This window comes from Sparus aurata, chromosome 7, assembly GCF_900880675.1.
Source record: "Sparus aurata chromosome 7, fSpaAur1.1, whole genome shotgun sequence".
Classification (NCBI taxonomy): domain Eukaryota; kingdom Metazoa; phylum Chordata; class Actinopteri; order Spariformes; family Sparidae; genus Sparus; species Sparus aurata.
Genome location: NC_044193.1, coordinates 29,869,636 through 30,004,707, shown reverse-complemented (window position 1 = coordinate 30,004,707; position 135,072 = coordinate 29,869,636). Strand labels below are relative to the sequence as shown.

General features: G+C 40.8%; 9 protein-coding genes across 16 annotated transcripts in view; 1 reads left to right on the top strand and 8 right to left on the bottom strand.

Moving 5' to 3' along the window:
* The window catches only part of arfgef2 (ADP-ribosylation factor guanine nucleotide-exchange factor 2 (brefeldin A-inhibited)), a 28,229-nt gene extending 22,928 nt beyond the window's left edge, over positions 1 to 5,301 (bottom strand). The window contains exons 1-5 of the mRNA XM_030423397.1: positions 5,130 to 5,301; positions 3,017 to 3,047; positions 2,389 to 2,512; positions 1,364 to 1,510; positions 179 to 358 (exon numbers count right to left, since the gene is read on the bottom strand). Coding sequence (XP_030279257.1) covers positions 179 to 358; positions 1,364 to 1,510; positions 2,389 to 2,512; positions 3,017 to 3,047; positions 5,130 to 5,301 — 654 coding nt within the window. The remainder of the gene's footprint in view (positions 1 to 178; positions 359 to 1,363; positions 1,511 to 2,388; positions 2,513 to 3,016; positions 3,048 to 5,129) is intronic.
* Positions 5,302 to 5,845: 544 nt separating this feature from the next.
* Positions 5,846 to 28,898, bottom strand: pard6b (par-6 partitioning defective 6 homolog beta (C. elegans)). The gene is made up of 4 exons (XM_030423759.1): positions 28,499 to 28,898; positions 26,830 to 27,052; positions 9,524 to 10,009; positions 5,846 to 9,481 (listed from the first exon to the last, which is right to left on the bottom strand). The coding sequence occupies exons 1-4, from the start codon at positions 28,559 to 28,561 to the stop codon at positions 9,030 to 9,032; spliced, it is 1,224 nt and encodes a 407-aa protein (XP_030279619.1). The 5' UTR covers positions 28,562 to 28,898; the 3' UTR covers positions 5,846 to 9,029.
* A 13,039-nt stretch (positions 28,899 to 41,937) lies between these two features.
* Positions 41,938 to 57,924, bottom strand: adnpb (activity-dependent neuroprotector homeobox b). Of its 2 annotated transcripts, none has more exons than XM_030423457.1 (4): positions 57,812 to 57,924; positions 49,896 to 50,012; positions 47,181 to 47,273; positions 41,938 to 46,985 (listed from the first exon to the last, which is right to left on the bottom strand). In XM_030423457.1, exons 2-4 carry the CDS (start codon positions 50,001 to 50,003, stop codon positions 43,992 to 43,994), a joined length of 3,195 nt encoding a protein of 1,064 aa, XP_030279317.1. In that variant the 5' UTR covers positions 50,004 to 50,012; positions 57,812 to 57,924; the 3' UTR covers positions 41,938 to 43,991. The 2 variants fall into 2 exon arrangements, with proteins under 2 accessions (XP_030279317.1, XP_030279316.1); XM_030423456.1 differs by lacking the exon at positions 57,812 to 57,924 and adding an exon at positions 57,202 to 57,668.
* Positions 57,925 to 59,305: 1,381 nt separating this feature from the next.
* Positions 59,306 to 63,362, bottom strand: dpm1 (dolichyl-phosphate mannosyltransferase subunit 1, catalytic). Its single transcript, XM_030424418.1, has 9 exons — positions 63,176 to 63,362; positions 62,741 to 62,840; positions 62,552 to 62,585; positions 62,373 to 62,449; positions 61,990 to 62,015; positions 61,237 to 61,332; positions 61,047 to 61,115; positions 60,828 to 60,942; positions 59,306 to 59,844 (listed from the first exon to the last, which is right to left on the bottom strand). The coding sequence occupies exons 1-9, from the start codon at positions 63,304 to 63,306 to the stop codon at positions 59,740 to 59,742; spliced, it is 753 nt and encodes a 250-aa protein (XP_030280278.1). The 5' UTR covers positions 63,307 to 63,362; the 3' UTR covers positions 59,306 to 59,739.
* An 828-nt stretch (positions 63,363 to 64,190) lies between these two features.
* LOC115584580 (collagen alpha-1(XX) chain-like) lies at positions 64,191 to 107,289 on the bottom strand. 3 transcript variants are annotated; one of them, XM_030422108.1, is made up of 42 exons: positions 106,908 to 107,289; positions 103,442 to 103,547; positions 101,528 to 101,632; positions 95,795 to 95,938; positions 90,909 to 91,097; positions 89,844 to 90,041; positions 89,115 to 89,282; positions 87,392 to 87,511; positions 87,079 to 87,243; positions 86,650 to 86,808; positions 86,347 to 86,519; positions 85,559 to 85,688; positions 84,985 to 85,130; positions 84,603 to 84,732; positions 84,217 to 84,356; positions 82,875 to 83,001; positions 82,595 to 82,734; positions 82,382 to 82,514; positions 81,278 to 81,423; positions 80,996 to 81,125; positions 80,365 to 80,481; positions 80,077 to 80,223; positions 79,747 to 79,803; positions 79,073 to 79,111; positions 78,816 to 78,954; positions 77,132 to 77,274; positions 76,260 to 76,369; positions 75,048 to 75,206; positions 74,573 to 74,650; positions 73,549 to 73,635; positions 73,397 to 73,450; positions 72,251 to 72,346; positions 72,101 to 72,154; positions 71,909 to 71,962; positions 71,727 to 71,780; positions 70,446 to 70,517; positions 67,259 to 67,294; positions 67,050 to 67,116; positions 66,735 to 66,923; positions 66,530 to 66,607; positions 66,050 to 66,211; positions 64,191 to 64,931 (listed from the first exon to the last, which is right to left on the bottom strand). In XM_030422108.1, the coding sequence occupies exons 2-42, from the start codon at positions 103,536 to 103,538 to the stop codon at positions 64,906 to 64,908; spliced, it is 4,758 nt and encodes a 1,585-aa protein (XP_030277968.1). In that variant the 5' UTR covers positions 103,539 to 103,547; positions 106,908 to 107,289; the 3' UTR covers positions 64,191 to 64,905. The 3 variants fall into 3 exon arrangements, with proteins under 3 accessions (XP_030277968.1, XP_030277967.1, XP_030277969.1); XM_030422107.1 differs by having other exon boundaries at positions 64,191 to 64,934; positions 106,908 to 107,288; XM_030422109.1 differs by having other exon boundaries at positions 64,191 to 64,934; positions 90,918 to 91,097; positions 106,908 to 107,288.
* A 3,694-nt stretch (positions 107,290 to 110,983) lies between these two features.
* On the bottom strand, positions 110,984 to 118,391 carry slc35h1 (solute carrier family 35 member H1). 3 transcript variants are annotated; one of them, XM_030422110.1, is made up of 10 exons: positions 118,262 to 118,391; positions 116,970 to 117,187; positions 115,812 to 115,962; positions 115,321 to 115,384; positions 115,102 to 115,174; positions 114,609 to 114,777; positions 114,141 to 114,224; positions 113,502 to 113,677; positions 113,054 to 113,183; positions 110,984 to 112,596 (listed from the first exon to the last, which is right to left on the bottom strand). In XM_030422110.1, the coding sequence occupies exons 2-10, from the start codon at positions 117,078 to 117,080 to the stop codon at positions 112,451 to 112,453; spliced, it is 1,104 nt and encodes a 367-aa protein (XP_030277970.1). In that variant the 5' UTR covers positions 117,081 to 117,187; positions 118,262 to 118,391; the 3' UTR covers positions 110,984 to 112,450. The 3 variants fall into 3 exon arrangements, with proteins under 3 accessions (XP_030277970.1, XP_030277972.1, XP_030277971.1); XM_030422112.1 differs by lacking the exon at positions 118,262 to 118,391 and adding an exon at positions 117,588 to 117,738; XM_030422111.1 differs by lacking the exon at positions 118,262 to 118,391 and having other exon boundaries at positions 116,970 to 117,190.
* taf13 (TATA-box binding protein associated factor 13) lies at positions 117,189 to 119,349 on the top strand. 2 transcript variants are annotated; one of them, XM_030422117.1, is made up of 3 exons: positions 117,189 to 117,207; positions 118,410 to 118,488; positions 118,627 to 119,349. In XM_030422117.1, exon 3 carries the CDS (start codon positions 118,631 to 118,633, stop codon positions 119,003 to 119,005), a length of 375 nt encoding a protein of 124 aa, XP_030277977.1. In that variant the 5' UTR covers positions 117,189 to 117,207; positions 118,410 to 118,488; positions 118,627 to 118,630; the 3' UTR covers positions 119,006 to 119,349. The 2 variants fall into 2 exon arrangements, with proteins under 2 accessions (XP_030277977.1, XP_030277978.1); XM_030422118.1 differs by having other exon boundaries at positions 117,190 to 117,207; positions 118,630 to 119,349.
* A 1,225-nt stretch (positions 119,350 to 120,574) lies between these two features.
* LOC115584584 (troponin C, skeletal muscle) lies at positions 120,575 to 123,805 on the bottom strand. The gene is made up of 6 exons (XM_030422115.1): positions 123,650 to 123,805; positions 122,731 to 122,782; positions 122,228 to 122,371; positions 121,639 to 121,753; positions 121,367 to 121,503; positions 120,575 to 121,067 (listed from the first exon to the last, which is right to left on the bottom strand). Exons 1-6 carry the CDS (start codon positions 123,650 to 123,652, stop codon positions 121,036 to 121,038), a joined length of 483 nt encoding a protein of 160 aa, XP_030277975.1. The 5' UTR covers positions 123,653 to 123,805; the 3' UTR covers positions 120,575 to 121,035.
* A 1,333-nt stretch (positions 123,806 to 125,138) lies between these two features.
* LOC115584583 (troponin C, skeletal muscle-like) lies at positions 125,139 to 133,034 on the bottom strand. Of its 2 annotated transcripts, none has more exons than XM_030422113.1 (6): positions 132,867 to 133,034; positions 130,263 to 130,317; positions 129,930 to 130,073; positions 129,705 to 129,819; positions 127,801 to 127,937; positions 125,139 to 125,584 (listed from the first exon to the last, which is right to left on the bottom strand). In XM_030422113.1, exons 1-6 carry the CDS (start codon positions 133,017 to 133,019, stop codon positions 125,553 to 125,555), a joined length of 636 nt encoding a protein of 211 aa, XP_030277973.1. In that variant the 5' UTR covers positions 133,020 to 133,034; the 3' UTR covers positions 125,139 to 125,552. The 2 variants fall into 2 exon arrangements, with proteins under 2 accessions (XP_030277973.1, XP_030277974.1); XM_030422114.1 differs by having other exon boundaries at positions 132,893 to 133,014.
* Between the last annotated feature and the right edge of the window lie 2,038 nt (positions 133,035 to 135,072).

Genomic DNA, 135,072 nt, shown 5'->3' with positions numbered 1-135,072 from the left:
ATTCTTGAAAAATACTACTTAGTTAGCATGGTTTGATCACTTAAAATACTACTCTAAATGAACTGATCTCCCTTTTGGGTCATTCAATTTAAAGAGAGCAGAGGAGAGGGCAGCAAATGATCAATGTTTTGCCAAAAATTGATGTCAAATAGATGTGACAATGTCAAAGTGAACTAACTGCCTGGTTCTCCATGCGTGTGAAGATAACGTTGAGCATCTGTGTGAGCGTGGCCTTAGCAGTGGTCTGGTTGATGAGGTTGCGGCTGGCCAGGTAGATGTTATAGCAGGTCCTGACTGTAAGGAGCACTGTGCCCTCATGGATCTCTATGTGGGGGGAGGTGACAGTTGTCAGCAGGGCCTGGACAGAGAAAGAGAGGAGGAAGTCGAGCGTTATCATACAACACATGTTCAGAAGATGCTTCTGCTACACCTGCTGAATCACCACTCCACTTCCCTTCTTATGTTGCACATTAAAGCCACGAATGTTTGGTTCTCATGTTTCTCTACAGTGAACAATTCAGCTGTTTGGGGTCTATTTTAACGTTACAAAAAATGTTGAGCTTTAATTTAAAGAAAATCCTTCTACAAATGTCCACATGACCGATTCATTTACATATTATTTTGTATTCTGATGGGCCACTGACATTCAGGTCTCCTTCAGTGTTGAATGCAATGCAAACAGTAAAGTCATTAATCTATCCGATAAATATTTTGTCAACAGTGATAAAGTGTCCTCTTACAGCAGCGACTCTGGCCTACCTAACAACCAGGATGTGTATTTCATTCACTGAAACGGAACCTCAGTTAGCTGCAGTCATGAGTCATACCTACTGTACAAACACAAGGCAGCTTAACAAGCCAAGAGAAGTGACCAGGAAATGTGAGAGAATGTCATACAAAGCTTACATAAAGTTCACTTCCGAAGACAAGTGTAATGGATTTCAGTCTCTACAAGAAATTAATCGGTTGGACCAATCAACCCCAATTAAAGAACTGGTTAGTGGACAAAAGTGACTTTTGTAACAAAATGTTATTTTAAGCTGAAGTTGTTTGCATAATCCGAGAGATCAAACATTAAATGATGAGCATAAATGGCTGACAGCGTGATGAAGACATACAGAAAGGCATATCAGGCATGTGACTGTATTTAGATGTTCCATATTATATAACCTTTCAAACCTCTTCGCTCAAGAACAGATTTATCATGCAGAAACTGATCTTCCCCACTACTGTTAACTGTGACTGAAAGTCAAACAGTGTGTCAGTCCTCAGTGTTTGGCCTGATTGGATCTTAGATAAACAACAACATTGACAGCAGGACGATCTGAAGGTTGCCAGACGTATGGAGAGGTTCTGGGTATACCTTAATGATCTGTAGCTGCACTCCCTCGTCAGTCTGTGGGCCCTGGAAGCAGTTGCAGATGGTTTCCACCAGCCGGTCGATCAGCCTCTTGCCGGGGGTTCTACTGTCCGGGGCGTTGCCTGTGATGTGGCCATACGCGATCAGTTTCTGTCAGGGAGAAACAGTAAACAGGTTATAGCAGCACAGGTTAGAGCAGTACAGACAGAGTAGTTTAGGGTCTTTATGTTATTCACGGGTCATGTTGTGTATTGAAATGCACAAAATTCACTGCAAATGTTCAGCATTTGTATGTGTGTGTTAGTTAAGGGTTTATTTCAATGGCATTTGTTTGTTTGTTTTGCTAAATTATGAGTGTGTGAATGTGACAGAGAAATTCAAGATGAATGTTTGTGTGCGCACAAGTGTTATTAGGGTTTATGTGATCAAAATTGAGCATTTTGCAAAAGAGCAAAGAGGCACTTTAGCAATTTAGTAGTGCACTTCTGTACTGTTGGGGACTTACAAGACATTTATTAATAAAAGAATTGGCAAAAAGTGAAGGTGCACTCTGAGATATACTGACTTTTAAACTGGGTCCTGCAGCTCAATAGCAACCTTGTTTAAATCGAGGGCCTGTACTACGCCAAGGATATGTTTCCGCTATCTGATTTTGTGTTTATAATATCACTTCCTCAGCAATGTTCAGTGGACTACAAAACTTTACCTGACCTTCCAACACTATAGGGGTGAGTAGACAATGACAATTTCTTTTTTTGACAATGTGAAATTTTCCTTTAATGTATAATAACCAATGTGACTACAAATGGGTGGGTTTAAAGAATGGAGTGTGTGCCTGTGTATACATGGTGAGGTATGTAGGGCCATTGTTCTAGGTGCACATGAGACTTTTGAAACAAGTGGAGCAAGATTTCCACCCCTCCACCACCACCAGTGGCTAATTCAGAAACATTAATACCTGCTGTAAAAAGTCCAAAGTCGTAGAGAAGAAAGCCAATGTGTGTGTGTGTGTGTCAGTGAGTATTAACCTGCAGACAGTCCAAAGAGGTGCTAACTATCCGGGGGGACTTTGACTGACAGGCCAACTCGAAGGGCAGCACATATTTGTCTGCCTCGATGTAGTTGGCTCTGGGTGGGACCACTGTACCATCCCTGGAGGGTGAGAGCAGAGCAAACAGCTGTGTGAACTGGAAACGCCTCAATGACATCAGCCAACACAACACACACTGTTGGCTCATATATGAAAAAAAAAAACACTAAAGGTCCCATTGGAGCTTAATGGTACCTCCTGCAGATGATGTGAATAGATGAAAGTGCAGTGTAAAACATTTAAGTGTACATTTATATCTCATAGTGCAGGATTTTGCCAAATATTTACGCTTTACGTTTAAACCTTACAGCATAATGGCACATGTCAGGATAACATATGCCTATAGCCGCAGCCATATTACCTGAAGCCTCTCTGAAGGGCTGCTGATATACTCTAAAGCAACAGTTATAAAAATGGCAGATCGCCCTAGTCACACATCACAGTGAGCAGCAGGCGTGTACTGCAGACTGCTTCAGGGCACATTCTACCTCAGCTTCTTGCTTAGCATCAAAGAGAAAAGGAAATCCACCACTGTGGAGAGAAGATATGTGCATAAAAATACTTACTTTTGTTTTTCAAGCTCTGCCTTGATTTCATCTGTGAAAGGAGACACAGATTAAATGAGATTAAATGTTACTGAGGTCTGAACTTTGATTGTGTCAGCTAACAGCAGTGTGTCATTTGACTCTAGATCTGAAGGTTACTGGGCCAATCACAAAAATTTGCAGCACAACCTGTTGTTTGTTACTTTGCATCCTTGAACAGGATTTCATCTGTCACTACTCCTTTTACTGGTAATCACATTCAACTGAACAGCTTCTTCCACATTGTTAGTCTTTGTTTTAATCCCCATATAAACATTCCCCTCTGCTCCGCTCCCTACGTTCTCCCCTAAAATTAATTTCCATTTCTTATCTATTTATTTTTTCAAATCACACATTGATCTGTCCAAAGCTGTACACATACTACACACAGCACAGCTAACCAGCTTTGCGGCCTTGGCTACACCGAGAGTAATGGTGTGCATTCCGCCAGATGTGACCCAACAAATTGATTAGATTCACACACAGTGTGGGAGTGAATACTACTAAACTCTGTGCTCACAAACTCTCCACATGACAGGGCGACACAGAGGAAATAAGTTTGTGCAATATTCACCCGAAATGTCACAATCAGTCTTACACTGAATAGATTTTCCATAACGAGGCCTGTGTGACATGTCATTTCATATTATAAACATGTGAGCTTTCTCCATTGTGTATAAATTGGTGCTGGACCAAAATGTATACACGTATTAATAATACTAGTTTATTTTTCTATTCGCCAAGCTGATGTTCAAAACATTAACATTAACAACTCATCCTTCTTTACACTGCAAGTCTAATTAATCGTGGATGCAACAGATGATTCTTAAAATCATGGCATGATAATGGGAAACACTAACTGCACTCATGAATAATGACAGAGTGTCACTGGCTGTCGGGGACAGAGGAGCAGACAAAGTGGCTCAAACGCACTGACCTGTTTGTCAACCTCTCACTGACATTTAGTTCTTGGTATGTAACCCTGTGCCCTCAAAACTACCCTATAGATGCCACAACTTCTTGTCTGCCCATTTCCCAAATCACCTGTATTGAATGGTGCACCTAAGTCGTTTTGGGGAAGAAATTTTATCAAAAAAGCAAAAGATCTTCAGTGACAACAAACTAAATAAAACAACTGTCTGTCTTTCATTATGACTGAATAAACAAACAGACCTTAAAAGGACCACGCAATTTCACGCCGTTTTACTTTGTTTACATGTGGCAGACCCTGCCACTTTTCTATCTTCAAACAGTGTTCTTGCGACCTTATTTTCCTTCAGAGAAGGATAAATACTTGAGTTTGTATTGTAATTTCATGTGTATTGTCTCTGAGGTTGAATGTATCCTCCAAAACGGCATACTGCCCCTTTAAGACTGAGAGGCACCATGCAAATCAAACAGCCTCAACCATTTATGTATGGTTAACACCAGTACACTGTCAGAAAAATCACAATCCTTAAAAGCCTTTGTGCCAGCAACGTATTGTGCTCCTATATTTCAGTTGTCACAACAATGTGAAAGTAGGTGCACACATTGACAGGGCCGTTAGAGCTAAAATAAAAACAGCAATACCACAATCAACAGCCAAGTGTGTGTGTGTGTGTGTGTGTGTGTGTGTGTGTGTGTGTGTAACACTATCCGTGATTGTGTTGAATGGAAAAGCACGGGCGTCAGAGTATCCTGGAGTTAGATAGCCTGTGTGTCTGGGTGCAAAGCAGGACTGGGCTGTCTTGCTGAGTGACAGTGCTACGTACAACACAGGGATTGGTCTGTTTAGCTAGCTAACCTAGCCATAACTAGCTACATATTAGCTTGTTTGACTGCCGGTGTTGACAGTGATGGTGAGGTGGAGGTAGGACGTTAGCATTGTAGAGTATGAAGAAGGTGTCAAAGTGACGCCCACACACATTAGCTAGCGCAACCTGTTAACGTCAACGGACAGCTGAACAGACGAAGGCCATTGAGAAGCTAACGCTAACGTTAGCTAACTGGGTAGCTCCCTCTGTCTGACCAGCCAGGCACGACCGATATGTTTCACTAAGCACGACATGAAGACAAGGCTCGGCAAACCAGTGTCGAAAACAAACCGACTCACCAAGCGCCACCTGACAGGCTTTGCGCAGCTGGCTGTGCTGGCTCCTCTTCACCTCCTTATCCGACAGGATTTTCTCCAGCGCCCGAGACAGAAACATGCTCTTCGTTTTACTGTTTTCTGCCTTTGAAAGCGACTGCTGCTGCTGTGGAGGCCGCTGTTGTTGTTGCTGCATTTCTCGGTCTTGTTGTCGCTGCTCTCTCAGGCCGTCATCGTCGGCCTGGTCCTGCGAATAAGCAGGTGACGAGGGAAGCTAACGAAAGCCAGGCTATCGGTGTCAGTCCAGTTGAGTTGCTACCTCAGCTCAGCGCCGCCATGCTGCTTACACGTCACGTCACGTGATTCTCAGCTGTCTGGGTTTTGACTACGGCACCCTGAGGGGCAGGTAACCTCCCACACGAAGTTAAAGAGTGGCAGCAGTCCATCCATCGTCTGAGGCAGACATTATTGAACACGTCCGAATTAGTAAGTTGTAAAGGTGGCCTAAGGTCCGTTTCAACCGTGCTTATAATACGCGACTGGAGCAACAGTTCTGCGTTTTCACTGCTGTGACAAATCAAGCGCTCCCAAGGAAAAAAGAAATTCCCAGACCGTCCTGCAGATGGCGCTAAAACACCACAATCATATACACCTGTTCAGTTTATATGTTTATGTATGAACCACACTTTATAACGTTTACAGTCACGGCTGTTTCTACACATTGACAGACACCCAGAAAGTGAAAGTTGCTACATATTAGTTTATTTTATCCAGCTCCTCCAATCAGCAATTACAGGGGTACATTAATGTATTCATACATCTCCAGTTGAATCTTAAAACATTTTTCATTAAATGTGATAAAAATGTACATCATATATAGCATCAATATGAAAATACTGACAATCTTCATTACAAATCTATACCTTAGAATTTATCTGGCAAGCAAAAATCATTGCTTGATCACTTAAAAAAAAAAAAAAACAGACACAAAGCAAAACATGTAGCCTGTTTTGGGGTTGTGCTAATACAACTGTTTCTCTCCTGCAAAATATTGATAATTCACAGTATGGAAAAATAATAATAATAATAATAATAGTGTCATGTCCTGCACATGCATTCTCCTGTTGCAGTTTAATCATCATCTAAAATCATCTCCTAGTGGGCAATAACATCTAACATGAGATTTATAGACAAAACAACAATCAGGAATAAACAAAAACATATCAGTTATAAAAAATAAAGTCATAAAATGTGTACAAAGAAAGAAAATATGCATTCGCATGATTAGAGAATAAAATAACAACGTTGCTGTGGTTACAATCCCAGTGTCCTGTGGTAAAGGTAGAAACAAAGAAAATAAATTAACATTGATTTTTCAGTCTTCCATTCAGAGTACCATTCATTACTGTTTGATGTCGGGAATGAGAGAAGACAGAATCCCACCAGCAGTGTACCATAAAAGGCCAAAAAGACAGTACCTTAAACAAACAGCTTGACATATAACAATAGACGCCAATATACAACCTGTGTGCTGGTTTCCAGTCACAGTTATTCACTGTCTGACAGGCTCTTCACAATGAGCAAATGATGGACATTAGAGTGATGGTGATCTGAATAATGCACTGTGGTTCATTACAATAAACATTGGGTGAGTGCGTGTCAGTCATGTTTTTGATTAAAAAAAAAATCCATGCAAAAGTCAACTGATCACTTATCAAAGACCAAATAAGAAAAATAATAAAGAGTTAAATGTGATCTGGACAACTTATTTCTGAGTGATTTCACCAGCAGATATATAGGTGTTCAAGGAACAGTTCACCTAAATAATGCAAATTCAGTAATTATCTAGTCACCAGTCAATTGAAAGTTGAGGGACATTTCATAGCAAAGTAGAGGGGGACTTGTTTTTAAAAGTACAAAACAACCGAAATTCAGCTCCTCCCTAACCCCTCAGCCACCCACTCCAGACAGAGTGAATGAGACTTTTAGCTTAGCAGCTATACTGAAGATTCCAGCTATAAAAAAGGGTGTGAATAACATCTCCTCAAATCAGTTGTTTTTTTTTTACATTTTAAAACAAGTCCCCATCGACTTCAATAGATATGGGGATATACTATATGTATTACTGTGACGGTCCATAAATGTTGTGGACAACGAAAACTTCATCCCACTTTTGGCAGATTTGGCCTACAAATGAGACACTGACAGACTGAATTTTCATTTTTGGGTAAATATTTCCTTGAAGTCTGAAAATCCCACAGTACAATTTATAACTCCACTACCAAAAATCCCTCTAATTAATTAAGGTCAAGTGTATTTATCCAGCCTTAAATACATAATGTTTCCTAGATATTTGCCCCAGAGGGCTCTGGACTTGAAAATGTATTTAAAAAATGTTTCTGATGACAGCTGTGAAGAAAGATTTTGAAGATTTTTTTAACTTGGCCCTAATCTGTCAATCAAGCCTCTGTTTGAGAGCAAATTCATTACAGCCTTGTTAAGAACTGTTAAAAGGAAAGCAATCGCTTCAATGGAAATACCAGATACAGAGCAGAGTCAGGACCTCGCCTTTATCAAATACAGAAAGTATTGTGCCAGGTGTACCTGCATGTGTGTTTGTTTAAATATGACTCAATCCAACCACGGCTTATTTTGAGATAAAGGCAGTTTCTCTCATTTCACTGCATGTATCACTCATTTCAACTCATGTGTGGTTGCTGATAATGTTACAGTCCAGCTATTGATCGGTCATTTAGGTGGTGGTACAGAAAGAATGGAGAGGGAGAAAACAAACAAACACAAATAATTAAATGACATTCACATTTTGACATTTGTACCCACGCAGCAGGGGAAATAGCCCTTGTCATGAAAGGAGAGAGTGCAACATGAAGGAAAGGCGAGAAGGAAATTCATTCCGAGATGTCTCATTCCCAGGTAGGAGAGTGTTTCTGGAGTGACTCACCACTTTCCAATAAGTCTTATTGGAAAGTGGTCATACAGTCACTTGTGAGATACAAAAAAAGAAACAGAAAAAAACATATTAAACAAGCCTTATAGTCAAGTTGCTCCCGATAAAGAAAATCAACTTTTCATTATCAGTCAGTCATTAACACAGCAGGTGAAAAGAGGAAAAACAGCTAACGACAGTGGTTAAAAGCTTCTGAGCCAACACAAAGGACCCAGAATCATTTTTTAGGTGGTTTCTCCTACATAAAAACTTCAGTATTATTGCAGATCTCAGCACTTGGTCGATTGTTGTGGAAAGTACCGCAACTATGTACCAATTGCGTGCTGTGGTCACCTGGGGGAAGGGAGGAGGTCATCGTTTGGTGCAGAGGGTGGGGGTGTCAAATGACAAGGCAGAAAACAACCACAGATTGTCAACAAATGTTCAAACGAAAATCCTGCTTCACTGCTTTTTTGTAATGGAATGAACTGGTTCACAGGATCTTTGTCTATTCAAGAGACTGATGAGAAGATATGATGAGGATGGGGCATCTAATCTGTGCCCTCTAGTGGAAACTCACTGTAACAACAGTTTCTGGGGTAAAAACAAGTGCTTCTAGTGATTTAGAAATATACTGGAGCATAGGGGGTCAACAAATATTCTACACTTCTTTCTCTGACATGTTTGTACTAGCAATGCCAGGGAGGGTGTCACCACTATGGCACACATGCATGGTCATTGGCATTATAAAGGAGCAAGTATGGGGTGCACTGTCTGATGTGTAGATGTTAGGATGTACAAACATTTATGCCTCTGTCATGTTGAGATTTAATATGTACACATTTCATTGTGCTTCTCAGGTACAGTCACTGAATGATGCAACAGGATGTTTGATTTTTGACCCATGACTCCCACAGGTGTGTTTAGCAGTATTTGAGTGTCTCTGGTTTCCAGTGTTTAGAGTGTGAATGCACAGTCTACAGAGTTATAACAGTGCCATCCTCCTCCAGGCTCCTCCTCTCCGTTGCTCTGTCTGGCGACGGCGTGGTTGAAGCAGCATTGGCGTTGCCTAGTGATCCGCTGCTGCCGCTGGCTGGCAGGGTCCCATTGGCGTTGATGGAAAGTGCGGATGTGGAGGTGGTGGCAGAGCGGAGGTTGAGATGCGGTTCATAGCGAGGCAGTGTGGGCATGCTATAGTTGGAGGGGGCACGCCTGATGGGTTCGGCCTCGCCTCCTGCCTCAATCACCAGGTCCTCATCTTCCTCGTCGCTCTCCAGCTCTCCCACGGGGAAGTTCTGGATGATGTGCGATGGCATGGACACTGCGGCGGCAACCCCACCCTGCGATGAGTAGCCATAGTAGCTGGCTCCGCTGTCTGATGAGCGTCCTGAGCTGCCAGAGGCCCCACCACCACCACCACCTCCTCCACCTCCTCCTCCACCTCCTCCGCCGCCTCCTCCTCCTCCACTGCGTACAACATTGTTCCGCTGGTTGGCAGGCTTGACGGTGATGATGAGGTTGTGGCTGTTAGCGATCATCATGTCTGTCACCTGGTCCAGAGACTTTCCTGCCACCTCGATACCATTCACCTCCAGCACCTCATCGTTGACAGCCAGCAGGCCAGTGCTCTCCGCCAGCCCACCGGGCACCATGCGAGAGATGAATATCCCCGGGACTTTCTCCAGGCCCTGCGGAGTGACCCGTACACTGGAGCCATCACGGATGTAAAAGCCCAGAGGCTTTTCCTGGCCGTGCTTGTACAGGCGAACACGTCGGTGCGTCTCAGGGAGGATATCCACGTCTATGATAGAAGAGACGGGGCGGAAGTCCCTCGGGAGGCTGATGATCACAGGTGTTTTTTTCCTGTTGGTGTCAGGCCGCAGGAGAACTGCCGAAAGCACTGTGTTTTTCTTCCTGGTCAGCGAGTCAGTACCAAATGTCGTGTAATCGGCTTCTTCTGCAAAATAGAAGATAGGGGAAGTAGAGAAGTACAGAAGAGGAAGAGCGATGGGAGGGGGAAAGGTTGGCAGAGAGAAAGGGAAGAGAGAAACAAAGAGCACACACGTCAACAAAAGCTGCTTAATTTTCCTTTAAAATCTTTTACATCAAGTCATTATTCAGGCTGACTTTCAGTTGCATCATGTAGTTTCAGCAGAATGAATAATGCTTTGCAGTGGAGCAGCTCTTAGCCCGAGGCATCCCTGCAGGGCGTCGGTGCTGAACACACACAGCTCCTCTCAGGCTGTACTGATGCAAAATTACACACCAGCCAACCAGGAGCTCAGTCCAACTCACAGAGCAGCTTTCATCAACACTCTTTGACACACTGCCACCCGCCTTTGTGTGTGGCAGCAGGTACATATGGTGAGCAGAGATGCTGTATTACAGATTTAATGAGTCTATAAGGTGGTGTCACCGATTGTCCATGTCAATCCTGGCATACAAAGTCAGGAAATACATTAAGGCCCAATGCAATCATTACTACTTTACAAAGGGGGGGAAGTAGGGATGCTGGATATGGATTTATTTCAGCTGAAACCGATAATTGCTTCTCATGGCCAATAGCGATAAGTTAACCTATAATTTCACATTTTTGTATTTCAAAAGTTCCTAACCTGTAATCTATTCACATCTGAGGGTAAGAAAGGCTATGATGTAGTTAGTAAATAGGATTATTTTATATTTCATAGCTATAAAAATATTTGATGTGTTACAATTCTTCTTCCCTAATCTCTGAACCCTTATGGAATTACCTACTGCAAATTGCAATTGCTACAGTGTGTGGTTGTTTGTAAGGGCTACACTTGCAAAGTCAATGAAAACAATTTATCGGTTAGAATTTCAGAGATAACGAAATAGGCAATAATATACATTAACCAATGGTGGGCCAATAATTTATTGGTCTAATACATCTTGTACAGTTAGCTGCCTAAATGTAAAACAATCTACCTTCAAACAAAGTAAAGCTCACTAATTAATTTACACATTATATCTATTTTTGTGTAGTGTAAGTGTAAAAAGTGAAAAGTGGTTTTACACCTTTGTGTCTAGGCGCAGTGACATCCTGCAGTCTTGTTTTCACCTCTAGGAACTTTGTCTTATTTACACTTGGGCACATAATGCAAATCTGAGCTAATTGACTACTACAAAGAATTTTTTTTGTGTTGATTCTAGCAGCCTCCTGTGGACAAAAGAGGACAATGGTGAAAGAAAATAACTTGTTTTGTGCCGTGCCACCACATTACAGCAGCTTCTTTCCTCAGGCTGTGAGACTCCTAAAGTCATCCTCAGCACTCTGCTATGAAACATTGTTTCTGTACCGTGAATCAGAATTCGACACAGAGACTGGCAAGGCAAGAATAACTACTTTACTTAAACAGAAACAGCCAATAGTCTCGTTGATGGCCATGTTTGCTAATTTGGGTCATATCAAGGGATTACAACTGAACTAAGACTGTTTCATAACCAGTTAAACGTTAATTGCTGTATGTTTAATGGACATTTCCCCCAAATGTCAAACTACTCCCATAAAGTGTTTTTGGCATCACTGTTTCAGATGAGAGACTAAGGAAGGTTGACATGCAACAAAGGTCACATCTTAACCGAGAATATTAAGGCCACATTTTAACTACATGAGTCACGGAATGCCATGAAACTCCACCCTTTGTTTTGTACATTTTGAGGAGGAAGTGTGTACAGTGTCACGCTACTGTAGACTTTAACCCGACAATGCTAACACTAACACTAGACCAAAGGGCTAGCCAGGTAAGGGAGGGGAAAACTGGACCTTGGCTCTCTAATAGTTAACCAGCACCATCCAAGAAGCTAAAGATTAACATCTTAGTGACTTACATCATCTTTTTTTGAGTGATAATATCAAGTTTTTGTCTATTTCTGGTGTTATTTTTAACATCTTTCTCGTTCAACTTTTTCACCTTTTTACAGCACTTTGTTGTGAACTGTTTTTAGATGAAAGTGCTCTATAAATAAAGCTCTGGCAATATTACACGGGATACTTCTCTCCTCGCTGGTTGTATTTCCCTCTGTGTGTGTGTGTGTGTGTGTGTGTGTGTGTGTGTGTGTGTGTGTGTGTGTGTGTGTGTGTGTGCGTGTGTGTGTGTGCATGTGTGTGTGTGTGTGTGTGTGTGTGTGTGACAAATCTGGGAAAATATCCATTTAGCTAGCTGATAAAGATTCGGGCTCTCAGGTTCAGGTAGGCACCCCACCACTCCCCTCTCCATCACTAAAACCAAAACAAAGGATCAACTGTCTCGAGAAAGAGCGGCAGTCTCCCATTTCAGTTCCCATGAGGCACGAGTCCAGTACATACACACTTGCTATATCTTTGCCAGTCCCTGACCTTATGGGCCAACTCCACATGTCAAAAACTATAGCTATGATATAACTTCATAAGAGTCTGTGACACACTAGTTTCCTCATCCAAGCTTTTTTCCTGTTCAAACTGTTCCTACATGCTGTCGCCTCAGTTGCCTTGCATGTCAACAGTGCCATAAAGAGAAGCGTTATGCAAAAAGGGCGTACAGGTGGATGTTAAAAGCACTTCCCCCCCACACACCCACACACACACACACACACACACACACATCTCTCCCTCCACCGCTGACACAAGGGTTGTATTTGAAGCGCAGTCATGCAGAGGAGGTGGTGAATCTCCACATCTCATTTCACTCTTTCTAGACTTCTTTTCATACAAACCATCCCTCTATCTCCAGCATATGAAAGGCCAGACCTGACAATAGAGTTATAGTTGAGGGGAATGGGACGGTCCCTCAGGGCCACTCACAGACACACACACAGACAGAGTTCTGGTTGCAAATGTTATTTGCATGCAACTTCCTGACAACAGCATGTGTTAATGCGCACACATTAAGTTAACATATGCAAGCAGACAGGCGTAGATTCAAACACACATACAGTACACATGTGTCTGTAAGGTCTATCTGCTTCATGGTGATGCCTGGGCTCTAATGAACAGAAGCACTGAGAAACCAAACACCCTGAACAACCATAGCTACATTAAAGCTCATTAGAGCACAGAAGTAAAGCTCTCAGTCTAATTGGCTATGAAGGCCTTGAGGCACAGCACAATGTAAACACACAATGTTCCTCGTTTGTTGAAGTACAAATGATCTTCTTTTGTTTCGATGATGGAACAAAATGTTTAAAGTCCCCCTCATTCTAAAAAGCGTTTCTCTTGTTTCCTCAGTTGAATGTGAGAGCTTCACTGTGTAGCATGATGTTTGTTTGAGTGTGACAATAGAAGACTGTTTTCACATGAACCTTTTCAAGGTGTAAATTTTCTCTGTGCTCATTGGAAATCTAATTTTAAGAGGCAGGCTTACACACATGACCATACATAATTTGGAAAGTGGTCTACATTGCACATATTGAGAATGGGCTTACAGTGAAGTTGGATACATCTTCTGTCCAGCAGTTAAACATTCGGCATATTCACATAATCTAGAACTTTTAATGAGGCTGAAGAAATATATGTAATTTTTAAGGATTTTATTGTGCTAATTATACTTTACTTTTTTTGCATGACATGTACATAAATGGTTTATTCTACAGCATATGAGGGTGGCTGATGTAAATGAATGGCATCAAGGAAGCATAAACAGATCTATGTATAGTAATTCCATATTTGGAAGAGTCTAACTTTACATCAGGATGTCAACCTAATTATTCAGGGCGGTCTTCAGTTTCTTCGCACCAAAAATAATATGGATATTACAGATGTAGGAAACTCAGAGAATACAGTAGACTTGGAACACCTTCGTATTACAAAATGAAAATGAAACGCTTTGCAATGTGACACGTGATACTCATGCTATTCATTGTGAACTGGTACATTTCCATACAAGTCTTCCAAATATCATGCATTATATACAACACAATAAATCATCATATAGCGTAAATAGGTATTCTATATGTTTGCTGAAATGCATTTACAAATATGTAAATCATACAAAAATCTACTACAGTCCTACTATCCATTACATTTTGCAAGCTGGGGGAAGTTATATCTATCATTGTGCTATTGATGCATTTATACCAAGTGTTTGGCATTATGAGAATATCAGAGCACCATCAGTGGTCTATCAATTAATGCAATAATGCAATAATCACAACTCACAAGCACAGTCAGGGTGCTGTGGTCAATAACAGCGAAAGGGCAACAATCCACAATAAGACTTTGGAACAATGTTATAACTTCATTGTTTCCCTTTATGGTCTGTAAATACATAACGGTATGCTTCAGCCACAGAGAGTGTACAGGTATGCAGCTGGCCTGGCTAATGTTTAACTGAAAAAGATCTGAGGTCAAGTATGAGGGCAAGAGATAAGAAAGTTCTATGGTGTAAAAGTTTGGGAGGATATCTAACACAGCGCTGTGGTTTAAACTTTTTTTTGTAACAAATGAATGCAGGCATGAAGAGCTCATTTCAGCACAGTTTCTCTACTCGTTCAAATCTTTCTGAAGTTCCCTCCAAGCGATTTTATTGCTCACACGCCGAGTAAAGGGATATTCCACTGATTTTATCTGCTTAGCTCCACCCCCTTAGTTACTGTTGCTATACCTGTCATCTGTTACACTTGCTGTCCTTTCTTGCACGTCATATGCAGTTTACATAAAACAGTGGCAGATTCAATTGTTTAGTAATTTTTTTATGCTATTTGTTTACTTCAAGGAGGTTCTAAGTGTTAACTTACTGCATTTGTTTACATTTGTCTGCAATCAAGACAGAAGTAAACATAACAGGCATCTAATTTCTCTAATTACAACAAGACATTTTACCAGTAGAGGCTAGCTAGCTACTATGCTAACATCAGCTCCATGAGTTGGTTTGGAACAAATCCCCAGCTGACTATTTAATGTTCCCAGTGGACTTGTTTTAAAACAGACACACTGTAAAGCAAGTCTTGTACATGCACTTGATGGCTACAAGCACATTGTGATGAAAGACGTAAGGTAGACAAACATGTGCCTGGCAAAGGCCAGGCCCCATTCCTTACCAACTGATGATGCAAGAAGAGACATGAAGAGGCACTGTTTTTGTTTTCCTTGGAGTGTAAACTTCCCCAAATCTAATAACAGTATAGGACTGCTAACATCATCTTACACTCTGATACAGCAGTATCTTGGAATCAACACAGGGTTGAAATATTTCAGATGTGCTATTCTGAAGGGATTTTTCTTTAGCGCCTGTAATGTAGTATGAAATGCTACTGTAAACGCTGAAACGCTAGGTTCCTACTGTACAGTGAGTAGTAAGCTAGTTAGCCGGATATACTAATGTTTTTAGCTAATCAAGGCAGACAAACACACTGTTTAATCCACACCTTCGTGGTTTTGGAAAGGACAAAGAATACGACAGCACTATGCTACTGCTGTATATACAGGCCAACAGCCCCATGCACACACCTAATGTGGAGAAATCAAAGCCTCCTTAGTCCTGCTCATGAGTGGTCATTTGAACAATGACTGTTTGGGATAATTGGGGTTTAGCCAACGGTCAATTTCCTTGCCATGGATAGTACTACACAGCCTGTGAAAACAACGGTGTAATGTCTTCTGTGGCTCTAGAGGAGCTCTGTCAGGTCTGACAAAATAACTCTGAGCACGTCACTGTGACATAATCAGTCGCACTGGGCTTGGAGACTAGACTAGAAATTTGAAAGGTGCTGGTGTTTACCAAAAAGGGTTGAATGAAAAGATACTGTTTGTTGCATTAGGGGAAAGGCAAGTTCATGTGCTTTACTTATAGTATAGAATCAGATATCTGAGCCTCTGCTGCTTTGATTTTGGCATTCAGTCTTTCTCTGTCTTCTGTAATTTACAAAACTTGAATTAAAATCAACCTTTTACCAACTGCAGATTACCTCTGTCACCAACTTTTGTGCCTGGAAGTAGCTCTGCCGGTTACCCTCTCATCTCCTCACACAAAGACTACCACAGAAGAAACACCTGCAGTGTATCAGTATCATAGTAAAGACATCATTTGCAAACCCTGAGCCCTGCACTGGCCATGGCTCTGTGCAGGTTAAGGATTCCAACTATGCAGTGGCTGCTTTGATTTCCCACACTTTGAATGGAGTCACTGAGGAGCAAAGGAAGCGAAGCAATGGAGGAGAAAATGACAACCAAACACACATCACAAGCGAGAACACACGCAGTGATGCTTAGTCATCCCTCACTGTAGTATGTAACTAACACAGGCACACGTACACGCACACAAGGACACAAGGAGTGACCAACTAATGCATATCTATTCTGACACTGAAGGGAGTAAGACGACTCTGCCTAAGGAGAGGAAACCACTTGTGCAAACTGGCGTGCAATGGTTGAACATGTCATCAACCTCAATGCTTTATTCTTCACATACTCTGGATGCATCACGCTCCGACTCTGGACTCAGGCTTTAAACGAGCCAATGTAAATGGCTCAGAATAAGTGGGATGCGCGGGCGTTAAGAACACTCCACAGCTGTTGACACCAAGTTTGCTGTCTGACACAACGTAATCTCCACCGAGGAACTTATTCATATCATTATTTTCTTATGGGCTAAAATCGCACTTTAAAAAAAAAAGGGAAAATCGTCGTTTCAAATTAATTTGGGATCTTGTGACTTTGGGGGACTTGAATTAGGTAGGAAGAACTGTATGGAGCCATTCTTAGGGTTTTCTTTAGGTTTTTTTAATCCAGAAATTACTGTCTTTAATACACTTGCTTCGCTAGTATCACTCATGCTTTTATCAGTATTAGCTACTTCCCCATTTACACACCATTACACTGATGATGATGCAAGGTGACAAGGCCCTGGCTTTCCACATAACATTATGATCCCTGACTACAAAAATGACAGCAACAATCCATTACTTCCTGGTACTTGTCATACTTGGCTCTGCGTCAGGGAAACCTGATACTGTGTTCAGGTGGCAACACACAACCAGGAAGGAGTTACATGACAGTCACAGGCACCGCCACTGTCAATACTACTACTGACTCTACATTCACAGGATCATTTTAGATATGCATATAGCAGCTGTCAAAGTAATACAATTAATGTAAAAGTAGAACAACCTTGGCATAGTAACTCACCACTAACTACAGTCACTGCAGTGAGGAATGGAGCATTATTAACAAGGTCACAGCACACAGGTATATTGTACTGTACAGAGACAGGCATAAGTAGTGCTCTAGCTAAAAGCAAAGGGCCCTTCTGTATTGCTTCATCATGAATGATAACTGACACCAGTCTTCAGTATCCAACATTAAAAGGGAACAGTTCCCCCGAAAATAAAAAATTCAGTCATCATCTACCCACCCTCATTCCGAGGGAAAGTCACTGTTCATAGTCCACACAACATTTCTGGAGCTTCACAGCAAACCAGAGTTGTGGCATTTTCCTAAGCAACTGACGTAGATGGGGAATTGTACAAAACAACCCCCTAAAAAAAGAAAATGGCTCCATACAGCTCGCCCAGTGTCTCTTGAAGTCCCAATATCCAAAATTGATTTGAAAAGACATTATTCACACTCCTTTTAAGAGAAAATAATCACAACAGCCGTTAGCTAAAAGGGTTAGTGTCCACCCTGTCTGAGGCGTTTTGAGGGTGTAAATATGTTTTTTTTGGTGCTTTATTTATTCTGTGCAAGCTGTATGGAGCCATTTTATGTTTTCTTTTCTTTTGTTTTTGTTCTTTTGTTGTTCTTTCATGTCTTAAAACAAGTCCCTTTCTACTTCAGTTGTTAGGGAGAATGCCACAACTCTGGTTTGCCGTGAAGCTCTAGAAATGTTTGCGAACTACGAAACTTCATGAGTGAGTAGTTATTGACTGAATTTAAATTTGTGTGTGAAACGTTCCTTTCACATGTCTCAAGGATCTAAGTGAGAAAAACACCAAGAGTAAGACGAGCAGCTGAAAGTTGCGATGTTCTGGAAACAGTCAGTTTTGTTGATGACAAGCCTGGATGTTCACCACACTGCCGGTGCCACGGTGTTCCTGACACAGAGCGATACAAGAGGGGGAGGAGGGGGAGAAACGCATGTGTCAATGTGAACTTGTGTCGATGAGAAAAACCAGGGGTGGGTGTCAAAGAAAAAGACGTGAAACAGGCTGGAGAGACAGAAATACGGTAAATAGACACAGCAGAAAGAGAGAGAGAAAAAGGAAGAGAGAGGAGGAGGTGATAAAACATTTTCAAAGGAGTAAATTCCCAGAGGGTTACTATTCCTGGTGTGGTGAGCATACCTCCCTGGCACAGCCAAGATAAAAGTGCCTTAATGCTGCTGATAAGACAGGGAGAAAGAAATGGAAGGAGGGAGGTCAAAGGGAGAGTGCTGAGAGGGAAAGACGCAATAAGGACAGCAAGAAAACAGAGAAGCAGACAGCACAGTGTGCTGATATGAGTTGGGCGTTCAGGAAAGGAAGATGTTTTCGAGACCTGCAGAGGTGTGAGTCAAGCTAGAGCCAAGACAAAGCCTTGATGTGTAATGGAGCTGACAATCTGACAAATGACTTATTAAATCCATATTCAAAAGACTCCAGTCATGAGCATTAGTCTGCTTCTAAGTCTCCTCATACAACCTAACTCGTTTCTCCATTAAACTCATCAGTCAGGCTTTATTACTCTGTCTTGGCAAGAGCTATTTATCAAAAGTACTGGAACTAAAATCTACACTGTGATGGATCAGCTGTGATGTAGCAGTATGCAGTGTACAATTATCACAGCTTGAGGCTTGATGCAGAATTAACACATTTTATTTGCCACTGTGCCATTGCTGCAATACCAGGAAATACCATCAATTTGTTTTGTGCTGACATAAATGCATCTCTCCTTCCTGCAATACCTCCACTCCTCCTCACCCTCCCATTTTTCTCCCCTACGCCCTTTACTCAATCTGTCCCTCAGTCACTCTGATCTATCTCTCAGCAGGATCCACTTTTGAGTCTCCACTTCTGTCTGTCCCTCTTGGTCTGGCAGATTCTCCTCTCTTTGCCTCCAATACGCTCGTCTTTCCCTGTAGCACTCTTGCTGAACTGCTTCCTAGCTGCTTTTGCTAATGCAGGAAAACCAACCACAGGACTCAATGGCTTGGAAACTACAAGTGTGGATCTGGTGAGGGCATGCAGACTGGACTGGTGGTGGAGGGACTACAGTTGTTGCTTGGATTTGGCCTGGTGCTCACTGTTGTTAGGAGCAGGGATGTGCCTGAGGCTGAGGCTGGATTTGAGCTTAAGACAGGGTGGGGTAGGAGACAGAGGCAGGTCACTTGGGGATGTAGGCTTCAGTAGTGGGTAACAAGAATGAGTCTGGGCTCTACTACTGTATATATAGCCTCCAGGAGGAGAGGGGAGAGGACTGACTAGACGTTTGCAAAGATGGTGGAGAAGAATGGAGGGAGGAGCAGCCTTATGGACTGGAGGAACCCAAGTCTAGCCTCAAAATCCTATTGCTGATTCGTCTGAATAGGGACTTTACTGGGGGGGGGTGAGCAGGGGGACTCTTCACTGGTGTCTCTGTCCTGCATTCAGCATTTGGCTCTGGAAGACAACACAGCCAATCAGCAGTTAGATCTAATCACTATGGCAAATTTCTCATCGCCAGCATGAACTTAAAGCAGGCAGCACAATAGCTCAAGCAATTAAAACAATACTTATTTGCCTATACTGTATGTGTATTAAACAAATTACTGGTCCTCGCAATTGCTTCTCCTGTTCATACAGGCCACAAGAGATCTCTTTCAAACACAGTTCCAATGGACCAGTATTGTTTATTCTAGTGGTATACCAATTATTAGTCTGGCCGATTATCAGGGCTGATATTCAGTATTTTCACAATTACTGGTATTGATGTTTTTTGTGTCTTATTGCCAATAAAATTAAAATAAAGCACTTTGGCTCTGACAGAGCAAATAAATTATAGTTATCAGTTATCAAATGAATAAAGTGGAATACAAGAATTAAGTAGCAGAACATGGAAATACTAAAGCAAAGTGGCTCCAAATTTTACACAAGTACAGAACTTGAGTAAGTTATACATTTGCAGGAAAAATAAAAAACTAGTCTATTTATATATATATTTTAGGTATTTTACTGGAGTATTTCCATTTCTGCTATACTTTCACTCCCCTATATCTATTTGATAACTTTAGTTACTATCTACTTTGCAGATTCAGATTATTCAGTGGTGATGGTAAGGTAATTACCAATCACATGGTGTTGTGGGCATTAAGTCAGACCAGAGTGGTGACCACAAACAGAAAAAAGAATCTGCATCAGAGCCAAAGCATTACATTTTTATTAATCATAATCAAACAAAACCCCAAAAACCAAAAGGATTATCAGAAAAACGATGAATATCCGCAACGATAGTCAGCCAGTCCAATAATAAGTCTATCCTTACTTTGTAGTGAGGGAATTTCACATTACAGCAACCAATTTAGTTTTCAATGTGCAATACACATTATTCTAAGATAGACTTAAAAGTACAATGTGAACCTATCCTTTACTTTTAACAGTTTAATATAGCTTCTTTAAAGTGTAAAGATTGTTAAATAAATAAAGGATAAGGAGCAAATAAAGTACAAACAGTGACAGTAGTTAGGCAACAGTAGAGCTGCATGTCAGAGCCTGCTTGCTATGGTGTGTAGCTAGCCAGGGTAAATATGCTGGAATGGCATGCTGGAAGAAATTCACAGATAAGAGTATCAGCTATCATGCTTCACATCAATATCACTGCAACACCAATCCCTGGGGACGAAAAGGAATGCTTTTTAATAAAAAATAGGAAAGAATTACATCTCTCTGCCCTAAAGTCAAAATAAAAAGATTCCACATATCTTTGGATATATTTACTTATTTTATCACCTATTAGTTTACATCCATGAGGCCACAGAGATTTCTCTGACAACAGCACTATATCAGCTGGCATTTATGACATGTTTTGAGGTCCCAAGCTGACAAAGCTCAAAAATCCGTATCAAAGCACATCAAACATTTACCTGACATAATTACTATGTTTACACTCCTTCCTGGTTCTAACCGTAGCTGCATTTGTGCAAAGTACAGCTCACTCACCATCTTTCCCTCCTGCCATGTTTCTTGTTTATAAGTTTCCCCCTCATGGTTTGCATTGGTCAACAGTCCACTTTCTTTCTCTCTTTCACTTTGCCAGTTTGCCCACTCACCCTCCCCTTCACCTCTCCTTTTCTTTTTCACATTGGTCGAAAGTTTCTCCCTTCATATTTACCATCCAGTCTATATTTCTTTTCAGAGCTCCCCCTGTTTCCTTTCCTCCCTTGAACCATTCATCTTCTCAAACCAACTCTGAGCTGAGAAATTCTTCCAGTCTCTATACAGAGAGACCCCCTCTGTACTCTTCCTCCATCTAACCCACCCTCCCTTCATGTTCTTGCAGTCTGCAGAAAGTGTCATCCAGCCAGGTTTCAAAGGGTAGACACTAGACAGCATGGTTGAAGGCTGCCAGGCTGTGTGCTCTCCCTTGTTTTAAATGTTCCCTGGCTATCTGCTTTCTTAAATGTTTTGTCCCTGGCTTTCTTTGCTCTTTTCTGTCCATCTATATACCCTTTGTTGATGGAGCGTCGCTCTAGAGCTGAGGGTCAGCACTGCCCTGCTGTCCTGTCTAATCTAGCCAGCAGACGTGATCAGAGGCTGGCCACATTCCACCCAAAATGCCCTCTCCCTCCCTCCCTCCCTCCTTCATCTATCCCTCTCTTTATTTCTTTCTTTCTCTCTCTCCCACCCTCCCCAGCTTGGGCCTCACTCTGCATTCCTCCTGCACTAATACTATTCCCCTATTCTCTCTCTCTCTCTCTCTCTCTCTCTCTCTCTCTCTCTCTCCCTCTCTCCCTCTCTCTCTCTCTCCTCTCTCTCTCTCTCTCTCTCCTCTCTCCCTCCTCTCTCTCTCCTCCCTCCCTCTCCCTCCCTCTCTCTCCCTCCTCTCTCCCTCTCCTCTCCTCTCCTCCTCTCCCCCTCTCTCCCTCCCCCTCTCCTCTCCCTCTCCCTCTCTCCCTCTCTCTCTCTCTCTCTCTCTCTCTCTCCTCCCTCTCCCTCCCTCCCTCCCTCTCCCTCCCTCTCCCTCTCTCCCTCTCTCCCTCCCCTCTCTCTCCCTCTCCCTCCCCCCCCCCTCCCTCTCATTACATTCCTATCACACTTGCACTGCTCCCTCTCCCTTCCCACATCTCTAATTACTCGCCTTGCCTAAACAATGCCTTATACATTACTCCCTCTTTAATAGTGTTTACTCTCTCTCCCTTTCATCTTTCCATCTTCTTATTAAGCCTAAAATATGTTCCTCCTCCACACATTCCTCTTCCAGTGCTATGAATCCAGCATTCCCTCACTCATTACACACAGCATCCCAGGGAATAATTCATGCTCTGTGGAAAACTTGAGATCCAAAGCAGGGGTGGAAATGTTATTTTCACAAATCGTGCTCCAAAACTTCTCTCCTGTATGCTCCTTAGGGAATATTACATCCATTACACCTGCCAGCACTTTGTTTCTCTTGCTTTAATCCAATCCATTGCAAGCTCACAGTAAAATCTCTCCTTCTTTGTTTTGTTCTTGCTCATTCTGACTTTTTATGCTTCGTCTCATCCATCCTAGTCTTTTTCTCCACCACGTCGTCCTGGTTTCATCCGGCTCTCTGCAACTGTCATATTCTCACCCCCTCTCTGTCAATCTGAACCTACAGCATCTCTCCCTTTCATTACTTTACACACTCAGCACAACGCTTATCACACTAAGAGCTGCTGCCATTATCCCACTCTAATGCTTGCTTTGTAGGTTGGGTAGACTTTGTCTGTGTTGTACTTTCACACTGTACGTTTCCTTTTCTTGGACTAGATGACTCATGCACTGGTTACTAATAACTAAGGCAGTCCTGCTGAGATACACAAATACAAGCATTCCTGTTGCTCTCCATACCTTTCCCCTCTACCTTACTGCTGATGAGTAACAAGCCATTTAGGAATGAAAATGTGCAAGATATGAGAAATGTCATTAAACAAACCCATGCCCTGAAAAAGATTGTTTGAAAAGCTGCTACGTCTACATGGATGACAACCTAGAAACTCTGCATGCGGAGCTTGTACATGCAACCTGGATGGCTGATAAAGGCAAACATGATGTCATTCAAACTCAGGGACATCTCTTTTACACATTCAAACAAAAAACTGGACACAACCCACAGTTTCCCCAATGCTTGCATCAGAAACTAAACCTGTAATACAACATTCAACACTTCTTTTGAATCATATCCCACAGGCTAAAGACTTAAAAGTATTTGCCATCCAATAGAATTATTAATTTATTTATGTACAAAATGACAGTGATTTGCACATGAATGACATAATAATGATAATGATGAAAGCAAAATATATTCACATTTAAGAAACTGGAATTAGAGCCTCCAAAATCCAGCATCATTTGGGCTATAATGTGAGCAAACTGACTTTAATGAATAACTAGATATTTTTTTTGACATTCTTATACTACTGATTTTCTCCAATCCAAGCTAAGTAGCAGAAAAGGCGCTATGACAAGCGAAAACTGACACACTCACTGGGGGCCAGATGTGAAACAACCATGTCTGGTAAAAGCTGCTCTTTGTCAGCATCTAAAACAGCAGTCTGTGGTATGACAACATGACAGAAGCTAGCATCAACATTATTCAAGTGTTTTGTCTTCTACAGACTTATGTCCACAGCACTCTCCGTTTACACAGAGCTTAGCAGGAACAGTGTGGACCAGGAAATAGCTCTTAATAACTGTTCTCTATCAATTAATTATGATGTGCTGCATGGATTGTTCATCAATGTGGTGTCTAGCTTCAACTACAAAAGAATAACACACATTCAAACAACAAAAGAAAATGTAGAAAGACAGATCAGACAAACCTTAAAATAGTTAAGGTACTGCTCCCAGCATGCTTTGCAGCCCCCATCAGCCTTAAAAAGACTCCAGCACTGTTAATCCACCTATGAGTGGGCCTTTTCACTGCTGCCATGACAACCAGTAAACACTGGACACCTCACTGTCAGCTCAGAAGTCATCACCACATGGTTCACAGATGGGGGTGAGATGTAGGGGATACCCATTGCTACTACTGAGTTGCATTGATATTTTGAAGCAATTTTAAAAATGCCTGGCGTACACAGAGTCCAGAAGTCAAGACACAGGCAAATAAACACTTGGTCCATTTTTCAGCAGTGAACAATACGACACTAATGGTTGGTCAGTGATGTAGCGTCGATGTAGAAACGACAACAATGTGGGCATTCTTGAAGAACCAGACCCCAACAATGCAAAAACGGACACTCACTGACTAACATCCATCGGACCATCGACACGGCAATGAATGAACAAAGCCCACTGAGCACCTAGCATAGGATATATGTAGCCTGGGTTTAGTCTTTCAGACATATAAAATCCAGAACTAAAAATAGCCTCAAATGACTTGCATGTAGCTGTGCAGACCCCAGACACCATTTATTTTTTACACACACACACACACACACACACACACACACACACACACACACACACACACACACACACACACACACACACGTCATGTCAACTGAATGTGTCAGTTAGAAACCTGTTTACAATCGCTGTGATGGAGATTGAGTGTTACTTTGATTTAGTCCAAACACATTCCCAGATATCTGTTTCATTTGTGTGTAATAGGATTTCACAGCACTATTCAATGAATGCCAAGTTGTAATAAACTTTGGTCCACACTGCCGCCTTGACTGGAGCCCTGCTCTTATGCAATAATGACCACTCACATCACATCTGACCACTGACCATCTAATACATTTACATAATGGCTCAGTTGCTGTCTCAAAAGACATAATAGTGATCTGATGACATTTGCAAGCCAGCTTCCGATTAAAAGACTGAAACTCTGGACTGATGCGAAACTGATATAATCGGTCTATTACTCAGCGCTCAACTGTGGTTGCACAGGTGACTTAGTGTGACCCACCCACTATGACCCTTTACCATGATTCCTCCTATGCTGCTTTTGCATTGACTCACCTGACTAAATTAGGGTTTCAAAAACAGGTCGCCACCAATTGGTGAATGGTAATTTATGCAGATACCACCATAGAATAAGGTCATGAAGGACACATCATCATTAAAACTATTTCTACAAAATAAAATCTTCGGTCAATTTGACATAGAGTTGCCAAGAGCAAATTTTAGTTTAGTTTAGTTTCCACATAAACAAATCGTGCTTAGCGTTCAGTGTGCTGACACATTACTTGGCCCCAACACAGATAAGCTTTTAACTCACTATGGAGCTTCGCGAGAGATAATAACTAGGGTCTGCAGATGTATAATAAATGATCTATAAGCTGCCAATTTGCTGCATATGCACACTGCAGAGCCTTTTAAGCTGGAACCAACTGGTGCTTAGCAGAAAGGTAAAGAGGGACAGACAAATCATGAGGGAAACCAGGGTCTGAGGGCAATGGGGTCTGCAGGGGGTTGTGGCGATATTACTGTGTGCGTCTTCGTTTTTGTTCAATCTATTCTAAAAGGCAGTGCGTGTGTGAGTGCATGACTGATGTGGCTGCTTGCCTGCGTTCTCATGTGTTTTTCTGTGAGTGTGTTTGAGCAGCAGTGAGCCCAGCGTGGGGCTAGTGTCTGAAGCGTGTAATTGAAACACGGTCCCATGCAGCGCTACACAGTGACCCCACTAATCTCCTCCTGACAAAGTGGCTTAGCTTGTATAGGGTCATATGGCACAGCGAGACAGCTTAAACACAACAGAGCGCGCAGATCGACCTGCCCCAGCGAGCAGACCCTGGTGTCTCCCCTGCATTCAACAGGTCACACTCAGCAAGTCATTAGCTAGGGATACACTTAAAAATATCTACTCAATCAGGATCACATATATTTACAGTGTAAATTCAGTCTGACTGGTTTATGCTAATCCAGTAACACATTACAATCATGAGCAAAAATAAGAGCTACCAAAACTTCTGGATGCAACAACTGACTTCTCTCAACAACTGAAAAGATATAGGCATGGTCTGGGACACCATATACTGCATTAGCAGGGCACAGTTATGATATCCATTGGTAATGATTGTATTGGAGCCAGAGAGGAAGTAAGAAACAACAGTCCATGGTGAACTGTATCACACAAGACACACTGCCCTGTGCCTGCTGTACTAACAGGTCACTACCAGGGGCAGTTTGATAAATGCTGATAACAGAGATGTGCGAAAAAACACAGCAAAATATAAATCTTCTCTTCATTGCGCTTTATGTTGCCTTTCTCTTGTTTTGTCCAGCCCTTGAAGGGAGACTGTTTTTGGAAACAAACACTGCTTCTCAGCAAGGTTGCCGACCTTTAGCTATGTGGGTCAGAAAAGGACACCAAAGGATACAGCTCGAGGCCAGGCGTGCTGAGTAGTTTGTTTGAAATGACAGCTCAATGAAGACAAAACACCTGGGCAACATGCAGACCCCAAAACTGAAAATATAAGGCGATACTGTGGTCTTCTAAAATGTTATCTTTTTGATTATCTAGACAATAAACACATAGCTTGATGACATACGTTCCTGTTCAACAGGATTCCCATATTTCTATGATGTACTATTCAAAACTTACACAAGATCTTTGTTTGTATTTCCATATGAAAACAGATCTGTCATCACAAACAGGTGGAAAAAGGCACTCTCTGCAAACACTTCCTCTGTGCTTACCTTTCCTCTGCAGGAACAACCTGAGTAGAGGGCTGGCAGTGGTGATGGCTTTATGGTAGTTGTCATCATTGTTGATGGGCAGCAGGTCGCCGTGCACGTCGGCATACCCCACCAGCAGCTCTACATTGGGGATGCGATGAACATGCTGCAAGAGGCCGTAGAACTCATCAAAGCGACCTGGCTTCGACCGATCCAGCGAGAACCGACGAAACTCCGCACCAAACTGGGATGGAGGAGACAGGCACACCCACACAAGCACAACTGTAAAAACACACTAGGGGCACAAGGAAGTAACTGCTTGCAATGCATGCAGGAAATATCAAGTAACATTACTTCAAAGGGTCTTGAAAGGATTTATGGCTTTGAGTGGTAGCCTAACTAATTTCAAAACCACTGTCGGCTGTATTGCAAGAGTCTGTTATCCAGTGAACATGCTAACACACCACATGTGATGAATTATTAATGAAGACTTTGTGATGTGTTTTTGTGTTTATGGACATATTATGTTCAAGACTGAAAAAACACAGTGTAATAAAGCTGCCTGAGATTGGTGAGAAAGACTACATGTTTTCAGCATACATGCTTTCTCAAAAACATGTTGATAGCATTTGAAAAACAAAGTCATTATTGTGGTCTGACTGGATCAGTGGCTGAAGATGCCTAATCTTTAGGCAACTGTTTCGCTGAGACAGACAGATCACAATGTCCCATTGGTGGTGTTGATGAGAAGTACCAAGTGTTGTGGTTACTGTTGCCCAGCACTGACAAAAGATGATCTACAATTCACTGCCAACCTGGACACTCATCATCTTATTCACCATTTCAGAGCAGAATTGTTCAATCATAGACTGGGATCGCAAGATTCCCCATGTTAAGTACAACGCATTTCAAATGACTCCGGACTGTTCAGTCCTGGAAAATAAAAATATCTGCTATTATTTTGTGTGAAGTGGCTGGAGAGACGCTTTAATTGTTAACTAAATACGTAGTGGCGCCAATTCAAAAGGCTTGTGTCAATATACGTAGCTATGAAAACTAGTTTTGAGCAGAAAAATCGCCCTGAGGCCTCATTCTTCAGTTTGTGTTTTTAATCATGCCACAGGCTGGGGGCAGGCAGCCTGTGACGGAAGGAGCCATGACAGGCAGGCCATATGGGACACCTGTACGCACATGAAAATAACATGACAAGCGGTTATTAACGCGTCTTTCCGGGCTAATCTGAAATAGCTAAATGTCTTCTAACTTACGTAGACTCCCCCTGCGGTTATGCTGAAATGAAAACTTGACTCAAACTTCGGTAAAAGAGCAGAGGGGAGCGGCAGGGAAGGCTGTGACAGGTGATACTGGCTCACTGCGGCGTCAGCTGACAATAACCTCCGCCTTCAAACTTACTAGCTAGCTATCAAACTTATCAGATGAATCAAAATAGAACACGGTTAAAATCAGAGCTGCACATACGGCGAGCCACCATCGAACTAGTCACAGTAACTATACCTCTGTGGGCTGGCTTAACTCCAGCCTGTAGGCTATCTATGTAATTTGTGTGACATCATAACTTGCTATCAAGCCACTTAGCAGGCTAAATTAGCCAGAATAATCATCACGGGGAGAGTTGAGACTCTGAATACGGAGAATAAACGGACAAAGCAGTCTCCGTATGAAGCGTTACCTTGCTCTTCACCTCCACGGCACTCAGTGAACGGTTGCTCGGCACTCGGTGGTTTTTATTCATGTTTCGCTAGCAGCGGGACCGCCGCCAAACACTCACTGGCGCTGCTCCTGCTGCTGCCGCCGTCGCTTGTGTGTATCCAAAAACCGTGCGTGTCCACAGTTATTCCTCCAGTAACACGAGCTGTTCCACGACTTCTCGACGTCCAACGGTTTGCCTTGTGTCTCCAAGAATGCGACAGCGGCTGCCAACCAGCCTAGCTCACCCTGTAAACTTATCTGCTGTCATACTCGCCACTGCCAATGTAGCTACACTACGACTGAGCGTTCTCGGTCTACCTCTGACCATGACACTCTACCTCTCTCCCTCCCTCTCTGTGCCTAGAGAGCTGGCGATATAACATTTCAAAATAAAAGGCCCAGCTTCTGTTTTTCGACTACCCTCGATTTCAAAATAAGAGCCCTCTCCACCTCCCAGCACCAGAGAGACTGTCCTGGCTGGGCCTCCCAACCTTGTTCCAAAAGATAGATACAAAACAGCACCAGGAAAAATCTTCTTATATGATTTGTTGGTTTCATTTATCCATCTAATCCCATCTCAGTGTCCTATTGTCCTGATTTGGTTCAAAATTGCACAATTAGCCTACCACCATTTGTGACTGGAGTACCAGTGTTCACATATATCTCACTGTGTTAAATGTTATGATGATTATGAAACAATACAAATTTAACAATCAGTCATTTAAATGACCCCTTTAGAAATGATTCAATAAACAGTTAGAATGTATAGCTTTTAGCCTATGATTGACAAAACGTCATTAGTAATGTATCTATTAGGGATATTAATAATCCTAACAGTCCACAATAGGTGGGCTACTCTCATTCCTTTAATAATGACTGCCAAAGATTGCATAAAATAGATCTGGCATTATAATATAACATGTGTGATATGATATATATATTGTACTACAACAATATATCATTATATAATGTGTATTTTATATTAATCATTATGATGTCAAATATATGTAGATATAACACTTATGTGGATGGTGAATGTTATTGATGGTAGCACCTGGTTTCTTATGATATAGTGACATCTTCTGGCCAAAAGCCATATAGGCCTACTGCTGCTGGTTATCAGCCCCACTGTTTGCACACACATATTATATATCAGCCTATGTATTCACTGTAAAGTTATTAGAGCAGTATGTCCCAAAATAGTATGCAGTAATAAAGTGGTAAAGTCAAATATCAATGAAAACCAGTTCAATGTATAATTTCATATTTTCCTTGAACAAAATACCAATCAGGGTTTTTATATGATAAAATAATTTTAATTCAAAGGTAGGTTTAGATAATGGGTTAAACTGGGGAGGTTTTCATAAGTATTGGCAGGCAAGTATTGTGTGCCATAATAGAGTACAGAAACATGACTGAAGGTCATTCTTCTTACATTAGACAACATTCTAGAGATTGAAAAAAAATTGAATTTAAAGCCAACCTGCACAGGTGTTTTCACTCACATGCCCAATTAGACCTCAAACTGTGCTTGACTGACATCTACCACTCCTGGGGCATTTACTTTTTTTTTTAAGTCTGTATCAACATTTTGAATATGTAATTTATTTAGGAAAAATGTGTGTTTCAATGCCAACTCAAACACAGTTCTCTATGGACCATCCACTACAATACAGCTGAGTTAAAGATGCTTCTCAGCTTGAGGACAGCAGACTTCCAGAGAACAAAAGGAACTGGAGCACACTGATTAATTCACAGCCTTTAATTGTACAAAAAGACTAACATTTGATTCTGATGAAGACACAGGGGTGTTCAAATGTTAGCCTATTTGCACAATTAAACACTGTGAATTAATCAGTGTCCTCATATCTCTTTTTTCCTCCATGCTTGTTTTTCCATTTTGAGTTTTAATTTAGGTGTCAAAATGTACATTCACTGAAACATAATTGATGGTTCATATAGCTTTTTGGGGGGCAGCTAAATGCTCCACTATGTTAATCACTCAGTTTATCTGTCTTGCTGCTTGTTGATGACAATAATAAGTAGTGTAGGTGGCAGCAGCCTCCTGCAGACAGATATGAGAACACTGAGATTGAACTAAAGCAGTAAAGTGACAGGACTGTAAACCAGCAGCAACAGTTGGGTCATGAAATGAGTAAGGGTGCATTTTATTCCTCATGAATTCAACTTTTCATGCGTAAGCAGAAGATTGTGCTGTTTCTTCCTCTTCAGGAGTCACCTGGTCTCATTAACTTCACCAATCAATATTCTTTTGTTCTTACAATCGTGACTTCAAATCCATCACCACCATGCCCTAACCATGTACTCTCGGTTTCTATCACTGTCAACTTCTTTACGCACTGAAGCAGGGCATGTTGTTTAGCACTCACCCTCCCCCAGATAGCCATTGCTTTCCCTTTTATCATTGATCGGTGGTAACTACTTTCTCAAGTACTGTACTTAAGTACAACTTTGAGTATTCCCAATTTCTGCTATTTTATAGCAGTACATCGTTGTATACTTTACTCCCAAAAGTTTTTGATAACTTTGGTTACTTGTTACTTTGAAGATTGCATGCTGCATCAGGGCACAAATAGCACATTTCTGAAATAATTGACTTTATTGGTCAAAGGATAAAACAAAAACAAAGAAATACTTAACTTCAATGATCAAAAAAATGCTGAATATCAGATCCAATTATTGGCCAGGCTGATAGTCCGTATACAGCACACACACACATGTAAATATATGTGTAATTGTACTATTACTGGTACTTTTGTTACTGAAGTATATTTTTTGGCAGAAAATGGCATTTGATACTGAAGTACATTGAATATCAGATGCTCTAAGACTTTTATTCAAAAACTATTCACACGGGTGACATTTACTTTACCAAAGTAATATCTAAACATGATAGCTTTACTTTTACTCAAGTATGACATTTGATTGCTTTTACAACACTCATAAAACATGTGGACCAAATTTAATACAACAAATGCTGTGGGAATGTAGTGTATCCTTGTGATGTATAAAAGCACTAACCAAGTACAGGCTGGAGGATGTGATGTGGAACATATGTCCGTTTGACTAAAAGATGATATATCCATAGCAGCAGGGTCATATGATGATAGGTCACAAGATAATCGCCTTCAGCTGGACAGAACAGGTTCAGGTGCTGGAAAACATCTTTCTACCTGAAATGATCTCGAATGAGACTCATTACTATAGCTGCTGTGACCTCTGACCTCTGCTACTCGTATTTTTACATTTATTTCAAAACTAATAGTTCATACACAATTTTATCAACTCAAGAATTAATGAGTCTTTCCTAATTACCTGAAAAAATGCACATCACTCCACAGTAGTGGTTCACCCCAATCATCACTCCTCTTATTTTATCCCAGTCCACATCCTTCTGTGTACACAGCTCTGTAGATAGTGTCTGAATCAAATCAAATCAAATCAATTTTATTTATACAGCCCAAAATCACAATCACATTGCCTCAGTGGGCTTTACAATCTGAACAGTGAACAATATCCTCTGTCCTTAGACCCTCGATTCGAGTGAGGAAAAACTTCACATGTTGATGGAAAAAAAACCTTTTAACAGGGTAAAAAAAAAAACAATGGAAGAAACCTCAGGAAGAGCCACAGAGGAGGGATCCCTCTTCCAGGATGGACAGACATGCAATAGATGTTGCGTGTACAGAAAAGAGCAACAATTCACAGTTTACAAGTTTCATCAACAGAAAATCTGATACAAGTTATATGAAGTGAGTGGATCCAGGAGACGGCCGAGCAGGACGAGGCATCACCAAGTGGTGCCCGAGCCAGACGACCTCCTGTCCACCATGCTGACCTGGAAGAGGGCAGGCCACACAAGATAATTAGTAATAGACAGAGAGAGGCATCAAGATTTACAGAAATATAGATATGAGGAGATAGTGAAGCAGAGGAGAGCAATGATCCAGCAGAGCCCGGGGTGTGACGATCCAGATCAGTCAGTATTTCAAGGCAGCAGGAGCCCGGAAATGGTAGATGGTCCCAGGGGGCCATGGTCCATCAGAAGGGAGCCTGAAAGAGAGAGGGGAGGAGGAGAAAGAGAAGGAGGAGAGAGAAGAGGATGAAGGGGAAGATAAAGCTATAGAGAGTGTAGAGAGTGACACAGCTTGCAGCTTGTGGGAACAGAAAACAAAACAAAGGTTATAGAAAAGCAGTATTGATCAGAATAAACAGATTGTTTCTCGTCGGCAGTACAGTGTAATCTAATACTATAGGAACTCAATTGAGACTGACACCGACCCACTGAAGAAGCTTACAATTGATATCGAGGGCTAATTAAAGGCTAAATCGAAGAAGTGAGTTTTGAGTTTAGATTTAAAGGTGTCAACAGAGCCAGATTGTCTGATGTCAGCTGGGAGGTTATTCCAGAGGAAAGGAGTCCGATAGGAAAAAGCCCTGCAGCCAGCTGACTTCTTCTTGATCCTGAAAACCATCAGGAGCCCTGAATTTTGAGAGCGTAATGAACTCCCTGCAGACTTCCTCCCTCCCACCAACCCCTCTGTAATATGTGCAATGTGATGCAATAGACATCCTCTTTCAATGTGCCTCAATGTGACCATGCAAAGCCTTTTTTTCTGCTCCTTGGCCTTTCCATGGAAATATTACTGTAGGTCCCAACCTGACACAAGCACCTATGTACTCCCCCTCTCTTGCAGCTCCCTCTCCTCCTCCTGCCATCATCGCACACACTACAGTAGAGGAGGCCCTCAGCCTGCTGGGTCGCTCTTGCTCTTTCTATCTGTCTGCAGTGAGATGATGATTATGTCACCTGCTGAGTTTCTGCAGCCCTATTCATGCAACATCCTGGAAAGTTTGATTCACATGCAGACAGGCATATTGGAGCCTATTTGCAATATGTGTTGGCTGTTGGTTTAAGGGAAACTCTGTTGCTTTTCAACTGGCTTTGTATTACTGTGTGGGTAATATGCAAATAAAAAATGTTTGGTCTCCAAAAGAGTAACCTTTTGGCACAGTTTTTTCTATGTACTGTAGACTGGTTTCATCTTAAAAATGACTTTTATGTGGTTTAACAGTGGTTCCTTGGATATCATGTAGGAGCCATCACATTTTTTTTTTCTTCTCACAGATATCCCCACCTTCTTTTACATCTTCATGCCTCGAAACATCCATAAAATGAGTAATGGACTTGTTTTTTCTTTCCTTTTTCTAGTGGCAAAGACTCGTATTCTTACTGAGAGTTAGATTAGGAAATCATTACCACTCTCATGTCTGAATGCCAAGATTAGAGCTACGGTTAGCCTAGATTAGCACAAAGACTGGAAGCAGGGGTAAACAGTTAGCCTGGCTCTGTTTGAAGGCAACAAAAGGAAGTCACTGCACACTGCATTCACAGTGCAATACATTCCCTCACACTTATATGACAGTACCCACCTTGGGCTGTCTCCACTTCTGACTTTCAGGCAAGGAACCTAAAAGAGAAGGAGGTCATTACGCCACAGAATCTTGGTTTGGTGCAAGACTGTGGTGCCAGCTATGTGAAGTCAGTGGGAGATGCATGGAGGAACGCATTAAAACCCAACATATCTATGTTGGATGACTTCTGATAAGACCACACTTCGATATGACTTATGAGAGTAGGTTAACCACTGCTTCCTTTCCCCAAATGATTGACAGGGCTAATAATACTGTGACCAAAGAGGGCCGGTCTGTCCAAATAAAGCTGATGATACTTGGGCAGGGTCATGAATTGCCTCAAGGACTTTTAGCAGGAAAGGAAAGTCATACCTGCAGCATGGTCTAACCCTCTCAAACTCACCTACTATTTAACCAGCCTCAGCTCTTTTAGATTAATCTTTTATTTACTGAATTGTGATTTTTATCAATTCTTGATAATGATTGATAATAAATAAGATAAGTTTGAGCTGTATGTATTGCCCTTGCTAAAACTTTGCAGTAAACCTTCAACTATAGTTAAAGTAGAAGTTGTGGTCATTGATTTATATGTCTCTTTGATGGATAATAGGTTATAAGTGTGCAAAATATCTTAAAGGTTCTTAAAGGTTACTCTAGCATAACAAATTGAAACAGTCCTTTAGGGTTTACCAAAAAACTCTAAAATTCAAGCTAGCACCAGACCAAGAGCACAGATCATTTAGAGGAGAGCTGTTGGTAACGGGCGTGGCTGGTGACTGTATCTGACTCAGGGGCTATTCATGTCAGGTGCCAAACCAGAGGAAGCAGGGTAGATGTTCAAACGTAGGCAGTGAGAAGCTAGGTGAGTCTCCTCGCTACAAGCTTAAGCAGTCCCTATTGTAATCCCATTTTAAAGTAACACCTTATAGGTTTAGGGACCTAACCCTTTATAAATTAGAGCTGGTCCAGTGCCTCCTGGACATGGGTATACTCAGGATCTAACAGACACTGTAAACAGGAACCCTTCCCAAACAAAATCAAGGGACAAATAACGTGTCGATATACAAATCAGTGATTAACCTACTCTCTGAAGTGTGTCCTAGCATTTTCCTGGAGGCATTTATTCATCAGAAGTCATTCAATGTATATATGTTGTGTTTTAGTGGTTGGTTGGTTGGGTACTTTATAATCCTTGACAGGAAATTGTTTCATTGCTCCAGCCATTAATAGTCACACATGCATACATACATACATAAATACAGTTAAACATACATAAATAAGGTTAAAAAACATTCATCCTGTCCCTACAAGGGTCTCAAGTGCATCTCCATGCATCTCCTATTGGCTTCAACACAGCTGTCACCACAGTCCAGTCCCAAAGCAAGATTCGGTGACATGAGGACCCTTTTTAGGTTTGTGGCTTTCAGGCCCTCCCTGGTTGGCTGGCTCCTCCTACTACATTGAGCAGCTGGCTGCACCTGCATAGGAGTCTGCTTTTCTTCAAAGACAGCTCTCTCTCTCTCCCAGCAGGAAGGCTGGTGCCTTTCTGGCAACCTACTTGTTTTTGTTGATTTGATTAAATGTATTTGTCCCCTTGATTATGTCGTATGTAGACCCCCATACCCCCATGGTGATGGAAAGTTAGGTGGAATTGCATAGTCCACAAAACATTTCTGCAGCTTTACAGCAAAACAGTGTTGCAACATCCCTTCAGCAGTAGTAGATCAGGACTTGGTTTACAATATAAGTAAACAAACAAACCAAAAAAATGGCTCCAAACAGCTGGACTAGTGTGATCAAAGTCTCCAAACTGATTTCGAAAAAGAAGCTATGTGCACCATTTTAAGCCAAAATCCTCACTGTAGCAGCTAAGCTAAAAGCGCTAGCATGCACCTTCGCGAGCACACACTGAGTGTATAGGTACCATCTTTTTAAATTAATTTGGGATCTCAAAGCTTTTGGAGACTTGGACTACACAGGACAAGCTGCCCCCATCTACGTCAATTGTTCAGGAGAATGTTGCTGTGCTGTTTTGCCATGAAGATCCATAAATGTTGTGTGGATTTCAACACTTCACTTGATTGCTCATTGATATAAGGGTGAGAAAATGACAATATTTACATTCAAATGTTTACAGTGTCAACACAGCAACAAGGACAGGAAGGGTTTATCTAGTGTGGGATAATAAACATTGTTTGCTAGCAAAACTTATATTTCATTAGTGTCATGTATTTAACCATCTATTTAAAGCTACACTGCTCGTTTAAGAGATGAGATCAGGTGGATAGCAGCAACCAGTGTGGTATGGTATGGGCTGTTAGAAGGACTGAAGGTAGTCCTGATCTAGGGGCAATTTGCAACCCGCTACCCTTAAGTTACAGAACACTGATGTTGCTGGGCAGTGGTCAGGGCAGCAACAGCTCACTGTCTGAAAGCACCTTTTGAGTGGGGATAGGTAACATACATGAGTAAAAAAAAAAAGCAGTACTTTTCACACTCCTTTTTCAACCTGTACTTTTACATTTCACTTGAGTATATTTTTGGGCTGGTAGCCTACTTTTTACCTCACTACATTTTCCATTTACACCTTCTTTCAAACTAGTTTGCTCTCAATGCAGGGATTACATTTTTGAGGAAAAAACTGTTTATATCACATTTTTATATCAAAATCTTCAAAACAGGGCCGGCCTAAGGCATAAGCGAACTAAGCGGCTGCTTGCAATTGAGAAAAAAAGTTTAATTTTTTATTTGTTTTTTGTACATATCAAATCAATTAAACAAGTGACATAAATGAATGAGTGAATAAATAATTCAATTCATTGGTGTCAATAATTGTCAAGCACAGGTGACTCAGCTGAGGTGGGAGGGGGGCCCCAAATCAAATTCTGCTTAGGGCCCCAAAAGGCTTAGGCCGGCACTGCTGCAAAAGACAACAGTCACGTGATGAAGTTCTTGCTGTGCCTCCAGAAGAAAGACGCCCGATCTCAGCTTTTAGAAACTGCTCTTCCAACCTCCTCAGGCACATTGAAGTAAGTTGCAAAAACTGTAGATAACTCTGTAGCTGGCTAAACAACGTTAGCTATGTTTTTCATGTTTACCATTAATCTTTGATATTATGATAATGACATTAAATTATCTAGTAGCTAGTGGTCTGTTGGGCTTATAAATTGTGTTTTTAGAAAACGGTTAACCTGGCATTATGCCAACATCACTGTTTATGTTACCTTTAAATTAAGATATCACAATGGAAAGTAACACACTTTTTTATTAACCAAGTAGGCCTAGTTGTTTAAGAATAACTGTTATTATTGTTACTATAACTCAATTTCACTGTTCTCTTTTATTTGGAGCAGTTATACTCTTACTTGCATATAGATTTACAGTTCTCTTCACCCTTTTGACGTGCTATTTGACTTTCTTACTTTGAAACAGAGCCAGGCTAGCTAGTGTCTTAGTACTAAGCTAAGATAAAGTGTCCATTGCCTCATTTTCAGGGGTCAAAGGCCAACAAGGTTAAAGATTGGCCATCTACTTCGTTTGAATGTCTTGGCTAGAAACCTTACCAAAATATCTTTCATCAGTTCATCTCTCTCTCCAGTTTCAGAGGGAACCTCAGCCCTGACCCTGTGCAGGTCTGTCATATCTGAACGTTGCCGCCCGGACTCCATCCATCCCATTTGCTGTAACTGCTTATCCTGTGGCCAATCCCCGCTGACATAAGTCTCGGGACAGGTTACATCCTGGACAACATGCTAGTTCATCACAGGGCTGACCTATAGAGACATACACTGCCTGACCCCCACAAAAAAAGGTACGAATCCAACAAAAGAGTTTTTTGGCTGGGCAGTTCACAGTCATTCACATCTACGGGAGATTCAATAGACCATATTCACACAGCGGCCATTTTCCTCTGAAGTTAAGCTCAGGGTGGGAGACTCAAATACTGGGATAATGTTATGCTGCTATGTCCCTATTTGCAAAAAGAATACATACAGTATGTAATCAGACAAATGATCATTTCACCGCTTAGATACTTAAAATCTGGAGGGACATCGAGGCATATTTCAAGGTAAAACAACATATTTGAAAACCCACTGGATTTTATATTTTAGAATGTATTTGTGACTTTTATATCATATCGTATTGTATTATGTATGCTGTATTAAACGCTAATGTTAGTTAGGAAGCGGTTAAATGCTAACGTTGTGTACATGTGTAAAATTTGCTCTCAATTGTGGAAATGAGGCTTTATTGTTGTGACATGGGCAAATACAGGTATGTGGAAAAAAAATGCTGACAGCTAATCAGAAGCGCTGTAATTCACCTGTGACATGTTTGTATAAAGGAGAATAAGACTGACAGTAAAGTTCTTTTCCTGTGAGGATTTCGGTTAGAGCAGCCCACAGTGTTATTCTTCCATCATGCCCCAATGTCGGTCTAGCACAGGGCAATCATGTTAGGAACGCTGTGCTAATCGCGCTCTGACGACACCTGAGCTGTTCTCTAACATTAGCTAATAAGTTAACAAATAAATATATCTAGAAATACACCCTGACAACCCTCCACATTTTCACTCTCCCTTGTCTTTTCACTTGCTGATCCATCAGGGAGCTGTGAAATGATAACAATTTGCCAGATTCTCTACCTTGATTTGGTTTGCAACCTGAACGACAGCAGTGCGACCATGAATAACCAACCCAGTGAATAACCTAACCAGGAATCAAATCCAGGACCTTCTTGCTGTGAGGCATTCACCACTGCGTACCTATGCTGCCCCCACACTGATTTATGTAGGCTACGGCAAAGTGCTGGATTACATGTCTCAAGAAGAAAACACTTCGCGTCACAAATGATTTCTCTCGCTTACAGGTCTTCCTGTTGTAATGTTTTCCCTTTTTGTTTTCCATTTATCTTGCTTTTCTCTGATTCAATTGCACTCTATTCTTTCCGTGAATCATTTGCTGTGTGTGTAGCAAGGGTGTTCTAACTGCAGGAGGCGCTAGCAGTGGGATAGGTCAGTAACCATCTCTCTCTCCAGTCCTCCCCCCTCAGCCACCCACTTTGCACCCCTGCACCCCCCCCCCCCCCCCCCCCCCCCATCACCCAGCACTGCAGAAGAGGCCTCTTGTCTCCCCCGCAGTCTGCAAGGCTTTTCTTTAGCCCCCCCACCCCTATTCTTTCTCCACTCTCTCTCTGCTTCTCTGCTGGTGTTAGTGTCCTCGTTTGGGTGGCACTCTGATCATGATGACCTCTAGCGACATGCAATGTTCAGAGGATGTGAAGTACATGATGAAATGGTGTACCCGGGACATGACGAGCCTCACTTCCCCTGGCACAGATTTGTTGTTATTTATCTTTTCCCTTTTTTGTAAGAAGGGAATCTCATGCTTCCTGCTCCTGCCTGTTTCCTACAGAGGGCGCCATCAACAGTTCCGACGCAGCTGTTCTTGCATTATAACCTGCTCACAGCCCCCTCGACATGTCCCTTCTCCTCACTTCCTCGCCTCCCCTGCTCTCATCCGTCTCCCCTTCTCTCCTCTCTGTCGCCCTGATTATAATGCGCCCACCGTGCGCTCAGGTGAATGCTGGCTGTGGGTCAGTTGGGGTCAAATGCTAAACTAACCTGTGGCCAGTTCAACCAATTAGCCTCCCTCTTGTTAAGTACAAGGGCTGTTTTGTCTCGCAGCCTGCACCTCTTTGTGTCTGACAGCACACACACACACACACACCAGGGTCTTTCAGTCGCTCCTCCAGCTACAGGGGGCGCCAGTCTCTACACCACCGCCACCACTGCTGCTGCCATCACCTCCCCTCCCCATACTCCTCCTCTCTCCACCCCTTCCCCCTTACATCCCCTCCTCCATCTGCCCCTACCCCATCCTCCCCTCTTTCTCCCATCTCCTCCTCTCTGCTTCTCCTCCTGTCCCTCTCTGACTCCCCCTTTCCTCTCCTCCCCTCGCCCCCAGCTCCTTTCTCCACCCCTTCCCTCGTCTCCCTTGCTCTTGCCTCCCCTCCCCTTCCCCTCCCCCTTTGAAAGGCTGTTAAGCGCTCCTTCTACACACAGCACTGCAGATGAGGCCTCCGCCTCCCCCACAGTCTGCCAGGCCTCTCTCTCTCTCTATCTCCTTCAGCCTCCTTCCCTCCCTCCCTCCCTCCCTCCATCCTTTCCTTCCTCCCCCTCTCTCTCGCTCACTCCTTACAACAGCATAGCAACACGGACTAGCCAGCCAAGGAGAGTCTTGCCTCTCCCTCCCTCTTGCACTGGGGTAATTTCCCTCCATTTTAGATGCCTCATCCCAGGGCGGCAAAGGATGGGAATTTAATTAAATACTTGGAGGTAAAAATATATACAGCGAACGCATGCATCCGATGTCACTCATTTTACCTGGTTTGGTAGAACAGTGTGACTCACTAGATGCAGTCAGATCTGATTGATTCCTACTCTGGGAGAGTACCTTTCATCCAATGATGCACCTCAGCAAAGGGTTAATAATGTAGTGTTCTATTTCTAACCAAGGCTTTTCAACATCTCTTTATTGGTAACATGCAGACTGGATCCATTTGGTATAGCTGTATAACCAGGACACAGGAGGACATGTTGTAGCTCTCTGACAAACACATCCCAAATTCTATTTCATGTTTTCTTGAAACACCTCATTGTGAGAGGAAAGGAGGCTGTTCAGACAAGGTCCAATTAAAATGTGTTGCATATCACTGGTTTCAGGCAACCAACTGGTTATGGAAGCTAGACAGCAGTTGTATAAAATCTGTATTTTGAGGATGGCCACATTAAAGGCAATATTCATCAGCTATCAGCGGCCAAAATACAGGAGTAGAATCTTTTCAATTACACCAAAGATATACGTAACACTCTGCTCTTGTGAGGTTCAATTGCTGAGCAACTTCTTTTTGGTTACTAAGCAGTGGTTGACATTCCTGGAACTATTTTTGGCTTCTCATCAAGGTGTGCATCCTTTATGCAGGGAAGGAAAGAAAATATGATTATTTCTTTAAGAAATGTAAGAACTTGGAAGAAAATCCCATTGATGTTCCCCACTGGATTCTCAAATTGCAAAGCAATGTAACATTTCATTAGGATGTCCTGGTGGATATGGATATGTCAAGGTACTTCAGACCTGATTGCTAAATGAAATATTCAATTGGCTAATTTGAACTCTTCCTCAAAAAAGATTTAATCAACTTAAGGGAGATTCTCATTTTCATATCTGGAGATTGAAGGCTTTATTTTCTTGAATAATTAATGAGAGTATATCATCACTGTTTGACTGTCAATAAATGACTTAACTTACATTCAATTAAAATGTTGCAGACAAACAGAAAACAAGTTGACATGCATCATTTGTGACCAATGTATACTGACAGTATAAGACCTACATTTTCATGCTGCAATTTGGTGTCTTAATGGTTAAGATAAATTGTTAAGACAGAAAAATTATGTCTGTAGGCAACCTTCTCAAATTGTGCTGAAATAGCCTGTACACCAAACATATCCATATACGTTGTTAACAGTTACTACATTTTCTTGCATTTTTTTGCACTCAAATCTTGGCTTACTCAGTGGGGAAGCTGAAAATCTCAGTGGGGAAGTTATTGTGCACCAGTCGGCATTTCTGAACAGTCTTGTCCCTCTGCCCTTCTACAGTTTCAAAAGAAGCTTTCGCCGTCTCCATGATGTCCAAAAATGTACACCGATGTCCCCATCCTCAAATCAGTACCTTCTATCAGTGTGCACCACTTTTCTAGTTCAGGAATGTTTTATCAGTAAGCAATGTTTTTCAATACGATTTTTGGAAGCACATTTTTGACTTGCGATTCCTCAAATTAATTCATATCTACCCTGTGATCCCTCATCACACATTGTGTCCTCAGTGTGGTCACAGGTGGTAAGCAGGGATTTTTTCTCTACTTCTTGGATTTCATTGTAGGACATTTAAAGACCTAAATCGTGAAAAAAATCAAGTATTTCAATATACAGTCATTTTTATTTAACTTAAGCACCGAAAAGGCTCTCCTTCTTAATTAACTTATAGAGGGCTAAAGTCCAGTGCCAACATTTTGTCACTTTTTCCAGAGGAGCAATAGAAAGCATCCTGACTACAAAATCTAAAATTGGCATGGTTCATACACAACCCAGGACAGTAAGGCTCTACAGCGGGTGATCTACCATCGACCCATCTACAGAGCATCAGTGGTATCAGTGAAGTTAGATGTCTGCACAGAGCCAAAAGAATTGTAACAGACAAAGCCCATGAACAGACTACAGAACAGCTTCATTGTGAGATTCCTTAACTCATCCTCATCACTTCACCCTAAAAAATGTTTTTCTTGTGTAGGATAAAGGGACTACAACTTGAATTTCATTGTACAACCATGTGTTATAATACACAAATTAAATGAACCTTTGAGTTTCTGTAACAACTTTTCTATATCTCTGTAAGTTCCTGATGACCTTTCAAAGGACTGCCAGGGGGTCCTGGCATTGAGGTTGAAAATCATTGTATCACTGTATTACATTATTCAAACACTCCCACCAATGCACTGAGACATTAACCACACAATGCCATATGTCTACCTCTCCTGAGAAGTAATCTATAGCCCTTTTCAAACCAAAAAAGAGGGAACTCCATTCACTGCTATACAAGTTAGCTAGTACCAAAACAATCACCGTGTGTTTAACTACTTTTGTATAAAAAGTTTCAAAGTCTTTGATTCCTAGAGTTTTGAGCGCAACACTGTTTTATCATAAAACCGCATTTTTAAGTTTTAAGAAGCAGGTTTAAAGAGAAAGTTTAAATTGAGAGAATTGGTGACAAAAGCAGATTTACAATATTTAATCTCAAATAAATAAACACACTCAAAGTGTTTCTAAATGTGCATCATCAAGTACTAAGAATGACTTTTGTGCACCATCCTTACTTATTTTGAACAAATAAGCTGGCTTGGTCATTAGGTCTGTGAGAAGCACGATTACAGCACTTTATTCTTCATAAATGCTTAAGTGAAAAATGAACATAAAACAAATACGCACTATTCAGAAAACACATATTGAACACAATTGTCTTTTTAAAAAAAACAAAAAAACAACAACAGAAAAAAGCTCACTTTTGTGGATGTCAGTATAGTTACTGTCCAGTCTCATGGGGCAAAGGAGTCCAAATTTTTAAAATTGAAAGCAAGTTCAGTAGAGTCAAGTTCATGAAATGCTCCTTTATACTGTAAGAGAATTAGAAGAGGTTGGAACAACTACTCTTTCAGAACAGAAATCATAAAAAAAAGGATAAAATAAAAAAAATAAAATCTAAGTTGAAAGCAAAACAAATCAATTCTGTTATTTCATTTATATATAGATATATTATTTTGCAAAAAAACTAGGTTTTTGTTAAAAAATAAACTTAAACATACGAGAAAATACCAGCCACCACAGCGACACCTATTGTTAAGCATACCAATGTAGAACATATGAGGCTACCTTACACACAGGTAATAGCAAATATTTAAGGGTACATGTATGGCAACATGTGTCCAAACATGTCTAAAAGACTGTACAAATTTACACTACCCATTTCAGTATAACTACATGAAAAATGATGGATTATCTGGTCAGCTTCAAAGCTTTCACTCACAACAACTCAATATTTAAGCCACACCTACAAGTTCAGTGGCTAAATCAACACGAATAACTCCTTATCTCAATGTAATAAAGTATATAGAAGGCAAAAAACATTTTCTATTTGTTTGGTGTAACTTCACTGTTGTCTTTGCACCTTGCTCCCACTCAGGGAAGAAACATTAAAACTTTGTTAACAAATCTTTACATCAATCCTAGCTGCTCGTTGAGTACTGCCTTTAAATGTCACTGGATGGCTTGTTTTGAGTTTTCACTCCACATCACTCCCTCCTTCACAGGTACCCAATTTGACTGGGCAGTGTCCTTTAGTTCAGGCGAGGCAGATTTGTTGCCGTGGATCAAATCTCAATCGTCTTTCTGACTCTGTGAATTGGTTTGATTTTATCAGTCAGACCTGCTGTTTGCCCAGCTGGGCCTGGTCTCTCCCGCTTCTTGCAGATGATGGTACAAACTTCGGAATAATGATGGGCAGAGTGTCTCTTCCTTTGGCAGCATGTCTTCCTGAGCCCTCTGAGGGCCCAAAGCCATTCTCTACATGCTCTCCTTCATCCTCATCCTCATCATCTTCGTCATCCTCATCGTCTTCGTCGTCTGACAAATCATCTAGATCTGAAACAAACTTGGACCCTGTCCTCGGCTCACCTCTCTCCTTAGTTCCAGTAAGCTGTTCGTTACCACGGAGATGTACATCTTCCTCCTGTTCATTGTTATCCGTCTGCTGCTCTTCCTCGTCACTGTCAGAGTCAATGGCAATGGGCTCTGAGAGATCGAGAGGCATTTTCTGTTGTAAGGTGCTGTTGATTGTCTTGGTTTGGTCTTTGCTGGCACTGTTGGATTTGGGGGCAGATGGCGTTACTTTAGTACCATCCACAGTCCCTGTTGGCTTTCCCTTTTGTGGCAGGGCCACACCACCATTAGCAGCTACACTCTCCCTGTGTCTTCTAAGAGCCTGCTCTGACACACCCATATGCGTCCTAGATGTCCGCCTCTTGACATGTCTGCCCTCATACACGACATCCTGGACCACCACCAGCTCGTGACTCACTTTGCTGAGCTCGTGCATACTGAACCCCAGCAACACACTGGCATTCTGGGTTTCGCATTCTTGTACGCATTTCCTCCTTTTGTTGACAAAGTGACTGGAGATGTCGGACTTCCATAGCCACAGACTGGATGCCAGCTTCTCAACCTCCCGTCGTGTGGGATACGGCGCTTGATTGAAATACTGCGTTAGAAATGCCTTCCTGGATTCATATGACTCATTTTCGTGGCCTTTGGGGTCGAGGGCCAGCGCTACAGGTTCATCTGGATTTTCTTCAAACGTAGATGGACCGTTGCTATCCCGGGGGTTGGCCCTTTCCCCTGGGGGTCCTGGCCTCCTTCGTTTTGGTGCACTAGTGTCAGAGCTATCAAAGCCAGCCCGTTTGAGAGTGCTGCTCTGGGCCTGGCTTACTCGAGAAGAATGAGCTGCCCGACTGTCCTGCCCATTCTGGGATTTCCCAACACCTCTACAGTGCACCAAGTGTAGAGTAATGGTGGAGGCCGTCATGTTACTTGTGTAAACCCCCAAACAGTGAATACACTTGTAGGTCAGTTTCTTTTCGACAGGGTGGACTGTTTGAATCACCTGGTGCCTCTCTCTCAGGTGGTGTGCCAGTGAGTCTGAGATCGGCCCCTTAAGAATAGAGAAACAAAGAGGACATAATGTCTTGCCAACATCCCTCTTGTAGGGAACAGATGCCTGTGGGGCACTCTTGGCGGGTGCACTGTCAGTGGCCCCTGAAGGTGTTTTGGGTGTAGGCTGAGGCATTAACCTCTTGCCTGATAATAGGGAGGCAGACAAGGCTGATGTGACAGAGGTGTTATTGTTCTGAGCATGAAACGCCACTGACTCCTCTGGGGCATCTCTCATGTTGTAGGTAGTGACAATCAACTGAACATTCTTGGGATTACCCTGCTGCAGAGTGAGGTCAAAGGTCAACGGTGAATCTGTACGTGGTCCAACGCTCTCATCTGGGTGCGACAGCCGCATGTGGGCCACCATCTTTTCCACATCATTGAAGGTTGCACGGCAGTGTGGGCAAGACAGACCATGGATCAACATGTGGTTTAACAGTGTGTCACTGGGGAGATAGCGGTTGCAGTAGAGACACTTGCTGGTGAAGTTGTGGATTTTCATGATGTAGTTGGCTACAGCAGGCACCTTCTCTGCTTTGTGCTCCTTCTCAAAATGTGAACTGTACACATTCTCTGGAAAGAGCTCATTGCAGATAGTGCAGATTTTCCACTTCTGGGTGTAGGATGTGCCAAGAACTGAGGAGCCACCTTTTTTGGCTGTGACAGAGGCTACAGTAGTAGCTGCTGCCTGGACACGTGAACCCAGGGGGTTTGATTTGAGAGAGGAAGAGGCACTGACCCCAATTGGACTCCTCATGCTGCCACCAGAAATAAGCTGCTTTGCTGCGTGCGACTGCTGGGGCACAGATACCTGGGCATTCCCCGGCAAAGTAACCCTCACCTGTTGGCTGCCGATAGAGAATGGCTGGGTGCTCCCAGCTTTTAATCGAACTGCGTCATGTTTCATCCCAGATAGAAGACTTGAGTTGAAGCCTGTCTTTGATGCAATGACAACCCGACCCAGCTGCTGCGAGCCAGGAGACCTGGTCGTGGCCATTACAGCACCTTTAGGGCCCATCCCAATGATGGTCTTGTCTCCTTGAGTTTTGGGGGGGATCATGATGATGGGTTTGGGACGGGGGACTATCACACTGGTGTGCCCAATCATGGCTGTCACCTGGTAGCCAATTCTCTCGTGGTCCTCAATAACATGCTGAACAAGTGCCTCATAGGTCCTTGGAACAAACAGACACTTCTTGCAATGAATCTGGTTACTGTTTACAGTATTTGTGTTATTACTCTCTGTATTCCCTGTGGCCCCTGCTGTGCCACCATTTTGAGCATGTGTCTTCTCTCCTGGTTTCACAATGTAGGGCTGGGCCACTTGCTGGAAGTGTTCCCGGTAGATGTGCTTTCGCACCACATTGTACAAAGGGTCCCTGTAGGTGCACTTCTTGCAGTAGTACACCGCCTGTTCAACACTGTCCCCAGTCCTCTTCAGTACTCCGTCCTTTATCATGATCCCCCCAGCTCCTGCCACCATTCCACCGGGGCCCTGCCGCACAGTGTTGTTAGGCATGTGGAAAAGTTTGATGTGCGTTTCCAGAGTCTTTTTGTTACCATTGTAAGTGCAGTAGGGGCAGTTGAGAAGAATGTTGTTCTCAAAGTCCTCGCTGTGGACATTGCGGAAATGGCTCTTGTATGCAGAGAAGTACTTGGATGAAAAGAGGCAGCCGGAGCAGCAGAAAGGCTTTGATCTGTAGTCCTGGAGACAGAGGTGAAAAAAAGCTTAGACTTTACAAGGTTTTTGAGTGAATAAAATACAAAATTATTTTATTGAACCTTTTCAATTTTTCTGCTTTTGTACACAAACGTTATCATTAAATCAATACACTTGAAGATAAACATTGCAAAAAACATTACATTTATAGGTGAGTGTGCATCTGTGTGTGTCACACACCTGGACTTTGGTATGTGATGGTTCCCACATGCACACATCTTCCCATGTCGTGTGCTTTATATACACATCTGGAGGAGTAAAGTCTTTATAGTCCTAAACAACAAAGAAATTAAGATTAATACTTGATGACTGAACAAAGGCATAACCAATCCAAAGAATATTATTGGAAACATCTATAAGGGCCAAGATTGCCTCTATGGACTCATGAAACACTTTACAACCAGACAAAAAGAAGGGGCTTCAGAGTAACTGCAGGCTACAGATTTGTTGACATGTAAGCATCCAAAATCTGCCGGGTATAACCTGCATTTGAATTTTTTTTTTTTAGAAAAATGTCACAGTCGTACCCATTCACAGCTTTTTACTGTCCACTGTGACAACCATTTACATAATGCAGTGATTTTGATATATTTTTTAAGGTTTTCAATGGAGTGAGTCCCAGGGTAATTGAATGGGTCCCAAAGTGTGCAAACCTAGGAAAAACTTATGTTTGAATTAACGTGTGTCAGATTATTATTATTATTATTCCTAGGCTTGCGCGACGGTGACATTTACAAGTAACATCTATTTGAATATATAATACACAGACATTAAAGACAGAACCTTGAAGTGCTTATAGTGAACACACTTCTCTTATGCTGTGAATCCCAGACAACTGAGGCTAAGTTTTATTGAGCGGCACTCAATCGCATTTAGCAGTATGCTAACTAGAGCAGTGGTATAAGCTGCAAAGTAGTATGTCTTGATGACTGACAAAAAGGTTCTCACCTCTGCAAGAACTATAAGCATTATGAGTAAATGGTCTCCAAGGGATTTTTTTATTTTATTTGACAGCAAGGTTTCTGTTGTTTATTTCTGTGATTTCAACACAAATGTGTTGTTCACAAAACAACATTATCAGGGAAGAACAGGGTGCATCCCTTAGACCAGGGGTACTCAAAGACAAATCTTAAAGGGCCACAAAGATTTTTTTCAATGACTCAAAGGTCCATGTATTGGGGTCGGTCAGGCCACATGCAATAATACTGTAATATTCAAAACAAAATGTGCTTTTCATTCTAAACAACAAAATACGAACTAAAATAAAATGTAATTTCCATTTTACTATAAATTAAAATACATAGTTGAATATTTCCTCTTTTTGTTTGCCTTCAAACATTGTGTCCATCACTTCAGTCATGCATTATTTTATTTCATTGTGACATAGATGTGACAAGCATCCTGCTTGCAGCTTGATATGACAATTTCAGTGCATTTATTTGTGTTGTGCTTATCTCTGAATTTTGAGGAAATGTCTCTTCAAAATTCCTATGCTTCGTCTCATAATGCCGTTTCAAATTGGAAATCTTCATCACAGCTTCTCCTGGCATATTGTAACGCCCCTTGTGGACTGTGGCGCAATGACTCTTGGGTATTCTGTTGGTGTTGGTGTAATTATGGTTCGTGAATGTGTTTGTGAATAAGATGATATGTAAGATGGTTGTGGGTTAATTCACGTCATTTGTTCTTTGATTGTTGAGTTTTAAAAAGGATGATAAACATTTTGGCACCATGAGTGAAAGGGTGTTTGCCAGGAGAAACTCCCCGTCCGTTACAACGTTTGTGTGTTTGATAATATATGATGAGACGGGATAGAACTAGTTAAACTACGTCTGGCCTTTGTTACCGCTGCATTGTCAGATATGTGGGGCTATGTGGGGGAGAATGAATGCAAATTTTAAATCACAACTTCTATGAGTCGCGGATTTTCACTGTCCACTTTGTAATAGCAGTTTACTTGGAAACACGCCATTTTCAATCTTTTACCACCGGCAAAATGTGAATACGCGAACTGCTCCGAAAACGAAAGTGAAAGTTAAAAGTTGCGCTCGCAGCGGTGAGTGACCCAGCTGTCTCTGTATCGTTGGCATGGAGACAAGTCCCGGTGCACAACGTGCTGACCCAACCAAAACACATGGTGAAGGAATAAAAGTTCGGGGGCCACAAACAGGAGGCCGGCGGGCCGGATGCGGCCCGGGGGCCACCTATTGAGGATCGCTGCCTTAGACCCTTCAGTAGTAAGTTACTGTATCTTTTCAGATTTGAACACGTCAGAGACCAAAACACATATCTAGCAACATTGCTGATCATGTTTTCGAGCTAGAAAATAAGTAAATGTTTTCATGTATGGGTTCTATATAATGTTATTGTGTAAAATAAATCTTACAGATTCTGGCTCATTCTCATGCTTAAATTGACAAATTAAATTAAATTGACAAAGACAAGGTTACCAACCCAATCAAATATGAGGAACTTTAAAAAAATCTAGATGTCTCCTTCAAGATCCCTGAACCCCATTTTTTGCAGTTCACTATCATCATAGATTCTCTACATTTATGTAGCAGTGCCAGGCACCCTACTGCTTACACTTACTCCCCACTGCGAACCAACTGGATTCTCAACTACTAAATCAACCTTATTAAAGAAAAACAGATTTCCCATATGTGCACAAGCACTACATTTATCCAAACAAGAACCATTTTTAAACCTCAGCAAGAGGTGAGAATGATGCTGGGAATGTGAGTTTGAAGACAAAGTCATATTTGGCATTCTCAAGGAAACTCAAGGAATGCATAAACTGTATTCATCTTAAGGTCAAGCCATCAACATGAAGATACAGTAGAATGTGCCTACATCATTAAAAAAAAAAAAATACAAAAGTTTTGGCATGCTCACCTCTAGGTGATCTCTGCAGAACTCCAAGCCGATGTCTCCCAGGACCTTCTTGACATTTTTCCTTGCTTTCCGCAGACTGCCTAGGTTATTGACAGGGAGCTGGAACATTCTGCCCACCTGAATAGAAAAGACACACACAGCATGTTGTCAAACGGTGTAGGGTAACATAAGGACAGGTGTCTGTTAACTCAACCCAAAGTCAGGAAATAAACAGTTTACTTAAAAAAGAACCTTGTACTTAAAATCAACTTTCCAAGTATGACACATATAAAAGGGAAGCCATGATCAAAACAATTTCAGAGATGACAGTCAGTGCTCAGACTCAACACTGATGAAGAGCATCCTCTTAACAGGGGTACAGGTAGGGCTGGGCAATAAAACGATCTCGAACATTTTCACAATAAAAATTTCCACAATAACGATGATAAATTTATGACCTTTATTTTCGATAAAAAACTTTTTTTTTGGAGTCCGTTTTCCTCTACCTAGAAAACACTACACCAACAGCCAATCGCACAGCAGAGAAACAAATGCATGTGGTGGATGCATGTTTCTGGCCCCTCCCACTCACAACAATTCAGAATGACGATGTCGAGCCGACACAAGAAACTGAGCGGTCTGACTAGCAAAACGGAGTGTGAGGAAACTCACAAAGACACTGATGAAGCTGAACTAAACAAATACCTGCAAGCTCAACAATGTGCATTATTCACAGGATACAGTAGCATAATCATCCTCAACATTTAACTTTTTATCATTTTCTTTAATCAATGTTCAGTTCAGTGTACTACCTCGAAAATGTTTAAGACACATTTGAAACAAGCAATTTGTTGTACATATTTATCATGTTATTTATTCAGTGTTTAACATAAAGCCGTTTGGTTAGTTGGTTCTGTTGAATGTTTGTCATCTAGTATCTGACAATAAATAATTGTATTTTATAAACCGGAGCGTACCTTCTGATTTGTTTTGGGTTCTGTCCTAAGGAGGATACTCTTAAAACTGTAAATTCAACATTATTATTATTGTTAAAAATATATCGTGATAATTACCGACATCGATATAAAAAAAACATACCGTGATAACACTTTTGGCCATATTGCCCAGCCCTAGGTACAGGCAAACAACAGCCCTGTATTAAAACAGCAACACAGAGGGCTGCATCAGTGCAGGCCTACTGACCCCGACAGGTTTGTATTTTACAACTCTGTAAAGTTATCACAGCAGCAACCATTTCCTTTAATTATGTTGATAGTGCGGTAAACCACAGCAATTTAGTTCTCATGTTACAAAGCAGGGGTTGACCGACATGGCTTCTTCAGGGCCGATGCCAATTATTAGAAATCAAGCAACCAAGCAACCAGTGATGGAATATACCCACGTTCAATTTAGTTGAAAAGTACTGTTCCTATGTACAATTTTCAGGTACTTTAAGAGGTGTGGAAATTTCAAAATTATAAGATGCATCATGATGCGGATATAGAAGATTCTGCAGCGATGCAGAGACAGAATAATTGAGAGTATGCTGCTTATGTTGATTGTTGATTGTCCGGCATCACCTGTATGTCGAAGGGAGGCAGACATCATCTGCGAGTGACAATAAAAACTAAACGGGGTAATTTTTTAAACGACATTCCAGGGCACATGTCGGACCTTATGAACTTGTTGGGGAAGTACGAACTGGAGGAGACCCAGGCTAAGCGTGACCTCTGCCTCACAACAATTACTAATCATGTTAGCCATTTTCACCTGAAGCCAGTATCTGCAGCCATGAATAATAACTGTTACAGCAAGCCAAGCTAATCAGCCCCAGATCTGAAGAGGCGCTGTCTACTTTGCCATCAAACTCTGACAGAGGTGTGTGCAGAAGAGTCAACAGATGCCTTACTTTAAAGCTGCCATGTAAAAACAATACCATTATGAAAAACGTGTAAGGCTCTGCAGATAAATAAATGTTTTGTTTTTGTAATGTTTATGTACTGAGGTACAGATATTGAAAAGTATGCAGCTTATATTTTGTAGACTGCTGTAGTGTGATTATTGGAATGACTTTCTGAATAAATGGGGAGTTCAAATGATGAAAAAGTAGCCACGTGTAGTAATATTGATCACTGAGGATGCCATACGCTGAGACGCATCGAGATTCGTTTTGCATTTGAATTGTTGACAGCAGAATCGTTTTCTATCTTGAGGCCAGTGAAGATTCAAACCTCTAGGTACTTCACTAGAGTACTTACATTTTCTGCTACTTTATACTTCTACTGCCTTTATTTGATCGATTAAGTTACCTGTTACTTTGAAGAGTAAGGGCAAGACATTGTAAGAGGATGTTGCATACCTGATACTTGGAAAAATGCACAATAACAGCCCGATAATCTGTCCACGCCAGAAATGTGTGCCTGTATGTTTGTGATTGGTCAACATGGCACATTTCTTGATAATGTTGTTTAGCCCGGCCCGTGCTGTATAACTGTGTTGTTTTGCCAGAGCGCTCGGTGTTGGATGGCTGGCAGACTGGCTCACACAGGCAGTGTGACAGAAAGACGACAGACTCAATGACAGGACCCTGAAACTGAGGCCGCTAATTGGAAATACAGATATTATATAGTTTGTGTCTGCACTTTTTCTGCCGTGACATATCAAACTTTCTCTAGTGAAAAAGGCCTGCTAGCACAGCAGTTTAACAATCTGGTGAGGCTTAACCAGGCAAACATGTTACCACAATACCTGATATAACCCATGACAACAAAACAGAAAAAAAGGAACAATCTGGAGTTTTGGACAAGGCATTTTGATGCACATATGTGTAGGAAATGCCATTAACTTTCCTGCTAATAATTTTACACATGAGCGTGGGCAACCACTCCAGGCACAGTCCGCCTGGTTAGGACCCGACAGAGCAGGCCCGGTTGAAAAAAAAAAAAAAAAAAGTACAAATGAGTATTAGTAGTAGTTACTGCCTGGACTTAACTCCAGTTCCGTTTGCATGGAACAATGCCTTTTCACGATCATCCACACTGTGCATGTCAGTAAGCAGCATGAGCAAGTGAGCTGTAACCATGATAACAACTGTGTAACAGAGGGTAAGGCCCTGATCACTAGTTCTGTAACGATATACCAAACTCACGATTCGGTTTGTATCACGATTTTTGACCCAAGGTTCGATACAAACCTCGATTTTATTTTTATTTTTTTATTACACATTTTATTCATGTAACATTTCAATTACTTCTGTATGTGATACTCGCCTCGCAGTATTGGCAAACTGAATCAGTGTGAATGGATGAGCCGGCTGCACATATGGAGGCCGTGTCTATCGGATGGTCTGTTAACTGCACAGGTCCCTCACCCAACTTAAAAGAGAAATGTCCCACAAAGCAACGTTACAGAACCAAACTAAGGTAACGTAGTAACTGTCTTTGGCAACGAGAAAAAAATACAGCAGCTTTATGTGGAGAAGCATCTGTCCTCTTGTCTGTCCTACCGACTCCTCATCACATTTCTGCCCGAAAGCGTCAGTCACCGGCAAAAAACTTTTACTCACCAAGTGTTTGTGATGAGAATAAATCACCATGACGGTCAGCCCTCCTGACCGAGACTTCAGTGAACTTTCCCCCAGAAAACAGCCTCCGTCCCCGCCAGTGACAGTGTCAAACAGCGACCTGTTCACTGATGATTATGTAATTATGTAATTTAGAGTGAAAAATGTAATTGTGTTACTTTCCAGGATGTTTGGTGGGTCAGGATCTCAATCACAACACCTTAAAAACAGCATCCATATGGTTATAAATTATTCACGGGTTTAGATTTATAGGGGGACACCTGGGAAACACCTTGAAAACACACACGTGTCATCATCATGACGCGTACCGTCACGTCTCTTTAGGAGCCGCAGCGCCGGCTTTCTGTGTGAATTACATAGTGGTTCGTCTTTACTCCAGCGGTGCTTCGCTCTGTGTGAACGACCAAGGTCAGAGAATTGGCGAACCACCGATGTGGTGTTAATGCAGCGTTGCTGTGTGAAAGGGGCTACTTATAGCTCATAGGGCTGGATCTGGACTTGAAGTTGTGTCGCGATTCTGCCTTCTCACGCCGCGAGACAGGTTCGTGGATCTGAGTGTCGCGATTTCAGTTTGGATACGTGTATCGTTACAGCCCTACTGAACACACAAGTAAATGCTTTGAAAATGCTTATATTGGGCAAAAAAGAATATTGCATCCGTTGAGTGGGGCTGTGTGTGCGACAGACCTTCATATGTAATTGATGTGATTGATTGATAACTTTGCCACTAGTGCTGAAAATTTGAAGGCAGTTCAACATCTTTAAAAACAGCTAGAAATGCCTGAGGCGAAGCAAGAGGGGAGAGCACGCCAGGTGCATCGTGCCATAGGAAAACAATGGTTTAGTGGACAACGCGAAGCTAGCAACACGTCCTGGTGCGATCATCCCCTAACACAAACAGCCGCAGCTCACATTAGGTGCTTCAGCTCAAGTCAGGTCCGGATTTAGAACACAGAAGGCCCTCTGAGTTTGAATCAGCCTTGGTTACTTCCCTCTCGGACTCAGTTGGGTTCAAACAGACAAAAGCCAAACTGCACTCCATTTCATTCTATTCCTTTGAATGATAGGTAGTGGTAATGTATCAGGCAGGGCCAAAGGACACTTCTCAAGGATACAGACAATGCATTTTGGTGGGAAAGACTGAATGTCAACATAACTTTTGATTGTGGATGAGAAAACTTCAGGGCACTAAAGTTTCAAGCTAGTGCTAAATGGTTAGCAGCTTATCTAAGTTTTTAGCTATGAACTACAGCTAAAAAAATAGCTTATGACAAAATTATTATTCTTATAATTCTATTCTCAACTCTTTTTTTGTTTTGTTCCAGCAGTTAAAACCTGGCCAAAACCCATTTAGCTGTCAGGAGTAGAGAGAAAGGTTGCTAGTGAAAGACGGATCAACTGGTACCTTACAATACATAATTAAGCCACCGTCATCCCATTCACTCTGTGTTATAATCACTTACAATAAGTTTAGCATTAGTATAGGACAGAGGAAGTACAGGCTGTTCAATTCACTGTCCAAATTGGCAGGTCGACTGTCTATTAAAATCAGAGCTCCATGTAGTGAGGTCAAAGGTCACTGATGTCAGATGACATAAAGGCAGCTCAGTCACAAACAGCACAGTCCCAAACAATTCCTGTGAATGCCTCAGCTTATTTGCCTTCTAGAAAAGACAAAACAAAGAGGGGGAACTGTTTGCGTGTGTGTGGCTCCACCAACTGTTGGTCTAATGAAGAGCTGAGCGAACCAGACACATTTCTGTCAATCCGCCTGGCTGTCTCACTTTCTTCCATTGAGAAATGTGCCAGCGCAAGAATGAGTGGAAGACACATCCTTGCCCACTTCCCCTGTCTGTCTCTTTCCTGCTTCCTCCCATTACTTGTAGATGGCGCTAGAGAGGAGCTCCATTATGTAAGCCTCGCTATACTCTGCCTGCCCCCTTTTTCTCCCTGCCTCGCAATACCATCACAGAATGGCGCCTCCTATTGAGTCAGCAGCAGCCTCTACAATATGTCTGCAGTGGAGGGGGAGGGAGGGAGGGAGGGAGGGAGGAGAGGAGAGAAGGGAGGGAGGGAGGGATGTTGGAAGGGGAGGGACAGAAGGAGTGAGAGAGATCAGTGAAGGGGGAGGGTGAGTATGTGTGTGTGTGGAGGGGGGGCAGCTGGGAGGAAGAGGAGGGAGAGAGAGAGGAGGGGAGGGGAGCGAGTGAGCGAGGGTAGAAGGAGTGTGAGGGGAGAGATGAGAGGGAAGGAGAGAGGACAGGGAGTGAGCGACGGAAGTGGGAGGGGGAGGGGATGGGGAGGCAGGGAGGTCGGACAGACAGGATCAGGGGCGAGGGTGGGTGAGGAAAGGAGGGGAGGAGGCTGGGAGGGAGAAAATGGAAGAGGGTGAGAGAAAGAGGGGCGACGGATAGGCATGGGGGGTGGGGGGGTGGGGGGGTGGAGGAGGAAGAAAAGGAGAGAGAAAAAAAGCCAAGGAGAGGCTGAGCAGGAGGGAAGGGAGGGAGAGAAGGAAGAGGAGAGGGAGGAAAGGGGATAGGAGGCTGCTCGGCTCAGCTCTGCTCTGCTGAGGGCTGCTGGCAGAAAACAGGTTTCCCCCTTTTTACTGTGCTCTGAAAAAAAGAAAAAAAAAAACAGGAGGCCTACAAACCTTCACCCACAGATTTCCTCACTTACTCTGTCAGTCCTCCACTGGGACGTGACAACCTATGTTCTGGTTGACTACTGCCATCCACCCTTAGGTGTCAATGTGTAGATGTTTCCTGAGGGGAGAAGCCGCCAGTGACGTCCATAACCACAGAAAAGTTTGGGATGCTTAAAATCTCCTGGGGTTAGTTGTGTCAATTGGCTCAACACCTGTCTGTAACCCTGAGCAATAAAGCTTGAGGGCTGACTGTTGGTGAGGGTCGTTGTGTGTTTGGATGATAGTAGTGACCATGATCATCGTCATGATCTGACACTTGCCCTGACTAAGTGACAGCCCTCCTCCCCCTGGATCAAACACGAGGTATGAGTGCATCACAACCCTGTTCCAACTGGTTGAACTTGGACCATATTCTGATCAGCTTTAAGGGTTTGGTTATTCAAGAGAAAACTTGCATTGTTTAGGAAACAATTGAATGAATTCTATGTCACAAACGGTATTTGTGAATATGCATCCTGTGTCCCTGAGTCAAACCTCTATCCAGTAATGTAGATGCACTCTCAATATTCATAGCATTGCATTGAAAACGTTACCTCGCAACATCTGTCGTGGCAGCTTTAGTTGTGGACAGAACGAGCAGATCGTGCGGTGCGGGAGCGTTAGTGTCAGTGAATCTAATCTCTGATCAACATCTGGCAGGATCCAGATCGATAGCTTTGGCAGGGAGCTGCTGCCACTGACAAAGAATTGGGGACACACTGCGCTAAGTTAGCATGCTAAGCTAGCCAACTCGCACCAACAACACGGGCTCAGTTCAGAAACTAATGCTGCCATTTGTGTACTTAATTTTCCCACATAGGATGTTCACTTTTATTATAGCGGGCTGTTATAAACAAACCTCAAGGAGAAGTCGTCCAACTTGAGTTAACGTTGAACACCCTGACTTATTGAAAACATAACGCTGACTATATCGACAGCCAAGTTACCTTAGCTGTAGTTCTTCACCACCACCCATCGCATCACCGCAGGTAGCCACGGCTAACGGCAAACTCTGTCGATCTGACGGTTACAGAGCCCAACATTATGACAGACAAGTTTACCTGCTTTCACATCCAGTGCTCCCGTCTGAGTGAAATGTGTCACCTCAGGATGACTGAGGAGATGTACGTTACAGACACTTCCACTCCTTCCAGATATCTCGCTAATATCCGTTCAGGTGACAGCTAGCTTCGAGGGGGAGAACCAGCCACCCGGCCGTCGGTGTATCCTCCAAACCCGATTCTCCCTCGCCGACTATCCTCTTCCTCTGGTCGGCAAACGGGAACAGAAAGCCTCCGAGACTCATTAGACAATTATAACCTCCATTCTCTGTATCGGGGCGGGCAGGCACATGTCCTGTTTATGGGAACATCTACCAGCGCGTCCAGTCTTTCAAATAAATGACCTAAGTGTGCCTATGATTGCCAGGCAGCCGACAACGTTTTGCCCATTCTCTTTTCTGACAGACAATACACATCCAGCCTAGAAACTGCCCTATCCAAAATGGCGCAAATAAAAGGGGCGGAAGTGACATCTACTTGATTAGCATAAATAATCTCATTGTGAGAGCCTCGCGAGTCCGGTTCATTAAAACTCTTGATTGGTCCGTCAATCAGTTCAGCCAATTAAGCATACGCTCCCGGAAAAAATAAAAAATAAAAAAAAACCTACCTGGTCCCTCAAAACCTGGAGCCTGCCTTCTGTTCCTGTAGTCGAAGCTGTGGGGTAAACAACCAGGCGCAGTAGTGGCGGGATATGACCGACAGCGGGCGTCCTTCTGGAGTGGGCCGCTACGATTTATGCGCATGCGCGTTTCCTCTACATCTGGCGGTCCCCCCTCCCCTCCTTCCCTGCGGAGGGTCGGATGTACACAGAGCCTCAGCACTCAGTTTGAGGAGTCTCCACTGTTGGGCTGACTGTAGGTGGCGCTGTACTATGCTGTGTTAGTGACTGCCTAATTCTCGAGACTGACCGGGACTACTTTCCTGCTGAAGGGCAGCCCAGAGAATGGTACCTTGTACTGATAGTTAGTCCAATGTCACACTGCATTTAACTGGTTACAGTGATGGTGGAGGTTCTCATCAGCTGGGATTCATTCCTGCCCTCCTCCTCCTCCTCCCATCATCATCATTATTTATTAAAGTGAGCTAAAAACCAACTGCCCACCTCTCCTGCCACTTTCTGTGCATTCAATTGTTTGTTTTGTTTGTATTAGTTTTTTTTTCTAATCCCAGAATACAACCTGACTGACTCTAGGTTTGTTGTTCGGTAAGTCTGCAGGGCATCACTTGATCTTGAGACAAGGTCTCAAGAACATGTAATTAAGCAGGGCCCACCTTTAGGTGTCAGGCAATGCTTTCAAGGGCAACAAACCTTCAAAAAACAGTCACACAAGACACAACAAGCTGGGAGCTTTCATGGGGGTCCTGAGGCAGTCGCTGCTTGGTAATCCAGCCTTGCACAGGACAATTCGATTCAGTGGTGTAGCAGGGGGAAAAGTGGGATGCTAAATGTCTTAAGTGTCTGATGCAGTCACCCAGACCTATTAGTGCAGTGGTTGTGGAATTCCAGGGGTCCATGAGTGGTTTCCAGGAGGTCCCCAGCAAACCATTTTTCAATATAACTCCTGAATAACACAATAACAGAATGTGACTATTTTATTAATTTTTTATTTAAAGATTTTTTTTCCAGCATAGACACCTTTATTAAGCAGTAGACAGACAGGAGTGTAAGTATGAGAGATGTTCAAGCTGATACCTTTTCAGTACTACTGCCTTTGTAGAGAATATACCAAACCGCGTACTGGGAAGGATCATAAAATGTTGTTGAAAGGTCCAAAGAAGCTGATACATAATTGAGCTTTCAGTTAAATATTTTTATTCCCAAAGGTCAAAGATGAACTTGTTTCCTTTGTTGTTGGTTAAGCCTCTGGCGAGCCACAGCCTTTGGCTATCGTTTGAAAAGTTAACACGATTGGTAGTCATCATTATAATCAGCCAGGATTGGCCTGAGGTCATGCTCTCACAGAGTTTTCAATGAAAGCTCTTGAAGGTTAAATCATATCAGCGCTCTGTGTTAGCTAAATATTGATGAGAGGGGTGGTCGCTCTCTGTGACCCATTTTACCGTAGGTTTTGACTCATTGTAAAGAAAAAAAAAGAGCACATTCAGAATGATCCAACGATACAAAGTGTTTAATTCTATACAAACAATCACAGGTGTGGAGTAAAAGGTGAACTTGAACCCTTCGGACAACTGTGTTAATGTAGAGTTCAGTCAGCTGTCTGTATGGGAATGATGAGACACTATGTGCTTTGCTCAAAATTAAATTACAGAGGGTGACGGGAATGTAAAGCACTATGTTCCTTCAGTATTCAAGACAGCTACTGACAGGATACTGTTTTGTATTTGTTTTGCTTTTTTTGGGCCAACAGGAGAAACATGTCTCCCTTGTCATTTGCCATCATGTCACTGTCTGCCCATAGGCAAGTGGACCCCCCCTACTGACATTCAGATAAAACTACTGTATTAAAGACAGCAACTTTAAGACTGAAAGAATACTAAACTACTGTGGGACGTCCAGACTGACTACATCACGGATCATGTGGTGGCAAAGAGTGTGAGCAGTCCTTTCACAAATGACACAATCTCGTTCCCTCCCAGTTTGGACTCTCCGTATACACGATCCACAAAGGAAATGGGTACCTGTTGTTTGGAGGAAGAGAGAATTGTTTTTTTAGTTCATGGATGCAGGCTCACAGCACTGAAGAATCCAATTCAGAGGTTACAGACCCTTTCGCTTTTTTGCAGCACTTGAGCTAGAATTTGTCTAATCTTTTTCTTGGTGCAAAACAGACTAGATATGACCCGTTTTGTGTAGAAAAAACAAGGAACTCTAAAGTCGACAGAATTGTAGTTTTCACAAATTAAAATGTTCTTGTTAATCTTGTCCATATTTGAAATGTATGTCCAGGTTTTTTTTTAACTAGTCCTAGAATAATATGGTTTAAATGTCCACAAATAGAATTAAGGTTTTATAAATGTGCAAGTCTATCTGATTTCACCATGTTGGTGCTGTTCCTAGGCCATCATTGCAACATATGAGAAAGCAACAAAAGTCTATTATTCGAGCAAGCCGTACAGGCTTCATGGGCTCGATTAGGATTCTCACCTAGGAGACCTGATTTCATATCCCAATTTGCACATTTTGTCAAACTATTTTTACACTTAGTTGACTTATTTTCTGTTTTTCTTCAGTTTTCTGTCTCAGTTGTGTTGGGTTTAGGCAAGGGTAGTTTTGGTTAAAAAAGACATTTTTCCAACATTAATTATGTGGTTTCAAAGGAATCCATGTGCACATTTTTCCAGCCTTTTATATATATTACATATATATACTGGTTTATAGCTATAGTATGAATATTTTTATTCTAGAAGGAGCAACTGTAATGTACACAAGTTTCTGATTCTGACTGATCTAGACTCTAGATCAATCAGAATCACAAACAACTTAAGTGATGATGTTTCTCTAGAATCTAGAGAAACATCATTCTTCCAATCTGGTGAACAACTCCAGTGTCACTGTGTGGTCCACACAAGGAAATAAGGATTTATCTGAAACTATATGCTCGGTAAATAATATTTTCAAATAAACCCTCATAAATACATGACCAAACTAATTTAGGCCTTACTTCTCCAACTGTGTAGTTGAGCTGTCTGGCACGGACGATCATTTCCATCTGAAAGACGTACCCTTTGGACACGCACTGCTCAACCAGACTCTCTAACACCTTCTTCTTGTACAGCCTGACATCAGCCAGAAAAAAACAGCGGGACTGTGAGAAAACACAGCATGCATGCACAATTCAAAGGTCAGTGGCGCTTCTTTCACGAGCACTCACAGCACTTACCTGAAGCTGCCAGTGAGGTCTGAAGCACCGGGTCTCAGTAACACTTGAGTCAAAAAGTTGGCCCCCCGACTGTGAATGAGACAAGGAGAGAGAAGGAAGCAGATCAAATCAAACATCTGCTTCTTGCCAGCTGAAATCAGGGTAACTGCAAGACAGGTGAGTGGATATTGAAGACAGTGCTGATGTTGACCTGATGAGTTTCCTGCGCAGATCCCAGCCGTATACACCTCCGTTTCCTTGGTATCGAGTACCAGACACCAGGTCGTAATCACCCTCCTTCTGTTTTCTAACAAATAAAATAATATCAATTAAAAAATATGTGCTCAAGTTTTCTTCCAACTGTCATTTGTGGCACAGCAACTTTACATTAATTTGGTGAAAACTATTTGAAATACAGTAAAAAGATAGGGATGCATGATATGGATTTGTTTTTCACCTGATACCAATAACAGAAAATGACCTGCTACTCAATTGGCCTGCTATGGCCAATACCAACAATTAAGTCGTTATTTTAATTTAAAAAAAGGTCCTCACCTGTACATTTTGCAGACCTGAGGGATAAAAAAGGCTAAGACCTAGTGAGCAAAGATGGTGGATTTATGATATTCCATATTCTTCCCCTTTCCGTCTTCTTCTCTGTGTTTATTGGTAGATCAAAAAACAACTTTGAAGATGCAATCAGCCACCTACTTAACTGTACTTGCTGTAAACGGTGTGCATCCTTAGTCAATGGAAGTAGGTTGACTTTGTATTATTGGCTCCATTGATATGCTACAATTTCACAGATTGTGATAAATACTCAGTAATATAATTCTCCAATATCACGAGAATAATTTAGTGGTTGGATAGATATCGTGCATCCCTACAAAAACAAAAACAAACAAAACAACAACAAAAAACAAAATCATTTGATCAGAAAGAAAAGAAAAATAAAAACACTTACTCAATGAATTCCGGGATAAATTTGGGCTAAAATAAAAAAAAATGACAAAGAGTGATGAAACATGCTGTGTAAAATGGAATACTGTGCACAGAGACTGCATTATTTCACATAATATTGCAATTGCATGGGAGTCTAATTAGAAAAACAAGCACTTTGAAAGTGGGGCTTGAATGATACTCTGTGGGAAATTGGAGATTGTTCCTTATTTTCATTTAATTAATAATAATTAATTAATAAAAAATAAAAAAAATATTAATAAAAATAAATAATAGGTAAAGGCAGACTAATCAATAACAAATATAACTGTTAGATACAGACTAAGAACAATTTATTCATGTAGACCAACCTACTATGTTACATAAAAATACACGGGCTCCACTCACATGGTGGGAAAGATCTGCATCCATTATGAAGATGAAGTTCCCGGTAGCATGCTTCATGCCGTGGATGTAGGCAGTGCCTTAGAGAGGAAACCAGAGCTCATCAGTGGAAAGAAAGTTTGCCGATATGAATACAGCAATGTTCTTTTCACTTTTTTTCCCACACAAAGTTTTGAACGTACCTAGGCCTAATTTTTTCGCTCTTGGTCGCAGAAGCTGAACAACAGAAGCAAAAACAGATTAGACGTCTGCATAAAGATCCTATAAATCATCCATTAAGTAGAGCCAGCTGTTACACGCCATGGTAGAAAAATAAACATTGTAAAACACACCTTAACAATCTATGAAGACACTGCATGTGATTGACTTACTATTTTATCCTCGCCATAAATCTTCTGCAACTGCTCTGCCACATCCAATGTCCCATCTGGGCTTCCGTCGTCAATGACAATTATCTCGTAGTTAAATCCACTGTAAACATAACATTCAACAAGAGCTTATTTTGTTCCTTCAATTTGTATCTCTGACACACACACACACACACACTCACATACGCACATACGCACATACACACAAGTTGACACTTCATTTAGCTACATTAACCAGCTAGAGCTAGCTACTTAAATATTATAACCCGTTTAAACTGTAGCTTTGGCAAAATAAACCTTGAAAGCCAACGTAATAGCACTGAGTCGAGCTGTCACTTTCTCATTGGTTTAGTGACAGCTCATCACTGGCCAGCATTACTAAAGCAGTAACGTTAACTAGCATTAGCCGAGCAGCTTTACTGTCTCCCCGGAACTCACCTCTCACCGAAATATTTCACCAAAAGCCACACTATTAAAGGTAGGTTTTCCCTTTCGTTGTAGGTAGGTAACAGTACTGAGTATTTGTCCCCATTGACGCGGTTTTGGTGCGAAGTCTTGCGGCTTGCCATGGCGACGTGAATCTCCTGTAATCACACTGCGTAGAGCCGACCATCGTGCCGCACATTATCCTGTTCATTTTTTTCAAAATAAGAGAAGTAATTGAGTATTTGTATTGACAGTCACTTCTTCCATTTTTAGATGGCCATATTTTTGAACATCACAGAAAGGCTTTGAATCATAAATCATTTATTGTAGTTTATTGCTTATTTTCAATGTATTTATTAAAGGCATATTTTAACACTGTATCTTTACTTTGACCCAAGTATAACTTGGGTACTTTTTTCTAAAACGGATTAGCATTAGTCGCAGTTAAATGCTAATACATACATTTGTACAATAAATAGTCTAGTCTAACATTATAACCCTGATGTGATTGATAATTACAATTTGGTAATTTGTTTTTAAATTGTGTCAGTTACTCTGCTCTACTGATTTTGTCATAATGCCGAAGGACAGTAACGAAATATGGCTCCGCTTTATATTGAAAAGTAAATGAACATTTCTGACAAGAACGGAAGCGGGGGTACCACTGAGGCCACTTTACTAAGCCGCTAGCTTACAGGTTGGAACTTCCACTGTGCTCTTCAAAATAGAGACCATTGGAAACAATCCCCTCTTCACCACCGTTCCGAGTCGAAAAAGGACTTCTGTTATTATCATGTTGATTCCCGCGAGACAATTTATTTTTCACTTGATGCAGGAAGTCTGAAGTCAGAACGGCAGCCCCGAAGCTCGCAGGCAACCAGTGCATTGCGAGGTTTTTTGGAAAAGAGAAAAAAGAGCATCACACTTGATATGATACATATTAATGGAAATTTATTAACAAGATACAAAACATACATACGAACGAAAACAAAAAAAGCCTCTCTGACACTGATCCCCCCCCCCCCCCCCCCCACACACACATTTATCACCCAAACCCATAAAATCATAAAATGTAAACCTTAATTTTCAATACAAATTGGGTACAGAATAAAATCATACAAGAATAACTGAATTCAGCAAATATAATAAACAATATACAAATGATCATACACATGACATGAAATTCTCACAGTATCACGTATACCATGGAACAAAAAGAAGCTTTTACACCATGGATTATCCATTTTCATTATCCTTGAGGCAGTTCAGGTTAAAATGACAAGTGAAATAAGTAGAAATGTACCACAGATGGCTAAACTACTTAGCATTGATACAGTGCATGAATACATAAACAAAGAAAAACAAAAGGTTTCAGTGCGAATATGGTGTACACTACATGAGAGGAAACAAGACTGATCCCAATGGAACCAATTTTCCTTTATGACGCTATCTGTCCATTGTAACACTATTCTATATTAGAAAGCTTCAGACTTATTCTTAGTATATTTCTCTCTGTTATTTAGTGATGAAAAACACTGCAAGAAGAAGACAGACAGAACCTTCCTCTATTGTTTCCTTTTCTCACATACTGTAGAGCTTCAGATCAGTCAGTGGCAAGTTCAACACACAAAACCTCCTCAGTGGTGCTTTTTTATTTCCATTCAGAGTCTGTTATTCAACTCCAAAGGAACCATAGTCTTCTCAAACAGACGTCACTCAGTGTCCTCCTTGTTAATATCCAATCAAGGCTGGTAACCATAATAAGGGTCTTCTGGGTGAAGAGAGCACACACAAAAAGTGTCAACACATAATATCACTGTAATTGCTAAGGTTGGAAAAATGTTGTGAATAAATCCATGATACAAAGTAAACCATGGAACTGTGTACTTTTTGAGGAGTAATTCAGAATTTTAATATTTACAATATTAATAAGGTAATAATACAAACTCTGGAATATTTATTTTTTCCACAATTGAATAAACAAACTGTTCTCAGAGGAAATAAGGTCCCAGATCATAGTTTGAAATTAGAAAAGTGGCAGGGTCCGCCAAATATAAACAAAGTAAAACAGTATAAATTTTGTTTTCCTTTAAGGTCAGTTGTTTATTCAGTTAATCCAGTCATGACAAGAAAGAGGGTTTGTTTACTTAAAAAAAGATCAAGTCAATGAAGATCTTTCGCTTATGATTAAAATTTCTCCCCCAGAACTACATAATTCACCTTTAAATAAAAAAAGAAAGTGGTTGCTCTGCAAAGGTAAGCGAAAAAAAAAATAAAGTGGTCACTTGAAGTTAAGAACACATAATTATCACCTGAGTTTACAGTTCATCTCATATTGTGGGTCACTGTTTTGATGTAATGGCCTCCAACTTTTGATGCATATTCACAATCACACTATTTTTAGGCTATTATAAGTCTTATAAATCTTGATATTTTGAGATCTCCTTAAAAAAGAGCTGGGCAAAATCAAACATCGCCATATTTTTGACCGAATACCTCAATATCGATATTGAGACAACATTGCTAGGATAAATACTGGTGCTTTTACAAAATATTAACAAAATCAGATTTATGGTAAATAATCAGTAATTTGTAAATCATGACTAAGTTGGTAAACACAAGTACAAGTCTGGTAAGAAAACATTTTTTTGTTGTGAAAGCCTTAATAGTGCTGTAACACTGAAGAATCTCACAAGCCTTCTCATGACATTATGATAATAGTTCCATCTTAGAAAACACATCTTTTCATTATTTTTCCGACCAACTGCTGACATCTTCCACACTGTTAACAGCAGTGCCAGCTCAAGTGATATACTTTCATCAACATATATTCATATGCCTGGTCTATGTGTCATTTGAGTTGCTGGACCTTTCCTAGTAGCTAACCTGTTTGCTGGGGAGCTCTGTGGCAGCCTCCACTGCTGTCGCACACACCCGGGGGTCCAACCTCGCCCGGCTGTCCAGGAGGTCCAGGGATCCCTTCAGGTCCTGACTTACCGTCATCTCCTTTAGAGCCTGGGGTCCCCAGCTTTGACTCACCTGAAGGACCTGCAGACACACATAGTAGATGACACACATACATTAAATTATCACAACCACACATCAGAATGACACAATTGACTCGTAAACCAGCAAATAAAAATCTTATAAAGGATATGTGTCTAATATCTGGTATAATATCTCATTAAACTTCATATAAAACACATCATCTCAAAAGTAACATTTCAGAAAGATTAGTTTTCTGAAAAGATTAGACTTTAGAAAGATTAGACTTTTCTTAGTTTTAGGTATTTTCACTTTTTAAAAAATTTTAAAACTTGCATTTATTGTTTTGTTTATTTTTGTATTTTTTTACGGTGGAGGTACCTGCAAATCCTTTGACCCCTGCAGGCCCCTGGACATTGGTCCCTGCAGCACCTTTCTCCCCTGGCATGCCTCTCCTTCCTATGGAAAAGGAAGAGACAAATCATAAAAAGGTGAAATTCATCATTCATCAGACTTGTGTGCAACAGTCTTGACAAACATAAACATTTGATTGTATTCATTTCAACGAACCCAGATAGAGTCTCACCTTGTTCTCCTGGATATCCCGGCCTGCCAGGTTCCCCCGCCCGGCCTCGACGCCCTTCGGTGCCCCTGGTGCCTGGAGGGCCCCTCTGCCCTGGTATACCAGGTTCCCCAGGGGGCCCCACCGGCTCCTCAATAGGAGCTGGTTTACGACTTACCTCATTAATGAACATGTCGAGCTTCAACACCTCCTCTGAAAATCACACACAACTCTGGGTAAAGTATGCCTAAGAGCATGTTTTTGTATCTGGAGCTTTTTAAAGTTACAATGAGTGTGTTGAGTATGCAGATATCATTGTGATGGTATCTGAGTGCTTACTATGGACTAGTTGCTCACAGGCCTGTGTGACCAGCTGGTAGATCATGGCCATTGACTGAGGCTCCCCCTGTAAACATCAGCAGATTCACCAACCAAAGTTTTGAAATGGCACATCAAGTAAAAAGCAGTGACATAATGTAATGAGAAGACGTATTTTAAAGTGATGACGATATTAAAGTAAGAAGATTTGTAGAAGAAGTATAACCCACCTTCTCTCCTCGTTCCCCTTTATTTCCTGGCAGACCCTGTAAAGAAAAGGATACATGAGCATAAGTATAAATAAGCAGTATTACTGTCTATTCACATCTCTAACCTCTTCACCTTTCCACTCTCCTCATACATTGAGAGTAATGAAGGGATGTTGGTGTGTGTGAAAGCAAAGGATAATGTCACACAAATGTCTTTTTAGATCATCTCTTTTCCATTTAAGGAAAAATTCACTCCAAAATGCCAAATATTTTTAAATTTTATTCCCCAGCTACTTCAGTTTTAAGGAGAATGCTACCATGCTGTTTTTTTGTCCCCAGAAATGATCTGTGGACTAATAAACTTCATCCAACTTCCTATCAACATGGGAGTGAGTAGATAATAACAGAATTTTCTTTTTTGGATGAACTTGATGGGTCATGCTTCAAAAGCACTACTTGGTTCCAGGCCTTTGCCATCAAACCACAAAACAGAGGCTCCAGTGGGTCTATTGTGGTGTTGTCATATGTAGGTCAAATGTGGGGGTCAAGGTGAAATCTGAACAGATTTTTGAGTCTTGAGTCTTTTGCAGAAAATGGAGAGTGATTGCGCTGTCCTGACATTGGTCGAGAGTTTGTTCCACCGGTGAGGTGCAAAAACAGAGAAGAGTCGCAACTTTGCTGAGCAGGCTTTGTTTGCTCTCAGTGATGGGGGTACCAGCTGACCAGCTGATGTAGTAGAGCAAAGTGCTCTCGCTGGGGCATGTGGTCTGACCAGTGTTTGGAGGTAGACAGGTACAGTTCCGTTGACTGCCTCGGAAGGCTGCAGCGTAGTCGCAGAGGCTGGGAGTCCAGCCAAGAGGGAGTTACAGTTAGTCCAGGCGGGTGATGACCAGTGCTTGGAACAGGAGCTGTGTCACGTCTTTTGTGAGTAAAGACCCGGATCCTACAGATGTTGTAGAAGGCAAATATGCAGGATTGGGCCACAGCAGGGATGTTGGGGGTGCAGGACAGTCTGTCGTCGAGGGTTATGCTGGTTCGCAGGTTCCTCGCTGTCGACATAGGCGATAATGTGACATCCATGCCAGGGCAGTCTTTCCCCCAGATGAAGAGGAGTTCAGTTTTACTAAGGTTGAGCTTGAGGTGATGCGCAGCTGTCCAAGCGGAGATGTCTGCCAAACATTCCGAGATGCACATCGCAACGTGGTTGTTGTAGGAGGATGGGGAAAAAGAGAGGAACAGCTGGGTGTAATCTGCAACAGTGGTAAGAGAATCCATGTAATGTGATTGCAGTGTATAGTGAAAACAGAAGCGGTCGTAATACTGAGCCTTGAGGGACACCAATTTCCAGAAAGCAGGGTTTGAACAAGGAGCGGTTCCATGTGACCTGAAAGGTGTGATTTGTCAGGTATTATGTGAACCAGGTTAAAGCAGAGTCAGCAATGCAAAGTTAAGCCAGAGTGGAGAGGAGGATTTGGTGGTTGACTGTGTCAAACGCAGAGGATAAGTCGAGGAGAATGAAGACTGACGAGTGGGATAAGGTTCTAGCGGCACCGAGTGACTCAGTCACCGTGAGGAGGGCCGTCTCAGTGGAGTGAGCAGTCCTGAAGCCTGAGTGATTAGGGTCAAGGAGGTCAATTTCTAAAAGATAGGATGACAGTAGGATGTAGACTACATGTTCCAGGGTTTTAGAGAGGAATGAAAGAAGAGATACATGTCTGTAGTTTCGGATGTCAGCTGAGTCTAGGGTAGGTTTCTTTAGGAGTGGCTTTACTGTGGCTGTCTTGAAAGGAGCTGGAATACGGCCTGAAGTGATGGAGGAGTTGATCAGGGTGGTGAGGAATGGCAGGATGTTGTGAGAGATGTTTTGGACAAGGGGGGAGGGAATCGGGTCCAGGGAACAGGTGGTGGCACAGTCAGACATCACTAATGTGAGAACATCTTCAGAGGAGAGAGGGCTGAAGCAGGTAAGGCCATCAGAGGAGAGGGTTGGCTGAGGTGCTTGATGGACAGGAGTGAATGAGGAGCTGATGTCTTTTACTTTCTAGGTAAAGTAAATTGCAAAGTCATCAGCGGTGAGGGAGGAAGGAGGAGGAGGGGTAGGAGGGGTGAGGAGAGAAGAGAATAAACAGAATAGTTTCCTGGGGTTGGAGGCAAAGGAGTCCATCTTTGACAGGTAGAAGGCAGATTTGGCTGCTGATACCGTTGAGGTGAAGTCAGAGAGGAGGTGGTGGTAGTGAGAAAGGTCATCAGGATGACGTGATTTTTTACATTTTCACTCTGCTGCTCGTAGCACTGATAATAGCAAGGGTTTCATTAATGAACTGCTGTTTTCCTGAAGCACACTGAGGTAATTTCCGTGCCGGTTTGGTTTTAAGGCGACTTGCTATGCACCCCAAATACACAGAGGTGAGATAGAGGTTGTAGTAATGCCCTTCCATTATGCTGTAATGCTGTTCCATTCCACCTTCGTCTTGGTGCTAAGAGTAAGTGATTGTCCTGCCTGCTCAGAGCTGGTTGACGGCTCAGTTCACTTTTCTTCTAGAATATTTTGCTCTCACAAACTGTCAACGAGTCATGATGGCGAGAGCTCTAAGTTAAAAGGTGTGAAAGTAGTGAATGTTACTGGACATAGTTGTCACAGACACTAACACGCCCACCTATAATATTGTACTGTGTTTGATAAAGTTTTTAATCTAATCCCATCCCGTATCCAAGTGCACCAGAAAAATAAATACATTCAATCAGTATTTGGCATTCTGTGCAGGATGCACTTTACTGCAGTGTGCAGGGCATATTGATTTTTTTCCTACAAAATCTGCAGAGAATTTCCTGAATTCTAAGAAAACATGTCTGAATAAAATAGCATAACATCATGTCTCAGGAAGTTTTGTGTCCAGTTTTGAGCTTGGGAACATCTGTTAATACAGGTGTAAAATCTGACCCAGCCAGTGCTTCCTCAACATCATGCAGTGTTTCCAATATATTGCATGTTCTAACTTTGTAGTATCTCTCTTTTGTTTGAATTTCACCATTATCTTCATTCTGGTCAATATGGTCATACCTCTTATTATCCCACATTTAACTGTCCATCACATTTTATTTTCTTCAGAAATGCTTGTGTTACAGCTGCTCCTATTCAAATACAAAAGAGTCAAAACAATATATTAAATAAGAAGCTGAGTGGCAGGATTTGTCCCTCTGGTCTTACCGTAGGTCCCACAGGTCCTGAGGGGCCCCTTTCCCCCAAAGGCCCTGGATGTCCTGGCATTCCTTGGAAACCCTGTAAAAAACAAACAGATACATTTTACATTTTTTGTACAAACAGTACATTTCATGACTTTCAGGCTATGTATACGGAACAGGTACATTGAAACACTGCAGTTCAGACCAGGGGATCTTTAACAAGGCGCATAATATTTTGCGAAAAACACTTCTTATTTTCTATAACTGCGTTACATCAGATGTACTACATAAATTAGAGTTACTACATCAAAGTTCTATGCCTTTGTGAACTTGTAACGTTTGAGCTACATCCATGTCTGTCCACACTCACGATGTATGTAGAGACGACTAACATTTAAAATACAGGTATTAAACTGGCAATAGGCAACTTTTTAGCTTAAACTTATTCTGAAGCAGGAACTGACTGCACATTGTAATAGCTGTAGAAAATGACACCATGCTTAAGGATTGGTTTCCTATAAATCTTGCTTTCACTCTGCTACTTGGCCTGCCAGCGGGCTAAATCTTCTCTCGAAAACATGGAAGTCGAATTACAGCTCTGAGGAAGAGGCTCTGCCATTGCACAACCAAAACAGGAAGAAGCATTGTTGTACCCATTCACTATCCCGTAGTGCCAGTCTAACTACTGGAATATCTTCTTGAGTTATGGTCAGGGTGACCTTTGACCACCGCATTCTAATGAGTTCATCCTTGAGTTTAAGTGGATGTTTGTGACAGAAATTTCCTCCAGGCGTTCCTGCGATATTGCTGTAACCAGCATGAAGGCATAAAAAGCTCCACTCGCAGATCCTTATACCAGACAATACAACTATGAACAACATATTGACCATCTAAAAGCCTTACCAGCAGTTGTGCCAAACCTTTTTTTTTTTTACTATTGTGTAGAACTCCAGTAACAAAAATAGTTTACTTCATGGCAATCTAACAAGTTTGACATTTTGGCCTGACGGTGGTGCTACAGAAAAGCTCAAAATGTGCTCTAAATGGACTGGATCATTCTGAGCAACCTTAATGTGTATCAGCTAATTAGATTCTAATATATTGTTTGTGTCATTGTAAATTGTGCCCTGTGCCCTGGTTTCAGGATTCATCCTCTGAGACAATACATTTCCAAATTTGATCTCATGGCATTGATATACAAGTTTTCTAACTCCACGTTATGGAGACCAAAATATTGGTCAAAGTCAAATTATGACCTACTGGTGGTACCAAAATTAAAAAATGCTCAAATGAAATTCAGATTTACTCTGGTTCCAGCGATGCCTGGTGGACCGATGCTGCCTTCAGCCCCCCTGATGCCCTGTGAAGCAGATTACAGAGAGATTAGGACATACAAAGAGGGAGGGAGTGTGCTTGAGTCGTGCTTCTGTTAAACTGTGTGAAGAGCTGCTGACATTTACTGTTCTTGGAAGAGACCAAACAGCTCACCTTGGGGCCTGGAATCCCCTCCTCCCCTTTCGGACCTGGAGGTCCTGGTGAACCCTATTAGGGAGAGTCGAGAAGGTGAGAGGACATGAGAGGCAGATGAATGGGTTTAAAGACATTATGGGGAGAAGATAAGAAGTGTTTTCTACTCCATTTCTGTATTTTCGTTGCTCCACTGGCTGAGTTTAAACTGACCTGGACTCCGGGCCGCCCAGGATCTCCCTTATCTCCTCTTGCACCGGGTGGACCCTGAATGAACAAATATAAAATGAGATATCAAGTCCTGCAAGAGATATTTCTCATGCTTACTACCAATGTAAACAGAAATCTAGGAGGGCTACCCACCACTTTGCCCTGCACGGTCATGCCTCGGGGCCCTGCGCTGCCAAGGGGGCCAAGACCTCCTTCTTGTCCAGACTTTCCTGGAGGACCCACTTCCCCCTTAAACACAGAGAAACTAACTTAAAGACACTGATTTGGTGCATCAAGGCATAAATAAAAACAGAGTTACTTTATTTGAGTAACGTCTATATCATGATGGTGTTGGTGATGAGTTTGGTGAAAAACGAATTGGATAGCGCAAATAACGGTTGTGGACCTTATTGGCAGAGACATGGATACAAAACTGTGAAGCAGTGAAACAGTAAAACAGAAAGCTAAAAGAGGTAAAAATATAAAAAAATATACCTGCTATAACATTTTTCAAAACTCATTTGCCATGCAACGAAGCTGGTGCCAGAGATGGCAAGGATGATGAGGATGATGCATCGTTGCATTTGCAATTTGTGTTTACATACCAATTAAATTACTGTTTCTGCAAATAGATTAGGTGAGAGTGATAATGGCCGTTTCTGGTTAAAGTGAAATTATCTAATTCTTTTGAGATGGTCTACCTCTTAAAGGATCCTCTCAATAATGTTGTCAGACACTTAAGAAACTAAAGTTAGTTAAAAACAATCTGCGCCGGTCAGTGGGAAAAACAAGCACTGTAAGTGGACGCATTTTATGCATAATTACCCAGAAGGATTACTTTGAACACCATTTCGCAGCTGCATTCCAAAACTCAAATCTCAAAGATTTTGTTTCCAGGGCCTCTGCATTTTTAATCTGGGCCTGCCTTGAACACAATTTGCAAATACTGTTTGGAAAAACTCAATGTGGATTTTTCCTAAATCTGAGACGGGAACTGAAAAGTTAAATGTGAAAAGTGATTATGATCCACTCGAAACAGGCAGGCTTCTTCTGCCTCTGCAATCAGCACATATCACTGTGTTTTTATTCATTTTTACTATTTATTTATTATCTCTTCATTATGCACACTAACAGTAACCTGTGCCTTGCGTTCTTCACTGCCCTGCAGCAGCTCTGAGCCTGTAATCATGGGTCTACGCAGTTCTTAACAGCTTGAGTCAGGTCAGAAACTGCTTTAGAGATAATTGCAGGTAACAGAACTTAAATCTAACTAAGCCTGAATAAATTTTTTCATCTCACCTTTTGGCCTTGATCTCCCTTCTCTCCTTTCTCACCACGGGGGCCTGGCTTTCCCTGAAGAAAAAAAAAAGGAATGTCAACATGTTATTAAACATGGATCAAACTAAAAGTTAGTCAGCTAGTATTCAAGGCCAATCTGTGGAGTGTCATACAGTCGGCCCAGGGGAACCAGAAGCTCCGGGGATGTTGGAGGAGCAGGTGCAGGTATACACTGGGGCAGGACAGCTCTCCTCATCTCTCTGACACACATACACGGACATAAACAATACAGACATTAGATCATATCCCTTGGAGCTGATATTACAAATATTGCGCTCTCATATAGTATCTCTCACTATTGCATAACCACTGTAAAGCAAGTGATGACAGACATAGCTAAAATTTAAGGTATGGGTGTTTGAACACATCTTATTTAACAGTTTTGAAGGGATCAGTACTTTAGTTGACTGCTAAATTTCAGACAGTGTTTTTCAAGGAAATCTTCAAACTAATCTATTTGACTGTACATCAAAAACAGTATTAAAGCGAAACTCTCGCCAAAAAGCAACTGAGGCTTTATTTGGGATTGAATATGAGTCAAACCTTTGTGTAAAAGCATAATTACGACGAAAGAGGCACTTTTAAGATTTACTGTGGTTTCGGTTTTGGGCACGTTAATTTTGAATGGGAGAGCTAGGGGCATGATACACTAGCATCAAAATCGCTCTTTTTAGAACACTAAGAAGGCTCGACACAACATGAAACTTTGCTCATAGCATCACCAGGGTCTCTACTCATGAACACGATCATTGAGAACATTGTTTGTGTACAACGAGTTTATGAAAAAGGTTTTTGAACTACTCACGTTAGCTGCTGCATCTCCTGCGCGTCGCTGTCATGGCAGACAAAAAGTGTCGATCCCTGAGTGCGACCTGACAGGCAGGAGAGTTATGGTGAACCGCTCCTCAAGCGTGCCTGCCCCTAGCTCTCCCGTTCAAAATTAACGTGCCCAAAACCGAAACTATGGTAAATCTTAAAAGTGCCTCTTTCGTCGTAAATATGCTTTTACACGAAGGTTTGACTCATATTCAATCCTAAATAAAGCCTTGGTTGCTTTTTAGTGAGAGTTTTGCTTCAAGTCACATTTGCCTTCAACATGACAGAGCAGAGTAAAGGTAAATGTAAATAGAAACAGACCACTCCAGGCAGGTCGCAGCAGGTGTCCTCTAAAGGCCACGTGGTGTTACAGATGATCTCAAAGGACTGCAGCCCGAACTGGAAACAATGAAGAACACAGGACACAGGAAAAGAGTCAAACATTTCTTTAGATATGTTAAGGCTGTGTAATTTATTGACAAGACAAACTGGGCCTTAGGAGTAAGTGAGGAATTTTCTAAATTGTTTTCTCCCCCGTGGGGACAACATGAGAACTAGTTAGCATCAGTGAGTACAAAAAATTCAGGATAAAAGAAAATATTTTATGGGTGAAGCCAAGATAAAAAAAAAAAAAGAACGTTTCAAGAAAAAAATGTGTACATGGAGAAATTAAAACTCCCTTGGAAGACTCAGAAACATAATAAAACTAAAATAATGTTCCACCAGTTCTCAAGTTATAAAAACAGGAGAGAAAACTATTTATTCTCACTTGCCCCTCGAGGGAAATAAAAAGTACCGGTGCAGATCCACTATTAGGTCCTCTGGTCTTCACCAGTTTTCCCAGCATCTCAAAGCCGTCAGTTGGTAGGTTGCCTAGCGGGCGGGCGGGCCTCTCGCCCACATGCTGGCAGTCCACAAACAGGGACACGCTCACCTGGCTGACAGACAGGTGAACCTGCCAATCACAGAACAAAGAAGACTGATCAGCTAACTAGTGACTCTTTTACTTTGTTGTTTGTCTTTAATATGTATATTTTCCTTATCATCTTGTGACAGCACTTACAGACCTGACTTTATACTGTGTGTGGGTGATTTCAAACCACCTAGTTCATCTTTTTATCATGCTCTCTCTTATTAATGCATTGTATCTTTGTTTCTGTTTTATGAAAATGCACAAACGGGGGATTTAGGGGTGATGTATGAAGACGAGGAATCGAATATACTAGTTAAATAGATGTTAAACCCAATGAGAGATGCCAGATCTAAACTTATTTAATTTAAAATACTCAACAGACTCTACTGGACACCTGTGAGGAAGTATAGGGCAGGACTGAGTCATTCAGATATCTACTGGTGATGCCAAGCTGAACGAGGGGACATTGTCCATATGTTTCTCATGTGTCCCAGTCAAGCCACCTAGTGGTAGAGGGTTACAAAAAAGGTTATTGACAGCCTGGGTGTGGGTGTTGGTCTTACTCCTGCTCTTTACCTTCAGAATAGTCTAAAAGGAAATGAGAGAATAGGCAAAGAGGGTGATACTTAGGCACTGGGCAGGGGAGAAAAAGGGGAGGTACAATACGAGATGTGTGCATATGTGTTGTATATGTACCAATATAATTTTTATGATTTTTTTTATTTCTATTTATTTAATTATTTTGTTTGAACTTCAAGCACTTATGCCAATGTCTTACGAGTTTTGTTTTTGTTGTATTTATTTGTATCTGTTGATGTTGTGTTTTTAGTTTGAGGTTTGTGTCCATAATTGTTTTCATTTGTAAATGCATGTTTAGAAAACACAGATGACGGCCTTTTGTACGGCCTTTTGTAAATGCCTGCGAAGGAAACAATAATTGAGAAAAAATGCACAAACATGAATTAGTGACAAGGTGGATAGATGGAAGATACAGCTTCATCTGAAAACACAACATCATTTTCATTACACATTCACTTTCTGCACAATAACAGTGAAACTCTTTTTGTCCTTTAACACCTGCTCAGTATATCTCACCTTGTGAAAACTGCCATAGAACAGTCTGTGGACCTGCGAATGGTCAAAGGTCAGCTCCTGCACTTCACCCCTATAGTCCAGACTGAAATATACCAAATGTTTTGTGGTAGCTGTTGAAAACACAAAAAAACAAAGAAAGATATTCAGTGAACCACTGGCCCTGTTTTCCGCAAAAACCATGGCGCCCTAAATATGCCAGTGTCTTTGGTCAGGTGTTCCTAGTGTCTAATGAGGTTTACACACTGTTGCTGATTGCATTTTGTGAGTCTGGTGACTCTACATTTTCTTGCTGTGACCAAATACCATGAAATGACCCAAGTCTGCTTATCTAGCCTGCTCTCAGCTCAAGTCCACTGTCTTATATAGAATAACACCAACTTTATCCTTTAATTCATTTGTATCGAACTATCTATAATTTTGGCCGCTCTTGAAGATCCCAAAAAATGTGTTCTTTTTAAAGACAGCTTTCTTTGTGAAAGTTTCTTAATAACTTTAACAATAAAACAGAACAAGCAATAACTAATGATTATTTTCTTTATTGATTTATGTGCTGATTATCTTCTCAACTTACAATTTGTCCATAGAGAAACATTCTCATCTGATTCACCAGTAAAGGAATGTAAGTGCACTGACTCAAATACTGTACATAAGCACAATTCTGAGGTACTTTCCATTTTCTTCTGCTTTATACTTGCACCCCATTGAATGTCTATGACTTTGAGGTCGATGCTCATTCTGCTAATCTTAATTACTCAGCAAACTTGGTCTAGAGGCCTTGATGAGGAACAAAGATCTTATGGCTGATATGGACTGAAGAGGTCATGAAGCTGCTTACAGTTTGGGAGACATAGACGTGCAGAAATGTTACTCACGGTCCAGAACCACTCCCATCTTGGGCTGGAAATCGTTGTCCGTTAGTTGCCAGAGGGCAAATGGCTCCCTGGGTGTATCCTGCAACATGCGGAAGGCGATGCTGATGGTGTGCTCTGGAGAGAAGCCTGCAGGATGGATGAACCTAAAAGGACAGAGGCAAAGATGAATGTACTAAATGTAGGTAAAGAGGATTGGCTGAGGAAACCATTAGAGTTGTGGATGAGGATGAAGTCAGCACGACAGAGAGGGTGTGCTGGAAGATTTTGAACTGTAAGATCACGTCAGGAAGCTGCACTCATGTGGTGTTTTTTTATTGGTCAAATGATCAAGATTAGACAGAAAGCGTAACTTTGATATTGATAATGATGTATTATCATAATAATGTATACCACCCATACAAACAGGAGTACTAGGAGCTCTATGGCTTTTCATTTCTTCTTCTCTTTATTTACCTTTCTTCTCTCTTTTTTCCATCCGGATTGGTACATAGCTCATTAAGAAGAAAAAAGCACCAAATATTGGACATTGTTCTGATTCTGGTATTTGCCCAGTACAGTGGCAGATTCACAGACTCAGATCAGTTTTATTAGGATAAGTTTTAAGTTTCTTAACAGAGACATCGTCTCTAGATCTTGCACAGGGGCTGCAGATGTGAATAAGCTTATAGCTTACTCTGGTAAAGCTAAGAAGCCGTGCACTGTCACTGTCAATCAAACAAACAAACAAACAAACAAATAAATATTTTGCTGGTGTTTTCCAGTCACTTTCTGTGTCACCCTGATGCCGCAATAGATATATGAGGAGTGACTGATAAGTTCACAGCCTAAGGTAGAAGGATGCAGAAAGTTATTAACTTTTGTGGAAATTGCAAGTAAGCACTGTCTGAGACAACACTCCAGCCCACAAGACCACAGGGATTATGGCTGCCATCCAGGAATGCAGATTGAAACTCGTCCAACATCTGCACTATTCACGTGATTTGACAGACTCAGACTACTAACTCTTCACCTAGATGACAATCGAGCTTAGTGGAAGCCTGTTTGACAATAATGATGATGTTATCACTGCTGTTGACCACTCTCTGGAGGTCCAAGACTTTCACGAAAGAGTGATCCGTGTGTTTAACTAACACTGGACTAATTTGTTGAAAATTAATGTGCAAGGTTTTGTGAAAATCAGTCTTTCTAGGCCATGAACTTATAAATCACCTCTTGTACAATCAGTATTATAGATCCAGTTTTCAAGCATTACCAGCAACCGTTTCCTAATCATCTCAACACACAGGAAATTAGATGCCATGTGTCATGAGTATCTGCCATTTTCTCAAAATGATGCTGGAGTGAGAAACAATGCTCCATTTGATAAATACAGTTTCTATATTTGCACATCTATTACACACATCACTCTTCCATAAGTAAGGGGAGTGAGGAGCCATGTTGTTAAAGCAACGGTATTCTCTGAGATTAATTGTTGGTACAGAGTATTTACTTTTCCCCAGATAGGGATTTGATTGTTAAGGCCACATTTGGAACCTGTCATGTGCAAACAGCACATAGATGGTATTAAAGCCTGCACTGAAAAGAAGGTTCATCACCCTGCAAACTTAATTTCCAGCTATCTGCCATATAGCTGCTGCAAGAAAGGAAGTGGAGGATGAATTAAAGCAGTAAATGATGATCTCACTTGGTGCTCTGTGTCAGCTGGGTGTCTCTGTACACAGTGTAGGTGGGGAGGGTGTTGAACACAAAAGGCTCGGCTGCCACGCCCTCCACAGACGAGTGAGCTCTCGGAGTCAGACCAAATGCTTCCATCATGTCAAATCCTGACACGACAAACACATACCAACAAAAATGAGGCATCTAAATCTGATGTTTCACTTCATACAACATGAGCCTTTGATGAGAGAGTTTGCTATTATGGGTGAGGACAGCTCATCTCACCTTTAACAATGCTGTGTCTGATGGTCACTTCAGGGCAGACTGCAACACAGCAGGACATTGTTGAATCATAAAAGCAGGGCAGAGAAACCATCACAATGAGCTCTAGGTATACTTCAACAAATCTGCAACTTGACAAAGGACCATTTGAAAAGAATACATGTTAAGTAGGTTTTCATTAGATAAGATCCAAGAAAGTAATTTATCACAACATTAAGCTGTGAAGAAAGCAAGAAGGAGTAGAAAAATGGTTATCCAAAAAAGCAGTTCCACAAGAATGTATGTTATTCTATAAATAAGCTTTTAGAGAGAACATATTGTTACAATAAGAAGGTATTTTGATGGTCTGATTCATATTTGTGTCATCTAAATCAAAGGTAGTAAGCAAATTTCATTTAAACTGGCGAATTAAATATGATGCACGACACCGGTCTCCTTGATTACTAAGAAATGAATCTCCATCACATCACCAAGACCATTGTTACAAGCTCCCTTACTGCATTTATGAAAGAAAAATAAAAGCAGACGTGCTCCTCAGTTTGCTGAAGTCATCTGAGAACTCAAGAATATAACAAGTCTGCTCAGTTTGAACTAAAATGATGTGTCCAAGAGATTACAAAAATTCTTTATAAGCTAATCAGACTAACACAGAAGAACATAATTGCAGCATGAGTCACCTTCATTGTGGATAGGGTAAATCCGGGGATGGATGGGAATTCTGGCTGGAGCTGTAGCTGAAAAGGAATGATCATGACACATTTAAACCATCAACAATGTTAAGACCTTTACAGAGTTTTAAGTATCACATACTGTATCAATCTATACATGCAAGTACTTTCACAATTACTAAGTGATTGCACTAGAGGCAAGCAGCCAAGGAATAATTTATTTCCCAAAATGTATGTGTTAAATATTTATTCAAAAAGGGAATATATAAGGGACAGGCAGGTAAGCAAACTAACTTCAACATCTCACTTAATGTTGGTGTAACAGTGATCAGGTCAGACCTGTTGGATGGAGAATGGAGACGGCAGCGCCCTCTGCTGTGCCGAGAAGGGAGTGCACGCTGATGCGATACAGAGTCTCTGGCTCCAGATCAGTGAAACAGTGACTGCTGCTGGACTCACTGACAGCTTCTTCCTTTGTTTGCTTGTCTGTACACAAAGTGTATGTACAAACAAAAAATGCGCGCGCGCGCACACACACACACACACACACACACACACACACACACACCATGATTAATCAACCGTGGATACCTAGAGTTAATTATTGTAGATGTTAAAATAGATTACTTTTGACAGACTGGATGACAATACGATATCCATTGACTGCAGACACAGGTCTCCAGGACACACAGATACTGGAGTGGTCTGACCTGACCACACTCACACTGCTGACCCGCAGACTGGCTAGAGAAGGAGACAGACATACAGAAAGGTAAAACTGAAGGCTGATGAACAGAATGGCCAGAAATCAATTACATAGAGAGTGGGCAGGGAATAGAAGAGCCAACAGAACAAGTAAGAGAAATTAGGCAGTACCTCTGATTTTACCATTTCTTACCAGGGCCAATACCGTACGTGTGAAACCTTCAGAATCGTTAAAAACTTTGACTTAGATGTCAAAAATTATGACCAATGACAAATTGGTGATGGGTTTGCACCCTATAAACTACATCATAATAGATATTTATAATAAACTATTTAAACCAAACACATCTACATAGTTACTTAGGCAATCTAGATGTACTTTATAAACATTATTGCCTGCAAAGACAAATCTATGTCACTTTACAATAAATATGACCTGTCTTCTACATAAACGTGACTGTGTGTTCAGCCACAAACTCAAATTGAATCACTCCACATTTTTCTACAGGTTAGTAAAAAAAAATGGGGTATTCTTTAAGTGTGTGTGACTCACTGGTTTTCCCCTGAGCTGAACCGCTGCCTCCCTCTCTGTTGCGGTACTCAGCGGTGACCAAGATGCTGTAACGCGTATCTGGCTGTAACGACTCTAACACCACACGCTTTTCACCACCTGGGACCAATACCTATAGACAACAAACATACCTTTCAAAGTCAACACAGTCAAGTCAAGATCTAAATTGCAGTTTTTTTAAATTCGGAGTGACCTCCGAGCAGCACTGTGATTTACTGTCTAGCAGGATGAAGAACAAAGAGGTGACAATTACAGCCCACTCACAGTGCTGTCTTGGCTTTCATCACCAGTCAGTGCAGTGTAAGACACACGATACTGAAGGACATGAGCATTAGGAGGTACCCAGCTGACCAATAAGCTGACCGCAGTCTCGTCTGAGACAGATACACTGGATGGGCCTCCACCTGACACTGCAGGGACAAAATACAAGAAGCAGATAATCAGACTCACTATAAGGAATATTTATAAACACAGTGAAACCAAGTGAAAAATAATAGAGAATAATAGGGATAAGATAAAGTGTGCAAAAAAATTGCAGAAAGAATTTCATAGTGTACAGTAATTGACATGTTTATGGCACGTTTAAACAATTGTTATAAAAAAGTTACTGTAACCTCTGTGTTCACATCAAAGGTCTGCTTCTTGCCCTTTAACAAAGGTCTGAAAGGTAGGTAAGTATAATAACCATGTCTTTTTATTGCATCTTTGAACTATTTAAACATGGCGATCATCGCACATGGAAGCAAATATAATTTGCATCTAATATAGTAGTATTGTTAAATCAGGTTTCCTTAATTGTCATCGAGTATCATTTATGATATTCATTATCATTAATATCTACATTATTATATCAACCAAAGAGAACGCCACACTGTATAGCATTACTGACCACGGGACCATGTGATGACTCGCTTTCACAAAGCAGACTGACAATAACTGTGTCATCGATAAATTTAACAATGTTTCTATCCGTGCACTAACTCCTACAGTCGCTGTTGTAGAGAATAAAGAGCAGTGAGGGCATTACCCAACCCTTTGGGGAAGCTTGGGAGGACAAGTCCCATTATAGGGCCCAATCACACCAATTAGACATCGAAGCAAGAGTGATGATGAGGGCCGACTGTTACATCGCCAAAAAGCTGCACTTGAACACACAGCAAAGACTACAGCTGATGGCCAACTAGCTTGTATGCTTCGTACCTGCCTGAGAGGAAATATCTACCACCAGGTAGCGGTAGTCTGTGTTTATCATTTAATAAATTAAACTCAGACTCTGGACCGTGGATATAAAAACCGTTGTATTATGTGACAGAAACTACCCTCCAGTGAATTAGTGTGCAACTGAGTGTGTAGGTGTGTGTGACTCACAGGTGCTGTAGCGTATGGCTACAGCTTCACTCTGAGCTCCATCCCCATACAGAGCAGACAGGGAGATCTGGTATTCCTTATCATCCTCCACCCCCTCCAGGATGGCCCCTTCACTCTCACCACTCACCCTCAGCTAAAATGAACACACATTTTCACATCATATATTCATTTTTATGATACATTATGCACCATCCACCCATTAATCCACCCCACCTGTCTCAGGTCTCCTCCACTCAGAGAGATCCACTTGATGAGGTAGGACACAACGTCATCAGCTGCAGCCTCCCAGCGCACGGTGATGTCACTGCCTGAGAAATTAGTCACCCTGAGGTCTGATGGGGGGGGCACCTTCACTAGGAGAGAAGAAGGGAGTAATAACACACATATTTTAGATTTTTTTTTATTCAATTCAGTGTTTCGTCTCTGCTCCCTTAACACATCAAAGGAAATATCAGATGACACCTTTTAGCATAAAAAGACATATGCTTCTTACGTGTGGTGACATTACTGGTGAGTGCCGCAGACAGGCCTTGTGGGTACTGAGACTGGATTGAAATCAGATATCTAGATAGAGAGGAGAGGTTCTGCACCAGCACTGAGTTCATTCCTGTTACCTCCACCTGGAAAGAGGTTTAAAATGTATGTTACTGACACAGAAAATAAATAAATACATAAAATGAATGACTGACACGGACCATGGCTACACTGATATGAGTCATAAAATAAAATAGTTTGCAACAGTGTTCCGTAGTTGGCCGCCTTATTGATTTCTCCAAAAGCAACACTTCCACTGGATTGTAATATGACTGGAGTAGGGTAGTAAAGAAAATGTCATGAAAAAATCCAAGCAAATGTATTTTCAACTGTACGAACATATTAACAAACTATAGGAAAAAGAAATAGTTGGAGGTGTGATCACTCAGGTTGTGTGGATAAGACTTCTAATATGGACATCTCAACTTTAGAGTAAAGAGGTCTGTTGTGGTTCAGATAATGTTAAGGTAATACTGAGGGTCGGCACAATAGAAATACTATGACACACTCAGAGCAATGTGCAAATCCGATTGGATATTAACAATTTATATGTGATAAAGTAAAGACTAGGGGATATGTTTTGAACTACATACAATGGCTAAGACAAACTCTTATTCTGCAATATGATTGAATATAATAATTGTTAATTACTTATTTGGCACCAGTCCATAGTCAGTGCTTTTAGTTGCTGGTATAACGATACATTAATAATAATTTACCTTGGATTCTGAATGCCAGATCCATATTCTAGAGTCCTTACTTCAAAATGTTCCCCAAGATTGCTAAACCTAGCGTGTAGGTTTAGCAAACGTTACACACAGTTAATTAAGGCAGTTATTTTTTCTTGCCACTGTTGCCAAGCACTCGCTCATGGGGAAAATGTTGGATCTCTGTAAATAAATTATTTAATCTAATTTTTTTTACTTAATAACTTTCTAGAGCTGCTCAATTTGGAAAGTGAAATGACATGATTTGAATTGAGTCTGTGCAATACAAATAAATGTGTTTAAATTTGGCATTCATATTCACTCAGTTTACTAGTAAAAAGAAGGCTCATCCAGCTTAAAAAAACCCCCTCAATTTTGCTATTTATCATAAAAAGATAAAAAACTACGAACAAATAAAAAAAATGTGTTGAATTATTCAGATCTTTGAATCAAAAGCAGTTTGTGAGAATGCTTTAAGAAAAAAGCCATGAAAAATCTAGTTAACTGTTATGAATGTTACAGCCTGTGTATCCCTGCACTATGACTGGCTTACAGCAGACACTACTGAAACAATACTTATATTTCCCCTGTTACCTGCTTGACGTCACTGCCATGGTTGGTACTGTATGTAATTCTGTGGCCAGGGACGTCCACGGCTCCTGGCACCCAGCTCACCCTCAGCATACTGTGGGTGACCACCGGGAACTGAACACTCAGTGGTTGTGGGAGAGGGACTGTGGATAGAAGACAAATGACCATTAATATTTTATCAGTGCCACTGAAAAGTTATTGTGCAAGAGATGTTGACAACAGAAGGAAGAGGAAATGGTATGGAAAGAAGATCTTTAAGAAATGAAAAGAAGCAACAATGGCATAAAAAAGAGAATGACACAAAAAGACAAAAGGTGGCCTAAGGTTACAGAAGAGGAAGAAGGGAAAATCAAAAAGTAGGGGATGAGAATATTAGGGGAATGTCTTACATGTGGTCGCAACCGCCGTGACAGGGTCACTGGGTTCCTCGTCATACAGCGCATACAGTGTGACTGAGTAGTCTGTAGCCGGCAGTAACTCTGCCAGCTCCACCACTGTCTGGTCTGCACTGAATTTCTCCTGCAGCAATAAAGGAAACAAATGTGGAGTTGGAAGTTTGTTAATACATCTCAAGGTGAAGAACAAAACTTTGTTCTGATCGTTTCTGCCGTGGAACAGTAACCATGTTGTATTAAGCCTGTTACAAATCCTCACAGTAAAATTATATTACAATGAATAACTGGAGTTGAGCACTGACATAAAACAGAAATAAAGGGGTAATGAGGTATCACACACAAAACGAGAAGAGAGAAAGACGGACCCAGGTCCCACCTCCTTAGCGTCATCAGGTTCTCCGTGGTTGAGTGCTGAGTACAGGATCATGTACTGGGTTGCACCGGGTGCTGCACCCCAACTCACTCGCAGTGTGCTGTAAGAGGACGGAGTCACTTCTAGGTTGGCAGGCATGGCCAGTGGTACTGATTGAAGGGAGGGAGAGACACAGAGCAAGATAGAAGATAAAAGACAGGATGAGTAAAGCAGAGAAACATCAGAAGTTGTTTGTAGTATAAAAACATGCTTCTTTTTTACAAACAAGACTGAAAACTAGAGTCGAGCACATGCACCCATTTCAGACAGGTATATATTAATGCTTTTAGCAATGGCAGCTACAGTGATGATTTTGGCGTTGAAAGAGTGTAAATTACATCTTTTAGAATCCATTTGGGATCTCTGGGCTTCTGGAGACTTGGCTTATGGCAAGGCATGACTTCCCCATCTACTTCATGTGTTTCAGAGAATGTTGACAAAACCTTAATCTAACCTTCCATTCACATGGGGTGAGTAGATAAGGAACTTGGGTGGGTGAACTTTGAAGTACAATATTTAGCAGTGATGACAGTCTTACATGTAGTGACAGTTCCTCTGAGTGCCAGGCCAACACTGTCTTCATACACGGGGAAGATGGACACGTGGTACAGTGTCTGAGAGGACAGGCCTTCCAGCAGCACATTGGATTCAGAGCCGGCCAGTACTACCTAGAGACAAACCATCACTTAGTCCTTCTGATCTAGAGACATGCACAGAACACTATTTACATTTTAACTATTTTCCCATCCCACACATTATTCTAAATAAAACAGAAATTGATACATCAAAGACTTCGCCTACAGCACAATCGCTGATTAATGGTGCTGCTACAATATAGCTAAACTGTATCATTGTAAATAATGTTGAGGACCACAGCTATTAGAGAGCTATCAAACTGTCAGTTGAATAGAAATGTGAATATTTTGCCATATTTAATCTTTTTTCATTAAAAATGATTTGTCTCAGTCTGTATATCAATGAGGGTTCTGTCCGAAAGAGAGAATAATGCTCCATTCGTGGTTGCACTGGTGTTTTTTAGAAGTGGATATCTTTGACTGTGGCATACTGAGACAAAGGGGTTGCTCTACTAAAGAGGATACATGGTGAACGTGTTCTACATGTTTTGTTCCTTTAGTCCTTTCTGAGAGCATTGTCTGTGCTCAAAGGACATAGTTTTCACACTGTTGTAAATTGTAATTAAGCAAAACACAATGCGAGGGCTGCTGGAATCTGCTGTTCTTCATGGTGGTAAAGGTCTTATTTTGTTTAGATAACTCTGCCTGTGCCTCAAACAAAAATCATGTGAGGTAAGGTTGTGTCCCTGACCTCCTGTGGACTCTGACCCTCAGCGCTGTGGTAGACCACTCTGTACTGTTGGACTGGTTTAGCAGGGTTATTCCAGTGAAGCTTCATTTCTCTTGAGCCCAGTTCAGAAAACCGGAGATCAGTGGGACTTGGGTAGGAGAGGGCTGGGTCTGCTGTAGGTCGAGGCTCCATTCCTGTAGACACAGGAACAGGAAATAAGCACATTGGTCTTCAATAAAATATTCATAATTTGAACAACCAAGTGTATGTGAAGACAGAGCTATAGACAGACAGGCTTATTGTCTATTAAGAAAGAAAGTTTACGTTTTGAGATGCCGCGTTCCTCTATCCTCCCACAAAGAATGTGGACCAGTCGTGCCACCAGTTTGCTGAGCAGAGGAAAGTCATTGACATTATAGACATTCAGGTCCACCGGCTCCGACGCCACTTGTCTTAACTCGGCTTCATCAGCATTCTTTACACCTGAATGACGCAAAGAATGGTTTAACTCACTTTTTACAAATTCAGTAACTGGAACAAAATATCTCTGAGCACCAAAAATTTGCCACCAAACATTTGCATAACAATTATAAAACCACATCACACTATAATTGGTTACACTCCTCTCAAGTCCCTGACGCTTGATAAACAAAACAAGTCCAGATTCACACAGTCCCATGGTGCACTGAAAGGTAATATGTTAAAAGTATCCAGTCTATAAATTCCCTCAAACTCTCTTCTTTGTAGTCTCACCTACAGCGATGATCTCCACGCCGGCATTCTTCAACTGGTTTGCCGCAGCAATGGCATCATCCTGAGATTTCCCGTCTGTCAACAAGACCAGGAAAAAAGGTGTGCCTGACCTCGCACCTGCCTCGGCCCTCATGTTCTCCTCCATCACGTGGAGCAGAGCCTGGCCTGAGAGATGGACACATCGTTTCACACGGACAGACAGACATGTACTCTACTGTTTATATTTGTGTGTGATAAACTGTACATTAAAAAGACCGATGTGAGGGCTCTCATTAAAAAACATGAACACTAATAGTATCGACGGTGCATTTACCTGTAAATGTGTTCCCTCCCTTATATCTGAAATTCCTGACTGCCTCAAGCAGCTGGTCTTTAGTGGTGAAGTTGTTGAGCTGCCATTCTGTGCGGGGGTCTCCACTGTACTGGGTCAGACCTGGGACAAAAACATATCATTACACAAGACTTAGTTTTGAGGTACAGGCCAGGAAATGTAAATCTATTATAATTCAAGAACCTAGTTTCAAAAGGGACAGTTCTCCCCAAATTATATCACCTTCTCAGAGAATCTTAAATTGAATTTAATTACCAGCAAACAATGTAGATTATGCCTTTATAGCTGAAAAACTAAACACACTTAAAAATGCTTCTTTTTTTGGGAATGTGGTCTGATTGCTGGTTGCTGAAATGTTGTAAAAACTGTAAAAGAAGCAACATCAAAACATGTATAACAAGTAGGAATAATGGGATTAAGATGAAGGATGAAATAAATTAAGAATGCACAATTCAAAATATTTGTAGTATTGTAAAAAGAAAGTCCTACTCAGAGTCATCTCATCCAGAATGTAATCTGCAAAGTGGCTTGACTTGTCAGTGTCCACAGGCAACACAACAATTATGGCAGGACATCTCCACAGGCATCATAAAGAAGTAGACTTAAGACACCATTAACACAGCCAACTCTTCCGTCCTTACTAAGAGCTAAACTTCCACAAAATTCAAGCATTTTATTAGCGTACTGGAACCAAGTTAAGAAATGCCAAGCAGGTTGCATCTTACCACAAAGGTGTTGCCCTCCAAGTATGATACTGTGAAGGAAAGTTATTGGAGGTCTGAGTAGTGCAGAATTAGTGGCTTTAACGAAAGATTGCTGGACCTCCAGAGCAACACAGAGCTACATGACCATCACAACACACTACATTAAGTGTGCACTCCTCACATTTGCTGTGAAGAGTGCACACTGCAGTTACGACAAAAAGTCACTAGATGGCAGGTACCCTCTATGACTTCCCTTTGATAGTTTCCAATTAACTGGTGAAACAAGTTATTGTTGCACTTATATAGTTAATAAATTATCTAAATTTGACGAAAGGGCCTAAGTGCAGTACGCTGCGAACAAATAATGTAGACCAGCTTTTGAAATACGAATGAAAAATTACATGAGTTACCATGGCATAAACCAATGCTCCTAGATTGGACAAGTCTAAAAATGGCATTGCCATAGATCTGTGCTAAAAGAAAAAAACAAAAATCAATCAGGCATGTTCTTAAAATCTAAAACCAAATCAAATTGAGGATTTGAAGAATGATGACACCCCTAAAATAATATGTAGTGGGGTAAAAATCCAACAATTGCCTTCTATATGTAGTGAAGTGGAAGTATGGAGCAGCAGAACATGGAAATAATCAAGTAAAAAACAAGGACCTCAAAATTGTCCTTTGTATCTGAAAAAATTTGTGTCCGTGTGCAGACACCAGTAACTCATCAAAAGAGTACTAATGAGCAAAATGAAATCAATACTTGAGGCATAGCCAAGTATCGTAAATATCATAATAATCAGTGGTGCAGCAAAGAAAAAGAAAAAGAAATCTTGACTTTATGTCCCTTAAACCAGTCTGTACCTGTGTAATTTGCAGTATGAATGATGACATGAATTGGACAGAGGAGACAGGAGACACACTGTGTGGCACTGTGTATACATGAATAAGGCCCGAAGAAGTGAAGAGCTGCATCAACACCAACACTATCTGACCCTCACCTATCTGAATGTGGTCTGGTCCGATGTGAAAGGGTGTCATCAGGCCCTCCAGGAAATCTCTGACTCGTCTGAAGTTGGTGCGTCCAATGCTCCAGGAGCCGTCCACCAACAGCATGATGTCTGCTGCTGCATTGCTGTCACACTCAAATGGTTTCCTTGGAGACATACCTTAATAAACAGCAGCATGAAGCAAATAGTGTTGAAGGGATCAGAGTTTAGAGACTTGTTGTTCAGGACCGACACCTTAATAAGTCACAACTTCAGTACTTGTCCTTTTATTTGTCACCCATCTGTACATGAGTGTATAAATGCATGGCTTCCCACCACGAAACAGATGGCTCTGTGAATTTAGGTACGTAGAGTTTACGTGTACACGTGTCGACATGGTGCATACATGAACATGCATGTGATGTGTGTACGTTCCGCTGGATTAAGAGGGCGAGGACACATGTGCCCTGCAGCCCAACAGGATGGCCTGTCATTATCCTTTCCTTTACCTGACCCTCCCCTGTGTAAACACTGTCATCACAGATCAAACCAACAGTTATTGCTCTCAAGCCTCTTGTTCCTTAACTCAGAAGAAGAGCCAAAGATCATGGTGGCCAGACGTTCTTTAAGAGAACCTTAATAACTTTCTTGTCCTAATCAGTGCTGTCATGTTTTGGTTCATTACAATTTTAGATCAGCCTTAATGTCATGTGTTTTCCAACAATGGTTTGCACAGGTTACCTGTCACCGGTTGGGTAATGAAGGGAGACTTGCGGGATTTCTCCTCGGCTGCTTTGCCCTGTGTCGTACCCTGCTCCTCCTTATTCTCCAATTTAGAACGATCCCGCTCTTTTTCTTTCTTCCTCTTCCTCTTCTCTTTGGAGGCTTTCTCTGGGGCCTCATCAGGGAGCTGAGAGGGGGTTTCTGTTGTTGGGGCCTCTGGAGGGGAGAGGTAATGGCAAGCACAAGGGTGGGGTTAAAGATAAGCAAAAAAATTTAGGGGACTAGTTGAGGCTGTACGTGATAGGAAATATAGTGTTGACATTAGATCCACTGGACTCCAAAAGTATCAAAGGGAAAAGTGAGAGAAAACATAATTTCCCTGTTAACACATAAACATTATTGTTTGATGATTCATTGCTACATCTTTTGGCTCCAGCATCAGCCATTACTACAAAACCTCCAGGCCCACTTTAATTTTCCTTCCTCGATGTTGTTCAAGTATTCCAGTGTTTCCTGTTCTCCACCTACTGTTGCTGGGCTGTCATTATTGAGTGTGCATTTGTCTCAAAACACTTTGGTGTTGGCATGTGCAAATACAGCCTAATGTACCCACTGCTCCCACCCCTGTACCTTTAGGCCATGTGGGATCAGCGGGTTCTGTTAGCATAATACAGCTGTGGCATACTGCTACCAGATTTTGTTTATATTGATGACTTGTTGCTTTTCCTTAACTGTAATTTAATTTGAGTTTAAGATGAGCTTAAATTAGGTTGATTTTCTATGTGCTTGGGTGTCTTTTAATGCTCTCACACTGTACTGGAAAATACATGTTTATTGTGCTCCTTGCTATAAAAATAAAACAATCACTATCCATATTATTATACAACAAAGCAGATAATGAATAAAGTTTGTTGCTTGGAGAAGAATGGATAATTACAGCGTAATTGTTTTACTTTCAATCCCAGACTTGCTATATCTTCAGAAGATCCGAGTGGACAAATCTCCACATGACAGTCAAGTTAATTTTGAAATCTTATCAGCCTGTGTACACATGTAGTGTTATCCTCGACTATCATGCACAACCTGTAGTACCAGCAGCAGCAGCAGGAGCTGCAGTGGTGGTGATGGGGTCCGGATACAAAACTGTTGGTAAGCCCAGGAGAGCCTCTGTTACATCATCAAGATCTCCTGACCCTGACCCGCCTGGCAACAGCTTCTTCCTCTGTTCTCTGCTATCGCTGCGGATCATTTCTTCTTCCCTAAGTCCCTCCACTGCAAGACAAAAAGGGCAGCTTAGGGAAATGCAAATGAAAGTCATATTCAGGACAATAATGTTGTTGACAGCAGTGCATGAAATCTGAAACCTTCCATAGAGTCAAATCTTACAAAAAGAAGCTACATCAAAATATGGAATAGGTGATGAGATATTTCAGTCTTGACCAAAGTGGAGTACTGATGAACATACAGCTAATAAATATCCAAATGTCCACCCTCACCCACCCTGATGGAGAGGCCTGAAGACTACAACAATAACAAGTATTTAGATCAGCTATACTTCTAATATTTCTGTATCATATCATGAATATCACTGAATATTATTTTTGAGCCCACCAATTCAAGTATCATTTTAATAAAGTAATTTTTTTTACACTATCATAAAAACTCCTGCAAATTCTATTGTGTATCACAATGAATAATAATGAATAATAATTAAATCAGTGAAGTCCGGTGAAGTGCACCCCAAGCAAACTCTCCGGAAGTTTTGAGAAAGTCAGCATAAAGCTATGCGTGGGAATCACAGAGTGACTCGCAATACCACGATATGCCCACGATAAAGACGGTATGGCGATTCTGAGATAAACGATACACTGCAAGACAAATCTAGCTCTCCTCTAGCTTTTACCCCTTGATAAGATGATAAAAGACACTAACATTTGTCGGTTCGGATGGCCTGTGTTATTGGATTTTCTATCGAAGAGAAAGTAGACATGCAGTTGAACAGTAACAACAATTTTATTGCCTCAGACACAATCAAGTTGCAGTGCAAGCAGTTATGAAAATATAAAATAAAATATAGTATAAAAAATAGAGCTCTTTCAAAGTGCAAAATATTATAAAATAAAATAGATAAAACAAAGTAAAAAAAAAAAGGCCTTTCTTTGCGGAATCCTCCTTTAATGGTTGAAAGGTCATATCAGAGTTCATTTCCTTCAGAGGCACTTCTGAAGGGGAAGAGATCAAATGTTCCTTTGCGCTGTACGCTATTTCTAACACTACCCAGGTAGTTTTAATGTGTGAGTTCTTATCTGCTCCTGAATTAATGGAATGAGTTGATGGACCTTATGTCCTCTGAGGGCGGACCCACGGCTGGCCACACCAGGGTTCCAGTCCATCCAGAGTCAATCTCATGGGCTCGCTCGCCACTGAACCCAAAAGGGTTCAAATTCTGACTCATCCAATCCTAGTCCAAGATAAAAACCAATTGGAGTTCATAACAAGAGGGCTCAAAAGACAGATGCGGCTCCTCATGTTCACTTTCACACACTGTAATCAATTGCTGATAAAGAAACAACGTATGAGTAATTGATATTAGGTGATTAATCATGGATTTATGTCGTTTATATGGTATTTCCATACCGGGAGGTCTAAACTCGTTCGTAGAATGCTTTTCAGGGGACGTCTCAGCCAAAAGAGAAGAGACACGAAAGAGCACGCTAACAGAACGACACAGGGTGGTTGCATCACCTTCTTTTCAGGCATGAAATTACACCTCTAAATAACATGTATAGGTTTAGTAACCCTATGTAGGTTCATGTGAGTTACACAAACATTTCATGATACATCATAATACCTGTCAAACTGAAGACCACCAATAAGCATAAAAAGGCAAACTGTAGAGATTACAGTATGTTTTCATTCACTGCATTGTGGTGTCAGTTTCACAAAGGTTGACATGAACTGAGAGGAACCAGTAGCTAGTCTAAACTTAGTGCCTCTTTGTCACACACAGTGACTGTAACTTGTCCATGTCCACGTGTGCCATCATTCAAATGTAAAATAATTAATTAACTGGGAAAAGGCTGAACTGCCAGAGAGCAGAAAAATCCTGACGTTATAATCTTTAAAGGAAGCATACAACTATGGCTCTCTATATTCGTATCAATCTGTGTAATTAAGGTTCACAGAGGTTTACAACAAAAGAAAGTTTTAATAAAAATATCAATAGTCCGTGCCAATGAAACATCATATTGCAGGGGGAAGCCAAGTAATGTTTTGCCGTATCAAAAAATATTCACCTAATTTTTGTGTAAAAGTGCCACATGTCGGTCTGAATTCTGATGATGCAACATCACGACTGGACTGTGGATTATTTGGAGAACATCTATTTGCAGACTGGATTCAGCACAAGGTCTGTTTGAGATCAGAGAGACAAAACTGAACATGCTTGGGGTGAAGGTAGAGCATGTTTGCTGTATGTTATATCACATCTCCAGCTGTAGGTAAATCCTTGCCTGGAGTTAACAGACAAGGTCAACAAAAGCTAATTGGGGGTGAAATTTCTAAATGAGTAACAATTTCCACAACATAGTAACCCTCTCTCACCGGCTGGTAATAAGCACCAGGCCCAGAAGGAGTTAACGCAGATGGGAAAGGTGAAGACGCATCAGGAAGGAATTCCCAGACTGCCATCATTCCAACTTGACAGCCGGTGTTAGTAATCTCCGAGTTGACAAGTTTTTCAGATCTGCCTGGACCTGCCCAACTCGACACAGTAACCTATTATCACTAGTGCTGTTCGCAAGCAACCACAGGCTAAATCCACATATAATCCAACCCAAAAGGAGCCCTGAAAGAGTATCAATCAGAGTGTGACAACAAAATGTTAAAAGTAAAAGGGGGATCGACAGACGGAGAGTTGTGAGTAGATTCACCGTCACTGTCAGGGGAAGTAACAGTGGTGGAGCCATAACCTGCAAAAAAATTTACCACTTCCCACACAGAGCCTAATCCTCCAACACAGGTGGTGCTTCATTAAAATGTCCCCACACTATTGTTTTCTCCTCAGTAATGACTTTTAAATGTTTTTAATGGCTTTTAAAGAGTAACTATGTTTTTACTTGGCGGAGTACTTCTGCATATGTATGTAAAAAAACAAAGTAGTATAAAGTATTTTGTGACTCCAGGGTCATGAAATCTGATAAGCTGCACCTCAGTGTCAAAATTGCATTGTGGTTAATGAAGGCACAAGTTTTGAAATAGAAGAAGAATGGAAAAAGAATTAAAAAAGGCGATATCTCTGGTTCTGCTTTATCCATTTTGAGCATTTCTTTTAAAACTGTCCACAATAAGTTCAACAGTGTTACAGTAGCGTATTGCTATACCAGTGGACTGCTTTTCAAAACTTGAAGCAAAAAAAAATTATTTGAATGAAAGAGTCAGTTAATTATCTGCTTTATCTAGTCTAACTAGGAAACATATCATCCACTAGTTTTTTCGACAGTTTCAAGCAATTTGGTGCGGTAGCAGAGACACTTCTTATAGGCATTTAAACAAAATAGAAGGATTATCAAGAAATGTGAGGTTATTCAAACATTACACATTTAACTTGCATTTGTTTCGGTGCACTTAAACCAGTGTTGGGAAACAGTGAGCATGTGTAGTAGAGGTATAACTTGTGTGTTTTAAAGCGTTTTAAACCTTATTTTGTCACTAAACTTTTTCAGCACTTTTAATCCGATTTCACTTGTGATTCTATCCATACAGGAGAGAAACTATGGCTCTCTCCTCATTCATTCAGGTAAAGCTGGCTGGCTGCAGAATGGCAAGACATGCCTGAAAGGACTCTGCTGAAAAGACTGGAGGTGACTTTTTAGATTACATGCACCTTCCTCTAAAGCCACAAAATACTATATACAACTTTTTCTCACTAATGCAGAAGTACTCCCCAAGGCATGCTAACACAAGTTTAAAATTGGCGGGGTTAACCCGGACAGAAATACTCTCCTCTCTTCAGTCTATGCCTCCTTAAATACAGTCACACAGCGTGGGTAGAAAGACATTACTGACTGTGTCATTCTGCTGGTAAGGTTGCCTTTGTGAGCCGCAGAGAAACAAGTGTTAGTGGGCAGATTTACAACCCAGGAACACACTTAGCTCATGTAAGTATACACAGGCAGTTCAAACGCAACCCACATTCAGCCTGTAATCTGGCTTGAGTAGAATTTATACCCACTAATTCTGTGTGTCTGTGCTTGTACATCTACTTGGTAAGATGGGCTAGGGGCTTGGAGGAAGTGTAAGAATGTAAAAAATGCAAGACTTCCGATAATATGACTTTGCTGTCTTGCTAATGTTATCTCACAGTATCAACAGAGACAACAGCAGGGTCGATGGAATTTATTTTTGTCTCTCATCAGTGTTGTACATCACATCATGCCTGTGGAGTTTTATGTCCCCTGTTCTGTTCAATCTCACAGAGAACTATGGACTGAGGACTGTAGCTTGTGTTGTGAATTCTACTTAATCAGAATTACAATTGATGGATCTTAGATAAATTAAAATAAAGCTACCAGATGGCCTTTATCAATATGTAGTCCCTCTTGCTCATACACATGAACAACCTACCGCAAACCTCTTTCTCATTCCATACCCTATGTCTATTTCTCTCCAGTGCTTCATGTTTCTGTTGTCTGTCTGTCATTCCTGCTCACTGCACAAAACAGTGTCTTCACAGAACATTAAGCACTGCCACTTAGATTTACCATCACAGTCTGACACAGCCCATTCTGCTATTAAGGGTATATACATACTTTTCTGTGCTTTATGCCATACTGGTATATTTCATTTGAGGGAAATCAGCCTTTAATAAGCTCTTAAAGGTAATTACTCAATGACCTCCCTCCATCTCGAATTTCCTCTTTCTTCTCATGTAACCTAATTTCTCCCATTCCCTTCACTGCATTTCTTACTGGTGAACCGTCTCTTTGCCAGAAGTTTCTCTGTAGTCCCATTGAGCACAAGGACTTGGAGGGTGTATTCCTGACTGGAGTCCAGTCCAGCCACTGTCGCCCGGCCCCGTGTGGTGGTCAGCATCAGCTCTGGCTGTGGCACCTCTGTAAAAGACGAGAACTTTGGTTGAGCAATGACTGCCTGGGAACTGTGTTTGATCAAGTCTAACGGAAATCACTTAGATAAAGCATCAGGAATACACTGGAGAAGTCTGTATTTTACTTGAGTTAAAACTTGTTACCATTAAAACTAACACTGATAGGAACTTTCCTTAATGAGCTCATAAAGCAGGATGGTCAAGACAGCACAACACACTGACAATGTCCAATGATTGAAGTATGAAGTACATAACTCAACAATTTAAATAACAAAAGTGTAGTCATTTTAAGACATTTTAATGCAGACATCGTATCCCTAACCCTGGAATAATAATAGTACACAGGTTCCTCCAAAATATGTAAGGTTATCGTGCCTTTAGAAGGGATATACAGCAAGTCAGGCAGCATTTTTTCTGAAGTTGCAATGCAACCTTTTCATCTTCCCTATGTTTACTTTTCTTGTTGTCTGAGCCAAAGGCAGGGACACACAAGGCTGAGTCTCATATAAAATGGAGGAATGGAAATGTTGTGCAGAATATAGAAAACAGAAAGTGAATTCAGACACAGCCAAAGAATTTACCTGACAAATCAGTGCTCATGATTATCAAATCTCTAAAAGAGGAATCTTTTTCTAACTGACTCAAAATTCACTAAAAAGAGTGACACATTTCTAGAAATAAATAAAGTAAATGCATACTATCTACTTCCTTTGGTAAGTAATCCTGTCTCTACCATGAACTAAAAGAGCTTTAGAGCTGTCTAAGCCTGTTCCAAGAGGGTGGGATTTAATCAAGTGAGTGTGAGTGTACACAACATAAAACTATTAAAAACGTTTAAATCGACCAGTGCTATCGGGTGAAGTAAGATGTCTGCACTGAGCCCAAAGGATGCTGAAAGACAACAACCACCCCAGCCACAGTGGTCTTGCTGACAATCTGGCAAAAGACAGAGAAATATCCACTGCCATACCAGACTATAGAGCAGCTTCTTTATTACTATTCATCAATAAGTCTGTATAGTTGTGTGTGTGTGTGTGTGTGTGTGTGTGTGTGTGTGTGTGTGTGTGTGCGTGTGAGTAGTTTAGGGAATTATGACAGAAATGTCCTAACAATCTTGTGTTGCATTATGAGAAATCAATCTTGATTCTTAAACCTTATAAATACCATTCAGCTTTTAAGTAACAAGCTTGAATCCAATATGGCTTTTCCACCAAAATTAGAGGGTCTACATAGGTTTTTTAAACGTAGGTACAACCGCTAAAAACAGAAGCCTGTTTGTGATTTTTATCTGAAAGCTTCACATTGTACGTCACTGAGGTTATATTTCATGTTATGAAAGTGCCGTAAACAGTTGTAGCAGAGGAAAAAACAACATCAGACCCAAACCAGAAGTAAGCCGCCTTGGTCTGCAATACAGGTATTGTCATAACTGGAAAATTAATTTTTCTGGCTTCAAAGCAACACTGAGCAGCTTTCATAGGAATGAACGGGGCTCCGCCTCCAACACTGTGTCCAGTAATAAAATGTCCTTGATAGACTGCATCCCAAATTCCTTCTTTATTTATGCGACAGATGTTTGATAAAAGGTCTTTGATGAAAGTATGATCATAGACTTTGGAACTTACTCATTATAAATAATCCATTAAAACCATTACTCAGCAGGTGGGCCTACAGTAAGAAAAGCATGAAGCAGTTGAATGCATAAAATTAAGGCTCATTTAAGCTGTGCCACTGCTCTGCTGCCTAGTCCAGAATAAAGGCCTCTGATTGAAATGTCATTTGCAATAAAATTAGTGCTCAGAGCATTAATAAAACAGCCTCCACCATCTTTTCATCACATGAGCAGTTGCGCTGAATCAGACAATCAAAGATAAAATACCACCCACTGCACCCAGGTGTCTACAGGCCTGTTAGTCTACTCATAACCCACCAATCAATTCATTATACTATTTGATTTGGGAACCTGGCAGGAATTTGCTCTATTGCTGGGAAGTTTGAGAGTTATGTTTTCACGGTATACAATATATCTGACTATACAATATACTCTGATTTTTTTAGTCTTTTTTTAGGCGACAAGAGTGTAGGGCATGCCTACTGGATCTGTGGGAATATAGTGGATGTAAACCAATTTATGAATTATTGTCCTCTAAAAATATGCAGTGGTATGCCACATAAAACTGGTAACTTATGACATGACTAAGTGCCTTATCTTACGTACTGTGATAGATGTATTGAATTTTTTTTTTCTCCAGAAAATTAACAGCCAACACACAGTACACAGTATGGACGTATCACGATATCTGTAGAAATAAGAAGTGATAAAAGCTAAAAGTATTCAAATTATTACAAATCATTAACACTAAAAGGCACTCAAAACAAACCAAACTTTAGCAACAAGTGCACTAAACTCCACAGACAGCCAGGTATATTATCTCGAGGCTAAGGAGCACTCAGCACGAGCACAAATTTCCAAGCCTCAGAGTGGTTTCCTGGCATACCTGTGCAGACCCAGTACATACCCAATAGAAAAAAGTCTGCAAAATATTAGTTGATTTATTTTTTGCCAGCACTAACTTGCCCATTCTATTCCTATTCAACCACAAGAGCATAAATGAGGTTGTGCATTGATGTTGGGTGGATAGGCATGGCTCACATGTGACCATCACGATACAGACGCCATGGTTCGATGCAGGAAGTCTTGCGAAAGAATACGTCTTACTGTCACGTCATGGCAAGAGCATACAGTATATTATCTTTATTGACAGACTCGAGGTCCAGATATAAAAGACACACACAGCAGTCTGTCAGTGGGCGAGGTTATAACCATTCTGATCATCACTTCAGTTCAGTAAGTGGGAGTAATGCACCAAAAAGCTTCTTTCCAGCCACCATTAAAAATTAAAAGCAGACGAATACACAACAAATCAAGATACAGAAGTGAATGTAACTGACTATGGAGTTCCGCAAAAAGAGTCCTAAAACACAGAAATAAACAGGCATGTCTGCACTTCTTGTTCCCTTGAAATCACTGGGTTTTTTAATGGGTTTTCAACTACATACCTGAAATAATTATGTGTTTCATTGTACACGGAATTCTGAAAAAAAAAAGACCTCTGACACGGAAAAGTGCAATGGAACAGCCATTCAAGTCGGAATTCCAAGTCGGTGACTCCGGCAAGATCTGCATAGCTTGAATTTGCTGACGTATACAAAGATTCCATCACTGCAGTATGAAGGTGGACATAGTAAACAATTACTTTTTACCTTTTCTTTTTACCCACTCAATAGAAGTCTTTGACAGTATGTGTTAGGAGCCTACTCATCCTGTCTTTCTTGAAGTGCCCTCAACCCTGGTAAATCTGCTGCTGTGGCTGTTTGTGACAACACCTGTATGCAGCGGGCAACCACGTTTTCTGAGCAAATATACCAGAACGCTTTTAGATTGGTCGGTAATACTGACTCAAAAATTCAGACTTCAGACTTGCAGTGGAACGAACAATAAGGTCTGTGATTACCACAAGCCCAAGAGATTTTCATGTTCTGCTCTGCAACATAAAATACGTCTGTAAATATCCCACCTTGAATTATGAATTGTTTCCCGTTGAAAATGGAAACTCATCTACACACGAGTCCATCTTTACAGGCCGACTTTTGCTTCGGACTTTTCTTAATCGAACTTTGATCAATTTATACTAAAGTGTCAATAGTGGTAACTGTGAAGTCAGGCGACTGCATTGTAGTTTGTCCAAAGCCTAATGTCTGCTTTTTACTTCTAGTGGTTGCAAAATTTAAGACAACAGTGGATCAAGAGCAGGAAGATGTGTCTGTGTTTTTTGTCCGCTGATTGTGAGTGGAAAGACAATGAACACGCTAAAAAAACAAAACAGAACAACAACTTCTCCCTGCTGCTTTGCCTCTTAATAAGAAAGCTGACAGGAACAAAGACATTACCGAAGCACTAGACATTTACATCATATCTACATTTGTTTTTTTATCAGCCTTACATATGACCTACAAGAGAGCAGGGCTTCAGACTAACGTTTTTACATCTGTTGCACTGGTGTGCCTTACATTTTCATTCAGGTGTACCACCTCAAATTGTAGGTGCACCAAATAAAACATAATTCAGCTTCTTAACAAATGATTACTGATGGTTAACAGGAATACATTTGGTCAAAGGTAACTGTCTACACACCTAGTGTTGCACGGTAAACCGATACTAGAAAGGTACCGCGGTACCCAGCCGTTAAAAACAATACTTTTTTGCGTTTTATTAGTATTGGTACTTTATGAACTTTGTGCGACAGCGGGGCAGCGTGTCTGTGTGTGCAGCTTCTCTCTGCTTCCTCACTGCCTGCAGCCAGAGTGGGCATGGTTTTACGGTGACACAGTCACAAAGCAGAGCGAGTCAGACATGGCTGAAGGTGGCATGAGTGCTCCTGCCGACCGTCCCAGGCTTGTTGAAAAAGCAGACACACAGAGGGAAATATGGAAATATTTCGCTTACAATGCCGAAAGTAAGGGCAAGCCCACGGACACCACAAAGCCCGTCTGTAAACGATGCTTTAAATCCGTAATGACCAAAGGAGCCAACACGTCCAACTTGGTGAAACATCTAACTGACAGACATGCGGACTTGTTCAAAGAGTTCAAAGAGCTGCAGTTTAACGACTGCACACTTTTTCACCATCAGAGTTGCACAAGGCAGTCAGAGGTAAAGCCAACTGTTTAACAATCCGATGTGGTTCCACACATCTCTGTATGCAAACTCAACGTTCACACTGATAACATGAACTTTACCATAACATGCGCTAAGTAATATAATCATAGCATGTACATTTTTGTCAATAATTTATAATATATATATTCAAATTTATATTATTGGAAAATGGTCTGATTAGAGCACAGACCTCCACCAGGTCTGGGTCATTTGGGCTGTACTTTAGTGCATTAATGTAGTTTGCAGGCTAATAAACCAGGGTTTGAATTTTATCAACATGAAATGCAAATTGCAAATTTCTCTTTTGTGGGACGAATAAAGTATTATTTTATGAATTGCCAGACTTACAGTTAATGTCATTTATGTTCATTATTTTTATGCTGAATACTAATACCATGACTTTTGATGATGTTTTGGTTTTCCGCCGTGGTATCGTTTCAGTATCGGTATGGAGATATTTTAGGCAGATATCGTACCAAAGTCATACTTTTGGTATCGTGACAACACTATACACAACTCGGTGGTGTTTGTCAAAAATATTTTATAGACAACATTTTTTTAATCCTTCCTTAATATCAGGCGCAGGAGTGCGACCAATGAAAATCTTAAAATGCACTTTTTTAAGTCGATTTTTGGGTGCGTGATGATCAAAACAGTCAGACCCTGAACCCTGGTGAGAGTATATTCACTGATTGCTCATTGGTAACTCTCTCAGATGGAACTCAGCACTGTTACACCCCTACTGACTAAACATTGCTTGCTTCCTCAAATGTATAGAATAATTGCTTGCAAGTATCGTATATCTTGTGATACCTACTTACTGTAGATACTCAAGTGATTGTTTTCAACACGTGAACACATGCAGGGAAGTCTCACCTGAAATGGGTCTCACTCGAACCTTGTAGCCCTGAACAGGTCCATCAGCCTCCTTCCATTTCATCTGCAGTCTGTCCTCAGACAGGACCGTCAGCTTAAGACGACCTTGATATTCACAGAGACAAAAATTAAAATGTATATGTGTGCATGAGGGCTCGTCAAGGATTAAAGTTGAGAGAGAAGAGAGAGTGACAGTTGCAGGCTTTTCAAAGATCAAAGAAACAAGCTGTGAAACTGTCTTCATTCTTCCCGTTCTCAAAACTCTCACTTCCTTCTGCAAAAATAAAATCCATGTCTTGTTTCTACTTCATCTACATAATTTCCAGCAGGGATTTCCCAACAAGCACTGTCTTTCATGTCTCTATCCTCCCGCCCTCCATCCATCCCTCTCTACAGCTGCCTCTTCATCCATCAAAGCATGCCCTGTCTTCTTGTCTGGTATAGAAACAGGAACAGGACGCTGGTCGGGGACTGGAGGGTTAAAGGTCATTTCAGAGGAACGTCACAGAGTTACAGTGTGTCAGGGTTTTGTATGTAGTATGTGGCAGGGTAAAACATGGAGAGGAAGATGAATGGGGAGGGAGAAAACGGAAGCAAAGAAGACATGAACAGCATGAATCACAGCACTTTGTCTTCATTGCTTCGGTCGACATATGACCCTCAGCACTCAACAGATCCTGACAACATGTATGTATATATGTATGTATGTATGTATGTAAATGTGTGTGTCTGTATATTTGGGCCAGGGGCCTCTGGAGGGTCCTCATCTTCTTGGGTGCCTGACAGAGGATCAGATGGTGTCTGATGGGGATTTAGAGAGACTGAGGTCAAGGTCCAACAGACCCACTAACAAAAACTACTTTTCCACACAAGCAGGCAGAAAGACATTCAGACAAGAGGAGTAGTTGTGTTGTACTCCCTGATTTATGTGCTAAGAGCAGCTGGTCATGGCCATCATTTTTTGTTCAGTGCTGAAATAATAAGCCCTTTGAGTCATTCAGATTGTTTCTTTTATGAAATGCAGGATAAAGTAACCATGAAAGAAAATATAGAGATTGAAAAATTCTATTAAAGCATGCCTATTGCAGCAGTAATATATATATATACATATATTAAAAAACAGCATAGGTATCATTAATTATACTCACATGCTATTCAATTGCCTGTTGTAGCCTGTAGATCAGTATGAGCGAGTGTTTTAGTTGTTTGTTCATGTCCAAATTAATTCTTATATATATGGTTCCAGTCTTTGTACAATGGGTCTATTCCAAGAACATTTTCATGATCTTAACCTGATCATGAGCAATATCGACCTAAAATTGGCACATACATTTGCCTATTCTACTTCATTTGCGGGCGAGTCTCATTCACAAAATTCATTAATGCCACTGACTCTACTTTTATTATCTAATTGTTGACTTTTCTTAGGGAAAAATATTGTGGGTAAATATGGTGCATAAACAAGGAGTGTTTCTGGCAACAGTCAACACAGCCAAAGAACAGTCTGCTTGATGGCAAACTAGTGCAAAAATCTCTATTGTACTGAATCAATGTAAACCACATGATAAAAAATTGTGAATAAAAATATTAGGGTTAAAAATATACACAGAAAGTGCGGATGCTGGTATTAAAATACATAAAATCATCCAACTGTGTTACATGTCAGGACGTTTTGGTTGCTAATCTTTCTAGTTACAATGAAATATTTTCCTACAGGATACAGGTAGCTAAAAAGCTAGCACCGCTAGCAGTTTACAAGAAAAATAAAGCTATTGCAATGCTACATTACGATTTATTTTATACAATTCGTTTGTGAGATTTCTTAAGATTAACTTTCTTGACTTGCTGTGCAGGTCACATACTCTCCTGTTAGTACTAATCAGATAGTTAGAATAGTCATGAAAGACACTCTACCTTGGCCATGGACCCCGGAGGACAACAAGAGGACACTGAGCAGGAAACACAGCATTAGCCAGAAAGATGATGGTGAAGAAAGGAGGTTAGGAGACATGAGTTGAGCCTAGAAACAGAAAACAATACTCTGAATATTCATATCCTTATTTATTTTTGTGTTATGCTGACAAATACGTATACTGTATGAAATATATGATGAAGTAAATAATCAGCAGATTAATTGACTACGAAAATAAATACAAATTGTGCATTTTTGAAAGAATCAGGTCCTAAGCCATAATCACAGGTTGCACTTAAAATCATTAAAAAATAAATAAATAAAAATAAACTGGCACCACGAAATGCAACCCGCCACCTTTTCCCACGGGAACTCTTTTATGACTGACTCAGACCACAGGTGCTGTCGTGCATGTCCCCATTACAGACCCTCAAACTTCACACAGCTAATGACATACACAGGGCTGTAATATTAACAAACACGCAGCACTTTAAGAGACCATAAAACTAACACGCCTCTCTCTGAGAGGGCCAACATTTAACAATACACAAAGTGTGCAATTACTGCAGAATAAAATGTTTGATGCATATTCTCTCAAAAGATTATCTGCAAGACTGTCATGAATAAGAAGGTTCAATGACAACTGTTGATTTTTGTATTTCAGAGGCCTGGCTCCAACAAAATAAGCAAAATGTGCTCCATAAATTTGAAATACAAAGGAAAAACACTGTAAAATGAGTAATACAACTGTGTAGGCAGAGGTTCTTTGGAAAACAAGGGCAAAAACTCCGACATTTGTTCTTGGTGAATGAGAACATTGTTCAAGAAAATGCAGACGGAACAAAGCTACAGTTAACTGTCTGGTAGTTCAGTAATCATACAAGGAGTTCAGACAAGTGACGGTGGGAAAACAGAACTAGAGTTGCGGCAGTATACAAGTTTTGATGTGGTATCAAAATTGACTGTTATCATTCAGTGTTCCTTTTTCTTATTTAAAGTATTGAATTTTACTATATATAAAACATATTTATTACATTACATTATATATATATATATATATATATATATATATGTATATATATACATGTATATTTCAAGTTTATGTGCAGTTTCCTGTCTGTCGGATGTAACATTTCATGACTATCATTTGCCGGTTCTAAAAACCATGTTGTTTTAAAGGACATAATAATAATGTTTTTCAACCACAATAATGTTTTTCATAATCAAAGATTTCTAAATATTAAAGGGACAATCAAGGACAGGTGATATGAAATACAACACTTGACAGCTTTAAAGACAACATGAAAAACACTGTTAAAACTCTTTCATGTCATGGCACTACATATAATAATTTAGTCAAGTTTAATTTTTCAAAAGACAAAATTAAATCTGGGCTATCAGTCAAATGCTAGATGTTTTGCTTTAAATTAATATATTCATGAGTTCCTGTCAGAGCTTTTGACTTGCATTTTAGATTCACCTCATAAATCGACAGGCCACCCCTGAAGAGAGTTGAAGAGAACCTGACTGCCTGAAGGCTTTTCAGACCCACTGATATACAGCCACAGTGTGCAGTATGTGTCGTGACTATATTGCTCTTTTTATGTTTCTCACGTTTCACATGTATCTGCTTGCCTATATGTTGCCAAGCCGGGGTTTAAACTTGAGCCGTATGTTGTGCATACCACTCTACCTGCCTGACAGACAGAGAGGAAAAGATATGTATTGTTATGAAATTGTGGTGGAAATGTTGAGAGGTTACATAAGCAAAAGAAAAAAAATAAAGAAAACACACATCACTTTGGAATTAGCAGCCTCTGCCAGTTTTACAACATTTTGAGACACCTGAATGTTTTGAATAAACTCACACGAGTATACATATTTGACATTTAAACTACAGTTAACTACAGGTTGCTGTTAATGTGACAAATGATTAGAGATGTGTGCGTTTGGAAAGAGTCTGTTTTATCTTCAATACATACTACACATTGTACTTTTATTTACAGCTTGAAAGATATATCTGCTGGAAGATATTATCAGCTTTCTATATTAGGAATATTATTATGCAAAAAAGATGCTGAATTTAGAATGATCAAATTCCCAGTTAAGTTGATTGTTTCAGTGCACTGGTGTCCTCTTGAACAATATCGTTTATTATTGAACTGTGAAATATCCTGCCTTCCTTAGACATCTGTGTCACAAGTTTTTGACACCCACATAGGAGGGATTATTGCAAAAAAAAGTGTGTATATCGGCCGATATATGAACATTTATTTCCTCATATTAGTATTGGCATTGGCCCCCAAAATCGAGTAGGACTCTAGGTCGGGCTCTACTTTTATTTTCTAACATTTGTTAATCTGTCAACAGTATCCCAAACATGTTCAATTAATTATTTAAAAGTGATGTTAGTTTGATTTCTCATTCTCTGCATGTTTAGATGGCAACACTAAACTGAAATTAAAGTGATCAAGTATTGTCATATGGCTTTACTGCCCTTGGAGTGACCTCACCTGGAAATATAAGACAATATCATAATCTAGTTTGAACTCACATGACCCTTTAATTACTCAGGTGGCCAAAATGTGCAAAATTGGACAGTTTCTGATGGCCAGGGCTGTTGTGAGTGTGGTCAATACCGTTGACATCAGCATCTCTTTCTTTTTTTTAACCTAAGACATGACCACGTATAGTACAGACACTTTGTAGTGGATGTCTGCAAGACATCACTTTTGTGATGTTAAATGCAGGTGAGCAATGCAACACAGTGATTTAAAGGGGCACTGTGAAGTTTTCCAACTCATGATTTTAATATTCACATATTAATGAGGTTAAAATACGACCTTAGAACAATCTTTTCTGTTAGTCAATAAACAAGCCATTCTCAGAGGAAAATAAGGTCCCAGAACACTGTTTGAAGCTAGAAAGGTGGCAGGGTCGCCAAGTACAAACAAAGCAAAGCAGTAGCCTATGAAATTGTGTTGTTCCTTAGGACAGTTTGGTTAATTTAATTTATTCAGTCATGAAAAGAAAGACAGTTTGTTCATTAAGCTTATTCAGTTTGTTTAAAAATCTCAGTCAATAAAGACCTCTCTCTTCTGATGAACATGTCCTCCGCAGGACTGGATAGTGCACCTTTAATAACTGCGTAAATCACACTGTTGCTAATGGTTGACTACAACGTGTAAAATGCGGGGTATTTAAACGGTATTGTGGATAGATTATAATTAATAATTATTGTTACATACTGCGAATTATTTTCAATGTGTGTACATTTCGCAAACAAGCAGCAGTTGAACTTCGTCGGCTTTACAACAGTTTCGAACAATGGACGGCAACTAGACCCGAAACATCTAATGTTAGCTAAATGCTTTGGCGTCATTTACCTGAGAGCACACAGTGAGGACCGGTAACTAAACCTGTTATCCAAAGTGATACAGCAATTTTGTTCTCCAGGTGAGGTCTTACCTGGCTGTTCGATGGGTCCACGTTATTCCTTCACACACTCCTCACAGCATTCCAGAGGTGGGATGTCAACATGCGCCAGTTCCGCTCAACTGTGAGCGCTGCTCCTCTCATCAAGTTGTGTCTGAGCTCCTCCGCCTGAAACCCGAGAAGTAAGGCCCTCCTGCTGCTCTGGCCTGGGCGTGGCACTGCGGTGAACTTATAAAGTTCCCCACGGTGTAAACTAGGCCAGTAAAAGTGCAGCAGACAGTGACTGGCTTAACGCGCCGCTATACCTGCCGCACAGGAGTTTATATCATCCAGGGCAGTTCCTCATATGAACAATACAATATGGGAGGGCACCCGGCATATATGTGGCAGTTGTGTGGAGGGGATGAAAGGCATGGTAGCCAGCATCCTGTCCTCTGCCACCTCCTCCAGGGTGACGGGATTAGAGCCAACAAAAGACCGTTGTTGTCGTCCTTGGCATTGATGGTTGCACCCCAGGACAGCACTGCGAAGAAGATGGTGCTCGCAACAACAGACTGATAATATTGTGAATGTTACTTTAGTAAAAAGTTATTTTGTGCATGGGGTTTTGTTTTTTGTTTTGTTTTTTAACTCTTAGACATCCCTTAGAGAATGTCCCCTTCTCTGAGGGTTGTCTAATAGTCCCTAAAGGTTCTTCCGAGGTTTTGCAAAACTAACCTTAAGTCAACATTCCATAAAGGTTTTCTCCAGTTTGTATTTGTAAAGTTGAAATGTGAGGGTTAGGGGTTGACTTTGAACATTTTATATCAGTTTAAAGTTGACAGTGAAGTGTTAGCTCTTTTCCCCCCATAAATACTGTCTACTTAATTTCCAAACAGCTGTGTTGGAACCGGACCATACTCTGAGGCTAAACTCCACGACTCTGAGCTGGGCAGGTGCAGGGTTGGTTGTTAAAAAGTTGCAACCTCATTGGAGTCAGCAGAAGCATGGCAGTATGATAACAGCACAGAAACCATGTGTGAGTCAGAGGCATCAACTTACATTTATAAATGTACGCTGTTCGATAACACAATATATTTAAAATTGGAAGCGTTTTTAGCTATCATCAAAGTATCTATTCCATCCAAACATGTAGGAGTACTTGAGTAGTAGAGTGGATTAGAGCAGGTTTCCAGTGAAATGTGCTCCCTGCAATACTTCACTTAATGAAGTTGACTCTAAATAAACTCAATTACTACAATGATAGCTCATATTGACATCATTGCTGCTGATGGGTAAACTTAATCAATGTAATCTAATGTAATGTTCCAGTCCAGGAACAAAGTGCTCCTTTGACATTCTGGGACACTGAATAGACTGGAGCCATAACATTATTTGCCCCACCTGTGTTTTACCTGCTTTGTCAAGTCAAAATGTCTGCTCTATTAATATATACATAACTACATTTCTTACATTATTTACCATTAACAAGATGGCATCTTAAAGCTTTATTACAAATGGGGCCCTGTCTGTAGTTCTGTTTTTTGCACATTCAAAAGCACTCCCATTAACGGCACTCAACTAAAAATCAGTACAACCACCTCGCAGCTGGACTTTTTGGAGTTTTAATTAAGCTTTCTACACCAGCTCTCTGGCACATTTAAGATGCATCCCTTGTTTGAAAGTGACAGTGTCTCAATCTAGCGAGAAGAGCCTAATTAAATGATTTTGGGGGAGATTCATCCCTGCCATTGGTCCACTACCCACTAATAATTAGGCCACAATGTAAATTTGCACGCTTTACCTCATCGATTTGTGGTTCCCCACACTAAACTATTCTCAACTTTACCCTAACCCCAACCAGTCATCACTGCGACTGCTAACCATAAGCTAGCTGAATTCTTGACTTACCACAGAGTACAAAGCTAAGGGGAAAAACTAGCATACTTTGCAGGGAAAACATTGTGACACAACACCTGTAGAAATACTACAAGCTGCATCACTTGCAGTTGTGAGGTTACACTTTGCCCAGGAATCTATAATTAACACTAAATTCATAATAAATTGACTTTGCCAACCTTCCCATGTTGCCATCTGTCCAATGAATATATGTATATGTCTGCTAAAGAGTGTATTACGGTTGTTGGGCTTAAGGTTGCCTAGTGCTGTTTCAGAGTTAGTTACTAAAGTTAACATGCCATCTATCTACAAATATTACCTAGTGTAAATGTTTTTCCAATCGATGGCTACACTAGGCAGTTAACAATAAACCCAGTTATATAACGGCTATGTTGTGACATGAATTAATACTAAATAACGATAAGGATATTTTTGCAATATCTATACTATAACTGCAGACAGTGGGTTTATGATCCTCTCTGATTCTTTTTTTTTTTTCAGTACCTCCAGGATCAAACAAGGTCACCCCAACAGCAACAACTGTACCCAGAAGTGTGGCCTGTGGTATGGCCTGAAATACCCAACACAACACCAGGAGAGTCTGGTCACCTGAATAAGCCATTAAATACATCAGATGTTGAAGTACAGATGGCACTGCAGCAATTGAATCCTGTATGAATATGACAAAGTTACTGAAGCAAAACAGGTAACAAGGCCTTCAATAAGACCTAAAGCTCAGATTCATAGTTGTATTTACTGATATTCAAAGGTGCCATACTATTAAGGCTTCATGACATTCTACGACAAAAGTTAAGACTATGTTTATAAAGCTTAGGTCAAGTGATCTTTTGTAACCCTTTCTTTACCTTATTACTTTTTTTCTGAAAGAAAGCACAGACTAGTGACTTGCCACATAAAACAGAATCCGCTCTTAACCTGAGATTTTTTTTAAATCAAAACAGACACACACATTAAGTACAAATACTGCAAAGCCCTCAAACCTAACCAGCCCTATCAAATGGAGACAATGTAATGTTCATAATCTTTTTACAAAATCTTCAAGGCAGTCATATTTTAGGTTAGACTCAAGACAGGCAACTGTTACAACAAATGCTGAATCCAACATGTCTGCATATGTAGCATCCGTGTCAAACCCAACAACCAACATTCTACCTCTGACTTCTCATCGCTCTGATGGTCCACTCTCAGCGTTATTGGACTGGAGTAATCACATGAGTTGGTCATATCAGGTGAGAGATTTTATGGCAGTGTGTCCTAACAGGGCACAGCAGTGTGCAGCGTCGCAGGTTTTTTCTCCTTTTATCTCTCTCCAAACGGGTTGCTGCAGAAAAAGCAGCTATGGTCACTCCAAAATCTAAACATGGTCAGAGAGGGGGCGTCAAAGAGTTTTGGTGCACCTCATAAAGCTCTTGGTGCGCTAGACTATTTAAATCAATATGTGTACATAAATTGCAAATCAGACGGTTACAGCACTTTTGACCTTTGCTCTGTTATCCAATTCGTTATCTGTTATGCCCGTTATCTGCTATTATCCAATTTACTTTAAATTACACAAACCTTCTAAATGAAATTTGAATAGAATTAGAATGATAAGTATCCTGTTAGTTTCACTTTGTAAGAATCTCATATCCCAAAAAATCGACTATAGTTGAATTCAGTTTTTGTAATATGCTCACACTGACAACCAAATTTTACTCAGAAATTCAAATATAATGAAGTTAAAATGCACAAAAATGAACGTTAGCTACTGTTGCTAACGTTAGCAGAGCGGAGAGGGCACTGAGAAAAAGTTACTTTGGGGAAGGTCTAATTGTACACCTCACCTTACAATCAACTCACATATGGCCAATAAAAATAGGATTAATACATGTAGATTACTACACATTGCTCCACAGATCCCCTTTATAGTAACTTTTTTAGCTTAACATAACAGCTTCAAAATCATTTTGATGGTACAGTGTCTTGTAATGGGGTGAATGGTGTCTCTGTCTCAGCCACTCCACCCCCCATCACTTGTTTCTGCACTGTGTAACTTCTGTTAGAGGGCAGGATCACAGCATTACATGTTAACTTCAAAATACAAGTTTTTAACACATAACATTATTACGAGTTTTGTTTGTAGTTAGCCCCTACATTCCATCTGACAAGTTGTTACAGACCTGGGAAAAAAAGTAGATATGTGTACAACATTACAAAGTGTGCTTCACATGTTAGTTATCACAAATGTTTTACTTTATTCTCAGCACATTTCGACAATGCTGCATTTTACAGTAAATCATGGCAACAAACATTCAAAAAGGTTTACTTCTTAAATGGTACTTCAGCTACAAAAACTGATTAAATCATCAATTATGATTTTTAAAATTAGCTCTTTAAAGTCGTCTTCCTGACTACTTTGATGTTAACAAGGCACATTAAGGTAGGTCATTTTACATGTCTTCAAATAGTGACTGGAATTGTGGGAGACCATCAGTTTAAGATTCAGTTAACCCTGCAGCTCATTACTTAGTTTAAATTAATGTTCAGCCAGACTTCCATGAAACTTTGATTTAAAAACAACGTTCTACCATACTGAGACATGTTCCAATAACAAGATATAAATTCATGGATAAATTGACATTCACATTCAGAGGGCGTCATTCTGACATGTGCAATAGTGCTGTGTCTCAATGATTTCTATTCAGGGCTCGGACTCACAGGGCTAGATTTGGTAGTCACATTTGAGGCCTCAACTTCAAAATTCAAAAGGCGCAGACAGGTACTGAAACAGTCAATTCATTTATCAGTTGGCTGGTAGTAATTTAGTCAGCAACTTATTTAAAAAAAAAAAAAATCAATTTAAAAAATACCACATTCCTCCAGTCCGAGCTTTCAGATGTGCTTGTTTCTTTGTCTTATGTGGCAGCACCTGAATTTCTTTGGGTTCTGGACAGTTGGTTGGACAAAACACACCAAAGGCTAGAGGAAACAGCAAAGGGCTTTTGTAAGGCATCTTTACACCAAACAATTCTGTAATTAAATAAGAACCGGAAGATTTATTGTCATAATTGTATGTTGCAGCCCTACAGACCTCACTGTTAACTCAAGCCCGCAAAGAGGAACAGTCAAGCCATCTGCAAAAATAGTTATCTGAGGAAGTGTATCATACGTGTACTATTATCTTGTTTTTACACAAAATAAGTTAATGATGTCCCTTTCTGGGGAATCAGGCTACATACTTAATCTGAAGTTAGGTTAACGCTTTTGCCACTCTGTATTACCGGGATAACAGGACACTTCAAATTCTCATAGATTTTTCCTAAGACACACACTTTTACAAGCAAAGAAAAATGACCCACTACATTTCAAAGAGTATCCTTTAAAGCTGTTAACACCCTCTCTCTCTCCATACATCATACTTTGTTGACAGTTGAATGTATTAGCTACATTTTTTAAGCTCCCCTAAGGCAAAAGATCATAACTTGTGTCAAGTCCACAGTTAATGTACAGCTGATAGTGAGGCTCTGGCCTGGCCTGACGAGATGATCAGTGGAGGAAAAGCACTGAAGAGGCTGTTCCCTCTTTTTGTGGCAGTGTGTCCTAAACATGTGCTCTAAAGCTTTGACGTCACTGTTCAAACCACCTGATTGAAGTTGGAGATGTAAAGGTATAAAAAAGTATTGGTCCAAATCTTGTGATCAGTGGTGAGTGATTTCTTGTTCCTCATCTTCATCATTGTAATCATCAGCTGCCGAGTCCTCTCTGTTGTCTCCGTTCTGCTGCAGTAATGGCAACTCAAGCTCCGGACTTTTACTGTTGAGCTGCCTTAAAGATGGGCCCTTATCTGAGGGAAAAGATCACAAAAAGTGACACTGTCAACATTTTCACCACTTCCGTAAATCCCACACCACTCAAAAATTGTGTTTATTGTTCCGTGAAGTTTCAGCTCAGTCGAAAATATTCATTTATCGATACATATAGGTTCTGAATATTTGAAATGGTGCAGTGCATACATAGCCCCGCTTCCTCTAACTCAAAGTTCTGTCTTCTTATCACTAGTGTCATGCTCTCACTCTTATGTTATAGTGTAATTATAGTGTAAATATGGCACTAGCAGAGCTTCAGGAAGTGCTGTTTGGAAACACTAAAACAATTTAAGACAAATGAACAAATACACAAAGACACAAGTGATTTTTCAAAGCAGAATATTCAATATGTCATCTCAAGGTGGTTATTTGATTGACTATTTATGTTATTGCCAATACATATTTCAACAGTATAACAATAAAACAAACACTTACTTTTTGAATAATATGTCTTGAGTCCCACATGTAATGAAATGCCGCACACACACACAGCGAATCCCAGCCAATTAAGTGCGCTCATTTTGTCTCCCATCAGAGATGCTGCCAAAAGCAAAGTACACACCTCCTGCAGGAAAACAAGACAATAAAAGGAACGCAAGAAGGGTGTGTTAGAAAGGTCTGAACAAGACCAGATTACTGCACCCAGTAAGGCTTTACAAAGATGTGATGCTCTTTACACTGCAGACAACAGAAGTTGTTGGATAAAGGACAAATGCAGACAGTTTTAATGTGTGCAGATCCTTAATAATAGCAGAGCTGCTGAATTTTTTCAGACATAAAATTCTAGTATAGTTTAGCATATAGGATTAACAACAAACATAACAAACTCGGCCGTTAGATGAATGATTCAAAAATGAAGTCATACTACAGAACTACAAGGTACCTTAAAGATCCCTGATATGGATAAAGTGAGGCTGGAGGTGCGGGAGACTAGCAGGAACTCTGAGAAGCCCAAACCAAAGGCCAGTGAGCCGCCAATACTCAGTGTGAGGAGTGAATACAGGAGAGGTGAGAGCTCTGTCACCCGGAATAACTTATCTGAGGTGCTGAGGCTCAGTCCTGGAAACACAAAAGAAATAGAGGAGAATCTACAATGATGCTTCCATGGGTCACTTATAGGACATTATTGATATTCCAGGATTTTTGACTCAGATTCATTGTAAATCTTATGTAAGGGGTTTCCCAAAGAAAGGGTTAGGGTTACACTTAGTAAATGACACTGCTAGCACTGCTTCAACCATCAATGGTTTAGCTGAGTGCATTTGAATGGAAGTATACACTGGAAAAGACAGAGAAAAAGTGAAAATAGTAGTCTGATATACTCAGAGTGTCACTATTTAAAGTTGGATACAAGCAAACTTCCCATCTGGAATTCGGAAAATTACAATTGGTCTGTGCAGAGGGTCTTTAACATCTTGCACTTAACAAAAAAAAACCTGAAATACCATACATAGGTCTCCAGAATTAAATTTACTGTAGTGACAAGAGATGAGTGAGGATGACGAATGATGGCTATACTCACCTTCGTTATACAGGAAGAGGGGAAAGAGGCCAAGGAACATGAGAGGTTGGAGATGGTATATGGCGTCTATAGGGTTCTGAAGGCCTGGAGAAATATTTGCATATAAAATCAATATATCTCAGTTATGCCAATACATAAAAACAAATTTAGATGTACTCAATAGTTGTGTCTGCAGTTATGTTGTGATTCTTGTGTGCCTCTTCTCTTAGCTGAATGTTGAAAATACTGATCTGATTGGGGTGATATTAAACAAGGTTTTCAAAATCTTTAATTTGTATCCTAAAGGGTCTTTTGCAAAGGTTTAACAGGAAAGTTGATCTACTTATCTGACAATTCATTTAAGATGCTTGGATAAAGGTTTTTACTGAAAAGCTAAAATTCTGTCATTTTTTGTGATTATGTGGCTAAAATGCTCACTAGCAAAGCAATTACAACAAGACTGCTCTACATAAGTGACTTAATACTGACCAAGCTCTGCTTTCTGCATGAGGACCTGGGTGAGGGTCCAGCGGATCCCCCCTATGAAGGATGCCAGCAGCACCATGATGAAGCCCTCCAGGTTAAACTGGGTTGACTCAAATGTAAACATAAACAGACCACAAGAGATCAGCAGGACCACCAGGATCAGGAATGGATTCTGCTCGGAAAGGGACAGAAGAGACAGCAAGAAACAGCAGGAGAAAATAATTGAAGCTGCGTATGCAAAAAAATGGAATGGCAATCCATCTATTACAGCCATCATGCATTTCTTCAAAGATACTGAACTTCCTGTTCTTTTATTTACATGACATACAACAAAGCAAAAGCATTTGTTCTTACATGCACACTGAACATTCTCATTCTCCAAAAATGTCAGTAAAACAAAGCAACATTAACCAGGTTGTTACCATTTTATTGTTCAGCAATGATAGGACTGTTTCTTTCCTGCTACTGTAAAAATCAGTTCCATTTGGCCACTCACCGGCTCCTCCAGTTTGAAGACCAGGGAGAAAAAGAGGATAAAGAGCACAGCTGTCGACTTGGTCATGGTGTACCTTAAATGACACAAAAAAAGAGACACATGATTGATGGAATTAGGCAGTAACTGTTAACTGTTGTAGATATAGTGCTCATAAACTGAAGTTTGTTAGTTCATATAAAAAAGTATCTTCTATTAGAAGAGACTGAGCAAAAAACTTACAAGCTAATAGTGATGAAAAGGAAGCTCCAGTTGGAAAGTCCAATATCCAATGCTGTTGCTATGGCTGGGTAAGAGAGGGACAGAATATAAGACTTTTAGAAGTTTGAAATGAAACAGTTTACAATAAATCATGTTCATCCATCAATATGCAATTATGCAAATTGATTAAGCATAAGAGGTGGGCTATACCAAAAGTGAAATTCCTGTGTAATCCTTGAAAGTTAACTGAATAATAGTGGATAGTAATTTTAGGCTTTAAACTGGAGAACTGCATGGAGTATATTGATGTTACAGAAAGTGTCTGATCGCATAAGAAATGAAAAATTGGTGTGATTTACTGTTGGTATCAATATGGACTTTAGTCAGTGAGCATGAGTTTAGTCCAAGTCAGCGAACATGATAAGAGCTGACTATCAGCCTCTTTTTCTAATTATCTCTTCTCTGAATACTGTCCTGCAAGCTTTAAAGATACAAGACCACTACAATCTCACCTGTTGGAGCCACTTTATGGAGGTAATCTTTCCAGGACAGAATGACGCGGGGTTTGCCCGTCCAACACTGCATGGCCCGTCGTGTCAGAGCCGAAAGGCAGAAGTTGGCGGTGAGGTGGACTAAAGTCATGAAGAGGGGATAGTGGAAGCCCTGTGAGAGAAACAGACAGGGTCATCAAGCTAGGTTAGCAACAGAATGAGAATTTTCAGGGTATGATAAGCATCTCAGAAAATATCATGATTTCATGGTATCACAGTATCCAGCATTACACAAATAGTAATAATATCAGTTACAATGACCCTTAAAAACATCAAAACAGGAGGGTTTTTTTTCGTTGAGAATAATTTCAGAAAATATAATATGAAATGAAAATGACGTGAAACTTGATATGAACTTGAAATACGCTGATCAGCCACAACATTAAAACCACTGACAGGTGAGGAAAATAATATTGACCATCTCGTTACAATCAAATGTTCTGATGGGAAACCTTGAATACGCATTCCTGTGGATGTTACTTTGACATGAACCATCCATCTAAACACTGCCTCACAAGCAGCCTTCACTGAGGGCAGTGCCACCCCCTCAACAGGACAACGCCTATTGCCACACTACAACTCCAACTGTTTAGGAAAGGCTCGAGGAAAAGGACAAAGAGCTCAAGGTGCCAATCTCGCCTCCAAACTCCCCAGATCTCAATACAATCGAGAATCAATGGGAAATGCAGGAACGAGGCTGAAAACTGCAACCCTACACTGGGAAATGTCCTACATAAGACCTCCTCCAACAGAGAAACAGAATCAGAATCCAAAATACTTTGTTGGCCCTCGAAGGGGAATTTGGTATGATGTAGATGGCTTGCACTAGAATAAAAATCTCAAACTATAGAGATTTAATAAGATAGAAAAAGAGAAGATGAGAAGAAATAAGAGTATGCAAAATAAAAGTTAACGTAAACTTTAAAAAAATGCGTGCATTAAACTACAATATGTGACAACTACTTATTTGTATTTACATACATACAACACTACATGGATTTTCCAACAAGAAATTCATCTTTGATTTATTAATGATCCCAAATAAAACCATGCAAGTCTGCTGTAGAAGTAGTGTTGTTGCTGCATAACCAGTAGTGCTTTATGAACTCCTTCACTCACCTTCATAAGCCATTTGTTATAGAAGGTGATGCCTATTGAGAAGACGTAGTAAAGGAGAACTAGTCCAACAGTGCGAATGCTCCTGCAAATGAACTGGACAGGGCACGCCATATAGGGCTGCCAGGATCACAGGTCCAGAGAACACAGCTACTGTGGAGAGCTCATCTCCAACCTGCATCTGCACCCCTTCTTGAGACCCAGAATGGACAGAGAGAAAGCTGGGGAGAGAGAAGACACGGTTAGGCTTTGGTTGCATCTGTGCAGTTATTAATATTATCATTTTCACTTATCTTTTTATTTATTTATTTTTACAAATGAATACGTATATTATAGGTTGTCAGAGTAGTAAATAAGCCTGCTGCTATGTTACCTTGCTGGCAACATTAGCGTATGTTAAGCTCAAGTTTGACAACCACCATCAGCTAGCTGTTATACCACCACGTCAGCTAACGTTAGCGGTTACACCACCGAGACATCTACCTAAGTCAATAACAGTGACCCAACACATTACTAAACTGAGTCAGGTAGTTGTTTTTTTTTTTATCACTAAATCAGACTTAGTTAATATCAGGTGATAAGATCACTAGTAACGTTAGCTAAGGTAACGGTGGCACTTACACGATGGTTGTTTGGCTAACTTTGACAGCTCCAGTTGTTTTTCTGGGTTAACTATCACTATATCACATTACCGTAGTTTACATTCACTTGCAATGTAGCTAAATATGTATTATATTTCTGAAATAATTTAACTGACTTGGTATAAAATTAAGCAAGCATTTAGCAGTTATTCATTGCCTCAGAAAGTAACGCAGCGCTCCGTTAAGCTCAACATCATCCCTCGTTTCTGCAACTGGTGACTAGAGTAGACGGTGCATTCAGTGTCATTCTCGTATGGCGACCCCCTCATAACAAACTCCATTGATCAATCAATACATTGGTAATGGCCTTGTTTAGTTCTCATCTACAAGTCACATGCATTATAACCCAAGACCTTGATCGAATCAGTGTTAACCACTTTTTAACTCGGCATCAACACAGCCCACCAGGAAGTCGTGCGACTTAAAATATTTCGACTTTTCTGTCTATGTTGTCGGCGCTCGGTAACTTACTGTTGAGCTTTTACACAAATAATATGCGCGGAACATATGAAATGAAAATGTGAGTTAATCGACTTGTCTACCGACAGCTAATTTACAGTGTAATGTTACCGGATATTTAAATAGACAGAAGAGCTCGGGCTCCTCCAGCAGCTGACAAAACGACTGAGAAAATAAGCTATTTAAGAGACCTACCGTCAGTTGAGTTGGTCATATGGCTGAGTAACGTGTAAGCGTTTTAGTATAAGCTAACGTCACATTACTCGGGGGGGTAACACAGTTGAATGATAACCACCACAGGGGGCACTATTTTCTAAAGAAAGACCTTTTTTCACTTCCGCAGTCGAGGAAACAGAAGCGGAAGTCAACACAGACGGCAGACGAGCGCGGACTGTTTCAGTGATATTTCCCAGAGCTACAATGTATGTTTTTACACGGAATTCTGTGTTGAATTTAACTCAGCTTTGGAACAAATTATTGTAATGTTAACATGTGTTACTGCTCGGCGTTAAGGAGTTTGTAATGCTCGCACATTAAACTACGTCTTCGTGTGTTTTCAGCAGAATGGCGGATGAGGAGGACGAGCCTGGCTTCGACGAGGAGGTGGAGGACGGGTCCAGCGGAGTGGATGTCGGACACGGGAAGAGAAAGAGGCTTTTCTCCAAGGAGCTCCGGTGCATGATGTACGGGTTTGGAGATGACCAGAACCCTTATACAGAGTCTGTGGATATTCTAGAGGACCTGGTGATCGAGTTTATTACGGAAATGACCCACAAAGCCATGTCTATCGGAAGACAGGGTCGCGTACAGGTGGAGGATATCGTGTTCCTGATTCGTAAGGATCCCAGGAAGTTCGCCAGAGTCAAGGACCTGCTGACCATGAACGAGGAGCTGAAGAGAGCCCGGAAAGCTTTCGACGAAGCAAATTATGGCTCCTAACCTGGCCATGAGACACTTTATTGACCTTAATCTAACTTGGTGGGTCATTTCTTAGTGTATTCATTTGCTGACTGGTGTTCCTGAGTTAGTCCAGACCTGACTGTTTATGTGATTTACGTTATTTTATATGGTGGTATGACAGTGATGAGCAATGACAAAGGTTTGTACCTGATGTCATGCTGTCTGGGACTGTTTGAATAAAGCAACTTATTGTCATTTAATTGTTAATTTTAGTGCCAGAAGTGACCACAGTGACATATGGCTCAACAGTTCACATCATTTTTTTTTTTAAATTACAGTCAGCACGCTTTCAAGTGCATCATTAAACCATTTTTTTTTTCATTTGATCTACTCATACTTTTGTCTTGAAGTATCAGCCCTTTATATTTCTTTACATGTTTCTTCTTACTGTGTTTATTGTTCTGCACCAAAACACAATTGTAGAACTACTTGGCAAACAATGTGATTCTTAATCAGGAACTTGTGTGTTCAAGTTACATGCCTGGTAAAAGCACAAGTAATGTTCAACTTTAGATACATGTTCATGCAATCCTTTGAGCTTTAAGATCTTCTGCTCAACTTATGAAGATCTGTTCCTTGACCTGCCTCCACTTCCTCGGACACAACTTTTGTCCCCTCTGATGTCATGATGTGCTGTGCTCTGGTGTGTCCTTGTCATCAGAGTCAACAGTGCTCTCATTGTGGAAGCTCTATTATGCGAAACATCGTACTGTCATGAATCCAATTTAATATTCACGTTTCTCTGTGAATCACTGAGGGTAACAGAAAAAAAACATGAAACAGTCCTACCACAAATCTTGTTGTTGTAGCTTTGCCATATCTAATGTTACCATAGCCAACTGCTACTAGCTAATCAGCAATCAAATGAGACATCAGAATACACTTTCAAAACAATTTCTGAATACTTACAAAGTCAGCAACGGCTATGTTTTCTCGTTTACGTTCAATATGATAATATTGATATTGTTGACTTTAAATGTGAATGAGACATGAGGAGGCTACTTGTAGTCAGTAGCTGTGATGAAAATGATGCACACATACACTCTCCTGCGCACCGCTCGTAAGGGCTCACATGTTTTTTTGTAACACTGTCAACCACTAAAATTGGCACCACTTTGCACTCCAACGGTGACCTTAAAGAGTCACTCCACCAATTTTACACATGAAGGGTGTTTTCAGGTCTAGGAAGTACGACTGTGTATTCTTTTTTTTTCAAAGTCTGGTGCCTACATTATTGACGTCACTGGAGGCAATTTAGCAGCAGAGTAATTGCGTTTTCCTGTGGAGCCACAAAAGGCTCTATACTTCTACTTTACACATATACAGTAGGACCTGTAAAAACACTCTGATGTCTAAAAGTCTAGTATATGTTTACTTTGCCAGGCAGCTGATTGGCCATCTGACATATCAGGTTAAAAGAAATATCAGTTAAAAACTGGCTATGGTTCAAACAAAATGGACAAAAAGAAGAAACAAACAGATTTTATTGATATTCCTCAAAACAAAATTTTTTTACACAGACCATAAATACGACAGACCAACTACAAGTGAGCATGAGTTAGTTCATTTATTCTGTTCAAGCAAATTACTTTGTACAGTGAATTGGTTGACTTAATTGGTCTAAGCAGCAGACAACAGGCTGCTGTTCTCTCTAGACTAGATTCTAGATCAGATTAGCTTCACCAGCATGGGGGGAGGGGGTCGCTGATGACACGTGCCTGTTAATAAAATGCAAAGGGTTTGCGCAGTTAATTTCTTCAATGCATTCACAGGCTGTATGCATTCGCAAGCGAGGCTGGGGAAGAGTGTAGCCCAGCCAGCGACCCCTGCCAGGTGCCCTAGCTGTCTGTTGAGGATGTTTATAAGGATGGAGAAGAGAGGCAGTGAACCAGGTGGACAGGAAGGAAGGAGGAGAGGGAGTGTGGAGGGTGGTTTGAGTTGCTCAATGGGGATCAGATGGACGGGGGTTCACAGGAGGGGAGGAGGAATGTCCATGAGTCTTTCTGGTTTTACTGCACATTCTCCATCATCTTGAGGAATTCTGGTAAGAAAAGAGAGACGGCACGGTGTCATCAGCAGCGGAAACACAACTGAATCCAACAAGGATGGTAAAATGGGTTTAAAACCTATTGATTATACTTAATCAAAAAGTTAAATATATAAATATAACCATGTGTTCAACATTAAGGCATACAAGTGCCAGATGAGCTATATTTGAATTAAATCTTACATTACTGTGAATTCTTCAAAAAGCCACAGACACAGGCTCTCGAGTTAACTGATAACTTGGAAAGAGACATTTTTACAACATGTTCATCATCATCTTCATCTTCATCATACCGTCAAAGTCCAGCATGCCGTCTGCGTTCTTGTCTCCATCCTTCATCAGCTCGTCGATCTCGTCCTCTGAGATGGGCTCGCCGGTGCTGCGGATGATGATGGCGAACTCCTCTCTGTCGATGTAGCCGTCGCCGTTCCTGCGCAAAAGGCAAAACGTATGGGATTGATAAACATAAACAAGACATTAGACAAGACATTTGTACGCTGCCTTTTGAGAGGGGGTGCAGCAAACTAAGTAAACCGGATTCTACGCAGCAACAATGAGAACGTACTTGTCGAACACGCGGAAGCACTCTGCCAACTCTTCCTCGCTCTTGCCGGCCTGGTCCTCCTTTAGCAGCCTCACCATCATGACCAAGAACTCCTCGAAGTCAATGGTACCGCTACCTGAGAGTGATGATGAAACAATATGACTTATTAGCAGTGGTAAGCCCGACAGGAGGCCCAGTGTCCTGCTCTCCTGCTCTCCATGGAGAAAACATAACAATGCGCTCAATTTTGCGAACTACTTGACGAATGACCCACAGTAAAAGTAAACACTGTAATTAAGTTAGCCCCGATCTATATAAGCTACATAATTAAGTAAAACCCAGAAGAAAAATGTCTGATGATCTATGTTTGTGCATCTGCGCGTAAAACTCCCTAGAAACGCCTTGTAACTGAGTGTTTAGGTTCCGAATATTATTAAATTGCTTGGTTTATTTGAACTGATATATCATTTGTCATATACACATATATCATATCACACATATCAAGGGCCAGGGTCATGTGTTGCTTGTGCGTAAAAACGCTCATTGCGCACAATGCGCACAGCGGGCCTTCTGTGTCGGTGTCACAAAGACACTATCAACCATCGCTCACCGTCCTCATCGACCTCCTCGATGATCTCATCCAACTCCTCTCTTGTTGGGTTCTGGCCCAGCATCCTCATCACGGTACCCAACTCCTTGGTGCTGATATCACCGCCACCGTCGGTGTCAAACATGTCGAAGGCGGCCTTGAACTCTGGAGAAATCATAGATGACAGAATGCGGCTCCTTACTCCAAAAACATGACATAATTCTCTGTATTCCCAATATCTCTCTATTTCCAAACATATTACTTGTTGTGCAGTAATCCACTGCAGTACACTTCCGGTGTATAAAATGATGATGGTGAACTAAAATGCTCTGCCTTTTTTTTTTTTTATAAAAGAGCTCATTCTGACAGAAAGATCATAGGAGGTGGAATCAGAGGACCCATTTCTTTTTGATCATTAAAAACAACTAGGCCGTTTATCATCTGACATGTAATCTATACTTCACTGCTTCCTGGGCAAGGAAACGACATTACAGATGTAACGCCTTACTGTAGCCCGTACTCACCAGCCAGCATTTCCTCGCTCAGGTAGGAGCGGGCCTCTTGTTGCGCGTCAGTCTGGAAGAAAACAGAGGCCACTTCATCATTTAATTTATTTACACTTTATTCATCATTCTAGTTAAAAAAAACGTGGCCTTTAGCCTTGAGGCCGAATTGTCGCGAAAGTAGAAATTACCATACCTGCTATAATTCATTTTCAAAAGAAAATATATTTAAAAAATAATGATAATATTTGTATTTCCCAAGCACAGTGATCTAGAGTAAAACACCATTTTACGCACAACCCAGCAGATACAGTTTTAGTAAATGACACGGATTAGAGGAGTTTTCGAGATAATTAGTGTTTTAACGTTGTTTTTGTGATGATAACATGCTTCTATAAGCCACGTGTTCCTGGATATAGGCCTAGTGGCTGCGCTTCAAGTGGATTCCTGAGCTTGGTGAAAATTAGTCGGGCTATTTCAGGCTCAACACATTACAGTTGGCTGTATATGGCCTGCGGACATCCAATCCCCGGGAATTTGTTGCCTAAGCAGAATCCGCACCTTCCCAGCTGACACCCAGCCAGCTCCACACATTCACTTTAAGAAGCATTAGTCACATTTTTTAAGAGCTTAAAAATAAATAGGTTCTCTGCAGAATTCATTGAGAATTCCGTTTTGATAAACTGAAAATATTCTAAAATGTTTAGTCTAAAATTAACTTTCTAAAGAGAAGGTCTAAGCAATTTTAAGGAAAGACAGCAGATAAACATTAAAGATAGAAAGGAAACATGTTTCTCAACTTAGACTTTCACGTGCCTTTATTTTAATCAATAGCTATTTCTCCAATCCACAGTCTCTCATTATCATCATTATCACTGCTTATTAACTAATGGCTGCTTGCCGAGTTCAGCTGGTCATTTGCACGAGTGATTGGTCTTACCATGTTTGTGGATTAGCTTTTCCCCCCCAAATATCCAAGGATAAAAGAAAAGCCCAAAGGAGTGGTCAATCCGTGTGCACCCCAACAGAGAGACTAGACGTCAAGTGAAGGGTCTGACACACTTTAAACGGGACGGCCAGGTCCCGCCCCCTGCCTCTCACAGGCCTCCAGATTTAGTACCCTGAACTTTTAGGGTTCTGGTGCCACTGCGAGCCAATCACACTTTGGACAGGAAAGCTCTTGTTTCTTGAAGTTGAGTAGAGGTAAAGTTGAAGGTTTTGGGCACTTTTGTGGTCTGAGTCAAGTTGGGGAAAAATCTTGATGGAGATAAACGCGCGAGGGTGCAGAGGATATTACACGGTCGGCCACCTGGTTAGATAAAACTGAGACCATCACAGGTTGCGGGTGAGAAAGAACTGTGACACACTGAAAGAAATCATACTGCAAAGCACACATTTACGTGAAATAATAGAATTAGTGCATTCGGTTTCATCAGAAATAGCCTGAAGTGGCTTTCAGCGGTGACAACTCAACATAACTCCACTAAAATTCTCAATGAAATTTAAAAAGTAGTGATAAAACTAGAGCTCCTGCAGCCCGTTAGTCAGCACACACTGTTGCTTTCTATTCGATTGGTGGACGAGGAGGGGCAGTCAAACATTTAAAAGTGGGTTATGGGTTTTGTGATGATGGCATTTCAATCTGAGCGTGAAACTCAAGCCCAAGAGAAAAAAATGCTCTTGGACCCTAACTCCTAACACCCTCCACCCTCCTCTCTGCCTCCAGCCCTTCCACCGTTCCCTGAATAGCCAGCAGATTTTAAGGCTGAGAGAGGACGGGGACGCAAGTCGAGCACCCACACGTCCTGATAAACACAACCTGATGCTCCTTATATGGCGGGCGGTTCCTGAAGGGAGGGCCCCGAGGTGAAGGATAGGATGCTGAGGAGTGGAGCAGCCGTGAAGAAAGGGGAGGGATGTTGTTGTGGGGGCTCGCAGGCTATATACCCAGAGGGAGAGCTGCATTTCCGAAGGGGGAATTGACTCATACGCTCTTTGACTGCCTTAAAGCCTGACTGCTCCGCTTTACATTCACACTGGGGTCATTGATTTATTTGCTGGGAGACCTCCAAGTGAAGATCAGTGACTTAGGTGGAGAACAATTTGGAAGAGATTCATTTAAAACCAGATATCGTAACGTTTCCTCAGATGTGACTGTTATTTTAAAAGTCAGTAAGGAGGCTAGTTTGAAGGTGGGACTGGGATAGCAAGATAAGACCGGTTGCAGTTGAACAAATGTGCGTGTGCGTAAAAAAGGAGGATGTGGTTGGTGGTGTAGAAAGTGTAAGTGATCACAAGACAGACTGTGATAATCTACAGAAAGTCCCAGGATGCCCCCTGGCAGATTAACAAAAGAATGAAATATAAAAAGAAGAATCAGATGAGATAAGATATGTCAGGCGTGCAAGGCGGAATAATTTGCAAAGATGAACAAGGTGGAAGTGGATTTATTTAGAAAGCACATAACAGGGTGGAGAGGATCTTTAGTTCTGGGTGGGGTGGGGGGGGGTTAGAGCTTGGTGGTGTAGCATTTCTGGAGAAACAGCAGCTGCCAAGGGGACAGCTGGGTGGCTGAGAGAAGGAGGGGGGAAAGAGCCTTCGTCTTAAAAGGTTTGAACAGATATTAATAGATATCCTCGCCAAGCCCAAGGGTTTCATATGAGAAGGGGAAGGAGGGTGAGGGTGAAGGTATATCACTTGTTTGCATTTTGATGCCTCAGAAACGACATCATATTTATAATTGTGCAGGGTTTCATAGCATTTAGAGATCGATCAGAATTTCCATCAAACAGTCTGTTTTCTATTCTCTTTGAGGAAGGGCCACCAAGGAATGTAGAGTCGCATTACTGGACATTTTCCATCATCTTCAGAAACTCTGCAAAAAGGAAGAGAGTGCAACAGTCAGTCAACCCACCATCAGTCTTATCGATAATTTACTATACATAAGGTGTGTGCAGACTTTATAAACTGTAGTGGTCTTCAAATATTTTGTCATGCGGCTGGTTTTGGATTTAAAGGTTTATGGAAGGTTAACATCACAAAGATTTTCTCAAGATTTAAGTTGCTCTACATAGTTGGTAAACCAATGGGTTTGATGCGTTTACCTTTAATGCATGTTGTATTTACATCAAATAATCGTAGTCAGCCCAAATATTTAATTCACCAGGCCTTCTGTAAAGGAATAGTGTAGCATTTTAAATTTTCTCTCTTACCAAGAGATGAGAAGTTGAGAGATTGTCACCACTGCAGTCATGTACATACTGTATATATACTTACTGCACTTTCTTCTGTTAATTTGTATCTATGTTGGGGTGTTGCTTTAAGTCATTTTTGTTGTAGTATAAGTGGGAGTATATCCCTCCCCCCAAAAGAAATAACACTTGTATGAAACCCATGTCTATAATAATATATATAACATGCTTATAACGTGTTACAATGCAGCTCTAGCGCCATATGATCATGGTTAGAAGCAGTCACGAACATTAACAAAGGTGACCATTTATTGTATGTTTGCACCTGCAGGGGTTATGTGCTGCTCTTGTATTGAGTTTATTTTATTCACTTAACTTAAAGCAAATAATGGCCACTTACAGACAGTGACTTATATTAACATTATCACACATTATTATAGTGATTATAATATGTTATAAATGGATATAATATGAAACAACTAAGAGAGTTTGAATATGCTATGATCTTGCAAACATAGTGACTGACCAGCAATTGTGCTTTATAATTTTTTATCATTATTGTTATATTGCATTCTGGATATATACATATGATTGGTTATAACTATGGACACACTAGAACGCATTATAAGTACGCCTATAATGCATAATACATATCTGCTTTATAATATATGATGAATATTCATGAATGCTTATAACTATGATAATACAGTGATATAGGCGCATAATACCACAAGTACATTTTGGATGCCTTATGGTTATCTGTGCCATAATAAGTTATGATTATAGTTGTGAAGCACTATTTACAGTCATAAGTGCTTATAACTATGATGACACAGTGATATAAGCATATTAAGGTGCATTATAAGCACATATGTAATGCATAATAGACTTCAGCATCACAATGAGTTATGATTGTTTTTGAAGAGCATTACCAATATTGATGTTCGCTAATAACTATAATTATACGGCAATATAGGCGCATTATAACACAACATAAATGTGTTTTTACTGCATTATAGCTATCTGTGTCATAATAAATTATGATTGTTTCTGTGAAGTATTAAAAATATTAATGAGTCTGTGTTACTATGATGATACGGTGACATAGGTTCATTAGAATCCATTATAGTTATGTTTTCAATGCAATATAGACAGTGCTGTTAAATAAAGTTAAAAATAGATAAATATATTAAAATAAATAAGTTAAAAATAAATCACTGTCAGTATTCATGAGTTGATTGATTAAACAGCGCTATGGGCACATTATACTGTAAGTATGTTCATAATGCGTTATAATGCACTATAGACATGGGCTTCTTGGAATGTTTACTAAAAAAAAGACTCCTATATCTGACCATTGATTATGAATCTGGAGCATGCAGCTGCCCTAAAGGCACCTCTCAAGCTCACAAATTAACACATTTTACTTTGTTTGTTTAAGCCGAAGTGTAAAAATGTGCTGTTTAACAAGAGGGTTCCGTGCCGTCTTTTTTCTCCCTGTGTACAGGAACAGTCAGGCTAGCTATTTCCTGCTGTTTCCAGTCTTTATGGTCAACTAACCTAACCGGCAGTTGGCTTCAGCTTCAATTTGGATGGGCAGTTTTGAGAGCTGTATCTAACTCTCAAATAAAACAAATATATTACCCAAAATGTCAAACTATTCCTTTACTCATGAGAGTCCATTACAGACAATGCCTCTAAAGATCAAACCAGAAATTCATTTTACTAAATCTTGCTGCTCAATATATCAAGCTGAATCACTCATAAATGTTACTAGTAGATCTGGAAGTCCTGTCTGTAGTTCTTCGCCCCGATAATTCAACAGACATTATGGAAGACACTGCATGTGTAGTCCAGAGGACTGAAGAAAATCCTCCCTCTACATGTAGCCTCATCTTACCATCAAAATCAATTTTGCCATCTTTGTTTGTGTCTGATTCCCCGAACATCTCATCAATATCTTCCTCTGTGACATTTTCTCCCGTCATATGAAGGATGTCTCCAAACTCCTCACGATCAACAAAGCCATCTCCGTTCCTGTGGATAAAATGCAATATTAGATTTACGCGGTGGAAAAAAAAAAAATGTTGCCTCATCATCGGCAAAGGAAAATACAAATGAAAGCTTGTTTCCATCTATTACTCTCATGTAATTCTTAATAATTAGAAAGATAAGATGGAACCCGTCCTCCAGTTGGGTTTCCATTAAACTATTGCAGAAGAAAACAATGCAGCAAGATGACTTAATTAACTAAACACCAATTAAACGTATTGTACAGGTCTATCTTGAATTATCCCCGTTACTCCATTAACCACCTAACAAGTTATCAAAAATTACCCTAACATGATTTAACAATAATATTCAGCTATTGTATCCTAAACGTTCAATAAATAACTGGGACCAACTTTAATACATTTCCAAGAAGCTTCCAACTAGTTTCTGCTTAACTTCTGCTGATCATGCTTTTTTTTTAAACTTTCAACTAGTTCCTATCCAACTTATGCAGGCCAGCAAATCAAAGTAAATGTTTTAACCATTTACATTCTCACCAATTCAACAATCGATAAGGCCATCTCTCTCTTTCACTAGGACAAACTCGCTCACGCACACAGAAGTCGTTTTATTTTGAAGTTATATCATGTTTTGCTTCTCAGTTCTTCCATTGGTCTGTTTTCCCCTGCCCTTTTTCTGAGTTCACCTGCAGCCCATCAGATTAAAACTCCCTGGGTATTCAAGTCCTTTTCGTCCCCTCACTCTTTATCAGTTTGTCTGTTCTGTTTCATCATTTGTCACAGTCCTGTGTCCTTCCTGTTCCTGCCTGTGATTCAGGAGCTTCTTTGGTTTATACTTTTATTTAGTTTTTTGCTCCACTTCATTTAATTAAGCTTGCCTTTTGTTCCGTTACCTGCCTGCTTGTGAGTTGTGTTTGGTTCCCTTTTTGTTTCACCCTGAAAACTTGACTCTTGACATTGAAGGTGTATTTCTTTAGCAATTTTAGCAATTAGCAATTTAGCAATTTATGGTGGCTAGCTATATAAAAAAACATTTTATTAAAGCATGATCAGCAAAAAAGTTATGCAGTTACAAGTTGGAATTTTCCTGGAAATTTATTCAAGAATGTATCCACGAATGCTTTTGGAAAAATTGCATAATATTATTTAAAAGATGTTTTTAGAACTGCATCTCAAGCAAATGATTTCTTTTTCTGTAGTGACAGTAATGATGGTTCTATGCAACTTTTATCTATATGGATTACACGTGTGTGTGATGGAAATGATAGAAAATTTCCTATTCTATTGAGCATTTTCTACCAGTTTAGAAAATAACAGTAGCCCCATGTGCCCAAACACTACATATACGGTAATATGATACAAAAAGCTCACTTTTTGGACCAATTAAGAATATTTCTTAAGATTTGGGCTACGGAAAGCCCAAGTGAGTCAAAAATTGGCTTCTGAGGAATGTTGCTATCTCTTACCAGCATGTATCAGTCCGGTCTGTGGCAGGTTTAAGGAGCTGTATTACTTTTGATGATACAACTTTTTACATGCAATAAAAATGCATTTTATTTTGCCTGTCAATAACAATTTTGTTCTAATTTAGCTCATTTGGATGTATGGCAAGCTATCCAATGCCTTGCAAGTACAGACTTAGTGTGTACTATCACATAATATTAAGTTGCTTTGTTGCCTACCTAATTTAATATATCGTTATCTATATATTTTTCAGTTTAGCCATAGCACAGCATGAAATTCCTGCGCAGTTACATAGTGTGTTTGAACGTCTTTCTCTTTGGTGCCATACTTGTCAAAAATACGGAAGCATTCTGAAAGCTCTTCTTCACTCTTTCCAGCCTGGTCCTCCTTTAGCTGTTGCACCATCATGACCAAGAACTCCTCAAAGTCGATGGTACCACTGCCTGAGTAGAGTACAAGGGGAACACGTGAGGAGCGAGAGGGTAGGAACAAAATGTGAGGTGACATTATTCTGTTTTCCTCTTTCTATTTGTTGCCTACACAATGATCTCACCATCCTCATCCACCTCCTCAATGATGGCATCCAACTCCTCTCTTGATGGGTTCTGGCCCAGCATCCTCATCACGGTACCCAACTCCTTGGTGCTGATGTCACCACCACCATCGGTGTCAAACATGTCGAAGGCGGCCTTGAACTCTAGACGAGAAACAGAAATAGCTCAGACTTGGAAAAGTTGAAATATGGCAAACAAAATCAAAAGGGAAATAGGCTATGGATCTCACGCTATGGGAGGCTAATGTGACCAAAAGTCAACACGAGAAATAAAGGTCAGATGCAAATTGATGGAGGACCCTTACGAGGTGTAATCATGTATGAAGGACTTGCCTGAAATCATCTCCTCAGTCAGGAAAGAGCGGGCATCGCTTTGTGCGTCGGTAGGCTTAAGAGAGGTGAATGAAAGTAGGTTGGAAGAACATTGGTGGAAGAATGACAGGAGGGTGAGAGAAGAGAGCAAACTGATCATTTCTGTCAGGTATACTCAACTGCAGTTGCATAATACCGCCATTGAACATAAGTGATTACTAGGTGATTCAATCATTACCAGGACAGGATGTAAGGAGTGGCTAATGCAGAACCTGTTTACTATAATTCATCTACTGTAGATTACTAGTGACCACTTTTTTGAACGTTTTTAGTTGTTTTGCTTGTTGTGCTGACAGCTATTGATTTAAATTAATTGTATGATAATACAGTCCCAAGTTAAATCATCTATAGTATGTATTGTTCCTGTAACTATGTTGTTTTTGTTGTTCTGCACCTTTGCATGTTAACTCCACACTATCTTTGTGATATTTTGTGTCTTTTTTTCACTCTGTACTTTTCGATTTTGGAAATGCCAATAAACAGACTTAAAAAAGTGGCAAGTTGAATCTTGTTGGATTTAGGTAATCTATCACGATTAAACATCATGTCTGCTTTTAGGTTCCAACAAAAAAGAAAAAATCAGTCATTATCTACTCACCCCCATGCCGATGGAATGTCAAGTTTTGTAGTCACCAAAACATTTCTGGAGCCTCACAGCAAAACATAGTTGTAGCATTCTCCTAAACGACTGCAGTACATTCAGACTTGTTTTAAAAAGGAAGGAAACATACAGCCATGTGATTTAAGAGGACTTAATTTAAACCCTTTAAAAGTGGAAATCTTCACTGTAGCTTCTTAGCTAGATAGACTTTTTTTTTTTGTGGAATTTTGACTTCTTGACTTTCAATCAGCATGGAGGTGAGCAGATAAGGACTGAATGTTTCTTTTTGGGTGAACTGTTCCTTTAAGTGGCATTGTAGATTTGGTGTCATTTTTGTATCATGTTATTGTTGTAATTACTTACTTATTTCAAAGAGTAATCTAGTTTTTACAAAGTGATTTTCCTACTGATTTGTTGTAAATGTATGTATTTTTGTGTGTTTAGTTGGATAAAACATTGACAAATGCTCATATGATCCATGAATGGCATGCTCCTGTCACTCTATGCCAACACTTAAGCCCTGTTTCTCCCTTCAGCCAAAACAGAAACCTAAAGCCAGATCATTGACAAAGTGACAGCCAAGGACTGGAAATAACCTTCTGTCAGGTAAGAACTCATGTTTAATCCTCTGCCAGCTGTCTGCACTTGTTCATGATGGTTCTTAAAGGGGGACGCCACAATGTGACACATGTTATACCCACATTTAGCAGCAAACATGGGAGATGTTAAGAGATAACACAATTAAACTGACTTTGATCTCTGCTGTTCCTTCCCACAGTATTTCCAGTTTGTTCTTATGTCTAGATTGAAAGCCTGATGACATCTAATTGGAATATTTCAAGTTCAGTCCTCATTTCGAAACAGAAAGAACAACCACCAGTGCTTATACCAAGCACTGATGTGCAATGTAACGTTTTTTTTACAAATTTCCCCTGTTTGCTTGACAGGACCTTATCAGTATCTTAACATATAGAGGGTCACACATTATTTCAACTCGATAGCTCACTTTAAAGATGCATTTTGTAGTTTCAGGGAGGAAATTTAAATCATACAGAAAGATCTTCAGTGACTGATTTTTTTCTGCCTCAACAAATTAAATAAACAAAGTCTCTTTGTTCTCATGACTGAATAAACTGCATAAACAAACTGACCTTAAGGGAAAACTCAATTTCATACTGTTATACTTTGTTTACATGTGGCGGACCCTGTCACTTTTTTTCTAGCTTCAAACAGTGTTCTGGGGACCTTATTTTCCTCTGAGAACAGCTTGTTTAATTACTTATGGAAAAATAAATATTTCCGAGAATATTTTTTTTTCGCTATTGATCTTGTTAATAAAATTTGGAGCTTGAATTGAACACATAGTGCCCCTTTAAAGCTATTTTTAAGGTGAGATATTTGGGAGAGTATTAGAGATGGATTTTCTCAAGGTGAATGTCCTAAATCAGGACACTCAGAAAAGGCACAAGTCTTCTCACTTTACTCAGCTGTGTGCTTTCTATCTTTAGTATTGCTCCCTCCAATCTAAATATCAGTCGTTAAGTTCCAATGTGATGGAACACAAAAGCAGAGTCAGATCACTTTGGTCTGTAAAAAAACACAGCAAGGAGTAGTCACAGTAGCAGAATATGGAAATTGGGGTTTTCCAATAGCCGGTCTCCTGTCAGGTAACAGACTTTTCTCTCTGTGGCAAGCCTTAATAATAAGCATTGATTTCCCCCAAATTATAAATTTTCCAGGAGACAAAACACAGCTTGTACTGGAATCCAGCTGATAACCCAGCTGTGCTGCTGATAAAGACTTGCTGGATGACTTTGAGTGAGCTGAAAGAGTTTGTTTTTCGCTTCAGATAATAATCTCCATCTTCAGCCGTCTGGCTTTAATCCTCATCAGAAAACAAAAGCCAAAAATCCTCAGAGATTCATTAAAACTAAAATTCCTTCTCCATGTTGTTTCCCTTTTACCTCGTTCTCAGTTTTCGGATTCTTACCATGGCGGCCGGCTGTGCTGAACAACAGACACCAGTAAGAACGACAGACGTCTGGGAAAGAAAGACTCCCTGCCACACAGTTCAGGTAACGCTGCTGCCTCACTCCCCTCCATAAGTACCCTCTCATCGCACTACACTTTAATGAAAATGATCAGGATTGGGCAACAGGCCCCCTCCTCAGACAAGAGACAGCCAATCAAGTTCAACTTTAGTTTGTCCCCCTCTTACAATCGCCTGATGGACATCCCCTTGTGTGGCACACACTCCAATCCCCCATATTTAGATAACAGACAAGCTCAGTGACATTTACTCAAAAAAAGAAAAAGGACAACAGTGCAGGCATTGGGCAGCTGGAGGTTATTTTGGCAGAGGATCAACTGAGCATCTCAGCTCAGATGGACACTTGATTTCATATACTGTTGGGTACCAGAGTGCATGCACACACACATGGCCAAACACACATTTTAACACCTCCCCGCGTGCACGGATTCTCTGCCCCTTCCACAGTGTCCGTGAACCCGTCCGTCCGCCTTGCCCCTGTCCTCACTGCTGCTAACTTGCCCTTGCACTTATGACATCTGTAATTTAAGAGGTGTGCAAATGAACCTCTGATCTCCCACAGCTGTACCCCACGTTGAAGCATTTGAGCTTTTGGTTTGTCACTCCATCAACAAGTAAAAAAACAAAACCATCTTGTATAGTCACAAACAGGCTTCTTTTAATTAGTGTGTCAATCATTTGCCAGGCTAAAGAGAGAACCAAAATGAAGCTAAACTTCAGGGTTCTGTTCCAGCAGTAAGAAAACCTCATGCAGAATCACACTGACATTTGTAATGATGCAAGCAACTAATGAGCCAGTCTTGAGGCATAACCTTTCTCAACAGCATGTCTAAAACATATCTAGATAAAGGTGGTATATGTAGATAATAATAATAACATTTTTTGTTGTTCAATATTTCTATTCAAGGGAGCCATGAATTGTAATTTAACTCAAACATTGAATTACCGAAGCATGTGTAACAAAGGCAAGCCCTGGTGTGACATCATGAGTTTTTCTCTTTTGTGACAGGTTCAATAATCTTGCGCGAGGCTACCGCAGCAAAACTGTCCCCACTTATTGTTGCATTGGAGAGGGACAGGGAGGACAGATTTTTGTAGGCTAACCCAAAAGTTAGCATCGCCTTGGTTCCAGTTACAAAAAGCCTATGGTGTGTTTTTACACAAGTTTATTATGCTTACATGTTTTGTTCAGTAAAATAATCTTCACAAATGAACACCACTATTGATGATCTTCATCCCTAAATGCAATCGCCAGAAGTAAAAAAAAAAAGATAATGTTAGGCTATAAACAAACAAACAAACCATTTGTTGTTACATTTTTTTACCATGCTCATTTGAATTTGGTCATAAACGCATTTAAAGTTTTGACCTGATGTTGCTAGTTTAAAAGTTAAAGGATCACCAAAGATTATACAATTACTCTAGATGGGAACAGAAGGCCTGCACCAAAGTTCATGGAAATCAATTAAGTAATTGTTGAGACATTTCAGTTTGAACCAAAGCAGAGGACCCACAGATATTTCCATCCCTCGAATATGCTGCTAGTATGGCAACAAAAGAACAACTAAAGCTACCATTCTGAACAATAACATAGTTTCACTAGTCTGACAGAGGTAATCTAATATCAAATGCACAAGCCAGGGATTCTTTTCTCCTACGGACCACCACGTCAGCTGACAGATGAGTCAATCCAGGAGTCTCTGTTCATCTTTGTGTGAACTCTGGAATTTTAAGCAGTTTGGCTTTGCAGTCTGGCGGTTCTTTCACTCGAAATCTATTTATGCTCGGAGTACTCCCTTATTGGCATGGAAACAACAGCAGCTGTGGTCCTTAATAACTTCTATCAGGCCTCCTAAAATACACAAGACATTCAATTGATGAGAGGAAAGGCTAATTACTAAAAGGCAATGGGAAGAAGGAATGAAAATTTGAGCCACTGTCAAAAGACTGAGACGGACTGAGTACATCTAAAAGTGCTTAGACAGGCTTTTCCAGCAGCTAGGGGAATGAAAATGATATCAAGGTTTATCAGATTTTAAGGTGACAGTACGGGACCAGCCTGAGAAGAGTGTGGATTACTCGCTGCTTTCAAGCTTGTACTGGCTTCAAATTAGCTAATT

Excerpts from the sequence above, each read along its gene's own strand:
- pard6b (XM_030423759.1), bottom strand. The coding sequence starts at position 28,561 with ATGAATAAAAACCACCGAGTGCCGAGCAACCGTTCACTGAGTGCCGTG. Across the intron at positions 27,053-28,498 it reads CCGTGGAGGTGAAGAGCAAG|TTTGGTGCGGAGTTTCGTCG; the intron begins GTAACGCTTCAT and ends CCTCCATCCCAG. Across the intron at positions 9,482-9,523 it reads CCAGCGGAACAATGTTGTAC|GTGGAGGAGGTGGTGGTGGT; the intron begins GCAGTGGAGGAG and ends GTGGAGGAGGAG.
- adnpb (XM_030423457.1), bottom strand. The coding sequence starts at position 50,003 with ATGTTCCAGCTCCCTGTCAATAACCTAGGCAGTCTGCGGAAAGCAAGG. Across the intron at positions 47,274-49,895 it reads TCTGCAGAGATCACCTAGAG|GACTATAAAGACTTTACTCC; the intron begins GTGAGCATGCCA and ends TTTGTTGTTTAG. Across the intron at positions 46,986-47,180 it reads CATCACATACCAAAGTCCAG|GACTACAGATCAAAGCCTTT; the intron begins GTGTGTGACACA and ends CTCTGTCTCCAG.
- dpm1 (XM_030424418.1), bottom strand. The coding sequence starts at position 63,306 with ATGGCAAGCCGCAAGACTTCGCACCAAAACCGCGTCAATGGGGACAAA. Across the intron at positions 62,841-63,175 it reads GTGAAATATTTCGGTGAGAG|TGGATTTAACTACGAGATAA; the intron begins GTGAGTTCCGGG and ends TTATGTTTACAG. Across the intron at positions 62,586-62,740 it reads TTTATGGCGAGGATAAAATA|CTTCTGCGACCAAGAGCGAA; the intron begins GTAAGTCAATCA and ends TCTGTTGTTCAG.
- LOC115584580 (XM_030422107.1), bottom strand. The coding sequence starts at position 103,538 with ATGTCTCCTAACCTCCTTTCTTCACCATCATCTTTCTGGCTAATGCTG. Across the intron at positions 80,482-80,995 it reads TTCAGCTCAGGGGAAAACCA|CCAGTCTGCGGGTCAGCAGT; the intron begins GTGAGTCACACA and ends CTCCTTCTCTAG. Across the intron at positions 71,963-72,100 it reads CTGGGCGGCCCGGAGTCCAG|GGTTCACCAGGACCTCCAGG; the intron begins GTCAGTTTAAAC and ends TCTCCCTAATAG.
- slc35h1 (XM_030422110.1), bottom strand. The coding sequence starts at position 117,080 with ATGGCGTGCCCTGTCCAGTTCATTTGCAGGAGCATTCGCACTGTTGGA. Across the intron at positions 114,778-115,101 it reads TCTTCAAACTGGAGGAGCCG|AATCCATTCCTGATCCTGGT; the intron begins GTGAGTGGCCAA and ends CTTTCCGAGCAG. Across the intron at positions 113,678-114,140 it reads CCTCTTCCTGTATAACGAAG|GACTGAGCCTCAGCACCTCA; the intron begins GTGAGTATAGCC and ends TTGTGTTTCCAG.
- taf13 (XM_030422117.1), top strand. The coding sequence starts at position 118,631 with ATGGCGGATGAGGAGGACGAGCCTGGCTTCGACGAGGAGGTGGAGGAC.
- LOC115584584 (XM_030422115.1), bottom strand. Across the intron at positions 122,372-122,730 it reads GAGCGAGGAAATGCTGGCTG|AGTTCAAGGCCGCCTTCGAC; the intron begins GTGAGTACGGGC and ends TGATTTCTCCAG. Across the intron at positions 121,068-121,366 it reads CGGCATGCTGGACTTTGACG|AATTCCTCAAGATGATGGAG; the intron begins GTATGATGAAGA and ends TTTTCTTACCAG.
- LOC115584583 (XM_030422113.1), bottom strand. The coding sequence starts at position 133,019 with ATGAGAGGGTACTTATGGAGGGGAGTGAGGCAGCAGCGTTACCTGAAC. Across the intron at positions 129,820-129,929 it reads TGAGGAGGTGGATGAGGATG|GCAGTGGTACCATCGACTTT; the intron begins GTGAGATCATTG and ends TACTCTACTCAG. Across the intron at positions 127,938-129,704 it reads TGCTTCCGTATTTTTGACAA|GAACGGAGATGGCTTTGTTG; the intron begins GTATGGCACCAA and ends TTTTATCCACAG.